The sequence below is a fragment of the Pristis pectinata genome, chromosome 2 (assembly GCF_009764475.1).
Source record: "Pristis pectinata isolate sPriPec2 chromosome 2, sPriPec2.1.pri, whole genome shotgun sequence".
NCBI lineage: Eukaryota > Metazoa > Chordata > Chondrichthyes > Rhinopristiformes > Pristidae > Pristis > Pristis pectinata.
In genome coordinates this window covers 44,827,449-44,948,503 of record NC_067406.1, presented here as the reverse complement: position 1 = coordinate 44,948,503, position 121,055 = coordinate 44,827,449, and the positions used below count along the sequence as shown (strand labels likewise).

General features: G+C 40.8%; 2 protein-coding genes across 4 annotated transcripts; both read left to right on the top strand.

Annotated features, from left to right (window-relative positions):
• Positions 1-13,897: 13,897 nt before the first annotated feature.
• pigo (phosphatidylinositol glycan anchor biosynthesis, class O) lies at positions 13,898-49,185 on the top strand. Of its 3 annotated transcripts, none has more exons than XM_052035339.1 (10): positions 13,898-14,641; positions 20,120-20,263; positions 23,855-23,978; positions 29,246-29,405; positions 30,326-30,502; positions 33,986-35,585; positions 38,515-38,718; positions 42,301-42,480; positions 45,084-45,154; positions 47,437-49,185. In XM_052035339.1, exons 1-10 carry the CDS (start codon positions 14,152-14,154, stop codon positions 47,446-47,448), a joined length of 3,162 nt encoding a protein of 1,053 aa, XP_051891299.1. In that variant the 5' UTR covers positions 13,898-14,151; the 3' UTR covers positions 47,449-49,185. The 3 variants fall into 3 exon arrangements, with proteins under 3 accessions (XP_051891299.1, XP_051891289.1, XP_051891310.1); XM_052035329.1 differs by having other exon boundaries at positions 42,301-42,488; XM_052035350.1 differs by lacking the exons at positions 45,084-45,154; positions 47,437-49,185 and having other exon boundaries at positions 42,284-42,443.
• A 2,835-nt stretch (positions 49,186-52,020) lies between these two features.
• On the top strand, positions 52,021-96,574 carry fancg (FA complementation group G). The gene is made up of 14 exons (XM_052010603.1): positions 52,021-52,137; positions 56,946-57,030; positions 58,346-58,474; positions 59,561-59,751; positions 67,251-67,410; positions 74,513-74,643; positions 75,438-75,584; positions 77,420-77,586; positions 78,696-78,762; positions 80,331-80,716; positions 83,523-83,572; positions 86,890-87,057; positions 90,213-90,351; positions 96,344-96,574. Exons 1-14 carry the CDS (start codon positions 52,063-52,065, stop codon positions 96,489-96,491), a joined length of 2,043 nt encoding a protein of 680 aa, XP_051866563.1. The 5' UTR covers positions 52,021-52,062; the 3' UTR covers positions 96,492-96,574.
• The last annotated feature ends 24,481 nt before the right edge of the window (positions 96,575-121,055 follow it).

The window sequence follows — 121,055 nt, the reverse complement described above, 5'->3', positions numbered from 1 at the left end:
GAGCATGGTGGGACTAATGTTCTGAGATGCATCTATTTCAATGCAAGGAGCATTGTAGGTAAGCCAGATGAACTTGGACCATGGATCGGCATGTGGAATTATGATGTAGCCATTAGTGAGACTTGGTTGCAGGAGAGGCTGGACTGGCAGCTCAACGTTCTGGGTTTACGATGTTTTAGACGTGTGAGAGAGGGAGATATTAAAGGGGGAGGGGTGTCATCACATCAGGGAAAATGTCACAGCAGTGCTCAGAGAGGACATACTGGAGGGCTTGTCTACTGAGGCAATATGGGTGGAACTGAGGAATAAGAAAGGGATGACTATGTCAATGGGACTATATTATAGATCTCCCAATAATCAGCAGGATTTACAGGAACAAATTTGGAGAGAGCAGACAGCTGCAAGAAAAATAAGGTGGTGATAGAAGGTGATTTTAACTTTCCATATATTGACTGGGATTCATGTACTGTAAAGGGATTGGATGGGATAGAGTTTGTTAAATGTGGTCAGGAAAGTTTCCTTAATCAATACATAGAGGTCCCAACTAGAGAGAGTGTGATACTAGATCTCTTACAGGACGAGACAGGGCAGGTGACAGAAGTGTGTGTAGGGGAACACTTTGGATCTAGTAACCATAATTGCATTAGTTTCAAGATAATTATGGAGAAGGATAGGACTGGTCCTTGGGTTGAGATTCTAAGTTGGAGTAGGGCCAATTTTGATGGTATCAGAAGGGATCTGGCAGGTGTGGATTGGGATATGTTGTTTTCCAGCTAAGAGATGCTTGGTAAGTGGGAGGCTTTCAAAAGTGAAATATTGAGAGCACATAATCTGTATGTTCCTGTTAGAATAAAAGGCAAGGCTGGCAGGTTAGGGAACCTTGGTTACTGAGGCCCTAGTAAAGAAAAAGGAGGCGCATATCAGGTATAGGCAGTTGGGATCAAATGAGCTGCTTGAGGAGTATAAGAAATGCAAGAGAACACTTAAGAGAGAAATCAGGAGGGCAAAAAGAGGACATGAGGTTGCTCTGGCAGACAGGGTGAAAGAGAATCCCAAGGTTTCTGTGGCAATATTAAGAGCAAAAGGGTAGCAAAGGACAAACTTGGTCCTCTTGAAGATCAGCATGGTCATCTATGCATGGAGCCAAGAGAGAGAGAGAAGATCTTAAATGAATTTTTTGCATCTGTATTTACTCTGGAGGCAGACACAGAGACTATAGTACTGAGGCAAAAGAGTGGTGAGGTCATGGACCGAATACAGATTACAGAATTGGAGGTGCTGGCTGTCTTGAGGTGAATGAAGCTGGATAAATTCCAAGGACCAGACAAGGTGTCCCCTTGGACCTTGTGGGAGGCTAGTGCAGAAATTGCAGGGGCCCTGGCAGAGATATCTAAAATGTCCTTAGCCACGAGTGAGGAGCCGGAGGACTGGAAGATAGCTAATGTTGTTCAAGAAAGGCTCTTAGAATTATAGGCCACTGATCCTGATGTCAGTCGTGGGTAAATTATTGGAAGGTATTCTGAGGGATAGGATGTATAAGTATTTGGATGGACAGGGCCTGATTGGGGATAGTCAATATGGCTTTGTGCGTGGTAGGTCATGTCTAACCAAGCTTATACAGTTTTTCGAGGAGGTTACCAAGAAGATCGATGAGGGAAAGGTGGTGAATGTTGTCTATATGGACTTTAGCAAGGCCTTTGACAAAAATCCGCATGGGTGGCTGGTCCAGAAGGTTAAGTTGCTTGGCATTCAGGATGAAGTAACCAATTGGATTCAACGTTGGCTTAGCAGGAGAAGCCAGAGAGTGGTGGTAGATGGTTCTCTCTCTGTGCCACAGGGATCGGTGCTGGGTCCATTGCTGTTTATTATCCATATTAATGATTTAGATGACAATGTGGTAAACTGGATCAGCAAATTTGCAGATGACACCAAGATTGGGGGTGTAGTGGACAGCGAGGAAGGCGATCAAAGCTTGCACTGTGATCTTGACCAGCTAGGGAAATGGGCTCTGAGGTGTGTGGGAGAACGAAGGGACCTGGGAATATAGATCCATAGTTCCTTGAAAGTGGTGTCACAGGTAGATAGGGTAGTAAAGAGAGCTTTTGGCATTTTGGCCTTCATAAATCAGGGCATCAAGTAGAGGAGTTGGGATGTTAAGCTGAAGTTGCACAAGACATTGGTGAGGCTGAATTTAGAGTATTGTGTCAGTTCTGGTCACCTACCTCCAGGAAAGAAATCAATGAGCTTGAAAGAGTGCAGAGAAAATTTACAAGGATGCTGCCGGGACTTGACCTGAGTTATAGGGAAAGGTTGAAAAGGTTAGGACTTTATTCCCTGGAGTGCAGGACAATGAGGGGAGATCTTATAGAAATATACAAACTGATGAGGGGTATAGATAGGGTGAATGCATGCAGGCTTTTTCCCTTAAGGTTGGGTGAGACTAGAACTTAGGGGACATAGGTTTAGGGTGGAAGGTGAAATATCTGAGGGGAAACTTATTCACTCAGAGGGTGGTGCGAGTGTGGAACGAGCTGCCAGCAGAAGTGGTAGATGTGGGTTCAATTGTAACATTCAAGAGAAGTTTGGATAGGCACATGGATGGGGGGGGAGGTGGAGGTTTGGAGGGCTATGGTCTGGGTGCAGGTAGATGGGACTAGGCAGAAGATCAGGTCAGCATGGACTAGATAGGTTGAAGGGCCTGTTACTGTGCTGTAGTGCTCTATGACTCTATATGCCTCCAGACCCATCAATGTGCTTGACTCTTAACTGCTTCCTGTGTTTATTACCAATTATGGATAGAGAATAAATTCTGATGTTGCTAGTGATTGAAAGAAATATAGAAAATTCTCTAATCAAAATTTAAAGATGTCCTGGTGTTCACATTTGATGATCCCAGGCAACACATCTGTCAACAGCTCTGCACCTCTAACATTAGCTTGCTTTCCCTGTGCGCATGGCACGTTTCGTTAAACTTGTTTCATTACTCTGTGCCGACAGCAATTTCTGTGGAAGTCCTGAATCTTTATATTACTTTTGAGGAAAAGATAATGAGTAAACCTGGTAAAAATACTTTGACTTCAAAGTACTTGTCATGGATTATGTAGGATATATAATGCAGAAATATGTGATTTGGCCTAACCTGTTCATGCCAGTAATATGCTGATGTATGTTAATATCTTGCATTTGGGTAGGCAGGAGACAGTTTCAAAAATTGGAGATGACACAAAACTTGGGAATGAACAATGAGGAAGATAATGATGGAAGTAAAATTCATGGGGATGGGGAGATGTGACAATAAATTTAACTGAAAAGTTCTGCATTGTAGTAGAAAGATTGAGGAGAAGAATTAGAATGCGCATATACCTAGGTGCATAGATAAACCTTTTAAGGTGACACAGTAAGTTGACAAAATGGGTGAAAAAGCATTTGGGCTCCTAAAATTCATAAAAAGGGGCACTTTTCAAAACTAAGGAAGTTGGAACAAATCAATGATTCAGCCACAACAAATGTATCCAGTACTGATCACATGGTAGGATGGATGTAAAGGGAGGGGAGGACGCAGAAAAGATTAACCAGAATGGTTGCAAAGATGAAAGACTTGTGTTACAAAGAAAGGCTGAAGAAGCTGGGTGCAGAAGAGGAGATACGAGAGAGATGTTCAAAATAATGTGAGGTCTAGGCAGAGTACACAGAAACTGTCCCCATTGGTGGAAGGGCTGAAAATCAGATTTAAAGTATTAATCAAAGGAACCAAAGGCAAAAAAGGGAAAACGTATGGAGTGAACAGTTAGCATCTGGAATACATTGCCGGGGACGTTGGCAGTTTCAGTAATGGCCTTCAGAGAAAATTGGATCATGTTTGCAGGGCCAAGGAGAAAGTAGGGGGGGGGGGGGGCAAGAGACATGGCATTGCAAAAGGGTCAAATGATCTTGTGTGTCTGTATGTGTGTTTTATTTCAAAGATATTACTTTATTCATAAATATGTGCACTATTTTCAATATAAGCCACATCATTCGATTTACATTAAATCATAATGACATCACTTTTCCTTTACATACTTTCATTGAGTTGCAGTATCTTTGCAATGATGGAAAGGCCTGAAACAATGGTCTTTCTGCATGAAACCTTTATAATGACCACCAAGCTTCAGTGTGTCTCTTAGCAGATAGTCCTGCTCCTTGAAATGCGCAGTCTGCAACATTCAGTTGTGGACAGCTCCTCCACTCCTTGAACTTTAAGACCGGTAAGTTTTGGGAAGTCCAACGTCCAACTTTCACCCTGATGATAATGTCTCAGCTACAGTTGATGATTGTCTCAGTCCACGTCCTTGGAAACAGCCTACAAAGCACAGAATCTGCTGTTGCACAACTGTTGAGAAAAACCTCAACGAGCTGGTTGAGCTGCTGCCTCAACTCCAGTGACCCAGATTTGATCCTGACCTCTGATGCTGTCTGTATGGAGCTTGCATGTGACTGTGGGTTTCCCTTTGGTGCTCTGGTATCCACCCACCAAAGATGGATCATCATCAAAGATGTATTGGTATTAGTTTATTATTGTGACTTGTACTGAGGTACAGTGAAAAGCTTGTCTTACACACCGATCGTACGGGTCAATTCATTACACAGTGCAGTTACATTAAGTTAGTACAGAGTGCATTGATGTAGTGCAGGTAAAAACAATAACAGTACAGAGAAAAGTGTCACAGCTACAGAGAAAGTGCAGTGCAATAATGCAAGGTCACAACAAGGTAGATCGTGAGGTCATAGTCCATCTCATTGTATAAGGGAACTGTTCAATAGTCTTGAACAGTGGGGTAGAAGCTGTCCTTAAGCCTGGTGGTGTGTGTCTGCAGGCTCCTGTATATTCTACCCGATGTTGCAGATTGGTAGGTTAATTGACTACTGTAAATTGCCCTAATGTGGAGGTAAGTGGTAGAATCTGAGGTGAATTAATGAGAATGTGAGAGAATAAAATGGGGTAAGTATACGATCAGTGTCAGTGGGTGCTTGATGGTTAACACATACTCAGTGAACCAAACAGCCTGTTTCTATGCTGCATGAAAAAATACTGCATCTCTTTCCACACCTTCTGAACAAATGCAAATTTCAGAAGGAGATGGATGATGGTCTCTTCCATGAGGCAGTGGGCAATCATGTTCAGACTCTGGCTGTGTATGGTGGATCTGGCAGATGGGGAGCAGGCAGGGATGGTTCTCACCAACAAACTAACAACCAACAAAGACTTTGTGCCTGTTTGAAAGTTCTGCTGTGCTTGGGGAACCATCTGACAGAATTCACTTTTTTTCCCCCAGGGGCTTGAGGACATTTCATGTTGATCACTGCCTGATTCAACTAAGGTGTTGTTCTGCACAATCCTCTATGAAGGATTGGTGGTATGGCATAGAACACCGGAAAAGAACATTCTGCAGCAGTGTGGCCAGGCCCATTCTTCACAATGCTGGAGACAGAACCTAAGCACATAATCACATTTGGTGTTTGTATTCCTAGGGTCAATGCACGAGATACACAGGTAGCCATCACAATGAGGGCCATGCTATGGACATACACCCCCAAAATCTCTAGAGATGCCACCAATTTTTGTTTTCCAGGCAGACTGCAAAAGACTGGTGACTGGTGCAGTGCACACTTGCACTACATACAACATTCCTGAGACCAACTCACATGGGATGACCAGGTTACTTCCTGCAATCGAGGCAGCACTGCTACCATTATCCCAGTTTCTGCTTCACTTTGGCTACAAGTTCCAAACAGTTCTTGGTGCATGCTCTGTCTCCTCCAAACAATATTTCCAGCACATTCTGGAAAAGGGAACAAAGGTTGGTCCAATTGCCAAAGAAAATGGCCTTTTTTTTGCTACAATCTACTCTGCCCCAGAGGTTACTTCAAGCTGGTTGCAGAAGGTCACCGATCTGCAATCTGCTCCCTGGGATTTTCATCGCTCTTATGCCTGTATCCTTCATGATGGACCCGTCAAAGGCCTTGATGCATATACAAACAAGACAAAAGGGTGAGAGCAGCCTTACTTAACTCCAGATTTGACTGGGGAGTTTCCATTTCCCACCTGTTGATTAGGGCTGCACTACTGTTGTCTGTGTTGTCTTCACATCCAATTGTGGAATTGTTCCCTGAACCCCAGTTTGGAGAGGATGCTTGTCATCTAATGCAATACTCGGTCAAAGGCATTCTCCTGGTCCACTTCCCGGTCTGCATGTACGGAATCACATCTCCAAGTAGTGCGAGGCTGTCAAAGATTTTCCTGCCAGGTACAGTGCAGGTCAGATCTGGATGAATCATCAGCCCCAGAGCAAATTTGTCTCAATCCATGATGACTTTTGACAGAATCCTGTAATCCACATTAAGCAATGAAATTAAGTTTTGACCTCTTCCTTCTCCTATTTTTGCTTGTAGATGATGGTGATGATGTCCTTGGATTCTGACAGGTTGTCTGTGAGTTGTACAGCAATGTCCATCTCCAGCAGGTGTGGGCCTATGCTTCCAGGAGTTTTACTTGCCTTGAAGGATCAGATAGACCTGTCAGCTCCTCTAGAGATATTGTGTGCTCCAGACTCTCCTGGTTTCTGTCCTCTAGAACCTCTGAGATTGAGGCAGGAGGTCCTGGGAGGCTGTGCTCTCTGCAAATCATACAACCTGGCATATAAGGATTTGCAGATCCTTCCTATATTGGGCTGTGAGCACATTACTGAACCATCCTTTTCCTTAAGGTTGCAGATTACAGAGCTTCCTCTGTGGCTTTTAGGAAGGTCTTATTCAATACAGTTACCATACTGCAAGGGATATGATGCTCCATAAAGTTTCTAGCTAGAGAGAAAAAAATCAAAAAATTGCAAATGCTGGAATTCTGAAATAGAAACAGAAAATTCTGGGAACCCTTGGGTCATGCAGTGTTAATGGAGAGAAATGAGCCAATATCATGGCTGATCTGGCCCCTTCTGATAGAGCCAGAAAAAGTAAGTTACCTGAAGTTGTGGAATTCAATATTGATTCTGGAAGGCTGCAATGAGCACAAGTGGAAGAATAAGTGCTGTTTCTTGCATTGGTCCTCGTAATGACAGTGCAGGAGGCCGCAGACAGATAGGTTGGAGTGGGATGGAGAATTAAAGTGACAGACAACTTGAAGCTCAGGATCGCTAGCAGGTCAAGCTGTCAACAGCCCTGCATTTCATACAGTCTGCAGATGTGACTCTGAGCTTCCTATTATCTGTCACTTTAATTCTCCTTCTCATTTCCACTCTTACCTATCTGTCTGTGACTACCTGACTGTTATACTGAGGTCAGGCACCTCATCTGCGTGGGCATGTTACAACCTTCTGGATTCAATATTCACTTCTACAACTTCAGGTAACTCACCTTCTCTGTCTCTGTCAGGAGGGGCCATTTGTTAATGTGCCTTCTTGGTCTATATGAGAGCAGCTCAGTCTTTCTCTCCATTAACACAGCCTGGCCTCATGGGCATGTCCTGTCGTCATGCATTTCACATCTCTTACATTCCTTTGTCTGTGCACTCATACTCCATCTGCTGTCATTTCATTGCTTTTATGAACAAGGGACAATGTTCTCTCTCACTACCCTGCCCTCATTAACCCATGGGCCCAGCTGACCTCATTTGCAACTTATCCCCAGAGCAACCCTGACATCACCTTATCAGAGATATTCCCTTTGTTCTGTTCATTCCTTCCCTGCAGCTTGATACTAACTAGTTTTCTTACTTTGCCAGTTCTGATGAAGGCTGTTTAACCCAAAATGTTAAATCTGTTTCTCTTTCCACAGATACTGCCTGACCTGCTGAGCATTTGCAGCATATTTGAAACATCCCAAGTAAACAGACGCAGGTGTTGAATGTTATAGTTACTCATTGAAGTGAATTATTTATGAAAAACAATATTCTAAAATGTTGGGAACGAATGTTAATTCAGAAATTGGACAAAATCCTACTGAAAATATATTAATTTTAATTAGAAAGAGGAAGGGACTGGAACAGTTGCAATGAACAAAAAGAATTTTTTTAAAAACCCAAAAATGAAAGTAAAATGAAAAGAGAACAAATTGGTGTCACTCAGAAAGCAGATGAATTGCTGTTCTCCTGAGCCACAAAATCTGCAAATTAGCTGACATTTCCCAGCACTGAACTGGCTAACAAATGTTTTACTGACTACATGCAGATGGATTTTAATTCCTTTGAAAAGAATCTGAAACAAAGCCACATCCAAGAATGATTTATGTAACCTTAATTAAAGACTTAGCAGCCCAATATATTTCCTTTAGTTTTTCATACCCTGCTAATAACTTTTAGGGTAATGCAAAACTGATCTGATTAACATTCCTGATGCAACCATTACTGAAATTTAATACCTTTGTAGCTGGAGGCATCATACCAAAATGGTATGTTAAAACTGTTTAAGTGATATGCTGTGACTTTATATCTACAGGCTCCCATATGGGGAGATGCCTGGAAGAGCCCAAGCGCTTCATTACAGAGTCACACTCAGGTCATTCGTTTCATCTTGAAGCAGAGGCAGTAAGCAGTAAAAAACAACTAATTTGCCCTGAGCAAAAAGTGAGAAAATAATGCTTGTGGAAATATAATGAGGCAAAGTCAACAAAGTGGTGCTGGGTCCAACAGCCTTGGACTGACCTTTACTTCAAATTACAACATCAACTATTTCTTCATTTCTATTTATAGTAGAATAGACTTGACGATACAGCCTTGGGAATTCCATGGATTCACTAATTCCACAGGGAACTAAACCCAGTATATACCTATCCTGGCCTACATGCAACTCTAATCACATACCAACACCATGGACTCTTAAGTGTGCTCTAAACTTTTTTAACGAGCCAGACAGTTGTATCATACTGGGCTACTAGGGTTGGGAAATGGATGTTGGTCTTGTCCTCCCCAACGGCAACATGGGGGTACCTGCACCAGAAGGGCTGCAGTGGTTCAAGAAGGCTGTTCACAACCATTTCTCAAGGCTCATTGGGAATCCACAATGAATGAAAAAAAACACACAGGAAGGATGTGACGAGGAACTTTTCTACCAAGCATGTGGCCATGACCTAGAATTTACTGCTTTCTCTCCCTCTTCTCTTTCTACCCTCATCCTCCCTTCCCTCCTACTTTCTCCCCTTCCATCCTTCACTCCCGCCCCATCTCTCCCTCTTCCTCCTCCCCTCCCATTAATAATTAGGGAATTGTTGTCTTTATTAAGTTATTTTTTTCCAACTGCATCTAGATTCCACAAGTTTGCAGGTAGCAGACAAATAACTGCATCAAAGGTACTTGTGAATCATTAAAGATTGCGATCAGTGTTACTAAAGTGATTATGGATATAGAAATTGTTCCATTTCTTTTTTTGGGGGTGTTAAAATAACATTGTGAGTCATCCTGCATCCCAATGTTTCAACCTCTTTGTGAGAGCTGCAAGAAGAACAAAGAATTCAATTGCAAGGTTCATAAAGCAGCATTGTTGGGTTCCCTGTGTGACAACAATGAAACAGACAATGTCAGTTTCAGTTCTATTGATGAGTTGCAAATTCTCACAGTTCTCAGCGTATTACAGAGCAGTTGCAATCCTTCCAGCCAGCTCTTAAAGGGACAAACTATTGTACATGGCAGGGAGGGGGAGGGAAGGAGAAGGAAAGGTTAGGATGAGAGGAGGAAGAGGGGAGAGATGGAGAGGGAGTGAGGGATGGAGGAGGAGAATGTTGAAAAGGGAGGATGAGATTAGAAAGAGGAGAGAGGAGGCAACAAATTCTAGGCCACTAGCACATGCTACATATAAATGTTGTTCTTCACATCCCTCCTGTATGCTTTCTTTAGTTTTTTGCTGATCCTCAGTTACCCTTGAGAAGGTGGTGGTGAGCCACCCTCTTGAACGGCTGCTGTCGTTCTGCTGAAGATAATCCCACACTGCTGCTGTGAATGGCATTCCAGGATTTAGACCCAGTGGTAACGAAGGAACACCAATATATTTCCAAGTGAGGATGGTGTGCAACTTGGAGGGGAACTGCTGGCGGGGGTATTTGCAGACATATTTAACCTCTCCCTGCTTCAATCTCAGGTTCCCACCTGTTTTAAGAAGACCACTATCATCCCGGTACCCAAGAAAAACAAGGTAACATGCCTTAATGACTACTGACTGGTGGCTCTAATATCCACCATCATGAAGTGCTTCAAGAGGCTGGTCATGGCACACATCAACTCCAGCCTCCCAGAAAACCTCAACCCACTGTAATTTGCCTACCACCAAAACAGGTCTTTAGCAGACACCATCTCCCTGCCCTACACTTAGCTCTGGAGCATCTGGACAGTAAAGACACCTACGTTAAACTATTGTTTATTGATTACAGCTCCGCCTTCAATACTGTAATTCCAAGCAAACTCATCACCAAACTCCAAGACCTGGGACTCAACACTTCCCTCTGCAACTGGATCCTTGATTTTCTGACCAACAGACTGCAATCAGTGAGGATAGGCAGCAACACCTCCAGCATGATTATTCTCAACACTGGTGCCCCACAAGGCTGCATCCTCAGCCCCCTACTCCCTCTATATACATAACTGCATGGCCAGATTCTGCTCTAACTCCATCTACAAGTTTGCAGATTGATGCCACCACAGTGGGCTGTATCTCAAATAACGGTGACTCAGAGTACTGGAAGGAGACAGAGAGCTTAGTGACATGGTGTCATGACAACAACCTTTCCTTCAATGTCAGCAAAACAGAAGAGCTGGTCATTGACGTCAGGAAGGGGGGCAGTGTACATGCACCTGTCTACATCAATGGTGTTGAGGATGAGAGGTTTGATAGCTTGAAGTTCCTAGGAGTGAACATCACCAATAGCCTGTCCTGGTCCAACCACGTAGACGCCACAGCTAAGAAAGCTCACCAGTGCCTCTATTTCCTCAGGAGGCTAAAGCAATTTGGCATGTCCCCTTTGACACTCACTAACTTTTATCGACGCACCATAGAAAGCATCATATCCGGATGCATCACGACTTGGTATGGCAATTGCTCTGCCCAGGACTGCAAGAAATGGCAGTGAGTTGTGGACAAAGCCCAGCAAATCATGGAAACCAACCTCCCCTCTGTGGACTCTTGTCTATACTTCTCGCTGCCTTCGTAAAGCAGCCAACATAATCAAAGACTCCACCTACCCAGGTCATTCTCTCTTCTCCCCCCTCCCATCAGGCAGAAGATACAGGACCCTGAGGGCACATACCACCAGGCTCAAGGACAGCTTCTATCCTGCTGTTATAATACTATTGAATGGTTCCCTTATACGATAAGATGGACTCTTGACCTTACAATCTACCTTGTTATGACCTTGCAGCTTATTGTCTACCTGCACTGCACTTCCTCTGTAGATGTGACATTTTACTCTGTATTCTGTTATTGTTTTTACCCCATACTACCTCAATGCACTGTGTAATTAACTGATCTGTACAAATGGTATGCAAGATTTTATACTGTACCTCGGTACAAGTGACAATAATAAACCAATACCAATACCCTGCAGGAAGAGGTGTTCTCATGCACCTGCTGCCCTAATCCTTGTTGGTGGTAGAAGTTGTTGGTTTGGAAGGGGCTGTTGGAGTAGCCTAGGTGAGTAACCAGTACATTTTTGGAGGATACACACTGGAGGGAATGACCATTTAGGATTATTGAAGCAGTGCCATCAGATGGGCTGCTCTCTTCATGGCAAGTGGAGAATAATCCATTGTTCTCCTGATATGCCTGCTAAAAGGTGGAAATCACTCACCACAATATACCCAGCCTCTGACCTGCTCTTGTAGATACCATATACATGTAAATGGTCCAGTTCTGGTCAGTGGTGATGCTCATGATATTGATGGTGGGGTACTTGGTGAAGACGATTCATTGAATGTCAAGAGGTCAAGGGTAGGTGGTTAGATTCTCTCATGTTGGAGATGGCTGGTGCCTTGCACCTTGTGGTGCAATTGTTGCCTGCCAGTTATCAACCCATGCCTAAATGTTGTCTAAGTCTTGGTGCATGAAGATATGAATTCTTTCCTTTGGTGAGGAGTTGTGAATGGAATTGAAAATTTTGCAATCATCAGTGAACATCCCCACCTCTGCCCTAATGATGGAAGGAAGGTTATCAATGAAGCAGCTGAAAATGGTAGGGCCTAGTACACTGCTCTGAGAAATTCTTGTGATTACCCTGGGTTAACTAATCCCGAGCAACCACAACCATTTTCCAATGTGCAAGGCATGACCATCCACTGGATTGTTTTCCCTTTGATGCCAACTGACTTTAATTTTACTTGGGCTCCTTGGTGTCACACTCGGTCAAATACTGCCTTGATGCCACGGGCAGTCATTCTCACCTCACCTCTGGAATTCAGCTCTTTGGTTCATGTTTGGATCAAGGCAGTCTGAAGTTGAGTGATCCAGGCAAAAAAAACAAACTAGTCATCAGTAAACAGGATACTGGTGATTAAGTGCTGCTGGATAGTACCATCAAGGACAGCTCCATCACTTTGCAGATGATAGATGGTAAACAGATTGGGCAATAATTAGTTAGAATGCATTTATCCTGCTTAGCTGAACAATTTTGCACATTGTTGGGCAGATGCCAGTACTGTAACTGTACTGGAGCAGCTTGACTGGAGGCACAGCTACCTCTGGAGTGCAGGTCTTTAGTATAACAGCAGGGAATTTGTCTGGTTTGTAGGCTTTGCTGTATCCAGTGTTCGAGCCATTTTTTAAATATATCTTTTGCCCAGAACCTATAACTGTGTCACTTTGTCCTTAAACCAAGAGCCAATGGGAACAGCTTTCCGTTGTCCACCTTATCTAAACTCATCACAGCCTAGTTTTAACCAGGATTCCCATATCTTTCAGATGTCCTGGTTTCCACGACTCCTTTCTTTGTCCCCCACCATTTCTGCTGATTTTGTTAAATCATCAGCATTAATTATAGAAAATGCTGGAAATACTCAGCAGGTCAGGCGGCATCTTTGGAGAGAGAAACAGTTAATGTTTCATGTCTGAGCCACTTCATCAAAACCGAGAAAAGTTAGAGAAGGTGGGGAAGGGATGAGTAGAACAATATCCCACTCTGGTGAAACCAACTGGGTTAATGAAGATGGTTGCATTATGCTTCTTTGTCTGTGTAACATGTTGTTAATTGTAAGGCAATGGGACTTGCCCAGCAGGGCAGACTCTATGCATAGAAATAATAAAAAAACGAGCTAAAATGAAGACGGGCAGAAATGGCCAGTCCTGATATAAACAGGAAGAAAAGCTGAGGTACCTAAAGTTGGAGAATTCAATTCTGATTCTGCAAGGCTGCCATGTGCCCAAACAGAAGATGATATGTTGTTCCTTAAACATCCATTGGACCTCACTGTGACAGTGCAGGAGACCACAAACGAAGGTCAGAGTGGGAGTTGAGTTGTGAATTAAAGAAGGTCAGTGTCACTCTTGCAGACTGCAGAATTGCCTTCATAACCAGCACAACTCTTCCTCTTTCTATTGCTCCTCACAGCTTTTAAGGTATTTGACTTGGATCCATAGTGGATTGGGGGGGTGAGGGTCTCTGTGGGCGGAAATTGCCAGCTGCCCGTGCCGTAGGCGGCGCTGTCCGCACACCTTGGGTGCGCTGGGCAAATCTCTGCAGTTGGGACCACCGCCGGCCAGTGCCCCAGATGGCGCTGTGACGGAAAGAGTGGTTGCGGCTGGAAGCCGCCGCCGCTGCCGCCTACCGGAGGAGTGGCGCTGTTGGAGGAGAGTCTCCGGCGGCTACTGACCGGTGCCGGGAGTGGGGGGAGTGGGGGGAGCGGGGGAGGCAAGCGGCTGAGGGGGGTGGGAAGCGAGCCGGAGCGTTGTGGGGGTGGGTGGGTGAGTGACCTTGGCGTCTGCAGAGTCCGAGGCCCAGGATTGTTTACAACGCGCCTTTTAATTAATCGGCCCGCGTCTCCGAAGTCGGGGAGGTCCTGTTGCTTTGCTCTCTGAGGAACAACCCGTTGGGCGGATCGGGAAACAGCGTCCACACTGACGTTGGCGCCGTGCACATCCTCGCTGTTCGGCTCCGCCGGAGCCCGGGGCCTCGAACGGTTCGCTGCACCTTGCAGGCGCAGTCATGCCGAGGGTGGTGACCGTGCTGTCGCTCTGCTGGACCTTCCTGCTCTTCAGCGCCGGCCTCGGGCTGTTCCTCAGGGGCTTCCTGCTGGTGCGGCTGGAGCTCCGCAGCCGCAGTCAGTGTCAGGACGCGTCGTTCCCCGACGCTTCATCCTCTGGTCGGGGCTTCAACTCGTGTTGGATGCCGAGGCGTTTTTCCAAAGCCGTCGTGCTGGTCATCGACGCTCTGAGGTTTGACTTTGCCAAGTACAACCCGGGAAACAAGGATCCCAAACCGTACGAGAATAAGCTAGAGGTGATCCATCAAACTGTTGTTTCTAAACCTCAGCACGCTAAACTTTTCAAGTTCAGAGCTGATCCGCCCACAACAACAATGCAGAGGATTAAAGGGATGACCACTGGTACCTTGCCCACCTTCATAGATGTCGGCAGCAACTTTGCATCTCCAGCTATCGAGGAAGATAATTTGATTCAACAGTTTGTGCAAAACGGTAAGTTAAAAATGAACGTGGTTTAATATATCGTGGAAAGTTTACAACACTGGCCATTCAACCTATTGTCTCTCTGCCGATCGCAAAGCACTAGTCAACAATTCCCCTTTGCTGTCTGTCACTGAGGAAGTTTTGGATCTATTTTCTACTCGCCCTTGGATCCCACAGGCATGTACTTTTTTGATCAGTCTGCCACGTGGGTCCTTGTCGAAAACCTAAATCCATATAGACTACATCAAATTCATTGGCTTTATCAACCCTTGTTATCTCCAAAACTCAATCAAATTAGTCTAATCTGACATTCCCTTAAGAAATTCAAACTGACTGTTTCTGCTTATAAGGTGCCTTTCTAAATGAAGATTTATCCTGTCCCTAAGAATTGATTCCAATAATTTGATCATTGTGAAGTTCAAATAACTGGCCTGTAATTACTTGGATTATTCCTCCCCCTTCAAACAGTGTTACAACCTTAACATTCCCTAATCCTCTGGCACCATTTCTGTAGCTGGAGAGGATTTGTAAATGACTGTTGGCCTCTGCATTTTCCACCCTTGCTGCTTTTAACAACCTGGGATGAATGCAAGTGGGGCCTTGCTATTTATCAACTTGCAAAAGTGCAAAACCACCTTAATGTTTTCTTTTTTACTTGGTGGTTTATCCATCCCATAATTCACACTTTCTCCTTAACTGCGATGTTCGCACTGTGCTCTCTCTTCCATAAGGGCAGCTGCAAAGTATTTATTAAGAACCTCCACACATTCAGTATCTTTTTGGTCTCTAAAAGCTCCCCCCCCTTAGTTATCCACTCACTCTCAGCAGCTAAAATATACTTTTGAAACGTATTTTCTTTTATGTTACTTGTCAATATTTTTCCATGCCCCCTTTTTCTTTCCTAATTTCCCTTTTACTTTCACTCCTACATTTTGCACACTCTTTAAGGCCCTTTTGTAGAATAAGCTCTGGATGCCTGACATAAATTTAACTTTTTTTGCTTTTTTTTCTTTTTCAATCTTTTTATTAATTTCAAATTAGTATACATAACAATAGTAATTATACAGAGAGATTGGGATTACAATAATAACAGTTAACATATACAAACATAAAAAGTAAAATATGTAATCTGAACCTCCCAATCTCTTAATAATTGAACATGAAAAAGATTTAAGAGATTTGGTTGTATGAGGAAAAAAAACAAACTAAAAAAAGTAACAAAACAAAATGAATAGTAATAATAAACAAAAACTAACCAAGAACTAAACAAAAGCTGGGCTTTCGTATTTCATCGATTAAAAAAAATTATTATGTCATTAACTCCGTCCCTCTCTATTCGAATAGAAGATTATTGGGAAGGATTCAGAAAAGGTCAGCTTACGTCATATGAAAATGCTGGATAAATGGGCTCCAAGTTTCTTCAAAATTAACCGAAGGATCAATAGTACCACTCCTTATTTTTTCTAAGTTTAAACATGTTATAGTTTGGGAAAACCATTGTAATGTAGTAGGAGGCTTAGGATCTTTCCATTTAAATAGAATGGATATTCTGGTTATTACTATAACAAATGCAATCATACGACAAACTGAGGCAGATAAATGGCCAGAATCCATCATTGATAACCCAAAAATTGCAGTAATAGGATGTGGTTGTAAATCAATATTCAATACCACTGAAATGATATCAAAAATGTCTTTCCAATACTTTTCTAAAAGAGGGCAGGACCAAAATATATGTGTCAGGGAAGCCACCTCCGAATTACATCTATCACAGATAGGATTTATATGGTTGTAAAAGTGAGCTAACTTATCCTTAGACATATGGGTCCTATGAACCACCTTAAACTGTATTAGAGAGTGTCTAGCACACATTGAAGAGGTATTAACTAATTGAAGAATTTTCTTCCATGTCTCTATAGGTAGAGGTATCTGAAGTTCTCTTTCCCATTCATTCTTAATTTCATCTGATATCCTTAAACGTATTTTCATTATCAAATCATAAGTTATTGCTATCAAGTCTTCTGATAAGGGTTAAAACCTAAAATTTTTTCTGTAATTTCAGTTGGATGTTATATTGGGAAAGTAGGTAGAGTAACATTTAAAAAGTTTCTAATCTGTAAATATCTAAAAAAAAATGTGATCTAGGTAAATTGTATTTATTAGACAACTGTTCAAAAGACAAAAAACAGTTATCAACGAATAGATCACGAAAACACGTTATTCCCTTCGTTTTCCATAAAAGAAAAGCTAGATCAATTCTAGATGGTTGAAAGAAAAAAATTAGATAGAATAGGACTTGATAAGATAAATTTATTCAGTCCAAAAAATTTATGAAATTGAAACCATATTCGTATTGTATGTTTAGTTATTGGATTAATCATTTGTTTATACAATTTAGTAAGTGCAAAGGGGAGTGAGGCCCCTAAGATAGAAGCCAATAAAAACCCTTGCACTGACTCACGCTCGAGATACACCCATCATGGACATTGAGTTACATCTAAATCTTGTGTCCAAAAAATTAAATTTCGAATATTAATTGCCCAATAGTAAAATCTAAAATTTGGCAAAGCCATTCTGCCATCCTCTTTTAATTTCTGTAAATATTTCTTACTTAACCTTGGGTTTTTATTCTACCATATATATGAACGAATTTTAGAATCAATAATATCAAAAGAGGATTTAGAGATAAAGGTTGGAACTGCCTGAAATTGATACAGAAATTTAGGTAAAATAGTAATCTTAATAGCATTGATTCAACCAATCAGTGATAAGGACAATGGGGACCATTTAGTAAACAATTGTTTAACATGATCTGGGGCGGCACGGTAGCGTAGTGGTTAGCGCGACGCTATTACAGCGCCAGCGGGTTCGATTCCTGTCGCTGTCTGCCAGGAGTTTGTACATTCTCCCGTGTCTGCGTGGGTTTCCTCCCACATTGCAAAGACGTACGGGTAGGTTAATTTGGGTTTAAAATGGGCGGCGTGGACTCGTTGGGCTGGAAGAGCCTGTTTCCACGCTGTAAATAAAATTTGAAAAAAAATTTGAATGATCAATTAAGGGTAGAAAATTAACTTTAAGTAAGTCCTTATACTTCTTGGTAATTTTAACATCTAAATAAGTAAAATAATCAGTCACTAATCTAAATGGTAATTGCCAATAGATTGGAACTTGCATATTTCCCTTTTACTTTCACTCCTACATTTTGCACACTCTTTAAGGCCCTTTTGTAGAATAAGCTCTGGATGTCTGACATAAAGTTAACTCTTCTTGCTTTGTTTTTAATTCACTTTTGTCATATGGGACTCTAGATTTGGCAGCCCCGCCTTTTTCTTAGTCAGAATACATATACCCTGAACACCCATGAATATCTTCCTTGGAAGATTTCTTTATTGTAATAGTGACTTGCCTTTGGGTAGCTGCTTTCAATCTACTTCTGCTAAATCAATTGACAGTCAAGTAAAATTAGCTTTTCCCCAGTTTAGAACCTTTATTCTTACCTTCTCGATTACCATGCTTGAGTTGGATCATGATCACTACCACAAAAGTAGTTTCCCACTTGTACTCCTTCCATCTACCCAGCTCATTCTCTCAAACTAATTCTATTATTGCACACCACATGGCCCTCACCCCCGTTAAGACTTGCTGCATACTGGCCAAAAAGTTCTCCTGGATGCAGTTTAAGTATACCTTTCACACTGTTCTATACCTTTAATACGGCAGAAATTTACCTACACATTGCTCTTTTTCCCTTGGACTGTTCAGAGTTTGTTTAAAATAATAAAACCAGTGGGATTTGCCTTCTTTGCTTTCCAGTTTAATCCAAACAGCTTCTTTGATCCTTCACACAGCTTTGTTTCTTAAAGTAATATTGCCACCCATTTTAATCCTCTTCTCCATCTGGTTTGAAAATTCTGCAACCAGGAACACCAAGTTGCCTTTCCTCTCCCAATTTAAGCTATGTGAGTAATGGCCAAAATACCATGTTATTATATGTCTATCTGTGCCTTCGGCTTGTCTGCCTTATCCCCTACATGCATTGGGATTTATACCATTATGCTCAGCAAAACTCCTTTATCATCTATTTTCTAATCTTTGTTTATTCTGCCTTTCAAACTTTCTAATTTTGTGCCTTCCTTCTCCATCTCTGTTTTTCTTCCTTCAGAATTTATGATCAGGCATCCTAGCTAGTTTAAAGCTTACCAACAATACGAATGTAATTGGACGAATATTGGTCCTGGCCAGATTAAGTTGTAACCTCTCTGGTCTGGACACGTCCCACCTTCTGTATTACCAGTCCCAAGAATTGAAAGCAATCCCTCCTGTGCTATATATAAACTATGTGCTGTTAAATATTATATGAAATGTTGAATATTATTTCCCTTAAAAAAAAGAAATTATTTAAAAATACATTGCAAATGATATACCCCCCCTTGCTTTTCCAAGTTAGTGTTATAAATGCATAGGAGGTAATGAAGGCAATGAACAATATTGATTTTCTTTGTGATACATGTTCCAGGATACCATGCTTTGTGTGTATGTTTGTTTCACAGTTAGACACTTCAAGGAAAAGAAAGTTGAGTTGTCTGCTTCTGGGTTAGTCATTGTACTTAAAGTGCTTTAACATTGCAAAATAAAAACAGAAAATGCTGGAAATACTGAGCAGATCAGGTAACATCTATGGAGAGAAAATCAGTTAATATTTCATGTCAATGATCTTTCAAATTTTTGGATATTGAGGGACATGGTGTTATTGCAATAAGGTGGTGCTGAGGTAAAAGATCAGCCATGATTGTACTGAACAGCAATGCAGGCATGAGGGGCAGAATGACCTACACCTATTTCATGTGTTCTTTGAAATAAAATGTTTTAAGTTGCAGAGAAAGGGGAGGAGTACAGGGAACACCTCTCCTGAAGACCCTTAATCAGAAGTAGCCAATCTGACTGGAAAGGTTAGTTTTCTGAATTTGTTGATAACTTGATTTTCTAGTTTATGTCAGAACTGGCCTGTTCTGATGAAAGGTCATCAACCTGAAACATTAACAACATTTACCCCTCTGTATATGCTGCCTGATCTGCTGAGTGTTCCCTTTTATTTCAGATTTTCTGCAATCTCACAGTTCCAGATTTTTCACTTATCTCTGTTCTCATTCGTTATCTACACCTTCTGCAGGTAGACAAGTTGTGATTAATGAGCCTACCACCACAAAATTTGTGACATTTAATCTCTATCTATCATGATCTTTGTTTTCATCCCATTCCCTAAATTTAAAATATTTCTGACTTCTGATCCTGATGAGAGGTCATTGACTGGAAACGTTCACTTTATTTCTGTCATTGGATCCTGTTGAGCATTGCCATCATTTTCTGTTTTTGTTTTGTATTTTCAGCATCTGCAGTTTTTTGTTTTTCAAATGCAGCAAGAAAATATGCATTTTAGTATTTAATATTTGAATTAGACAACTTCTTTCTGTGCTTTGCTCCCTTTAGAGAAGAAAGTGGTATTCATGGGAGACGACACTTGGGAAGCGCTGTTTCCAAATAAGTTTTTCAAGTCATTCCCCTTTACTTCCTTTAACGTGAGAGACCTTCATACAGTGGATGATGGTATTCTTCAACATATCTTCACAACAGGTAACTGTAAGAAATTGCTCAGTATCCCAATAGCCAATAATTTATACCTCAATGCAGAAAAAGCCTAAAATCTGCTTTGAATTATCTTTACTGGAACTTGTTTTACATTCAAAGGTTAATCTGTTAAATCGTGATTCCTTGACAGAGAAAGTTATTGTACGTTTATACTGTTAGTTTAATTTTGTGCAGGTTATAGGAAGATTTGGCTCATTGGCCTGACAATTGAATTTTTGTTTAATATTCAATCATTTCAGAAACAAATTTTCAAGGCCACTCTTTCTTGCCCTTCCGGAAAGGAGATATTGGGTCAAGGTGCCAACAAATAGATTATTGCTATCTTAGAATACTGCTTTCACCCAAATGGCATAACTTGCTGCTGGAAGATGAGTTAGCTCCATCAAGCCTAAATTCATAGAAGTAATAATTCTGCATCGATCAAGTATTTTACCTGTCTGTTTTTCATTAATTATAAGGAACAAAATTGTGCCTCCCATGATACTCCAAAGTTATTTATAGTCAGTGAAGTATTTTTGTAGTCACTTTGTCCTTTGCAAGCTCCCACAAACGGCAGTTTGTTTAATAATTACAGGATAATCTCTCTTTGTGATATTCAGTAAATTAAAAATATTGTCAGGATCACTAGGGATAAATTCCGTGCTCTTTGAAATTATCATTCAATCTTTTATGTCTACCTGACAGTTTAAAATCTCATCTGAAAGATATCACTTTAAGTGTGCAGCATTCTTCATTACTGGATTAGGATGCTAGTGATGTGCTTTAGTCTCTAGAGAGACTTGAACCCACAACCTTAAAACTTGAGGTGAGCATTGCCACTAAATGTGTCTTGGCTGACGAATAGAATGAAGAGTATCTATTTTTTTGTGTGGTGTTAGAAATATTTTGTGGAATAATCATATATAGAACATAGGACAGTACAGCATAGGAACAGGCCCTTCAGCCCATGATGCCTGTGCTGACCATGATGCCAATTTAAACTGCACATTTGCCCCCATATGGTCCATATCCCTTTATTCCTTGTATGTTCATGTGTTTATCTAAATGCCTCCTGTACATTGCTCTCATATTTGCTTCCACCACTTCCCCTGCCAGTACGTTCCAGGCACCTTCCACTCTCTGTGTTTTCAAAAAGAAATTTGCCACAAATCTCCTTTAAACTTTCACCTGAAACCACTGCACTCTGTATTTGACATTTCTACCCCGAGAAAACTACTTTACCTACCTTGTCTATGTCTCATAATTTTATGTACTTCTATCGGAGTCCGATGCTCCAGAGAAAACAATCTATGTTTGTCCAGTCTCTCCTCATCGCTAGTACTCTCTAACCCAGGCAACATCCTAGTGAACCTCTTCTGTGGCCTCTCTCAAGCCTCCATATCCTTCCTGTAATGCAGTGACCAGAACTACACGCAATACTCCAAATGTGCCCTAACCAAAGTTTTATACATCTGCAACATGACTTCCTGACTTTTATAGTTAACGCCTTGATCAATGAAGGCAAGCATGCCATACGCCTTCTCTACACCCTATTCTACTTGTATTGCCACTTTCTAGGAGCTATGGAGTTGCACTCTCAAGATCCCTCTGTATGTCAATGCTCCGAAGGGTCCTGTTATTTACTGTATGCTTTTCTCTTACATTTGGCCTCACAAAGTGCAGCTACTCGCAATTGTCCAGATTAAACTCCAGCTGCTGTTTCCCTGGTCACATTTACAACTGGTCTATATCCTACTGAATCCTTTGACAACCTTTGTTACTATCTGCCAATTTTTGTGTTATCTGCAAACTTACTGAATTCTGACCAGCTGGCCTTTAAATGACCAGATGTCAGATGTGGACTTGCCCAATAACAGCTGCTCCCAATCTACTCTCTCCAGCATCTGCCTATGACTGTTGTAATTAGCCTTTCCCCAATTTATCACTTTTCCCCCGAGGTGCAGTCTTATCTGTAACTATCTGAAAATTTGCAGTACTGGTCTCAAAATGCTCTCCCACTGAAGCTCCAATCACCTAGCCGGACTCATTCCCAATAAAAGGTTTGTGGCCCCTTCCATGGTTGGATTATCTACATACTTGTCCAGAAATTCTCTTTGATGAATCTAACAAATTCTGCCCCATCTAAGCCTCTGGCACTAAGTGAGTACCAGTCAATAATGGGGAAATTAAAGTCACCCACTTCAACCTTTATGTGTTTCTCTAATCTGCTGGCATATCTGTTCCTGTGTCTACCACTGGCTTTTGGGAGGCCTCTAGTATAACCCCAGCACAGTGATTGCACCTTTTTTATTCTTGAGCTCTACCCATGTTGCCTCATTGGGTGAACCCTCCAGGATGATCTTTCTAAGTGCCACTGTGACATTGTGCCTGATCAGTAGTGCAAATCCCCCACTATTGCATTCGTCTCTGTCATGTCTGAAACATCTGAATCCTGGAACATTGAGCTGCCAGTCCTGCCCTTCTCTCAACTGAGTCTCTGTAATGGCTACGATATGATTGTTCCATGTGCTCATCCAGGCTCCTTGCATTGAAATAAATACACCAGGGTATCAGATGCTGTTAACCTGGCCCTCTGTGTTCTGCCTTTAAGCCTTACTTGACTTAATCATGCTAGTGAGCCAAAGTCTGTCTTGCAAAGTAGCTTTGATAAACATATAAGAGAAATATAATGAGTGGAACCTTGATTTTGATTCTTGAATCGTAGGCCAGTTCCAGACTAATCTTGGTATTTTGTATTGGGAATTCAAGCATCAAGTATGGATAGGAAATTTATTACAAATGCCTCGCATGATATGGGTGGTGCGAGCAAGATTCCTAGATGAATCATATCAAGTGATGCACTTCTCTGAAGGAGATGAATAACCAGTTGGGCTTTTATGACATTCAGCATTTATAGTTTGCTCATCGTGCCAGCTCACAAATCCCTGGAATGAAATACTTCTGTTTTTCCACTTTCCATGGCGGTATTTAAGTTTTCCCTATGTAGATTCCTGATCAATTATTGCGTTAGGTTACCACAGGCAAGCTCGAAGGGTTGTATATACTTTAGTGCCTAAAATGAACTCTGAGTGAAGATACATGTTGATACACGTACACATGTAAATTTACTGCCTGTAACTTCTAATTTGGGGATAGATTTTGTGTGTGTGTTTTGGTGGTGGGGAAGATGCATTATCCAGAGTCTTAATATTCCTTTGGAGTGGTTTTCCTCAATTTTGGATTTCCATTTCTATTCATTTTGGCATTATGGTAACTTAATTATTCAATGGGTAGTCTCTTTAACAAAAACAGAAAACGTTGTAAACATTCAGCATGCCAGGTAGCATCTGTTTCTTTCCACAGCCACTCCTGACATGCGGAGTGTTTACAACATTTTCTGCTTTTTATTGCAAATTTCCAGTTTCTGCATTTCCTTGATTTTCATAAGCCTCTTTTAACAAGTTTTTAAACACTTATAGATGTAGTTAATTATTTTTATCCTGTTTTGTCTTTGGAAGTACAGATTGTAATTGTTCTGTTTTGACATTTAGTAATGTTATGACTTCTACTAAGTGCAGGTTTGTTCTCTGCTTATAGTGGAAGCTGGTGAATGGGATGTGCTCATTGCACACTTTTTAGGAGTTGACCACTGTGGGCATCGATATGGGCCTCACCACCCAAAGATGGCAGAAAAACTCAATCAGATGAACCAGATGCTGAGGTATGCTTGATGTGAGGACTTCAATTAGATGTGCTTGAAGGCTAATATGTGTTTTCTTGAGACATACAGAGTAGCTGTATATAAACATCAATGTCAGATTAGTGCTGTCTTGATTAGTGGCAGGTAGCATTTATAAGACTGGTACTATTTGCCTTGTTTTTGGATTACTCAGGTACACAGGCAGAGAAGCATCCCAGAAATGGACTAATGGGTTACCAGGTCAAAATAGGCTCAGAGCCTGGCAAGAATTTTCCCTTTGCTTTCCTTTCTCTTCCTGACCAGCCTGTGTAAGAGCTTGATCTCAATCCCCACTGACCCAGAAGAAAACAATTGGTTTGGAGTTACAACCTGTCTCTGTTGAACAGTCTATTGTCTTTAACCTGGCTACCTCACTTAGTGCACTGTGGCTGGGTTACTTCATTTAACTGATCCTTTTGACCTATCTTGTTGCTGAAACATATATGTTACTGTCTAGTAGTTATGGTGACATCCCTGTTTTGTGTCAACAGCTACCATTTCTCATTAAATCTAACTTTCAAATGATTGGGATGGTCATTGTGCACAAAAGTCTGCTTCTAGGCTGAAGTTCTAAAATGAGGTTGCTGTGATTAGATATCTTCTAAGGAACATAATTTATGATGATCCACAGTAATTCAGTTATGTCCAGCTCCAAAATTCTGCTGGGAATTGAATTTAACCTGAAGCCTGAATTCTTTGATTTTCTTCTTTATAGCTAATTTCAAATTATTTCCAAAAAAAAGACCTTTAGGTCTCCATGACCAAACATGAAAATCACTCAATTCAGTCCTTTGCATAAAAAAAATGTGAAACTTGTTCCATTGTAAACTAAAATTAGTGAGACATTACAAAACCATGTATGAGTAAATATTTCCTTATAATTGTATTGATCAATTTACCACCCAAGTGCTTAGCAGATTAAAATTTACTATAAATGTATTGATTAACTTGAAACTAAATTCTTAGCAGAGAATATAATAGCCTAAGATTCTGTATCTTGATTGCTGTGTAGAATACACTGCTGAAAGTATGTATGAGACAAAACTAGGATTAGGATTGTCTGTGATGATTCTGTGGTTGAATAGATTTCCTGGATTATAGAGTCATACAGCATGGAAAAAGGCCATTCGGTCAATTTTGTCCACACTGACTAATAGGCTCCCATTGTATTAATCCCATGGATCCTTAGCAGGCTGTATATGGATTAGATCAATAAACCACAATTGTGCAGAGCCTTGAGGAATGAAAACAAAAGACAATGAAAGGAGAAAACAAAGTTTAAAAACTTGGAATTTGCAAAGTGGATCATAATGCATATTTTTATTCTCATATTTTGTTTTATCAAATTTGCCCAAAGCAAGCAAACTATCTTGATTGGGGTGAGGCGATATTGACCCAAAGGAAGGGATAAAGCAGAAATAGAGTATCACTCACTCAGCCTCTTGATTGGGCAATTAATCACCTAAAACAATGGACCTATGCAGGTTGATTCTTCCCATGAAGAACAAAAATTTATTTCATTGTTGAATATACACAGAATTGATGAATATACAAGAAGATGTAAGTGATTCCAAGACACTATTGGTATTGATCCCTGATGTCCTCACCAATATTGTTTTTTAAATAAAAATAGATTGATAATTATTCTCATTGTTACCTGTAGAGTTGTGTGCATGCAAATTGGTTGCTATGTTTCTTGTATATTGACAGTGACAAAAGAATTGCTAAGTTCAGCAAAATGATTTTTCTATCCTCAGTGGAACAACAATTTAATAAAACAATTCAAATTTTTATCCCTTGTTTGAAATTCTTGTTGGCAGGCAAAAGAAATGAAAGTTATCTTTTGGGCATATATGAAGTATCTATAGCAGCATGAATAAGAAAATGAACCCTCAAAGCTTCATGATAATATTTTTTCACAATTTAAGTCCCCATGTTGCAAATTTTTTTTTAACCAAGAAGCACAACACTTCTTAAGTGTGTGATCCAAATGTACTTTATTTTGTTGATTCTAAGAAGTAAAGATTTGGCTGTCCAAATGGCATTTTGGAATCCATTTTATCTGTTTTTAATTGCCTAGTTAAGAGATTAAGTAGTTAGTTTGCTCACAGGCTTTTGCAATATGCTTGCATATTGATAGCGTATGGATAAATATATTCTGTTAGGAGATGTCAAGCACTTAACTACACGACATAAAATGTATATATTACATCAATTATATAAGAAGTTTCCATGCAAACAACAATCTGGTGAATGAATGGAGACGAATGTTGGCCAGTATTTAAGGAAAGCATGTAATTAGAATGACATTGGGTACGTTAATGACAAACTATTATTAGTTTGTCCTTCTGTTATCATAATATTAGCTTGTAGCATTGTTAAGGGCATAATTTGTAAATAATATCTTAAAATTATCTTACATTAGTTGGAAATCCACAAAATGGTGATCACTTTTGATGTGAGACTGACCTTTGGAGATTAGGCAGATTCAAGTTTTTCTTTTAATTCAGCTTTGGAATGTGGCCTGATCTAGCAAGGTCAGTAATTAATATGAATAAATTCATAATGAGCAAAGTTAAATAATGTGCATTCTAAAAGATGGATGATGACCTTTATCACAAGAGGGCTTGGATATAGAAATAGTGAAGTATTATTACAGTTGTGCGGGTTATTGGTGAGGCAACACTTTGAGTACTGTGAACAGTTTTGATCCCTTACTTAAGAAATGAAATACTAGGATTGGAGGCTGATAAGTAAAGATTCATCAGTCTAATTCCTGGGATAGGAGTGTTGTCCTATCATGAATGACTAAAGAATTTGGATCTGTATCTTTATAGTTTAGAAGATTGAGGGGTGATCATATTGAAACAAAAAAAACTTCCAAGGGGCATGGCAGGTCAAATAGTGAGATGTTTCCACTAGTGGAAGAGTCCTGAACAAAGCTACGTAGTTACAAGTTTGGGGGACGGTCATTTAAAACATACATATAGGAACTTCTTTTCATCAAGTGTAGTGAATCTATTGAATTCTCCTTTTCAGAGGGTTTTGGAGGATAGGTCATTGGAAGTATTTGAAGAGAGGATGGATACATTTTTGAAAGATTGGGAAATTGAAGGCTATAGTCAACTAGTATAGAAAAAAAGTTGAGGTCTGAGGCAAGTCAGCATCATATTGAATTGCAGGGTAGGTTTGAGGGGCCAGATGACCAACTCCTTCTCCGATTTTCTTGTGTCGTGATATATTGAACCTGACCTTCCTCCATCTTTTAAAACAGGTGCGTAGGAATTTCACCGATTGTCTTCTCCCAGGCCAAAATGTTGGTTCAGTGTGGTTCGGGCATCTGTCTTCCACTGGGAGCTCAGCACATCCAAGAGGCCCAGTGTTGTGCAGTGTAGGGCAAGGACTCTCACTATGTGTAATTGGCCAGGTGCACTGACAGACAGCTGGTGAGGTCCCATCCCTCAGTTTATGACCTGTTGCTGTTATTGAATGTTTGTGAATGTCTGTCATTCAAAAACATTCAAAATCACTCTTGACCCATTTAAAAAAATTATTAAAAGTAAAATTATGTAAAGGTTAAAAGATGCACATACGCAACATTTAAACTGACTTAAATCACATAAACGTCTCCCAGGAGCTGATTTCTACTCTCAGTTTTAATGAGGATGCTACACTTATATTGGATTTAAGTTTGTGTAGAATTGGCAGGCAGGTGGACTTCCCAGCCAATAAATACAATCCTTGGACTCCTTACAGAAAATTACTGACAGGCAATAATTTTGTTAAGATGTGGAGAGGTGACCAGTCATTGCATGTTTCTCTCTTAAAATGAGATGAGACACCATTCTTTTTCAACATTCTAAATGTGTACACAGGCAGCCTGGTATTTGGTGTTGTGCAATAAATTGAACAGGCACACTTTTGCATTCCACATCAAAGTAACAGCACTCGCTTCTGACCTTGAAGGCAGTAGACTTAAATATCTAATAAGTCCTGTGCCATGGTGTAGCCTTTTCTGACATGAGTAGCTGTGAAAGGTCAATTCTGTTATATCTGTGGTGGCCAGAATACTGAAACATCAAAGAGACTGGGCAGTTATTCACAATGGAGAATTTTCAAACTCTCAAAGTGGGAAGGAGAAAGCACACTTTTTAACCAACGTTTAAATCATTTTAGAGTACAAAACAAAGATTAGAACATGTCCACGAGTTTACAATTGAAGCTGAAATGCCATAATTTTTAAAATAAATATCAGTTTGAAGTTTGAAATATTTGATAGAATGATGGTCAATACAGCTAAAATTAATCTATTTAAGCGGCAAATATGGTTTTGTATGCTATTTAAAAACTCGCTTAAACCGTAACAAGTTGTGTTGCCTTTGGTGCATTATTGAGAAGACCACTACTCAACAATTCAGGACCAGCTTCTTCCCCTCCGCTATCAGATTTCTGAACGATCCATGAACACTACCTCATTACTCCTTTTTTCACTATTTAATTTTGTAATTTATAGATTTTATGTCTTTGCACTGTACTGCTGCTGCAAAATAGCAAATTTCATGTTATATGTCAGTGATAATCTGATTCCGATTATCACAATGAGAAAAGTTTGTAGTACTCAACTTTCTCATTGGATCACTTGTATCTGAAGATCATGCTGAAGAAGACTACAAAAAGGCATTCCTTGCAGGAGAGGAAATAATGGCTTACAGCAACTTCTCCAAATTTAACTGCACATGTAGAGATTGCTGTTCATTTCATACAGGAATTGCAAGGTCTGAATCTAGGTCATTATGCTGGAACATTGAGAGGTATCGTTGGCCTTTATGGTCCTGGGTCTCCACATTGTTTTCCATTCACATTTGGACTGTAAGTGTGCAGTGCAAGGAGATACTGAGTCACTTTCCTGCATTGTAGGGAGAAGATAAGAAATGGCATGTCAAACCTTGTCTACTTTATTATAGCTACAATGTTATAATTTTGACAGCCTTGGAGCAGGTGACCTGTTGACTGCAATGAAGACAGGATGTTGATAAATAAGCCATGGTGAATTAGTTTGTCTGAAAGGATGCAAAACAAAATAGCTATTAAATATTTGAAAATGTCAAGGTAGCATGGTAGGCTTAATGTCAAAGCTACATCATTAGTATTAGGTAAGTGCATCAGGGCCCTTAATTGGTTAAACCGTTGAAAATTGTCAAGTGCAAAATAACTTTTGCGGGTAAACAATTTTTTTCTGTATTTGATAGGTCATTAATTGCAAAACTTCAAAATGATACCTTGCTGGTTGTCATGGGAGATCATGGAATGACAGAAGCAGGAGATCATGGAGGTGACAGTGAAGGCGAAGTTGATGCAGCTTTGTTTATTTATAGTCCAATTCCCATGTTTGAGATAAAAACTATTGAAGTAAGTACTGTTTTGCAGCAAGTTTCATTTGTCTTGCTGTTGTATTCCAAGGGATGTGGTTGCAATTCATTCTTAGCAATAAGAGAGTTGGTAAAATGAATTTCAGTTTTTTAGATATGACATGCACGCTTCAAATGAACATCGCCCTCATCAAGTAAGAGGAAATTCTTTTAGAATATAAATTTTGTAGAAAAAAGACCAATGTAATTAATGTTTCCTTTGTCTCTGCTTTGAATGCATAAGAAATAATTCTTCAACGAATGTTACAAATCCTGTTCCCTACCCATCAACCTCCATTGTATCTGTCTGAAACTGAACTAGGTTATTCACAATTTTGTGGTCATATTTGACCATAGGATGCACCATAATGTCAGCCATCACTAAGATCATCTATTTTGGTCTCTTACTTTCTTCCTGCACCATCCAATTGCTATTCATGTGGGCAAGCTGATGCATCCCCTGCCAGGTCTCACTAACCTAATTCAGGGCATGAGAGCAGGTCACCATCTTGTGTGCTGGGGAATTAGTTCAAATGTATAATAACTCAGCAGTAAATAGGTTTAATACATAAGAAAATTGACAGTTGACAAGTTTCAGGTTTGGCAGAGTCTGTGGAGTGAAAAGCAGAGTTCATGTTTCAGATTGACAACTTTTCTTCAGAAATGTGGAAAGTTAGAAAACGTGTTTGAAATGGCAGAGAAGGTGGGAGGAATGCGGGGAACAGAGGCAATTATTGCTTGCTCTAGAAGTTAAATGATTGAAGCTGAAAAAGCAACATGTTTACCCAATACAAGTGTGATTCCTTTCATTGAAATAGTTCCACAATCAAAGACAGACTTTTTATTTCTTTGAGAAATGTGTAGTCATTCTGTTAATTATTTCTTTTACTTTCATTTACCCAAAAATTTCTCTGCATTTAGGACTCCGAGGTTGTTTCTCAGATAGATCTTGTACCAACCTTGGCTCTTCTACTTGGGATTCCTATTCCATACAGCAATATTGGCATGGTGATAGTGGACATGTTTACGTCTTTGCCAAAGCTGGATGATAATCATTATCTCGAACATGCAAAAGTACTTCTCATCAATGCCATACAGGTACGAAACTAAAAGATTTGTTGTGTTTTGTTTTCTGTCACCTTGCTTCCTCTACACCAAGTTCCACACACCATAATTTTAGATTCTATTGAATCTGTAACAGAAGAAGCAAGTGTGTTTTGGCTTGGTCCAGGTTAGTGTTTTCTGTAGGAAAAAGGCAATTATTTCACTTTGTTGATTTGGAAATTTGACTAAATGAGGAAACTATTTCCAATTATGAAAAAAAAATTAATTGATAATATGTGGCATGCTATAATTTTCATTTGACCATGAGTAACATTGCCGTGTAAATGCACAGAGTAGAGTGCTTCGTTACTCTAAAAAGAGAAGAAAATAAGCTGGAGGCCGTTAATATAACTGCATTTGTGCATCCTCCATATACTGTATGGATTAGACTACATTGTAATTGGCAAACAGGACAAAGCACACAAACACTTAAAAAATATTTTAAAAGTAGGCTGGCCTTCTGATGGTTTATGCGCTACATGTGAGGGCACGATAATGTGTGTTGATGATGGATATTCTGTAGCTGATAGCGATTTTTCAAAAATAATTGGTGAATTCTCTAGTTCTTAGTCAAAATTACAGTACTGGAAACAGTTGTTATTTTTTAAAAAATTGAAAAGCTTCTTAGTAAGTTAATAACATGTTGCTGCAAGTAAAGTTGCCTATAATTGTGCACAAATTATTTTCTCCCAAGTATATACACAAAAATGAATCTGATTTATTTTATTCTTTCCAGAATGTGGGTGTGGCTAGTGAGGTTGGTTTTTGTTGGCAAAGCCTAAATGCCTTGGCAGTGATCCACCTCTTTGAGCTACTACAGTCCCTATGGGGAAGGTACTTCTACCTAGTGCTGGTATGATAGTTCCAGTATGAAAGTGTATTCCCTCGTGCTTGCTTTTCCTTCTAGATTTGGATGTTGTGAGTTTGGGAGCTGCAGTGGAAGGGCTTTGGTGAGTTGCTGCAGTGCTTTTTGAATTTGGTACTTCACCCATGCAAGTTGGGAGGATTCCATCACATTACTGACCAGTAGATAGTGGAAAGACTTGTGAAGTCAGACAAGTTGTTTATTACTGGATATCTGTTCTTGTAACAGCAGTAATTATGTGGCTGGTCCATTGTTGTTTCTGGTCACATGTAACCCCCAATATATTGATGGTGAGCACTTGGCAGTGGTGATGTTGTTGAATATTAAGAGGTGGTGACTGAAATCTAATTGCTGGAAATGGTCTTGCCTGTGTGTAACAAACATTACTTGCCACTTTTCAGCCCATGCCTGAATGCATTTGAGGTCTTCCTTCATGGAGACATGGGCAGCTTCATTTTCTGAGGAGTTGCAAATTGAACATTGTATTATCATCAGCTTACATCGCTAATTTTGTCTTGATGATGGTGGCAATTCTGTTGATGAAGCAGTTGAAGATGGATAGTCTAGGATGTCCTGGGATAATGATCACAACCTCCAGCTACCATAACCATTTCTTTTTGTACAAGCTATGAACCTAGACAATAGAGAGCTTTTCCTTGATTCCCACTGACCAGTTTGCCAGGGTTCCTTGATGCCTGGATAAGAAATGGTACCTTGATATTAGGGACAGTCACTCTTACTTTGCTTCTGAAATTTGGCTCTTTTGGATCATATTTGGACAGGCTGTGATGGGATGTGGAGCATTGTGGAACAGATGAAACCTATGTTGAGAATTGATGAGTGGTTTATTGATGAATCCATTTGATAACCCTGCTATCCATTATTGTGTTGATGATGGAGCATGAACATGAAGTTTAATAAGTTGGGTTGGATTTGTCCCGCTTTTTATGAACAAGCCATATGAGGGCATTTTTCCCATATTATCAGGTGGATGCCAGTATTTTACTGGAAAAGCTTAATGAGCAATGCACACTATGTTAAATCTGCTTCTCTTTCCGTAGATGTTGCAAGATGTGCTCAGTTTTCCAGCATTTTGTGCTTTTATTCCACTCTTCAAACAATTTGATTCACTCCACTCTTTGTGACAAAGAAACAATCGAGAGTATTGAACACAGGAAAAGCTAAAGAATCATATACCATCCGTGCTGTAGCACTCCAGAACTAGTGTGTGTTTGGATCCTAGTGAATATGGCAGGTCGATAGATGTATTGAGAGTTAACATTTCAGGTCGAAGATCCTTTGTCCCAGCTTGATGACTAGCTTACGTGACGGAGGGGATCTTACGCAATGATTTTTCTCCACTTCTGGCTGAAGATAACATCAATGCTTTAGCTTGCTGCTTACACTCATATACTGTACTCTATCATTGTTGATGATGGAAACATTTTTGCTTCCTGCTGTTAGCTACCTAATTGGGCATCACCATTCATTACTGGACTGCAGAACTTTGATCTGATCCTTTGGATGTGGCTGGCTTTGATCTGTCAGTTGCCTGCATGCGGTCATGTGTGTAGTTTTGTTAAGTTGGTACCTTATCTTTAGGTATGTTTGCTATAGCTCCTGCTGTGCCCTCTAAACCTCTTCATGGAATCAGGGTTGGCCCTTTGGCTTGATGAGTGATGGATAGGTCAGGCCATGAGGTTAAAGATCGTGGTAGATTCTGTTTGGCTGATTGTCCACAATGTTTCATGGATGCCTAGTTTTGAGCTGCCAGATCTCTTCTGAATGTTTCCCATTCAGCACATTAGTGGCGCTACACAGCTGGAAAGAGGGTGATCTCAGTGGAAACATGGGATTTTGTCACCCCTTGGAATGCTGTCAGTGACTGTTAAATCTGCAACAGATAGATTGATCTGAACAAGGTCAAGATGTTGGTACTCTCACCACTTGCTTCATTCAGGAATATCTAATTGTCCTTGATCAGGGAGAGGTCATTTTCTCTCTTCCCCAGAATGAAGCAATCCTGCAGAGTGAATTGTTTAACAATACAGCAGAGACCTGAAATTTCTGGAAGCTATGGGTTTGTATGTGTAACTTTTATCCCCTACCACTAATTTGCCTTCATCATCATTCATGGTTGCCATTTTCAAGTGCAGTGTTACCAATTTTTTGATGCTTGACTTAAGCAGAGATTGTGTCGGCTTGAATTTCTTTCTAGTCTGATATCCAAAAACATACTTTGTTGCACTCTAAACTAAGAACAGGATAAAAATCAGGATTGGATATTTTTCTTTTCAAGTTCCAGAGTTGATGAGACCAGCAGCATTATCTAATTGCCATATCGAACCAAATTGGAAAGCTAATTGTTCCTTTGTTATCTTTTAAAATCTGATAATGTCAGAAATAATCTAGGAATTCAATTTCAGTTTTAAATTACTCACTGACTTTTTAAAGTACTTTTCTTTAGTGTGGACTTTATTAATTTTATCAGTTTATAAATATTTCATCAAATTACTCATGGCAAATGATGGTTGCTAAAGTACTAAAATAAGATCTAATACTAATAATGCTGCATCATTACTTTTGGTAATGCGGGGTATGTTTATTTATAGGTGAATCGATTTTTGGAAGCTTATTCTCAAGTTGCCAAGGATCTCCCCTTGAAAAAGCTGAGTTACTTGAAGGAATTGTTTTCCACTGCAATGGCCGAATACAATGCCCTGATCACAGACCAACAGGTTTCTGAAAGATTTATTCCAAACCAAGATCACCACTCAAGAATGCAAAATCTGTTATTCATGTTGCAGCGTTACCTGAAGGAAACCAAGGAAATGTGTCAAGAAACATGGGCCCGATTCAACCCTGTGCACATGCTGTGTGGTATTGTACTTCTTGCAGCAACCTGTGTGCATTGTTTTCTGGTATCTGAAAGTGTATCAACTTTTGAATCCTTGTACAAAGTACTTCTTTTCTATCCAATTATCTGGGGCCTGGCTGTAGGGTTAATGGTCAATATCTGGATGTTGATATCTGGCATTAGGGTGGAGCCTCTGATAGCATCTTGTTGGGTAGCTGTTGGGTCACATTTAGGCTTTCATTGGAATTTTTGGAGATCAAAATACAATAACAATCATGATACAAACAAATTATCCCAAAGCTCCAATGCTGGTATTCAAAAGAAGTGGAAGAATTTATGGAAGATCTTTGTACCTTTGGGAATTCTCCTGTTACGATGTGGAGCCATGTTTTCCAATAGCTTTGTAGTAAATGAAGGGCAAGTAGTATCTTTCCTTTTGAAATCTATTGTGACTTTCACTGTCCTAAAACTAAAATGGGATGGAAAACTTAATACGTATAGTTTAAATGTGCCAGATATGCATAGGAATCCTAGTTTCATTACATATAAAAGAGAATCTCTTTACATAATTGGGTTACTGGTGACCTTTCTGTTGTGTGTTCTCTTCTCTAATAACTTCTATAACTGCCGTGAAGAATTTGTGAACTGTGTGCCCTCTTCCTTTCTCAAACCTTTGTCAAGTTTAAATAATAGGCAAGAAAGGAACTTCCATTATACCTTGTCAGTGTCATCACTTGCACTCTTGATCTACCTCATACGAAAATGGTTCCTTCATTATGGAAACCTCAACAGCTCGCATTTGATTGTGCTTTTTGTACGTTTGGGTTTCCCGTTTATCGTATTTTGCTCATCTTGCTTTTGGGCTGTAAATGCTGCTCCAGAAGAAACTTCCAATAATCTTCAAGATCTAAAAAAGAAGATAGTGGTAGTCCTCCCAAGAATTGTCTTTGGCCTAATAACAACAGGCTTCTTTATTGTGCTATGGAATCCGATCACTGTATTTGTGAAAGACAACAAGCAGTCCGATGAAACGCTTGTCCCTTCCTCCAAAAATTCTGCTGAAATGAAAGCTGATTCTCTACATGTAATCCCACTAATATACCGTAAGATGCACCAATCAATGAAAATACATTTTAATGGTGATCAGAATGAATCTCAGACGGTGGCTGCTTATGGCCTGGGAACTGTGTACTCTGCTGCACTCCTCATTGTTATTGTTCTTTTAACATTTTTGCTTGTTCTGCTACATAATGAGAGAATGTCACTGGCTTTCCTGCTGCTGTTCTTGGAGGGATTTTCTTTCCTGGAGATACATGGTACAGCAAGGAATCTGTCATTACAGTCTGATAATACTGGTATGTAATCAGTATTTTATTTGTTGTGTAATAGCAGTTTGGAGATTTTAGAAATAATGTTGGTGCTTTCTAGCTTTGCTTTCAAACATTTTTTGTTTGTATATTTGAACAGAAACCCCTTAAAAGTGTGCAAAATGTGTGTATTTAACATTTTTGTTGCATCGTTTAAATATCACAAACATTAAAAATTCCACCTGGCTCAAGAAAGTCCCACAATCCTTAAATGCAATATAAAGGTGATCTATATGCTTTATTTTGAGAAGGGTATCTAATCCATGAAGAAGTGCAGAAGAGATTAATTAAGAGAAAATCAGGGACAGGAGACTTAAGATGTATACAGAGACTAGAGAAGGTTGGGAAAATGTTTTCAGCAGTCTAATTTGTCCAAAAACTTATCACCAACAATCAAATCCGAATGGCTGAGCATTTCCTGCATTTTATATTCTTACTTCAGATTTCCAGTATCCACAGAATTTTGCTGATGTGTCCAGCTTTTCTTTAAGATCTAGTCAATAATGGTTGCTTTCATCATTGATTAGACCTTAATTTTCCTGCTTCAGGCCTCTGAAGCATTGGGGTAATTATTTTTAAAGACCACAAGAAATAGAAACGGGTCTGGACCATTTAGCCCTCAAGCCTGCTTTGCCATTCAATTAGATCATGGCTGATCTGACTTTATTCAAGTCCACTTCCGTGCTCTCTCCCCATAACTCTTGAATCCTTTACTGATTAAAATGTATTTATCTCAGTTTTGAATATATTCAAAAATTCAACCTCCACAGCTTTCTGAAGCAAGGAATGTCAAAGACTGTCAACCATTCTTCCTCATTTCAGTCTTAAATAGGCACCTGCTTATCTGAGACTATGCCTTCTGGTTCTGGTCCTACGTTCTGTTGTGAGGTGAAACATCTTCTCAGTATTTACCTCGTCAAGCCCCCTTAGTATTTTATATTTCAATAAGATCACCTCACCTCATTCTTCTAAGCAGTGAGTATAGACCCTCCCTTTCCTCAAAAGATAGTCCCTCCATACCTGCAATCATCCAAGTGAACCTTTTCTGGAACTGCCTCCATTTCATTGAAAAGATTATATATAAATGCAAATTTTGTTACTGTCTCTTGGTAGGATACAACTCTGTGTGCATTATTTCCTCTCTTGTGTCTCATAAGTGGCTGTCTTTCAATTATAGAGTGGACTTCTAAATCTTTTAACGCATGATTGGAAATGCTGGAAGTGGATTTCACAGTTATGTCATTGAGTCCTACAGCAGTCTATGTGTCCGTGATATCCCACTGTCCAGGCGTCAAGCACCCATTTACCCTAATCCTACATGAATCCCATTTTATTCTCCCCATATTCCTATTAATTCCCCAAGATGATACCACTCAACCAAACAGCAGGGGCAATTTACAGTGGCTAGTTAACCAACCAACCAACCAACCAACCAGCACATCTTTGGGATATTGGGAGAAACCAGAGCACCCAGAGGAAACTCGCCAGTCACAGGGAGAATGTGCTTACTCAACATTGGTCAGGATTGAACCTGGGTTGGTGGCACTATGAGGCAGAGCTCCACTAGCTGTGCCAGTGTGATACACCAATTGATGTTTGAATAAGTGACATATTACAAGACCTGGTCTCTAACCTTGCTTTTAACTCTCTCTTGAATATTCTCAGCTAAATGATCTTGCCAATCTCTTAACATAGCATCTGGAGTAGGAGATTGTTAAATGCCTTGTACACAAGTACTGTGGTACCTGTAGCTGGTATTTACAATTGTTAAGGTGGTTATCTGGAGCAAATGTAATTGAATACAATGTGTATATTTTGCTTAATGAACCAAACAGAAGACTTAAACTCTGTTATGTTCTGTTAAGCTAACTTTATTGGAATTGTTACCTTGAGGTTATGATATTTATTTGGTAATATTGAGTTGATAGCCATGTTCCCATTGTGTTAAATAGTCAAATTGAATCATCAATCTGGTCATTTGTGGGCAAACATCTGGAAAGAAAGTGCTGGGTTCTTATAAGATTGCCACTGATTTACTAATTACCTTCGGACAAATCAGTTGCTTTTATCAATTCTAGGTTAGACTTAACTTCCATGCCTTGGAGTCCAAATGCCTGAAAACGTCTTGAAGTAATAATTATTGTTCAGTCAGTGGAAACTTCCATGAAAAGGTTGGGGATTTCCTGATACTATGAAAGTCACTAAATAAACGAGTCCACACGCACAAAATGCTGGAGGAACTCGGGTCAGGCAGCATCTATGGAGAGAAATACAGTTGACATTTCGGGTCGAGACCCTTCATCAGGACTGGAAAGGAAGAGAAGATCAGGGGCCTTTCTGATCCCACCCTCCTACCTTCCCCTCTCACCTGGACTCGCCTATCACTTGCCTGCATGTACTCTTCCCCCTTACCCTGACCTTCTTGTTCCGGCTTCTGCCCTCTTTTCAGTCCTGATGAAAGGTCTCGACTTGAAATTTGACTGTTTATTTCTCTCCATAGATGCTGCCTGACCTGCTAAGTTCCTCCAGCATTTTTTGTGTGTGTTGCTCCAGATTCCAACATCTGCAGAATCTCTCATGTCTCCAAATAAATGAGTCTAAGTGTTGAGAGTAAAGGCTATTAATTTTTGAAGGTTCTTCCTTTATAATTGCCTTGAATTATTTCTTCAGTCAATCCTCCAAATTAAAAGGTGGCATAATATATATAACATTGTGAGACTGGGTAAACCATGCACTATGTTATTAAATATAGTGAAAATTCACCATTATATTTCATTTGTATATTTAAGACTTATGTAGAAGTTTTAAAGTCGATATTTGAAGTTGTTTTGGCAGATGATTAATCATTGACTACTATTTGATTTCCATTGACAATCTCATGGATGTTTCAGGCTGATTTATATTTTTTCTTTTGAAGCCTATTTTACAGTACCATGGTATGCAGTTACAGCCTGGGTCTTTGCAGCTACACAGTTCTTTTATGCCACTGGGCATCAGCCAACATTCCCAACTATCCAGTGGAATGCAGCCTTTGTTGGTTTCACTGAAGGGCATAGCACCAATGTACTGCCAGCGATATTAGTCGGGATGAACACCTTTGCCTCTCATATTCTTTTTGCAGGTAATTATTTTGCAGCTTCAGAAAGTTCCATATTATACAGTAGTAGGTTTTCTAAATGAATATCTGCAAAGAATATTGTGATGTAGAATATAAGTGTTTTTCATATAGGCAAATATTTTGTTTCAGCAGAGCACTGAATAATATCAACTTTGCTGAGACTTGACCTTGCATGTTCAGGTCTTTAAGTTTTTTATGTAGTAATTTGCTTAGAGTGTGAGCTGATAACATCACATTGAGGGAAACAAGACTTCTGGGACCTGAGTAAATATTGAAGAACAGCGAAGTTAACTGAGAAGTGGGTTAATTCAGTGTCACTGTCTGCGGACAGAAGGAGAAAAAGACATTTGCCAGGAAATAGGATTTCATCCGTTTTTGGTGTACTAAGCACCATGGTGTGCATGTGGTGCTAACATCCATTAGTTTTCTCCTCTCAAAAAATTGTGAAATTGGACAAAAACACCCTCTAAAAATTGCTAGGGTGTTTTGCACCCAGAATCATGCATTAAAAACAGGATTTGCACAGTCCTCAAAGGCAGGTTAACCAGTTTTGGACACCTGTAGACACTTGCAGTCCACCACTACCACAAGAATTTCAGTCTTTGAAGGCATATTGTCTTCCACACACAGATGGCAGCTATGTATATGGTGCAGGGGAGAAGGGGAGAGTTCATAAATTCATCAATAGGTTTGCTTCCATCTCAGAAAAGGCCCATTTTTGCAATGGATTGACATTGCATTCAACTTGAATCTTGTGAGGGTTTTCTCATTGGTGAATGATGTTGGACTTCATTGGTTTGAATTGCAAACCTCTCAATGGACCTCCAGGCCATTCTGATCAACTTGCTGTAAAGTTTATTACTTTCAGCTGCAGTGGTTCTGTTACTTGCCAACAGCAGCCTGCAACAACAGTAATCCAAAGGGCTCGGTATTTGAAACCAGAATTATACCTGTAAAGAAATGCAGGAACAAGAAACGTTTTTCCAAAGGTAAGTATTCTCTTAAAGAGCTACCACTCAATAGGTGACATGGTTACTGTAGCAAGCCTTTGCAATATTTGGGTGACGTATTGCAGGATCCATCCTTCCAGGCAATACTAACTACTGAGTAAGTCAGGGTGAATAGGTCATGGGTCCTGCCACAAAACATGGCATTAATCATAATGAACTGTCTTCTGAGCTGACACCATGTGGACATTGAGTGAGTGGAATCTTAATCCACTGAAGAAAAAATCAGGATTATTGAGTGGAGCTGTTTTAGGTTCCTGAGTGCATCCGTTGGCTGGTTGTGTCTCTGATACTGTAGTGAGCATCAAATTGTGATACATGGTAAATATGATGTTTCCAAACACTGTAGGCTTTGAGCCAGAAGGCACACACATGCCCAAGGTGTCTGACCTACCTTACATGGCAATCACCACCTTTCATGAGTTCTGAAGTTGCTCAGTCCCTATGTCAACAATGCTTAAATCACAAACAGAGCTGAAAGTACTATGATATATTCCTAGATAAAATATGAGAGAACAAAGACCTGAAAAGCCCAAATTATCCCATTGAAGTCGGAGATGGATGTTGTACACATTGATGAAATCAATAGCTGCGTGACTGACCCTGGGAGATTTGAGCATACAAGTGTAGATATAAATGGGTTAAGTAAGTGGGCAAAGATCTGGCAAATGGAATATAATGTACGAAAATGTGAAATTGTCCATTTTGACTGGGAAAATAAAAAAGATACGTATTATGTAAATGATGAAAGATTACAGCTTGAGATGCAGAGGGATCTGTATGATTTGCACGAGGCTTGTACACAGGTTCAGCAAGTAATTAGGAAAGCTAAAGAAGCTCTTGTTTATTATTAGGGGAATTGAATATAGAAGCAAAGAGGCTATGGTTCAGTATGTAGGACATTGGTGAGGCCACATCTGGGGTACTGTGTGCAGTTTGGTCTCTCTATCTCAAGAAGGATGTTAATGTGTTGGAAGCAGTTCAGAGAAGGTTCGTTAAGTATTAGCTAATGCCTGCAATGGATAGATAGTCTTAAAAGTAAAGTTGGGACAGGCTACACTTGTTTCCAGTGAAGTTGATTGAAACATAAGATCTTGACAGGGTGAATGTGGAGCTGGCATGTTGGGAGAATGTAGAACAATTGATCACTATTTAAAAAGAAGGGATGGCTCATTTAAGACACGAGTTCAGTTCTTTCTCCTCCCTCTCTCCAAGGATGCGAGTCTTTGGTAATCTCTTTCTCAAAAGGTGGTGGAAGCAGTGTGTTTGAATGTTTTTAAGGCAGAGGTAGATAGATACTTGATAAATGAGGAGGCAAAAGTGTCACAATCAGATAAACCGTGATCTTATTAAATGGCAGAGCAGACTCAAATGGATGGGTGGCCTACTTCTACTCCTGCTCCTTGTATGGCAAAAAAAGAATTTTAAGATCGTCTATAATAATTATGCAAATGAATGAGGCTGTATGCTTATAATAGTTCATTTTCAGTGTTGAGAGAGAGATTGCTTGACAGTAATTATTACATTCACATTTCAAAAATGACTTAATTTATATCTACTGTATAAGTACATTAACTTAATTTTTATGTGTCAATATATGTGAAAAATAAGTGGCCTGGTACTGAACCTTGTGTATGCCATTGTATATCTTCCTCTATTTCAAAACATAACTATTCACCACCAATCTTTTTCAGTCCTGAAGTCACTCTTTCATCCATGCTGCTACTACCCATCTTAAAATAAGGACAGCAATTTTGCTAACAAGCTTAATATGATTCAGATGCCTTTTGGAACAAATATACAAAATCAACCACACTGTCTTCATCTACCGATTCTCTGTTATTTCATAAAATTGGTGTCATGTTGACGAAACGTGATTTGTCCTTAATAGATCTGTGGTGCATTTACTTTCTTAATCCAAGCTGGTCTAAATGGCCATTGATCAGTGTCCTACCATGGATATTCAACTAACTGGCCTGTAATTGCCAGATTTATTCTTCTCCCCTTTGATTTCTTTTCACTGTTTGAACCAGGTAAAACATTTGCATTTAGGACTGCAGCATAGCACTGCAATTACCCTTGGCTCCTTTTGATCAAGGATTGCAAAATATTACAACAGTGTCCTGCTTTCTTGCTCTATGTTAATCCCTTCTGGAATGTATGCCTCTATTGGTGGAAGAGAATGGTATTTCCATAGTTAGATTGTCTGCCATTGCTTTGGTCTACAATTGTATGAATGAGAATAGCACCCTACATCATCTAGCATTATGCAAGAATATCCCACTCTGTCAACAGGAATGGAAGATTAATAGTGTGTGTATTGGGGTGGGGGGGGGGGTGGTGGGGGAGATGGGTGTCAGGAGGGTGGTTGTGGGTTGATGCCATAAAGATAAAGAGTGTCCAGAAATATACTGATTGTCAGTATGATTAATCATAATTTCTTGAATTAATCACATTACAAGGCATTCATATGAGAGAAGAAAATTGGTGCTAAAAGTATATTAATAAGATATTATCAACCTTGCAATAAAATGCATTGAAACTTTTAACTGACTTTTCAGTTATATTCTTGAGGTAGTTGGATGTCCTTTGTTGCTGCTTTGGCCATTTGTCCGTGAATTGAAAAGCACTAAAAGCAAGAGCACCAGAAAGGAGTCTGGAGATGAGGAGCTGATGATGGAGATGAGGTTGCGAGAAAGTCCTCAGATGTTTTCTGTAGCCATGCTGCAACTGGGAATGAGATGCATGTTTGCCTATGGTGTGCAGGTATTTTATACTAGCTGTTCCATCCAAAATTCAAGCTATTGTAATTCTGTAATGACACTCAGGAAAAATTGATCTAATTATAATTTCATAACATTGGATAAACTCTATAATGTGTCAGACTGCAGACATGATGCTCTCTAAATATCGAGTAATGTAACAATAGTGTAATCAAAGTAATTAATTGACCCTCTGGTGGCTTAGAGCTTGAGCTTGAAGATAATTTCACAAGGTCAGTACCTCAGCCCTTGTAACCATTGCAGCATCTTTGATGCTGCAGTAGTCCTGCTCATTCTGCCTTGTGCCTCACTCAACCCAATGAGAGGTCATTTTGAGTTATGTTTCGCAGGAGATTCTTCAGGGAGACTGTCAGTTTCCCTCCATAGATGCTGCCTGACCTGCTGAGTTCCTCCAGAGGTCGTATTTTGCTCTTTAAATGCTGTGATTGCACCTGCCTCTAACATCTCGTCTGGCAGCTAGTTCCATATATCTACCACCCTCTGTGTGGGAAAAACATGCCCCTTAGGTTCCCTTTAAATATTTCCCCTTCCACCTTAAACCTGTGCCCTCTAGTTTTAGACTCGGCTACTCTTGGAAAATGACGGTGACTATCTCTCCTTTCTATACCCCTCATACCTTTATAAACCTCAAAAGGTCACCCCTCAGTGTCCTGCGCTCCAGTGAGAACAATCCCAGCCTATCCAATGTCTCCTTGTAACTAAAGTCCTCCATTCTGCACTCTTTCTAGTGCCACCAGATCCTTTCTATAGTGTGGTGACCTGAACTGCACACAATATTCCCAATGTGATCTTGCCCAAGTCTTGTACAGCTGCAACATAATGTCCCAACTCTTAAATTCAATACCTCTGCCTATGAAGGCAACTAAGCTAATGCCTTCTCCACTACCCTATCCACTTGTGTTGGCATTTTCAGGGAGCTATGAATTTACACCCAAGATCCCTTTGTATATTAATGTTTCTAAGGTGCTGCCATCTGATAGTATTAGACAAGCCAAAATGCAGTACCTCGTACTTCTCTGGATTAAGTTCCATCTTCCACTGCTCCCCCCAAGTTTCCATCTCCAATGGTAGGAGAGTCTGTTTCCTTAGGAAGCCATCTTTGCTATCTGCAATTTCACCAATCTTTGTGTCTTCAGCAAACTTGCTTCTCAGACTACAGGCATTATATTTATAGGTCCTATCACAGATTCCTGCGGTACACCACTGGTTACAGACTTCCAGTCAGAAAAACAACCTTCCACCACTGCCCTTTCCTTCTATCATCGTCAATTTTGAAATCAGTTTGTCAAAGCACTTTGGATCCCATGTGCCTTAACTTTCTGGACTGGCCTACCACACAGGAGCTTGTCAAAAGCCTTACTAAAGTCCACATATACAATGTCTACTGCCTAGCCTTCGTCAATTTTCTTAGTAACCTCCTCAAGAAAACTTGATCAGATTTGAGAGGCAGGATTTCCCAAGCATAAAACAATGCTGATTTCCCCCTAATCAGTCCATGCCTTTCCAGGTGATCATAAATGCCCTTCCAGATGACCTAAGAATTTTTTCCAATAGTTTTTTTTAATAACTGACACAAGACTTAGTTTCCTGGCTTATCCCTACTGCCCATCTTGAATATGGGAAAGTTAGCTACTCCCAGTCTTCCAGTACCTCATCCATGGCTAAGGGTGATGTAAAAAGCTCTGTCAGAGTTCCAGCAACTCCTTCCTTGATTCCCATAACACCCTTAGATGGATTTCATCAGGCCCTGAGGATTTGTCCACCTTAATGTGCATCAATATCTCTAACTCTTGCTCTTTCTTGATAGACACGTCCCAAACTATAATGCACACCACCCCCACCTCCATCCTCCCCGTCCTTCTTACTGGTGAATACTGATGCAAGGTATTCATTCACAACAACACACATATACCCTGGCTGCACACAAAGACACCTCTTTTGGTTCCTGAGGGGATTTATTCTTTCCCTAGTTATCCTCTTTTGATATAGAAGGTTTTAGAATTATCTTTAATTTTATTGGCCAGGACCACTTTATGTCCCCCTTTTACCTTCCTAACTGCTTTAGAACATAGAACGTTACAGCACAGTACAGGCCTTTCGGCCCACGATGTTGTGCCGACATTTTATCCTGCTCTCAGATCTATCTAACCCTTCCCTCCCACATAGCCCTCCATTTTTCTATCATTCATGTGGCTATCTAAGAGTCTCTTAAATGTCCCCAATGTACTGTATCTGCCTCCACCACCTCTGCTGGCAGTGCGTTCCACGCACCCACCACTCTCTGTGTGTAAAAAAAATAACTCGCCTCTGACATCCCCCTTATACCTTCCTCCAATCATCTTAAAATTATGCCCCCTCGTGTTAGCCATTCTTAAGATTGCTCGTTTGTTTTCTTAAGATCTATCCTATATCCTCCCTATATCTATAAAATTTGATGAATTTAATGTAGATGATAATGGGAATAAAACATATATAGGGAATACTCTAAATAAAACAGATTTGGTTTTGAAGTTAAACTTAATTACAATTAAATGTTTTGTGTTCTTCAGATTTAATAAACTTTTCCTTCTCTACACAGCTCCTTGCTTCTGTGTGTGCAGCAGCCATATTAAGGAGACATTTAATGGTCTGGAAGATCTTTGCACCAAAGTAAGTTGTGCTTCATTAATGAGTAGCTAACTACTAGCAGATGGGAAGCAATTTTTTCCTAAGGAACATTGATTTTACTGCACTTGCATTTACTGCTCCTTTATTGGGCACTTAGTAGCCTACAATAATGAAATGTCCTTTTTTATAGTGCTGCATTAGCAATGAAAAAAATTAAATTGAGTAAACTACAGTAATCCAATACTTAATTATTCAGAAATCCTGATGGTTTGGCATCTGACTCACCAAGTGTTGATTCCTATGCTCCCTTTAATGCAATGGTGCCCTGTTTCCTCTGCTTCCTTTAACCTCACTGGCCCAATTTCCTACACTCCCTTTAACTTCACTGGGGCCGCATTTCCCGTGTTCCCTTTAACCTCACCAGGTTAGCTGTAAACTGTATTGTACAACTGTTTAACATCTTAGAAAAAATCAGTTAAGACTATGTTGTAGTATTAATTGGAATAACATCCAATAGTCTGCCAAATCTACTAGTCTGGCATCACCAGAGTTCCCAGCATGCTGGATTAACTTGAGTTTTACTGCATCATGATGTGGATATGATCGTATCAATGCAGATAAAAGAGGGTTTCACATTATATTGAATTAGTACCAATTTTGAGCTGTCTGTTGAATGAAAATTAAATGAACTCGTGCTTAATATTTTATATTCTTATCTTTATGCAAGCATGGACTCAAAAAAAATTTATTTCTTGATGAACTGGTTTTGTGATCAACTATCCTAGAGTAAATTGTGATATAGCATTCCAGATCATGTGAATTTTGGAAATTGGGTCATCTGAGTTTGTGACTTTGTTTGGTCTGGAGAATTTACCAAACCTGGCCTTTTTTAGCATCTAGATCTTGATGGCAAAGTAACATTTATATCTAATTGCCATTGAGAATTTGGCAAGTCACCTTCAGAATCATAGCTGACTGAGTGTTAAAGGAATTTCCTCAGAACTGTTAGGCAGATGGTTCTAGAGATTTTTAAGCTAGCAATGATGAAAATTGCGAACTTGCAGAGATGATGTTCTTGTGCTCTGGAAATGATCAGTGCATGGACAAATGTGAGCAAATGTTTCTTGGCACATATCAACAAAAAACAAAATGTGTTCAGGTCTTGGTATGTGCATGGACAATCAAGCATGGACTGCTTGATTGTCTGAGGGGTTGTAAATGAAATTCTGCTATTATCAGGAATGTGCCAATGAATAAACATAATTAGTTGAAACAGCTGAAGATGGTTAAGCCCATGAACACTACCCTAAGGAAGTAATGTAACAATATTCTGGGACTGAGATGACGACCTACCAAAAATCATAAACATCTTCCTTTATACTTGGTGTGATCACACTCAGTTGACTATTCTCCCCTACTCTCACTGATGTCAACTTGACAAGGGATTTTCTTCATAGCACATATACTCAAATGCTGCCTTGAAGTCAAGGTCATTTCAACCAACCTTTCAGAAGTCATCTTTTTTGCCTGTTTGGACCAAGTTTTTAAGGACTAGTTGTCCTTAAATCCAATTTAACCACCAGGGATCAAGTAATTGGTGGATAAACTGAAAATAGTTTATTGTCATGTGCACAATTACATGTATGCACAGGTGCAATGAAAAACTTACCTGCAGCAGCATCACAATCACATAGAATCAGATGTACAACGTTCACAAGAAAAGGCATAAAGTAAACATAAATTATACAGTGCTGTTGGATGGCATCAATTGATGACGGATTCAGTCACAAATTCAGATTAAACTGTGGAACCAGTTTAGTTTGCTCCTTTGTTATAACTTGAAAAGTTTGAAACTTCATTTTCATGTCACCTCACTTTTAGATACGCCTCCGGCTGTTCATTTACATCTCTTCATTCAGGTGGGGTTGGCCTCCTTCTCAATGGTAATGATGTAGCAAGGACTCTTAATTGTCAACTGAGATAGCCTAGTAAGCCAGTTCAAGGGTATTTGGGATTGGACAATACATGCTGGCCTTGCTACTCTCTCACTACCAGAGATTAAATTTTTAAAAAATGCCTCAAATAAAAACAGGAAATGCCGGTAATACTTGCGGTAAGTAGCCTCAATGGAGAAAGAAATAATGCTAACATCTCAGTTTGATGTCTTTTTAAGTATTTCCAGCATTTTGTTTTAATCTCAGATTTCTAGCATTTCCAGTTTTTCATTTGCTTTTCAACAAAAATTCTCACTTGTGCCTTATGTTTAATAGGATTGCTAATTGTTTCCTAAATTTGATGTCTCTGGTTTTTTCTTTGCTTTCTAGGTTTCTATTTGAGGCTTTGGGCTTTATAGTGACAAATATCTACCTTGTTATCACTTTTTGTTTCGTGATGCGTGTGGATGTCGGTGTCAATACATGGTTTAAAGAACTCCTGAAGCGGTCGAGGTAGTTATTAACACTATTACAAATGAAGTCCAGTGAAAATTGCTATAGATAGTTACAATGGGACAGATTGTTAACCACGTTGAATACCAAAAGAAAACCAACCTTAACTTATTGTAATTATCTCCAGACATCAGGAGTTGCCATTGTAAAAGAAGCACAATTTACCTTCTTGCCTTCTATAGCCAACAAACAAATGCTGAAGTTTCATTGTACGCACAAGTGAAGAGGAGATTTGAGCCACTGAATGAAAAGTAGAACTGTTTGCTGTTCCTTGGGGTTGACCATTACTTGAAAGAATTTATTTGTAAATAAAACTGTACTTTTAACACTTGTATGGGTTGGTGGTGAGTAGGTATGATGGCCTAATTTAACACTCAATTTTTTTAGTGAAAGACTTCAAGCATAAAAGACAAAGGCTATGTATTATTTTAACTGCCAAAGTTTAATGTTTTCTAATGTGACAAATTCCTATTGCCTAGCAAATTTAATTACAAAACAAAAAAAGAGATTTGTAAAATTTTTCATATGTCAAGCACTAAACTTTAATTGTTAATGATGGTTCTGAATGTGGACATATTGCAAGGATTGCTCAAATATAAAATGAGGTGCGCACAAATGTTGTGCAAATCCTTGAAAGGTATGTCGCAAAGCAATTTCATTAGTTCAGCTAAATTGTTTGAAATGCCCAATACCACATCTTTAATCACAATTTGGAGGTACTTTGAAGTTTCTTGTACCATAAATATTTGCTATTATACGAGCAGAATATTCCCCTTAGAATGCAGAACTTATTTACATTAAGCACGTTTGATTTTTGCATCACGCCAATTTTAAAAGTTTAATTATCCACTTCAACTTTTTCATGCTTCAGCAGCATGAACATTCCCTATTCTGAGGAAGGTTTGCTGACCTGAAACATTGTCTAGTTTCTCTTTCCACAGATGCTGCTTGACTGGCTGAGTTCTTCCAGCATCTGTTTTGTTTCAGATTCCAGCATCTGCAGTTTTTTTTTAATTAAACATTTCATTAGAGTTTGGCTTGTGTTGTTGCTTTGTATATGCGATTGTAAATTAATAACTTTTTAATTATAAAGGCTTATATGAGAAGAGCTGTTTATATTATTGATATATTGCAGCAGTGCTGATTAAATTATTTCTTCCCAAAAATCAATAAAATTGTCTGAATGATATAGGTAAAGGTGATTAGCTGTTCATTTAGTGTTGTTGCAATGTTTGTTTGTCTTGTAAGTTAAATGTTGATTACCTGTTTATGAAATTTCATAGTGTTGGTTAATCGAATTGAAAAATAATGAAAGTTGAATAAAGACTCTCTGTGTATTTATTTCTGGTTAAGCGTATGATTCAAGCCATAATTCTTGCATATTGTACGTCACTTTCTACATCAAACTTGGTTTCTTTTGCTGTTAAATTGAGCTCGACAGAAACTTATCCTATATTTTTCTTCCTCTTCTGTGTGGGGATGCGTTACCTCCATTCTTCTCCTCTGATTTGTTCCCAAAGGAATACTGTACAACATTAAACTAACTAGCTTCCTGCTGTTCACTACGCTACATTTATTTTTGCATGTAATCCTAAAAGTGAATTCATTTGTCACATTTATATTAAAAGTTTGCTAAATACTCCTAATTTGATTTGGGAATAATGATGCTTATTTTATGCATTAATTTCAGTTGCATTAAAACATTTTACCACATCAATACATCCCACCACAATACTGAAACAGTGATACCTGCAATACAAAAAAAGCAAATGCTGATAAATCTGAAACAAAAACAGAAAAAGCTGGAGTTACATTGCAATTTATCAGCAGCTGGGAAAATAATGATTTGGTTGTTTTGGTCTGGATCTTTTGGAATGAAAAATTGCAAGGGATATTTTGATAGAATCCAGAAAAAGGTAAAGCTTCTATGCGACTGCTTTGAGTCAGTGGACTTTCCATGTTCAAAGACTTCATCAGGACTGAAGGGTCTCGGCCCGAAATGGTGACTGTTTATTTCCTTCCGTGGATGCTGCCTGACCTGCTGAGTTCCTCCAGCACTTTCCTCCAGATTCCAGCATCTGCAGAATTTCTTGTGTCTCCGGGAGGATTACAGAGTTGTTTTTCACCCAGATGGTAGGGATTGGGAACTCGCTGCCTGAAACAGTAGAAACCATCATCACATGTTAAAAAGTAAATGGATGTGTACTTTAACTGTACAGTAGTGGCCTGGTAATTAAATCATCAGATGAGTAATTCATCTGGCTGGATGAACAATTCAGAGATTTAAAAAAAACATGCTGGAAATATTCACTAGTGGAGAGAAATAATCTATCTGGTCGATTATCCTTCTTCGCAACTAGAAAATAGGTATGTTTCAAGTTTCAGAGAGGGGGAGGGTAGAGAGAATAAAAGAGAATTAAAAAAAGATGAAGGCAGAGAAAGTGATGTCAGTTAATGTTTGCTGTGAGAAGGGGGCAAGGATTGTTAACAGCAGTTAATCTGGCTGGAGGAGATGCAAGTAAAGGGAGATGAATAAGGACAGTTTTTAAAAAAAAAAGCCACAGCAGAGATGCATAACAGCAGTTACTGGAAATGTGAAATAGAATGAAGGAAAAGCCTAGTAGGTCAGGTAGTGTCTGTAGAGGGAAGGAAAACTGAGTTAATGTTACAGTTTCATCACAATTTTTAGTTCTAATGGAAGTCATCAACATGTAAATTTAACTTGTTTTCTTCCCCACTCATCAGCAGATGCCTGGTGGGTTTTTCCTTTATTTCAGATTTCCAGCAACTGCTGTTTTCTGTATTTCACATTTGCAGGCTTGTGTTTTTGATCTCCCTCTGATAACACCTCTTTCAGGTAGGTTATCTGTTATTAACAAAACTTCACACCCTCTCTCAGTTGGCACTTGGTCTTCAGCCTTTCACACGTTCCATTTCACACATTCCTCTCTTTGCAACTTAAAACATATATTCTCTAATTTTTTCTAGTTTTGGATAATAACATGAGGAATAGGAGTCTACAATTTAACAAGAGCATGATCATATATCTCACTGCACATAGCCCTTGATTCCTATATATTATACATTTGTTTCTCTTGCACAAAGAAGGAAGCCACCTCTCACAGCAACCCCTATCTTCTATTTAATCCATAACCTATTTTCTCACACTGATCAACACCCTGATTCTCCTACCACCCATCGATTGCTAGGCCAAGTAACCTACTGACCAGCATGTCTTTAAACTGTGGGAGGGAACCAAAGCATTGGTTAAGAAACCCACGTGGTCACAGGGAGCATGTATAAACTGAACACAGGTTGCAACTGCGCTCAGGCTGGAACCCAGATCACTGGATTTGTGTGGCACCACCCTAGAGAATTCCAAAGATTTGCCATTCTGCAACAATGAAATTTTCTCTCATTGCATATGAAAGGTTAACACTGCTGATGCTCTCTGACCTATCGCAATTTTCAGTTTTTATTTAAGATCTCCAATATCTGTAATTTTCTTTTGGCTAACAATCTAGACACCCAACTTCAAATCTCACCATTGTGACAGCTGTGCATTTTAAATTCAGTCAATCTGTAATTTTATAAATAGTAATGGTGACCAAAAACTTATCTGATTGTTGCAAAACCCTACCTGGTTCACTGCTGTCCTTAAGGGGAGGAAATCTGCTGTCTTCACCTTATCTGGCTTGTATGCGACTCCAAAGCCACTTGTGGTTGGCCCTTACGTGCTCTCTAAAATGGCCTAGCAAGCTACTCGAGCAATTGGGGATATGCAGTAAATGCTGGCCTTGACAGCAGCACCCAGATTTGGAAAAATTAACACGTAATAACCCCAATGCAGGGCAATATGTACTGGAAAGTGAAACTAGTCTTTTTTTGATTGGCTGAAATACGATTGTCCATGTTGCAAACTTTCTATGACTTGAACTTATGCTTGACGAATTTTGCTTGGTGACAAATAAAATTATGGGAAAACATGGACAGAAAATGGACAATAGAGATCTGGAAGCCAATTTCTAAAACCACATAGATTATAATGAGTTGAAATTAAATCATTGTAGAGTCTTTCTCTAGTACTGAGATAAAGCTGGAAAAAGTGATTTTAAAAAAGTGAGCTGCTCGTTTCAGCAAGGCCTGGAGACTCTTAAGGGCTGTGCTAAAATAGTTTAACAAGTAGTAGCAGTACAATCCTTTTAATTGATATATCCCTTTTAAAGTGGATGTATACACAACATAGACAAGCAGTTTAAATCTTAGAATTCTTGGTATATAAAACACGTCGCTATCCCTTCCTCAACTTTTACAGTTAGCCCTAGAAGGAGTGTAACTTCATCGGCCCCTGAATTTAGCTCTCAATTCATGCTGAGGCTCTGAGATTGTGGAAACGCCTTTGACAGAATTGAGAGGCGGGATTTCCTGTTTATGTCCCAGTTTCGGGCTTTCGTTACTTCCGATTCTAATGAAGTTTTGGCGGTGAGGGATACATTGGGAGTGATGGATAGTATCGGTGGTAAAAGCTGTTTGGAAATCTGGACAGAGGAAAACGACAAGTTGGTGACAGAGCTGAAGGTAGGTGGTATTTTGGAATCACCTGACAGGATCCGGGCTTTGTAAAGTTGCAAACCATAGAAAAAAGTCCTTTTTAAGTGCAGTTTTGACATGCTTTGATGCAATATTTTATGTGAAGTTAAGACTATTTAATTTGAGAGTAACATAAATGAACTTTGATGTTCATATGTACCATGGTAGAAGTATTCATGTGCAAATGAACACGGTAGTTTGCTCAGGTTTCACCATGTCTCTAGAATTGTCACTATACTTTCACCCGTTTGAACAAATTCAAAAAGCTGTGTCCTTGATTGATTCTGGATTCACGGCCTGAGATTATTCTCCTGGTCACCCTGCACAGCCTCCTCTACTTCATGAATCCCAATTTAAAATGCTGGAAATACTCGGCAGGTCGGGCAGCGCCTATGGAGAGAGCAAAACAAAGTTGATGTTGCAGGTCAGTGGCGTTTCATCAGAATGGCTTTCATTCAGTGAATTTAGGTGGATCAGAATCTTGAGTTTTGAGTGAGGAGGAGAGAAATAGGGAATATATTTTTGAAGCACAGTTAAAAGCAACGTGTGTGGGGAGAGTGAGAAATGTATGGATAGACATGGGAGTGTGTTTGGGTGCTTTAAGAGAAATGGAACAAAAAACTGCCAGGTGAAGGCATGCAAGTAAATGTGTAAGAGTTAACGTAAAAAGAGAAAAAGACAAAAGCCAGAGAGGGAGACCACCCCCCCTCCTCCCCCAGAAAAAGAGGAATTGTTTCAGATTTTCAGCTTCTACGATGTTATGCTGAAGGATTGGGGGTGGTGGGTTGACCAGAGGACTGTTAAAGAAAATATGTGTTTTAAAATTTCTTCTTAAGCAGTCCCTCAGGATGGCGAATGATTTGCTTCCATACTAGTTCTGTGGGTTCAGAAGCAGCAGTTGAGACCAATGTGGAACCTACCACAAGTGGGCAGGAGGTCCTTTGTGACATCTGTTAATGTTGTCTTTTTGGTAAATTGGTTTATTATTGTCACACGTACTGAGGTACAGTAAAAAACTTTGTTTTGCATGCCATCCATACAGATCATTTCATCACATCAGTATATAGAGGCAGTACAAGGGAAAAGCAATAACAGAATGCAGAATATAGTGTTACAGTTACAGAGAATGTGCAGTGCAGGTAGACAAGGTGCAAGGTCATAACAAGGTAGATTGTGATGTCAAGAGTCCATCTTATCATACAAGAGGTCCATTCAGTAGTCTTATAACTGTGGGATAGAAGCTATCCCTGAGCCTGGTGGTACCTGCTTTCAGGCTTTAGTATATTCTGTCCCATGAGAGGAGGAGAAGAGAAAATGTCCAGGGTGGGAGGGCTTTGATTATGCTGGCTGCTTTACCGAGGCAACAAGAAGTGTAGACAGAGTCCATGGAAGGGAGGCTGGTTTCCGTGATGTGCTGAGCTGTGTCCACAACTCTAGGCAGTATTTTGTGGTCTCAGGAAGAGCAGTTGCCGCACCAAGCTGTGATGCATCCGGATAGGATGCTTTCTATAGTGCATCTATAAAAATTGGTGAGGGTCAAAGGGGACATGCCGAATTTTTTTTTGTATTCCTGACACATGAACTCAATTTTTTTGATGCCATCCTGAATGCTCTTTTCTCTATTTTCAGTGGTCATTATCCAGGGATTCCCACGAGTTGATGGAGATGTTGCACTTTTTTTCAAGGAGGTTTTGAGGACATCCATGAATCTTTTACTCTTTTTGCCTGGTGATCTCTTAGTGTGACAGAGCTCAGAATAAGATCTCTGTTTTAAGAGTCTGGTATTGATAATGTGAGTGACATGACCTGGCCACTGAGCCAACTGGATGTAATCAAGGCCTTGATGGTGACTGTGTTGGAATGGGAGAGGCCACTGATGTTGGTTCACTGAGTCTGCCAATGATTTGGAGAATTTGTGGCATCTGCTTTGGAGAATTTGTGGCGTCTGTTTGGTAGTACCTCTCCAGTGCTTTGTCGTGCCTCCTCTAGGTAGTTCTCAGCAACATATAGGATCCCTGCTGCTTGGTGGACCATGAATTTTTTTGCCAGGTTTGAGATCTTGAAACATTCTCAGAATGCCACTGTCGTGGATGGCACAGTGGTGCAGCTAGTATAGCTGCTGCCTCACAACACCAGAGACCCAGGCTCTGTCTGACTTTGGGTGCTGTCTGGGTGGAATTTGCATGTTCTGCCAGTGACCACATAGATTTACTCTGAATGCTCCATCCCAAAGACATGCAAGTTGGTAGGTTAATGGGCCACTGTAAATTCTCCCTATTTTGTAGGTGAGTGGTAGAATCTGTGAGAGTTGATGAGAATGTGGGCAGAATAAAAAATGGGATTAATGTAGGATTAGCGTAAATAGCTGATTGATGGTCAACGTGGATTCAGTGAGCTAAAGGGCCTGTTTCTATGCTGTATGTTTCTGTGACTCTGATAGTTTATGGATCCATTGGTTAGGATCCATTAACTCTGAATTAACTGGGCTAGAATTTTTACAAGATTGAAAAATGCCATGTATAATGATTGGAGTTGTCATGTGTTCAACAATATGTGCACTGTGCCTTGTTACGTACCAGCAACAAAAGAAACACACCAACTCATGTATAAGTGTTAGAAACTATTTTATTAATAACTACTTATGATAATAAGAAAAATAAAAATGTTAGACTGTTAAAAGTAAAAATGTTAGATACTAAACATTAACCCCAAAACTAAACCTGAAGTATGTGTGTGTCAAATTCCCAAACTCCAAATCCAGGAATAGGTCTCAAAGTTCAGCAAGCCATAAGGTGAAACGTGAGCAAAGGCTTTTGCAAAACCACCGTTGACTGAAGAGAAAATGTAGAGAGAAAATAGAGAGAAATTACAAAATCCAAATGTTCCACAATGGAACCCATACGACACCTCAGTCACTGATGATCTCCACTGCTTTGTTCCGAAGTATCTGCCACCCCAAAAGGCATTCGAGACGTGGCCATCCACAGAAATACCTGTTTCCTTCTACAGGTTAATGACAAAGTGGACTCCACTGGATTATTCCAAAAATCCATACGTGGATTGTAGGGACAGACACAGTTATTGTTTTTCATCCATCAATACAGAGACCAGCAGGCAGGGTGTCTCTCTCCCTCTCTCTCTTTTCTGACTAAACAATAAACGTTAGCATGTTGTTATCTTGCTGTTGACGTAATCACGCCGCGTGGGCGCGCGCGCATGCGCGCACACACACACACACACACACACACACTACTGTACTATGTCTTGAAGGGACATTCACCAAATAGCAACCTAATCTGTAACAGCCTCAAGATAGGTGGAATCTACATTGATATTCAGCGAGCAGTTCACTTGCTACTGAGGAGGGAGTTGAGGGGGACCTTAGCAGTGACCTTCCCTGTGGCATAGAGCAGAGAGACCCCTCTGTAATTACTGCAGTTTGACTTGTTTCCTTTCTTGAATGTGGCATTCATTATAGAGTCTCTGAGGTGCCCTCTTAATATTGCTATGGCAGGAATGTAAATATTTCTTTGTTTTTTTCCATGCAGCGAGAGATAATAGTAGTTTGATGCTACCAACTTCTGTGAAAGTGATGACTTTGACTGGATTTTAAATGTTGAGAGATTGTTTAGAGGGCTTATCAGAATTTAGAACAGAAGTAGTTGAAAGTTCTTTCATGAATGGTGAGGTGAAGGGAGAGGGAATGCACAATAGCCAAGAGGTGGGAGATCAAAGTATGAAGGAAGACAGTCTAAAGCGAGTGGAGGAAGGCTACGTATAAATTATAATTTATGGAAGGTCATGAATGGAGTTAGGGGTGACTGACTGGTCAGAGGTTTTAAGGAGGGAAGAAAGTTGGCGGAGCAGTGGGAATTCCAGAGCTTAGGACTTGGGCAGCTAAAGGCAAGTATATTGTTGAGGAAGCAATTAAAACCCTTGATGTTTGGGGAACCTTATAAATGGCTGACTTCTTTCGTATGCGGCCAGCTACAAAATTCAAGTAACTGTAGGAATTTGAGGTTGCGAATTTGTACTTGTTCAGTTGGAGCATAATACATTGTAGCAGTACATCAACTTTTCCTGACAATTAGCAGACCAGTCCTATGTGGAAATTGTATATTAACTTGATCAGTGCTGAAATACTTGAGAGGCTTTCAGACTTGAGCATATTGATAACTGGATGACTTCTGTAATTTTGCACATTGGTATAAAGAAGAACAGATACAACATCAGCATAATATTTTGTCAAGGATCAATTTTAGAAAATATTCAGTTTAAATGTTTAGTTATTATGGTGAATAATCAAGCATACTTGCCAGGCAAATCCATTCCAGAACAACTTAAGAGCAGAAGAAATAGAAGCAGGAGTAGGGTGTTCGGCACTTCGTACCTGCTCCACTTTTGTCAAAGCCGCTTTCCTGCATTAATCCATACTCACTTGATTTTCCCCAGTATCTAAATATTTATCAATCTCAGTCTTGAATATTCTCAGCCATTGAACATCCACAACACGCTTGGGCAGTGAATTCCAAACATTCACCATACTCTATGTGAAGACATTTCTCCTCATCTCTGTTCTAAAGTGAAACTATGACCCCTGGTTCTCAACCCTCCAGCCACGAGAATTGACAACTTCGTAAGAATTTCATTCACTTCAATGAGAGCATTGTCCAGTTCACCTAATCTCACCTCACGCAAATAATTCACCTGAATCTCTTCATTTACAGGTTTGTTTCTTTTACATTTTAGCATGTGGTGTATTATATACATTGATTAATATATTTTATCTCTTCCAGAATATTTCTACCCACACTGCAAATTGGACAGATACGTTGCGCCAGAGCTATGTTTCTTTCAACAAACTGCTGGAGAAAATCCAAGGTACTGATGCGACTGGTTGTTACAGCTTATTTAATTGTATTAATGCGATATACGGGCCTGTATTGTCACTTCCCCTACCACAAGGGCAAACTGTACTATTTATTCACCTTGTTCAAACACCTTTCCATCATCAAACAATTCAAATTAATCTTTATTGTCATAGTTAAGTGTTATCCAGGAAACATATTTTGCAAACTTTCACAATTCTCTTTTTTAAAGTGGTTTTTCATACTCTATATTCTCTATCTCCCATTTAAATATCCATGCATCTCTGGCCTCAGTTGTTTAACTATGGAGCGCATTCCTTCTAACTACTTAGTGACATTTTTTGTAATTTTTGACACCTGCCTGTATTTGTATTGCTCTGATAGAAAAAGAACATTTTCAAGACTGGAAATGCTCATCAGATCAGGCAGAATGACAAATGGTCTTCAACTGAAAATATTAATTCTGCTTCTCTCTGCAGTTGCTGCCCGACCTGCTGAGTGTTTCCAGAATTTTTTTTTAATGCAGATTTCCAGCATCTTCAGTTTTTTTTTGTTGATTTTTGATTTCTAGTCTGTCTTTGCATTAGTATTTTCCTCAGTTAGCATTCCAGTGGATGTGTAACATTGTGGTTTTTCTGGATCTTGAGTGTCTTTCCCATAATGTGCAACCAAATACATCAAGACTTTAAGTTCAAATACCTCACTATTTTCCAATATTTAAAAATGAACTCAAAGGCATGTTAAATATATATTGTAGCATGGTATGGAGCTGCAGAGCTTAAAAATCCTTGACTGGGTAAATAGTGAGGATAACAGTGGTAGAGTGCAGGAGGCATTAGTAGGCCAGCAGAAGGGGCAAACATGGCAGACGAAATTTAATATCAAGGAGACAAAATGTAGGTCAAATGGCATTGTTCTAAAAGATACACAGGAGCAGAGGGACCTAAGTGTGTGTGCATTTCCTCCCACATTCCAAAGACGTACAGGTTAGGAAGTTGTGTGCATGCTATGTTGGCGCTGGAAGAGTGGTGACACTTGTGGGCTGCCCCCAGAACACTCTACACAAAAGATGCATTTCACTGTGTGTTTCAATGTACATGTGATTAATAAAGAAATCTTATCTTGTCTTATCTTCAAAAGTAGCAGGACATATTGGGGGAGAGGCTTTTAAAATGCATGGCATCCTGGAGTTGAGTGGTACACAATTTCAGTTAGGCAATACACTTTGCAACCTACTTTATTGTCAACATGTGCTGTCTGATGGCTCATTAACTGGGAAACCTTGCCTTCCAATAGAGTGCATACTAATCTTTGTGGTCTTTCTGCAGGATTGCCACCGACTATACCCAGCATTCCCCTGGAACTGACTATTCTGTCCAATGCCATCGTTTTAGCTATCAGTTTATCTGATACCATTCATAATGATAACTCCTTAGTGTACCAGGGATTTACCCGAGGTAAGTTATAAACCTCCAGGACGGTTTGTGAATTTGTTATAATTGCTGTGTTAGTAGTTTGCTGCCTCCCAATTTGTAAAACGAGCTGGTTGCAGGATATTTCTTCTTTCTTCCATCAGATTACTGTATTGCCAAATGAAATGGAAGTCTTCACTTGATAAAACACTTAGATTCAGTGCAATTGGTATATTCTGATGCAGAATATATAATTGCACTGCAGGTGCACACTGTTGTAATAAACACTAAAACCCGATACTTCAGTAAGTTCTTTATTTCCACACATTTTTCCAACTTGTCTTTGCATCTTAAGCCATCTCTTCTAGTAGACAATTGTGTACTGTTTTGTGGCTGAGCAGAATACATTCACAACCTCAGGATATCCCAAAAAATTTCACATGCACATAAATAGTTTTGAAGTGTATTACTGCTGCATTGCAGGGAATCATGGCAGCCATTTTACACATGGAACTTCCACAAAGATTGAAATTTATGTGCAGGACAGCTCCATACAAAGTAACTTTTGGTCTTTTTATGTCCACTTGGGAGGAGATTGGGTTTAATTGAACATTTTGTTCAAGAGACTGGAACCTTTGCTGAAGCATTAGCCTAAGCTATGTGCTCAATTCTCTGGAGTGTGGTTGAGTCTACAACTATCTGACTCAATGCTGAGTGTGCTATCACTTAGCCAAAGGCTGATACCTGTGAACGAGGTTCCTATGCAGCCTTTACAAGGTATCTAAGTGCAGCAAGCTGTTAAGACCCTTGTATTATTCTTTAATTTCACCCAAGCTGCTGCTTTTCATTGGCCTCTATTGCTGGTGTATGCCAAGGATATCTTTTAGTGAGTGTGCATTGTCTCCAGTATCTTGTGAAAAATTTAGCATTATTCTTTAGAATTGCTGCTCATGCTAAATTATTCCTCTTTATTTAATGATAACCAGTGTTAATAAAACCATTTTCTTTTGTGTTTTGCCTGGCCTAAGTGTGTGCTTTCTTTGACAAGAAAGTTTGCATATTGTTTTTTGGACTCAAGAACTATAAAATTGCTTAGTCTTCATGATTCTTTGCAATTTTTTTTTGAAACAGGATTAGAAGCGTATGGTAAACATTTTGATGAACAAGACATCATGAAATTATGTGAGATGATATTTCAGAGCATCAGTGACCCCACTTTTATTCAGGCAGTTCATCAGCTGATATACCTGCAATGTCTGCTGTGGCTGGCTAGAAATCAGCTGGAGAAAGTCGATGCTGTGCTACACATGCTAAGGGAGAGAGTAAGTACAGCTAGGCAGATAAAGATTTAACACTTTTGCATTGTATAATTCATTGCTTATTGTGATGGATCAGGCTCTACTTCCTAGTTCTATCAAGGAAGGTAATTGGATGTGTGGATAAAAACAAAACTCAGGTCAGGCAGTATCTATGGAGAGACAGTTAAAATTTCAGATCAAGGACCCTTCATCAGAAGTAGGAACGTCAGTAAACAAGTTTATTTAGCTTGCTTGTTTGCTCACTTTCCTAGTTCTGATGAAGGGTAGCTTGACCTAAAAATTTAACTGTCCACAGATGCAGCAAAGCTTCTGAGTGTTTCCAGCATTTTGTTTTTATCACACATACAATTATCTGTTTCTCTTTATATAGTTGCTGCCTCAACTGCTTTGTGTTTCTGTCATTTTCTGTTCTTATTTCAAATTTTCCAAATCTGCAGTTCTTTTTTGATTTTTCAATTGGATGTGAGATATGTAATACGATTTTTTTTCATTAAAAATACTTGTTGAAGAGGAATTACCTGCTCAAGTAAGTACCACACTGAATTGTGGGTTGATTGGACGATCAATGTTGATTGCAGTGCAAGATGTTTCTCTCAGACCCAGTGGGACTTTTCATTCACCATGTATACTCGTTCCAGGTGGTCTTGGAATCAGAAATTTTTTGATCTTTGTGAGAGCTGACAGATTTAAAAAAAAAAGACACAAAGCCAGCAAAGGAAGATTTTTTGGAGGAGAATCTGTATTCTGGTAGGGAAGTTTCATGGATGATGCTTTGTAAATGGTGCACCACAGTGCAATGGCATAATTTGCATTGGTATGTGAAGGAAAGTCATACTGATCATTCAGTCTTTCTCATTGAAGGAGGTATTCTGCATTTTGCCGCCTTTGAAATCATTTTTTATAAATCAAACTAATTATTGCCTCATCTATTGTTAAATTGATCAAGCGATTGGGGGGGCGGGTGGGAAGAATATATGTGAAGAATATGAAGATCCACTTGTGAAAATGAGAGGCTTTCATTGTTATGTTCCTGAAGTTTTATATATCACAAAACAACAGGAGCAGCAGTCAGCTACTTGCCCCCTCAAGCCTACCCCACAATTCAATATGATCATGGCTGATCTATGCTGGCCTCAACCCCTCTACCCACTGAGAGAAGAAATTTCTATGCACTTGACTTTTAAATGACCGTCCCCATATCTTGTAGCTATGACCCCTTGTTTGTGACACTACCATTAGGGGACACATTTCAACATCCACCCTGTCAACCTCACTTAAGATCTTGTACACTTGAATAAAGTCATCCCTCATTCTTCTAATCTCCAAGGAATACAAACCCTCCTCCAGGTCATTAATCAAGCTAGTATTGAGGGCCAAGAACCGATCCCTGGGGTCCTCCACTTCCGATCCCTCCAGTCTGAAAAGGACCCATTTATTCCAACTCTTCTGTTTTCTATGCAACAGCCAGTTTTCAGTCCAATCAGATGGTGTCATCCCAGCTTTTGGTGCCTTTACTGCACATTTACCTTCTAAATGTCAAATATGTGAGCTTACAAAACTAAATAAACAGGGTTGAAAAGCAAAGCTCGAGTATTTTCTATTTTTAATATTAACGCAAGGGACTCTGCTTTCAACAGTACCTGCAAATTAGCCTTTTACAAATCATGAGTAGGACACAGGGATCCCTCTTTCTGTTGATTTAAGATTGAGGCCCTCACTGGGTAAATTTTGCCATGCTCAATGGAATACCAGTTTCCTATGCAAGGATTTCCTATGAACATATCTGGCATAGCAAGTCCTTGGATGAACAGTTGAACCCTGTTATATTTGGGTTCAGGAAAAAAAAAAGAAACAAAGACATACCTTTTATGTAGCACCTCTTTCCAGCCAATGAAGTATCTTTCTTTCTATGTACTCATGATTGGCTGCCGAATTTCTTACAAGGCTATTTTCTCAGAGAGAGCTGCCAGACACCATGTGGTAGTGACCAAAAATTTCCTGCAAATTCTGTGCTTCCAGTCTTCTCAAGATCAGCAATAAAATCTCACTGGTGTAGAAATTAGTATGTGGACAGGTCGACTAGAGGAGAGGCCATACTGGACCTGGTACTAAGCAGTGAGCCTGATCAGGTTTCAGATTTCTCGGTGGGAAAGCATTTTGGAGACAGTGACCATAACTCCTTGACCTTTACCATAGCCTTGGAGAGGGATAAGAGCAGACGGTATGGGAAAGGACTCAGTTAGAGGAGGGGGAATTATGATGCTATTAGGCAGGAACTTGGGAGCGTAAATTGGGAACAGATGTTCTTAGGGAAGTGCACAATGAAAATGTGGAGGTTGTTTAGGGAGCACTTGCATGGGGTTCTGGATAGGTTTGTCCCATTGAGGCGGGGTAAGGATGGTAGTGTGAAGGAACCATGATTGACAAGAGACATAGAATATCTTGTCAAGAGGAAGAAAGAAGCTTACCTAAGTTTAGAAAGCAAGGATCTGACAGGGCTCTGGAGAGTTACAAGGTAGCCAAGAGGGAGCTTAAGAATAGGAGACCTAGAAGGGGACATAAGAAGGCCTTAGTGAGTAGGATAAAGGAAAACCCCAAGGCATTCTACACATATGTGAAGAATAGGAGGACACTGGTATTCACCAGTGAGAGAGGCCTTGACATTTGTGAGGATGGCGTACAACAGGCTGATATGCTAAAGCATGTCGACATGAAGAAAGAGGATGTGCTGGAACTTTTAAAAAAACATTAGGATAGATAAGTGACTAGGGCCTGATGGCATATATCCAAGGTTATTACGGGAAGCAAGGGAAGAGATTGCTGCACCTTTGGCGATGATCTTTGCATCCTCAGTAGCCACAAGAGTAGTGCCAAATGATTGGAGAGTGGCAAATGTTGTTCCTTTGTTCAAGAAAGGGAGTAGGGATAACCCTGGGAATTACAGACCAGTGTGTCTTACTTCAGTGGTGGGAAAATTACTGGAGAAAATCCTTAGAGACAGGATTTATGGGCATTTAGAGAAGCTTAGACTGATTAGGGACAGTCAGCATGGCTTTGTGAGGGGCAGGTCGTGCCTCATGAGCCTGATTGAATTCTTTGAGGATGTGACAAAGCACATTGATGAAGGTAGGGCAGTGGATGTGGTGTACATGGATACTAGTAAGGTGTTTGATAAGGTTCCTTGTGGAAGGCTCATTCAGAAAATCAGGAGGCATGGGATCCAGGGTAACTTGGCTGTGTGGATTCAGAATTGGCTCGCCCATAGAAGACAGAGGATGGTTGTAGATGGAGCGTATTCTGCCTGGAGGTCGGTGACCAGTAGTGTTCTGCTGGGATCTGTTCTGGGACCCCTGCTCTTTGCGATTTTTATAAATGACTTGGATGAGGATGTGGAAGGGTGGGTCAGTATGTTTGCAGATGACACAAGGTTGGTGGTGTTGTGGATAGTGTAGAAGGTTGCTGTAGGTTACAACAGGACATTGATAGGATGCAGAGCTGGGCTGAAAAGTGGCAGATGGAGTTCCACCCGGAACAGTGAGGAGTGATACACTTTGGAAGATGGAATTTGAAGGCAGAATACAAGGTTAATGGCAGGACTCTTAGCAGTGTAGAGGAACAGAGGGATCTTGGGGTCATGGCCATAGCTCCCTCAAGGTTGCCACGCAGGTCGATAGGGTTGCTAAGAAGGCATATGGTATGTTGGCCTTCATTAGTTGGGGTATTGAGTTCAAGAGCCACAAGGTAATGTTGCAGCTCTATAAAACTCTGGTTAGACCACACTTGGAGTATTGTGTTCAGTTCTGGTTGCCTCATTATAGAAAGGATGTGGAAGCTTTAGAGAGGGTGCAGAGGATGCTGCCTGGATTGGAGAGCATGTCTTATGAGGATAGGTTGAACAAGCTAGGGCTTTTCTCTTTGGAGTAAAGGAGGATGAGAGGTGATGATGGAGGTGTACAAGATGATAAGAGGCATAGATTGAGTGGACAGTCAGAGACTTTTACCCAGGGCGACAATGACTAACATGAGGGGGTATAATTTTAAGGTGATTGGAGGAAGGTATGGGGGGATGTCAGAGCTAAGTTTTTTTTACACAGAGTGGTGGGTGCGTGGAATGCACTGCCTGCAGAGGTTGTGGGGGCAGATACATTAGGGACTTTTAAGAGACTCTTAGATAGACACATGAATGAAAGAACAATGGAGTGTTATGTGGGAGCGAATGGTTAGATAGATCTTAAAATGTCGGCACGACATCGTGGGCCTGTACTGTGCTGTAATGTTCTATGTTCAAGCAATAGGAAATAACCTGAAGGAAAAATAAGGACTTTATGAATTGAATCATAAATTCTAAGTGGTTGTTCTGATCGTTAATATTTCAAATTGATGTTTTTGCTCATGAGTGGGTGGGGTGATTCAACCTCATTCTATCCTTCATAGGGTCACCCAGCATGGATACAGGCCTTTCAGCCCAACTGGTCCATGCCGACCAAGATTCCCATATAATCTAGTCCCATTTGCCCATGTTTGGCCTATATCCCTTGAAACCTTTCCTATCCACGTACCTGTCCAAGTGCCTTTTAAATGTTGTTAATGTGCCTGCCTCAACCATCTCCTCCGGCAGCTCATTCCATATACTGACCACCCTCTGGGATCTTTCAGCTTGTTATCCATCAACATGTTCAATATGTTATCCTTCAACAGAATGTATTTATTTTCATTTATTTATTCATATACTTATTTATTCCATTTAACATTTATTTACATTTATTTTCTCTTGATCCAGCCACAGGCACAGCATTTAATAGAGCTGTTCAGTAATCAGTTGGTATTGGTTTATTATTGTCACATGTACCGAGGTACAGTGAAAAACTTGTCTTGCATACTGTTTGTACAGATCAATTCATTACACAGTGCATTGAGGTAGTACAGGGTAAAAACAATAACAGAATACAGAGTAGTGTCACAGCTACAGAGGAAGTGCAGTGCAGGTGGACAATAAGGTGCAAGATCATAACAAGGTAGATTGTGAGGTCAAGAGTCCATCTGATCGTAAAAGGGAACCGTTCAATAGTCTTATAACAGTGGGATAAAAGCTGTCCTTGAGCCTGGTGGTATGTGCCCTCAGGATCCTGTATCTTCTGCCTGATGGGAGAGGGGAGAAGAGAGAATGTCCTGGGTGGGTGAGGTCTTTGATGCTGGCTGCTTCACCAAGACAGTGAAAGGTATAGACAGATTCCATGGTGGGGAGGCTGGTTTCCCCGATGTGATGTGCTGGGCTGTGTCCACAGCTCTCTGCAGTTTCTTGTGGTCCCGGGCAGAGCTGTTGCCATACCAAGCTATGATGCATCCAGATACTATGCTTCCTATGGTGTATCGATAAAAGTTGGTGAGTGTCAAAGGTGACATGCCAAATTTCTTTAGCCTGAGGAAGTAGAGGTGCTGGTGAGCTTTCTTGGCCATGGCATCTATGAAATTGGACCAGGACGGGCTATTGGTGATGTTCACACCTTTTAGGAACTTGAAGCTCTCAACTCTCTTGACCTCAACACCATTGATGCTGACAGGTGCATGTGCACCACCCACTTTCCTGACATCAATGACCAGCTCTTTCGTTTTGCTGACATTGAGGGATAGGTTGTTGTCATGACACCATGCCACTAAGCTCTCTTTCTCCTTCCTTTACTCCAACTCATCATTATTTGAGATACAGCCCACTATGGTGGTATCATCCGCAAACTTGTAGATGGAGTTAGAGCAGAATCTGGCCACGCAGGCATGAATATATAGGGAGTAGAGTAGGGGGCTGAGGATGCAGCCCTGTGGGGCACCAGTGTTGAGAATAATTGTGCTGGAGGTGTTGCTGCCTATCCTCACTGATTGCAGTCTGTTGGTCAGAAAGTCAAGGATCCAGTTGCAGAGGGAGGTGTTGAGTCTCAGGTTTCAGAGTTTGATGATGAGTTTGCTTGGAATTATAGTATTGAAGGCGGAGCTGTAGTCAATAAACAATAGTCTAACATAGGTGTCTTTACTGTCCAGATGCTCCAGAGATGAGTGTAGGGCCAAGGAGATGGCTTCTAATGTAGACCTGTTTTGGCGGTAGGCGAATTGCAGTGGTTTGATATTTTCTGGGAGGCTGGAGTTAATGCGTGCCATGACCAGCCTCTCGAAGCACTCCATGATGGTGGATGTCAGAGCCACTGTTGGTAGTCATTAAGGCACATTACCTTGTTTTCCTTAGGTACTGGGATGATAGTGGTCTTCTTAAAACAGGTGGGAACCTCAGATTGAAGCAGGGAGAGGTTAAATATGTCTTCAAATACCCCCGCCAGCTGATCAACACAAAATCTGAGGACACGGCCCTGGACACCATCTGGGCCAGATGCTTTCCATGGGTTCACTCTCCGGAAGATTGACCTTGTGTCCTCAGTGGTGACCATGGGTTCAGGTGCATTGGAGGTTGTGTGTGGTGACAAACCAATCTCCTTCTGTTCAAAATGTGCATAGAATGCACTAAGCTCATCAGGAAGGGATGCACTGTTGTTGACTTTGTAGCCCATTATAGCATGTATGCCCTGCCACAACTGATGGCTGGTCTGGGACTCGATTTTGGACTGGTATTGTCTCTTGGCATCTCTGATAGCTTTACAGAGGTCATATCTCAATTTCTTGTAAAGGTCAGGGTCACCTGATTTGAATGCTGCAGTCCTCCACTTCAGTAGGGAGTGGATCTCCGGGTTCATCCATGGTTTCCAGTTTGGGACACTGATAAAGTCCGTGATGGTGGTGATGTACTTATCTAGGCTGGCGGCTGAGTCTTTGAACATGGACCAGTCCACTGACTCAAAGCAGTCGCATAGAAGCTCATTTGTTTCCTCAGACCAGCACTGCACGACTTTCTGTACAGGATTCTCCTGTTTCAGTTTCTGTTTGTATGCAGGGAGAAGGAGCACAGCCTGGTGGTCTGATTTCCCAAAGTGAGGGCGGAGGGTGGTTCGGAAGGCATCTTTGATGGTTGTATAGCAGTGGTCAAGGGTGTTAGGGCCCCTGATGGGACAGGAGATGTGCTGGTAGTACTTTGGTAACACACTCTTCAGGTTGGCCTGATTGAAGTCACCCGCAATAATGAAGAGGGTCTCAGGTTATCCTGGTTTAAGGTTGATGACCACAGAGTACAGTTCATTGATTGCAGGCTTCATGTCCGTCTGGGGTGGGATGTAGACTATCATCAGGATAGCTGAAGTGAACTCCCGTGGCAGGTAGTATGGGCGACACTTCACCGTTAGATATTCCAGGCTGGGTGAGCAGGATCTCGCCAGGACCGTCACGTCTGAGCACCATGAGCTATTGATTAAGAAGCCTCTAACTTTGCCCTCACTTGTTCAAATATTGTTCCAAACAATACTTGTCCACGGACTGTAAATTTAATATTGTGTTTAATTTCTGAAATAGTTCTGTAATAATGTAAAGTTTTTTTTAAAAGCCATTGTTTACTTTGTGTTTTTCAGAGTTCCTCCGCCTCTGGTTTGAATGTACAGTGTGATGATGTGTGGCAGTGCATTAAAACTGGAAACCTGCTAGAAGATAGAAGTGGGAGTCACCTTGTGTTGGCACAGAGTCTCAACAGTCTGGGGCAGTTGATATACACCTGTGCTACATTTTTGCGAGGTACAGGATGATCTAATGGGCACGATTTGAAAATCTGGTTGCTGAGAGATCAGCTTTGTGCATTGAAAATCTGTTGCTTTTGAAGGAATCATTTGAAGAGTGGTGCTGTTTATGACATGACACTTTATATGCCATCCAGGTGCTGATCTATTGCAGGATACAATTTAGAAACTTAGCAATCATTGGAGAGACAGATATCAGCACAGAAAAATCTCTCCACTTTCCAAAATTTGATCTGTCAATGGAGATGACATTTGTCTTTTGTTCCTTCCTTGGGAACCATTTTGGCCTTTGTCAATAACTCCTGTAATGCCTTTTGTGATGTTTTTCTCTTTTTTTTCTCATTTCTGCAGTGAGACTGCACAGATGAAAATTTGGAATAATTATAGGTAGTATTTGTTTCTCCACTGTGTGGTGCTGTGCCATTAACTTTCCCTGTGAAAGGACTTTTATTTGTTACCTTTGTGAAATGCTTGGAGACACTTTGCACTTCAAATATACTGATTCAGTTGTGAAAAGGTATTGTAACCAATTTATGCAATATTTCATAAGTGGCAAATGTTTTCATCTCATTGACTGAAAAATGGATATTGGGCAGGATACCCAGCAAGCTCCCTTTCCATTGCACTGTGGTTCATCTCGTGTCCAACAGTACAACAGACAGAAGAGAGCCTCCACCTAACGTTCTTGCAGAATGCCCTTCAAATGTCCGACGGTTGGTTCAAATCTTGGGATTGAGGATCTTGAGTTTGAGGATGCATCTGATAACCTTGAGGTGATAGTACACTTAAGGTACTGTGACTGAACAATCTGTGATGGACTGCATTTCGAAAGTTTTCATCTTGAGGTGCAAGTACTGTGCTTTAACAGAATTTTATTCAAACAGTTTTCTATAAAAGGTAAATTCCATATCAATAAAATTTTGATCTGGATTTTACTTTGAGTGGGCTGGAAATATTAATTCAGTCAGCACACATGTTCTTTGAAGTCTGACTAGTGTCATTATTCTTCCAAATTAATTGAATAGTTAATAAATGTACTTACAAATATGTTAATCAAGCTACTTAAATCATTCTATATTCATTCCATCATTTGCTTCTGAGAATCTTTCCCACAAAGCAACTTACTATCTCCCTTAGACAACTGAAATGGATCCAATTACAGTGAACTCTTATGAAATAAAACATATAGACAAATGCAGTAGACTGTGCGCTACAAGAATATGTAATCAGCAATTTGCGCACAAAGTGGCAATGATCACAAAAGATTTGACCCATTGAACTATTTGCTTGCCTTGTATCATATCAGGGAAAGTAGAAAAAAGCTTTAAATCCCCTTCTAGAATCGTACTTATGAAGATCAATCAACTTTTTTTGTTTTGATTCACTCATGGGATATGGGAATAACTGACAAGGCCAGCATTTATTAGCCATCCATAATTTATTCTTAGAGCTGACAGTTAATTGTCTTCTAGGATCACTGATGTGAAAGTACACTCACAGTGCTTTTAGTTTGTGAGACCACAATTTTGACCCAGTGATAACGGAGGAATGGCAATATATTTCAAAGTTAATATAGTGTATGTATTGGAGAGTACTTGCATGGGATGGTTTTAAAAAGAAAAGAGAATACTCAAAATAATAAGGCAAGGCAGCATCAGTGAAGAGAGAAATAGACCATTATTCTGAAACATTAATTCCTTCATCAGAACTGGTCTCTTTTCCCCCTGAGGGTGTAAAGGGTCTGGAACTCACAGCCTGAGAGGGTGGTTGAGGCACAAATGCTGATTATATTTAAAAAGTATTTGGATGTGCTGTTGGAGAGCTATAGACTGCAGGGCTGTGGACCAAGTGCTGGGAGGTGGGATTCAGCTGGGTAACTCCTTTAAAAAGCCAGAGGTGTGATGGGCCAAATGGCCACCGGTGTTACAAGGTTTCTGTAATGAGGATGCCAGATTTTTCAAGAAGGAGAACAGCCATGTGTTGTTTCCTCTGCCCTCCTGGGAATCTCTTGCTGCGACTGAGCTTGGAGTAGAGTGCCTGTTTTTGGAGTCTGATGTCAGCCAGCCCTTCAGATCGGACTGAGCATGGTCAGGGTCTCAAGGCTGGAGATGTTGGCTTGCAAGCTGGATTGAAGCTGGATTTGCAATATAATGTTTGAGAGTTGGCCCACAAGATATGGAATGTGGTCCATGTTTTCCAGGATCTCATTGTGGACTTTCATTACTGTGAGTAGGGGGCAGAATTGTGCATCAGGGGTAGTTTGGTTTGTCTTATGGGTGTTTGGTGCAAAGCTCATTCTATTCCTCTCGCAATTGCTTCAGTGGATGAATTTTGTATACTTGTAGTGTCACAGAAGGGTACTATTCAGCCCATCAGATCCTTGCTGGCTCCCATGGATCAATCATGTTGGTCCCATTATTCCCTCTCAACCCTTTTCTCGTGCCTAGGGATTCCTCTTTGATTTTCTTTTACCACTAACTGAACCTAAGGGGTAATTTGTAGCAGCCACTTAACCTACTGGTATGTCCTAGGGATGTGAGAGCAAACTGGAATACTCAGAGGAAACTCATGCGGTTGTGCAGAGAATGTTAAACACCATGAACAGCACCCAAGTTCAAGTTTGAATCTGGGTCTCTACAGCTGTGTGCCAGCAGCACTAGGTGCTGCCCCAGATGTTGTGCGGCAGGGAAATGCACCAGATAGAGCTCCAGTGACCTGGCTTCCATCCTGACCTTGGTGCTGTCACTGTGGAGTTTGTATGTTCTTCCTGTAACCATGTTTCCTCCCACATCCCAAACACATGCAGATTGGTGGGTTAATTGGCCATTGTAAATTGCTCCTAGTGTGTAGTTGAGTGTAGAATCTGGGCAGATTTGGTGGGAATGTGGGGAGAATAAAAAGGGAGATGTGTAAATGGATGCTTGATGTTTGGTACGGACTTAGAGCCTGCTTCTGTGCTGTATGACTCTATCAACTTCACTCCTGTGGGGAGCTTGCAAAAGATGAGAATCAATGTTGCTGAAAAGAAGATTTAGAGGCGGGTTGGAGAAATGCCAGCCTAACTTAACCCCAGTCTGCACTGGAATCTGGTCTGCGATGGACCCATTGGTTAGAATCCCTTGTTGCATGTCATTGTGTAGCAGATTAGGATCAGGTTTATAATCACTGACATATGTCGTGAAATTTGTTGTTTTGCAGCAGCAGTACAGTGCAGGACATAAAAATTGCTATAAATTACAAAATTAAATAAACAGTGCAAAAGTGGAATAATGATGTAGTATTCATGGGCTGTTCAAAAATGTGATGGTGGAGGGGAAGATGCTGAGTGTGGGTCTTCAGGCTCCTGTACCTCCTCCCCGATGGCAGTAATGTGAAGAGGGCATGTCCCGGGTGGTGAGGGTCCTTAATGATGAGTGCTGCCTCCTTGAGGCACCACCTCTTGAAGATGTCCTTAAAGGCAGGGAGGGTTGTGCCCGTGATGAAGCTGGCTGAGTCTACAACCCTCTGCAGCCTCTTTGGATCTTGCACATTGAAGCCTCCATACCAGGCAGTGATGTAACCAGTCAGAATGCTCTCCACCATACATCTGTAGAAATTTTCAAGAGCCTTTGGTGACATATCAAATCTTCTCAAACTCCTAATGAAGTAGAGCTGCTGGTGTACCTTCTTCATGATTGTATCAATGTGTTGGGCACAAGACAGGTCCTCTGAGATGTTGACGCCCAGGAACTTGAAGTTGTTCACCTTTTCCACTGCTGACCCCTCAATGAAGACTGGTGTGTATTCTCCCAACTTCCCCTTCCTGAAGTCCACAATCAATTCCTTGGTCTTGCTGATGTTGAGTGCGAGGTTGTTGTTGCAACACCACTCAACCAGCCGATCTGTCTCACTCCTGTATGCCTCCTCATCGCCATCTGAGACTCTGCCAACAACAGTGGTGTCATCGGCGAATTTATAGATGGCGCTTGAGCTATGCCTAGCTACACAGACATGAGTGTAGAGAGAGTAGAGCAATGGGCTAAGCACACATTCTTGAGGTGCGCCTGTGTTGATTGTCAGCGAGGAGGAGATATTACTACTGATCCGCACTGAATGTGGTCTCCCGATAAGGAAGTCGAGGATCCAGTTGCAGAGGGAGGTACAGAGGCCCAGGTTTCGAAGCTTGTTGATTAGTACTGATGTTGAATAGGGATGAATTTCTGAGGAGAGCCAAATTTGAGGAGGATTCTCTACAATCCCTCTTAGTTGCTCTTGTGAGGCTGGAAAAGGCCATACCTAGTGGATGATGCAGCTCTCTCAATTTTCCATGGAATTGTCATGAGTATCCCGTTAATAATGAGTAATGCTGGAGTGCAATTAAATACCATCACCATAGAATTGGACAAATTAATGGGGCTAAAGATGGATGGCTTATATTCTAGGTTCCTAAAAAAAGTGTTGACCAAGATAGTAGATGCCTTAGTTATTAACTTCCAGAAATCATAAGTTTGTGGAGAAGTGCCAGAGGATTGGAAAACTGCCAATGTGACACCTCTACTCAAACAGAAGGCGAGGCAAAAAACTTTTAAGAATAGACTGATTACCTTATAGTTTATTGTTGGAAAAATGCTAGCATCAATTGCTAAGAAAGTAACAATAGCACAGTTAGAAAATTATATTCAGTCAGTTAGAGTCAGTGTAGCTTCATGAAGTGGAAATCATAAATGAAGCATTTATTAGAGTTATTTTGAGGAAGTCTCAACTTGTGTGGATAGAGGTGAACCAGTAGATATATTTGGACTTCAAAAGACAGTTGATAAGGTATCTTGCAAAAGGTTAAGTCGTAAGAGCCCATGGTGTTGGAGGTAACATATTGACATGGTTAAAGGATTGTCCAAGAGACAGGAAGCAGCAAGTATGAATGAAAAGATCATTTTGGTACCATAGGTATCATTGTTGGGACCGCAGCTATTTATACTCTCAATGACTTGGAGGAAGGAAGCAAATGTTGAGTCAGATTTGCAGATGACATAAAAATTGCTAAGAAGGCAGGTTATGAGTAAGATGCAAATAGTTTACAGAGAAATTGAAAGTTTAGGTGAATGGGCAAAAAAATTGACAAATGGACGATATTTTGGGGAAAATGTAAAGTTGTTCCTTTTGAAATGGTAAACAGAAGAACAGTATTATTTAAACGGTGAAACGTTGCAGAAAACCACAGCAGGAAAGTATTTGGAGGTCCTTGTGCATGAAACACAGAAACTAGTACATGTGCAGCAAGTATTAGGGAATGCTAATGAAATGTTGGCCCTCGTTTCACAGAGATTTAGAATATAAAAGATGGGAAGTCCACTGCAACTGGACAAAGCCTGTGTTTGATTATATCTAGAGTACTGTGAACAATTTTGGTTCCTCTTTTTAAGGAAAAATATTATTTCATTGGAGGCAGTTCAGAGAAGATTCGCTGGGATGACTCCAAATATGGAGGGTTTGTCCCACGAGGAAAGACTAAACAAGTAAGGACTCTACTTATTGTAGTTTATAAGGAGGAGAGGAGATCTCATTGAAATGTGTAAGATTCTGAGGGAGCTGAGCAGGGTAAATGCTTAGAGGATATTTCCTCTCATGGGAATGTCCAGAATTGGAGGACATGGTCTCAAAGTAAGGGGGCGTCCATTTAAGACAGTGGGGGCAGAGTCCTTGTGTGTGTTTAAGGCTGAGATTAAATAGACTACTAATCAATAAAAGAATTGAGGACTGTGGAGAACAGACAGGAAAGTGGACATGAGGAAGTTTGGATTTGCCATATCCTATTGAATGAAGGAGGGGCTAAACAGCCTACTCCTGCTCCTACCACTTATGTTCTCAAAGACTCATAGTGAAGATCATGTCCTTTGTACCTCGATGGACAGAATCTACATTGCTACCCAAAATATCTCTTCAGCCACTGGTAAGAGGTGGTGAAGAGGATCCTTGCACTTATTTTTTTTGCCCTCCCTGTATCAGAGAGTAGGGACACCCCTCTGCAATTAACACAATTGGATTCAACTGCTCTGTCCAAGAACGCAAGAAGCTGCAGAGAGTTGTGGATACAGCCCAGCCCATCACAGACACCAGTCTCCCCTCCTTGGACTCTGTCTTTACCTCTCGTTGTCTTGGTGTAGCAGCCAGCATAATCAAAGACCCCACCCACCCGGGACATTCTCCTCTCCTCCTCCATCGGGTAGAAGATACAGGAGCCTGAGGGCACGTACCACCAGACTTAAGGACAGCTTCTACCCCACTGTGATAAGACTATTGAACAGTTCCCTTATACAATGAGATGGACTATGACCTCACGATCTACCTTGTTGTGACCTTGCACCTTATTGCACTGCACTTTCTCTGTAGCTGTGACACTTTACTCTGTACTGTTATTTTTTTACCTGTACTACATCAATGCACTCTGTACTAACTCAATGTAACTGCACTGTGTAATGAATTGACCTGTACGATCGGTTTGTAAGACAAGCTTTTCACTGTACCTCGGTACAAGTGACAATAATAAACCAATACCAATACTGAAAGATGGTCATGATTACAACATACTCTCACATGTTATATTTCTCTAAGATGAGGGAGATGAGCCTGTGAATTTGTGCCAGAAGTTCCCATCTGCTAGAACTGGCAGAAGGGACAAGATCATTTTCAGAGGCCTTGTACATTATATCGTGGTGATGATGGAGGAAGTGAATTGGGACTAGCTGGGTAGGCACCGTGGTCGGCATGGACTGGTTGGGCCGAAGGGCCCTGTTTCTGTGCTGTTTTGCTCGATGACTTTTGCTACATTGGTTAATTCATTGATAGTCATAATAAAATGTTTAAAGTATTTGGGTGGTTGATGCTAGCTTGTATATATTCTCTTTTAAATAGTTAGTAGTATCTTTGGCCTGATAAAATGTGATACTAATATTTACAAACAGTGGTTAAGTGACTGTTCCATCAATGCAGATAAACCTTCTGAAATCAATTTGAGATATTCATATTTAATGTTGATATGAATTTTGAGTGATCTAGTTTTATGAACTCCTTATCACTTGTCAAGGCGAGTAAGTGAAGATTGATTTTTGTGTCCTATCTAGGTCTTCGTAAAGTAGAAGAAGGTAATTATCTGGAAGCCATTGATATCTTGCAGCAAGCAGCTGAGGGACTTTGCTCCAAGAAAATTCTGGCAGAGATCTATACTCTGATCGGTTACAGTTCAGTCCAAATGGTACACAAAGTCACAATTAACTTGTATTGTGTTTAACCAGAAAATTCAAATTTTTACAAATTGTGAATGAAGGAAAATATCTGATAATGTAACTGCTAAACTAGAAATGAATTTTAATACATGACAATTGTTTTAATATTGTTCACATATGGAATCATGATAGATTGAACAACAATTCCTTTAAATCAAAATACACTCACTTATTTGGATGACAGGAAGACAGTTCTATATTGGTGTATTAGCAATATAAAACAAAATCATTCAAATCTTGGATCAGCGCATGTATCCGTTTATTTATTTAATAAAAGGGTGCATGCAAATAGAGGTTCCTAGGGGTTCACAAACATTAATTCTTGAAACAAATATAGATCTGAACAATAAAAATGGCTTGTAGTAATTTTTGTTTTATAAACAGTACTCTTGGTCATCTTACACAGTCATATTTGAGTTCTATTTATGGGTGTACAGGATCTGAAATTAACTTGTAGACCAGATGGTTTGCATGATGCATATTTGAATTCCACTTTGGGCAATATCTGCATTCGTGACATCACTGAGATGAAATTAGATTGTATTTCTGTCCTCTTTTGAAGAGTTAAATTGGATGAAGGCTGTTTATTTTTCAAAGGTAACGGTAGTATTTAATCCTGTTCTAATTTACTTGGAAAAATATTTGTATCATTAAAGCTTGATTGAGATATTGTGGCATTATCTTTATATTTAAAACTAAGATTTTATTAGAATATTGCCCTTATACCAACATTGTGTTATTTTTGTTAATTAATCTGTTTTAGGGCAGACCACAAACTGGCTTGCAATATTTCAGGTGGGCACTGGAATTAGACATCCAGTGCTTTCCTGCATTGTATCATGCTGCTATGGTCTATCGGCAGCTGGAGATGGTGGAAGCTGAACTTGAGGCTCTATACCATCTCTATGTGGTGAGTTCTAATTTTGTTCATTACATTTCTGTTGATTGTGCTACCAAGTTCAGGATTCACACACAAATTTAAAACTTTGCACTTGCTGATTGCTCTTGACACTGGACTTCTCGGAGAGTTGTACCAGAGTGACAAAATGGCACATCTAGTAGAGCTGCTGCCTCTGAGCTTCAGCACCCAGGTTCAATTCTGACCTTTTGAATGTTTTTGGTGTGGAGTTTGTACGTTCTCCCCATGTCTGTGTGGGTTTCCTTTGGGTGCTCTGGTTTCTGCCCACATTTCAAAGGTGTGCAGATTGATAGGTTAGTTGGCCACTGTAAACTGTCCCTAGTTTGTAGGTAAGTGGTAGAATTTGGGGGGAGTTGATGGGGAAGTAGAGAGAATAAAATAGGGTTATTGTAGGACAACTGCAATTAGGTACTTGATGGTCAGTGTGGACTCAGTGGACCCAAGGGCAGTCTTTGTAACGATAAAGAAAGCAATTCAATTTTTATTTTACAGGCACTTTTTAAATATTCACTGCTGCCCATATTGTGGAGAAAGTTTCAATTAAATGCTTTATTTTTGCAAACAGCAGTTACTGTGCATTGATTGTAAAGCGACAGCACAACCCAAGAGAAGTATCATAACAGACAGCTGGTTGACTCAATGATTCTTCACATTATTACTTCTTGGAATTAACTGATGTATTAAGCTGAATCTAACGTAGGTCTGCTCCAGAAAGTCTTTCCCTTTGTTTGCACCCTTCAGGTTCCTTTGTGCTGTTTAATGGTGGTATTTGAAAATATTCTTGCATTGCCATGGTTTGTCAAGTCCTGTTTATTTATCACACTTGTTGCCTTTTCTGTAGCCCAGCATAATATATTTCTTTGTTAGTCACATGTACATCAAAACACACAGTGAAATGCATCTTTGCGTAGAGTGTTCTGGGGGCAGCCCTCAAGTGTCGCCATGCTTCCGGCGCCAACATAGCATGCCCACAACTTCCTAACCCATAGGTCTTTGGAATGTGGGAGGAAACCAGAGCACCCGGAGGAAACCCACGCAGACACGGGGAGAACGTACAAACTCCTTACAGACAGCGGCCGGAATTGAACCCAGGTCGCTGGCGCTGTAATAGTGTTACGCTAACTGCTACAATATTGTAATTTAGATGTATCCTGGATGAAGTGGCTGTTTTTCTACCAACAGGCTTGTTTTAGCAGCTGCTGCTAACGTTGTGTTTTGATTCTTCTCATAGAGCCGCTATGCATCCTGCAGATCTTTCCAGAAAACACTGCTTCAATAGCAATGTTTACAATCCCTTAACTTTGAGTAACTAACCCTTGAATAGCTTTCATTTTATGCTCCTCTTCCTGGATGCTGGAATTATTGGCCCTTTTTCTTTGGATTGATTTATAATTGCATCTTATTCAGAATCTCTAATTTTCGAACAGTTTGACATTTGGCCAAGCCAAGGATTGTGGTTTTGCCATCTGTCAGTTGCCTTTTATCCATTTGTTTAATCCCAGGGAAGCGGAGGAGGAGGAATTGCAAGTGATAATTTCACACACTTTTTCTGTCGCACCATTATGTGGCATGAGGGTGCATGTCACTTGGTGGTGCAAGGCAATAATGACAGAGCCACCAAAGGCAGGTACAGATTTCCTATGTGTTGTGATGACCAGAGGTTATCACCATTGGTGGCAATTTCTGGTCAGGTCTTTCTATTCAGAATCTATTTTCTGTGCCTATTTAATGTATTTTTTCACATTCTAACTTGCAAACATTGTAGGTGACTTTTAATTTAACTCTAGTGAACTGAAATGCCAAATGTGCTATGGTTTCTTTTCTAGGTTTTGGAAAATTGGGATCAATTTAAGGATTCCAATCATGCTGAACCTCAAATTTTGATCAAACCTGAACAACTGGTCCGGATTCCTGCAAAATGTCATCTATTGACCAATGTAAACCAAGTGTATGTAAAGCACTCCCTTGCCAGAAGATATCTTCAGATAGGAAGGTATGCAAAATTTCCATTTTGTAGACTGCAGTAGGAAAACCAGTGATTGTACTGGTTCTGGAAGGTAATCCACCACCTCAGGACAACTAGAGATGGGTATTTAATGCCAGCTGAGACATTGATGCCCCTGTTCCAAGAGTTGATGCAATATGAGTTCCACACATCTTTCTGTGGGGGTGGGGGGGAAGAACCGTGGATAGGTTGGGTTTATTTTCCTTGGAGCAGGGGAGACTGAGAGGGGACCCGACATAGAGTAGATGGTAAGAAACCTTTCCCTGTATTAGGGGTATCTAAAACTAGAGAGCATAGGTTTAAAGTGAGGGGTAGGAGATGAGGTGGGGATCTGAGGAAGATTTTTTTTCACCTAGAGGGCGTTTGGGAATCTGGAGTGCACTGCCTGAATGGGCAGTAGAGGCAGAGACTCTCGCAACATTTAAGAAGTATCTGGAAAAACACTTGAGTCGCCAAGGCACTGAAAGCCACTGACCGATAAGCAAGATCAATGTAGACAGGTACTCAATGGTTGGTGTGGACGTGGTGGGCTGAAAGGCCTGTTTGTGTAGCTGGAAATGTTCTCCAGAATTGAAACTCAGTATCAAAATTACACTTTCAAGATTTTTTCCTGTTATTCGTTTCTATTTTTCTTGTCATGAAAAATTGACTCATTAATGATTTATAGCTCCTTGGGCACAGGTACTTTTGATTCCTTGCCTAAGTTGGTAATGATGAATGTCTGTGTTTGGATGTATCATCTGCTTAAAAATATATCTGTCTACTCCTGCATTAGCCTATAATCATCCACCCAACACAGACGTAGTCATCACATTAAGCTATATCCATGACTGATTTTCCAAACTTGGCCCAGGGAATATTGAGGCTAATGATATTATCAATATTAGTGCCCTAGTTGAAATTAAATAATTAGAAACACCTCTGGGTTTTGATTGGTGATTTATTTCCTCTCCCTCCCCCATCTGAATGATCTCAAACATACATTGACATCAGGTGCTAAGCCTTATAGGGAATGTTTCTGCGTCTTCAGACTTGCAACAGCTTTATTTCAACAATCTTGAGATTCTTTCTTATTTTCTACAATTTACTTTGTTTAGAACTGAAGAGGCAGCAGAGCATTACCTTGATCTACTGGCTTCATTCTTTGAAGGATCACAACAGGAAGTAAGTGTTCTTTAAAGAGTTATTGGTCTTGTACTATGTTTCTGCAAGGTAATCCTTTTGGTTTTAGCAAACAGAGTTCTTGTTCAAGGACTGAGTGTTAAATTCTGAGTTCAAAATGTGCTACTGTTCATGATTACACCATCAGACTTAATTCGGAATGGAGTTTAGTAATTCCTGCCCATATCATTGAATAGCGATAGAAGTTCCTCAGCATTGTATCTCATAGGTTTTGCAGTCTTGAGATGAAGTAAAGTTATTCGGGGAGTGCAGGAGTCAAGTGGATTAAGGGTAAAAAATTTCTGAATATGAGGGAGATGGCAGAGTGGGCTGGTGTGGTTGATAGGAGGGCATGAGGTCAAGGGGTTGAGAGAAGGAAGAGGATAGGTGGTATAGGCTTGGAGGCTACAGCAAGGGTACGTGGGGAGAGATTAGTTTCTGGTTAATCAATGGCAGAAAATTGAAAAAAGTTAGAAATGGGAGAAGGAAAGATTGTTGGGGAGGGAGGAATGATGGGGCAGCACAAGGAAGATAGGCTGGGTGAGAGCGAATCTAAGTCCACCAGAAAAGTACTGAAACCCTGTGGAGGTGGTGACAGACATGCAACCAGTTAAACTGGTGAACGTAACAAAAGAGAATATGTGAAAGGGAATGGTGAAGAGGCATGGAGAATCAAAAGGGACAGTTTGTCACAGGACAGAGGATGAAGGAGATAAGGATGATGGGCAGAATGAGTTGGTAGAGGAGGGAAGAGGGAACAAAACTGAAGAAGATAAATTCAAGATTGTTCATCACCCTGACATCAATGCAATGAATTTTAAGGTATTTATGCTGATTTTTGGATTGTGATAGTCCAGTTCAGAATTGCTTGTATGTGGCTGAGACATGTATGCAGCAGAAGAGATCATCGACAAGGTCATTCTTAGGCTGAGGACCAGAAAGTCAAATGGGTGTTGCTAATGGATCAAAGGGGGTCAATGAGTTCAATTGGATTTGGGTGAGCAGAGGAATTTAAATGCAAGTCAAAAATGGGGTGTAAGCTGGCTGGGAACTTGGTGGGGAGGGAGGGTAGTGGGCAGGGTTTCCTTTGGAGGTTGAATGTAGAGTCCACGTTGGTGATTGTGGTCAAGCCAGGCTGAAACGAGGATTAATAACTTTATAGAGGAGAGGGATTCACGATGACATCCATAGTAAAATAACAACTGGGAAGGTGTGGACAGCTGAATGTGTGTAATCAGGATGTGAGAAGTACGGAGATAAGTCACTATATGGCTGCATCAGAGCCAGGATTGAACACAGCACTTTCAGAGGAACATAAAAGCCCTGAGAACGTCGAGGGGGTTAAGTAGTTATATCGTTCTTGGAATGTATTTATGTTTGTCTCTGTTTTTTTTCTCTTCCCATCTGTCCTGAACTATTTTTCTACTTTCCCCTGATCTGCGTCTGTCCTTTCTGGTGAGAAGTGGTGAGTGTTGTTGCAGGAAAATGGGTACTGTTGGACTGGGATGGATTTTATCATGCATTGTTCTGTCTGTTCTTATATATTGACCGTTGTTTTCAATCTTTCCTAGATATTTCTTGTAGCAGACTGCAAAGTTCCTCGAATTCCTGAAATCTATTTGGAAGCAGCTGTGGCTCTTCTGCAATGTCAGAGATATAATGATGTCATCACTATTTGTGAGGAAATTTCCCTCAAGATGTCAGGTTTACTTTCAGAAGAATTAACATTTGAGATTATAGTTAATGAATGGTTGCCTAAAGATTGTTCAGAAAGGACTGAAATTAAAGCAGTTTGCCAGAGTTCCCTTTCAGACTACTTCAGTGAGTCACCAACACAATGTGCAACAAAGAAAGAAACCCTCAATTATATTTTATGGATGGCAAGTGCATTATTATATCAAGGACAAGCTTTTGCTCTCTTGAGAAATAATAAGGAATCAATTACTAATTTTAGTCGGTAAGTTACTGCTATTCTCTTGGTCTTCTGAAATTATCGTGTCTTCTTGTGCAGGATTTCAGATTCTGGGATGACTTGCTTCCACTGCAGTTCCAAGCACTGGAAGACGCCTATGTACATATTCTTTTAATGTCCCCACACACTTGCACTCTGTTCTGTGGTTTTTAAGGTGACTGATGGGCCATTGTGGACTCTGCCAAGGGTTGGCTTGGAGGTGCTTGGCAAGTGGGTAGTTTGGGGGTGGTGTGTTTGGTGTACTCCCGGTGAGTGGACTAGGTTCTCAGCGCCATCCCAAATGCCTCTTCTCTGTTTTTAGTGGTTATTGGCCAGGGATTCCCACAAGGTTGTTGGCATGTTACTCTTTTTTTAAAGAGTCTTTGAAAACGTACTTAAGTTTTTGCTATGTCCATCTGGTAATTTCTTGCCATGACAGAGCTCTGAATGGAGTCCATTTTAGGAGTTTGATGCCAGACATGAAAATGATTGAGTGTAACTGTGGCCTCAATGGAGATGTTTGCCTCGGAAAGGATGCTGTCATTAGTTTGCAAGGGGCTGTCCTTTCAGATAGCTGGTATCAGGCTTTAAGATGCCTACCATAGGTGATCAAATCTCAGAAAGCATACAGAAGGTTAAGTCTCAAAATTAAGACAAATTACTGCCAAATCAGTCTACTCTTAATCATCAGCAAAGTGACGGAAGGTGCAGTTGACAGTGCTAATAAGTGGTATTTACTCCTTGATAACAAGCTCACTGATACCTAGTGGAGGTTTCGCCAGGACAACTCAACTCTTATTTGTATCATAGTTCTAGTAGGAAAAAACTGAATTCTAGAGTTGGGAGTGACCGCCCTTGACATCAAGGTGGCATTTGACTGAGTGTGACATTAAGGAGATTTGGTAAAACTGAAGTCAAGGGCACGAAGAGAAAATGCCACTGTGGTTAGAACAACACAAAGGAAAACAGTTGTGCTTGTTTGCGGTCAATCAGCCTTGCCTCAGGACATTGCTATTGCAGTTCCTCAGGGCAATGTCCTACACCCCATGATCCTCAGCTACTTAGTCAGTGTTTTTCTTAGAGTCAGAGTTGTACAGCACAGAACAGGGCCCTCCCACCCATCACAATCATGCTGACTGTTTTGCCCATCTACGCTCATCCCACTTGCACATGTTAGATCTATTATCATTCTGCGCCTTCCCTATTTAAGTGCCTATCTAAATGCCTCTTAAATGTACCGATTGTATCTGATTCCACCACCTCCTATGGCAGTGAGTTCCAGATCTCAACCATTCTCTGTAAAACAAAAAAAAGCTCCCCTTTAAAACTCATTCCTCTCACCTTCAAGAGGCCAATGCCCTCTTGTTTTAGACACCCCACCATGGAAAAAGGATTCTGACCATCTACACCATCAGTGCTTCTCATAATTCTATATACCTCTATCGGTTCCCCCCTCAGCCTCCATCACTCCAGGGAAAACAATCCCAGCCTATTCACTCTCTCCCCATAAGTCCTCCAATCTCTGCATTCTCTCCAGTGCAATCACATCCTTCCTATAGTGTAACAACCAAACTGCATGCAATATTCCAAGTGTGGCCAATGTTTTATAAAGTTGCTGCATAATATCCCAACTTTTATATTATATGGCCTGACCTATGAAGGCATGCAAACCATATTCCTTCTTCACCAGCCTATATATGTGTGTTACCACTTCCAGGGAACTATGAACTTGAACCCCAAGGTCTTTTGTGTTCATCAACATTCCCTAGTGCCATACTATTTACTATATATGTCCTCAGACTTGTTGGGATTAAATTCCATCTGCCCAATACTCTGCCCAACTCTCCATATGATCCTGCTGTGCCCTTAGACAACCTTCCTGGTTATTCACAACACCACCAATTTTCTTGTCACCCACAAACTTATGAATCATACTTCCTACATTCACATCCATGTGGTTAATGTTTCTCACAAGCAAGAAGGGTCCTGGCACCACTTTCTGCGATACACTACTTCCATCATAAGGTCAGATATGGGTATGTCAGCTGATTATTGCACAATATTCAATTACAAACTTCAACAAATGAAGCAATATGCATCCATATGTAACAAGGCCTGGGCAACATTCAGCATGGGCTGATAAGTGGCAAGTAATATTCATACCACAAAAGTGCCAGGCATTGTCCATCTCCAACAAGAGAGAGCCAAATCATCTACCTTTGACATTCAGGTGCACTACCATTGCCCAAGTGCCCCATTGTCAAGATTCTGAAGGTCGCTATTGATCAGAAACTAAATTGGAATCAAACAGTCCTATAAATACTACAACTACGAGAGCATATTAGAGGCTCGATATCCTTGGGTTTCTCCTGACACCACAAAGATTTTTCTTCATCCACAAGGCATCATAAATCAGAAATGTTATGGAATATTCTCCACTTCCTTGGATGAGTGCAGCTCTGACATTTAAAAACAACTAATTGCCATGCAGAACAAAGCAGCCTGCTTGATTGGAAACCTTCCACTGGAGTCATTTTCAAGAGGTTATCAGATTAAAAACTTGAGATAGCAAGGTTATTGTGATAGAGTTCAAGAAGTGAACCTATCTGGATAACTTTTTCAAAGAAATGGCACAGAAACAATGAGCTGAAGGCTACCTCCTTCATACATCACGCTGAAACTCTTAAACTGCTGAGGATATTGATTGATGCATATTGGACGTTATCTATCCATTTGTACTGCATGTTACCTTTGCATTAATAAGTAATCATTTTTGACCACTTCAGTGATTTGTTTACTTTTTTTTTTGCAGATGTGTTAATTTGCTCCTTAAAGTTCAAGTTGTGGGTTCTCCTGATTCAAGTAAGCTTTATTCTGTATTAAAGATGAACATTTTTAAAATTTACTCTATTAACTTATTTAAAGTTTCTATAAAGTTATTAAAGACTAACAAAAAACAATCTGAATTTGGGTTTCAATTTTGATGTTTGATTATATGGACTTATTTTTGAAATCTAAATATTTATGTTTTGTGACCAAGTGTAGGGCGGCTTTTGTTCAGCCAAGTTTAAAGGAACCTTTCTACCGAGACATAATTTATTGACAGTAGAAACGGGAATGTCTTTTGCTTGGCCGGCAGCCATGGTAACAAAATAGAATGTGTATACTCAAAGTCCAACGCTTTCAAAGTGGAAGAATAAGGCTTGACTGAAGTGGTAGCTTGACCTTCAGATTTTGGTGCAAATAATTGTTGAGTTGAAAATGGATGAATAAAAACTGGTGAAGTATATCTGTGATGAGGAAATAATCAGCAGAAACCAAGTAATCGAACCCTTTAATGTTGATGAGCTTTAAGATGCCAGTTTTGAAACAATCTCATTTGGTAGTTTTCTTTCATTCACAGTGTGAATAAAAAGTTAGTGTGAAATAACCAAATCCAGCTAAAAAATAATGATTTTTAAAATAGATGTTAACATTAATCTAGGGTTACCGTGTCAACCAAACAGAGAATGAGGAGCTAACAATGTGGTGAGGCAGTAAAGGAGGGATGCTGAGGCAAGGGGATGTAAGGAGAGCCTATTACATGGTACCAATTAGTTGTTTTGGTTGAGGGAGCACTGGTGCAAAAGCCATTGTAATTCTCAAAGGCCTGAAGTTTCCTCCAGCACTAAAGAGACTGTTTGATGTGTTTTGACACTGGTCTTGTCAAAGGCAATGCAGTTAGTCATCCATACGTGACCCATGTGAACAACCATCTGTTCATTAGAGATTTCTGTGAAGAATCTCCCAGTACTACCCCAATAATTTCCAACCTCACCATCAAATTTAGTATAAATAAGGGAGAAATGGGGTGAACGTTGTGTAATTATCAAAGCAGAAAGTACACTGAAAATTGTTATAATATCAAAACCACCCAATAAATGGAAATACGTTTCCCAGTCTTGATAGTGCTTACTCATATTCCCATTATTCTGGTTACTAATCTTCACAATCTTGTAGTTGTGGACTTCCTTCCCAGAGCTTCCAGACAAGAATACTGCCATTTTCCAAGGATCTCATCTTCCAGATATGATATTTTTAGCTTCTACTTCACCCCCAGTTACTCCCCCTTCCTTAGCCCCATTGTTAACAGTATAGGATATCTGACTCTCAATCCTCTCTGTAAACACCATACTTTGTGCTGCTCCTAGACATCAGATATTCACCAGTAATCCAACCCTCCTTGCACTTCCTTGCTCTGTCTGACCTCAGATTTGACTTTATGTTACAGCAAAATCCTGGAAGCATTTCATTGCTACCAAAACCCAATATTTAACTTGCATTGTTGTTTTGTCGCCATTGTAGTTAGTGAAGCTTAACCCCATTGAGATCAGTTTATCACTAAGTGATATACTTTGTGTCCAAACAAGTGAAATGCCATGAACATTTTGGCTGACTATGTCTAATAAATTTGTTTCTGAAATGGTCCATCACCTTTGGTGTTGCAGATTGCTGATCAAGGCCCACTCTTCTCAACAACCCCTTCTGTTGCCTTCTCTTTCTCTCTCTTTTTCCACTTCATTCTTGCATCATCTTCTGCCCCTCTGTATCTTTTTGGATGGAAGATGTTGAATGTTATGGTGGAGAATGAAGCCAACCATGACGAAGGACTGTTTTTCAGTAGGGGTTTTAGAGAAAATGTTATCTCGGCAATCTCTATCTTCATTTTCAACTTATTGTACAGCTCCCTATTGCTCCCATTCCATTCTCAAAACCTTCTTGCAATCAGTTTACCAGACAGCCATTCTCTTATTCACATCACTACCCATGCCTTTACCTATACCTTTTGAGTCACCCCCTCCGTTTCCATATTCTTCCCTTTTATTCTGTTCTCACTTGCATCATCATTGATCCTCTGTCCATTTACTTCGCCCATAATGCTGCATCCACTTTTTCCCACCCCAACACTGTCTAAAAGAGAAGGTGGAGAGAAGTCAGTGTGTCTCATTCTCAGCTTGCTGTTTTCAGTGCTCCCCCTCCTTTACTCCCTTAGTTTCCTTGAAAAAGTTTCATTTGCTTTTGGCTTAAAGAAAAGAAGAAATACAATTACAGAAGAAACCATCTGTGGACCTTTATCTTTTGAATTGATTCAAAATTAGACTATTCCGTTCCAAAATAAGAGCTAACCTACAATAAAATTATTTTTTTTGTGTTGTATTTTCTGATGTTGGTAGAGAACAAAACACAAGCCTCAACTTAAGTGTAAATCTTAAGGAGAGGAAAGAAAACAAGTTTACCTGAATAAGGATTTTGAAATTTAACCAACTTTTTTTTTCAATCAACTCCAGAAAACCTCTGGTCAGAAATTACTAAAATATTCTGTCACTACATTGGCTTAAACAATGCCTGTGCACCTTGGGAAAATTACCTGGTCAGAATGCATTCTAGGATTGGTTCTGAAATCTGATGCTGAATAGAAGTGTCATCCAAGTTTTGAGGAGAAGCTATGGCATTCATTTCAAAGCTTTAAAAAGTCATTTAAAACACAAAGTCAAATTACTGGGTATTTTTAAATCCTAATTCACAACAACATGTTTTTATTTCTTCAGATCTTTTAGTGGAAGTACTTTATTGAGGAAAGAATAACAATTGAATTAAAAAAAAGACAACATTTTGGTCCATTTGATCAGAATCCCTGACCATAATCTGTAGAGTAATGAATTTATGTAGATTCAGCAATTTATTAGAGTTATTAAAAATTGTGACACAAACACAACATCCCAAAATTGTGTAGGTTTTCTACCTAATCTAGGGTTGCAGCCCTCTCCTGCTGAATTTGGGACCTTCAGCCTATGCTATCAAACCTCACAACTGCTCTGACGAAATGTTAAATTCTATTCCACTCGCCAGTATTAGTGAATGTCGGACTTCTATCTGTAACTTTGTGTGGAAAATGTTAATGCTTAAAAGTTAAATGCAGAATTTACAGAATAATGGATTTTAAAACTTCAGTGGAATCTGATTATTTAATAAAAATATTCTGCCAGAGTAAACCAGTGGCTAGATGTTCAGAGCTATGTATCTGCAATCTTGTCACCATGAACAAAGATGAGGAGATATGCCAGCAATGTAAAAACTTGCAACTCTAACAAAATACATCAAAGCAAGACACAGAGTAATTCTGAGGTATTATCTTGCAGGAGAGCCGAATAATCAGATTGATACTTTGAAAGCGAACATAATGGAAATTAAATATTTGCAAAAGCTGAAATCGTTGGCTTTTATTGGAAAAGGAATGCAGCTGGCAGAAAGAGGTCAAGAAAGAGAAGCTCTGCAAAATTTTCAGCTGGGTCTACAAGCTTGTCCTGGTATGTTATTTTTGGAACTAAGGATCCTGCTTCCAGTAACTAACCATTAAATAATAGCCTCACCCCATGCCAAATAGTCATGCTAGCAGTATTTTTATAGATTCAGATCCTTGTATGCATGATTTTCTGACAAAGATCAAGTTTCAAGCTTATTGTCATGGGCATACATACCCAGGGTATAAATGCCATGGAAAATTAGTTTTTTGCAGCAGCAGCACAGTACATTACAAACATGACAACATAAATTACATAATCTTAAATTCACATCAATTAGACATAACTTGCATGACAGAATAAACAAAAATAAACATAACAACATTAGTATTAGGATTATCAGTGTTAACCCAGACTGTTCCATATTTGGCCCTGCACATGCCTGAGCGGCATTGCACAAATATTCTACTTGGGTCACTGCCCACAATATTAGATTGGATGTGGGTGGAGTACAGTGCAGTATCGATCTCCTGAAAGGTAGGTAGAAGACCAGTGTAGATGAGGCTGGAAGAAAGAAATTCTACCAGTTTGAATTAAAGCAGAGAAAGTGGGGTGCCAATGTGAATTGGTGGTGTTGAAGAGAAGCAAGATGTGAAAGTGTAAACACCAAATCAGTTTGTGTACTGCTCTAATCTTGATTCACTTGTCCCTAGGAATAAAGATAGCTCCTAGACAGATTTTTCAAAGATCTAATTTAAATAGGCCTGGAAGAAAGAGAGTTAGATGTTAGTAGTCGGGTAGAGTGGTGGTAGGGTTACTGGGCTAGTAACTCAGAAGCCTGGACTAGCAATCCAGAGATGCAAGTTCAGGTCACACTATAACATCTGTGGAACTGAAATTTAATGAAAAATAATCTGCAGTTTCTGAACATGGAGCACTGATTCATCACCTGAATGAGGTAGTAATCAGGAGGTAGCCTTAGCAAGCCATTTCACCAGGATGTTTTGATAGAAACAGAATTAAACTGGATGGATCAATCAAGGCATCAAATTCAAACGTTGTCACATCCAATCTTGTGGAGTGCACTGAGTTGCCTCTTCCATGAAATTAACTTCATTAGCTGAACGTTCAGCGTGTTTCTCCTAGTCTGAGTAGGAAAGCAGGGTTAGATGAGGTTCCTTATGTCTTGCTCTTGTTCAGCAAGCAACATGGCTCAGGATGGGAATATCCATCGAGCCTAGGAATTGCCTAGTTGTCAATAACCAATTGTAACTGTAGATACTTGGGTTTCATAGATTGTCCTGCTCTGGTTAGGCCAAGCATTGGCTCTAATTGTAATTTACTTTAAGTGTTTAGTATGTAGTAAATGACAAGTTCACATGCCTAATGTTACTCATGACACATCCTTCCACATCATGCACTAATCCAGGGTTAGTCTCCTGACTTGAAGTTGAACAAGGAGTGCAAGACCATCCTATTAAATTGTGGTGGTGTGTATTTATGCTTCATGGATGAACTGTTTGAATTAATAGATTCCACATAGCAGTACTACAATGAAGACAGGACATTGACAAGGAATGTTAAAAGTCATCATGAGGGACATTCATAAATCAGTAATGTTTTGTCTCAATCTGGCAGTTAGTATGGCAATTTTACCAGCATTAGCCCACAAATTTGCAGATTTATTGACTCTGTTCTTGCACCTTGTGATGAGCTCTGTGGCTGGTTCAGTACCGTGACCTCTGCATTGCTAAAGGATGTAAAGTCCATCCAGTTTAAAGGGCAAGACAACATTGTTGCAGAGTTTCAAGCAATCCGTAAACTTATTAATGTACTGGAATGAAACCACAGAGACATTACTGACACCAAGTTTTGTTTTATTTTTGTACTTTATGCCATTGACTTTTACATTTTTTTCTTCTCATTGCATTCAATTCTCCGTAGATTAAAAGCTTAAAATTGATTCTAAAAGTGCACATTTCATGGGGGGGGGGGGGGGGGGGGGGGGGGGGGGGCGTCGCCTGTGGTAGGAGGCAGGGGGCATATATGTTTCATTTGAAATAAAATTACAGTAGCATTCTCCCTGTAACCTGTAAGTTTCCTCCAGGTGCTCCAGTTTCCTCCCACGTTCCACAGACGTGCTGGTAGGTTAATTGATTACTTCATTAGCTGAGTGTAGGTGGGTAGTAGGAGAATCGGGGGTAGGAAGGGGCTTGGCGGACGTGGGGAAAGGGACTGATGGAAGTGCTCTGGGAGCCAGCATAGACTCGAGGGGGCCCAATGGCCTCCTTTTACGTTGTTTAAAAGAAAATAGAATGACCTTGCAACATAAGCATTCAGAAAATAACTATGACTTTTACAGTGACACAAGAGACTGCACTTGCTCTAGTCTGGAGCAAAAAACAATCTGCTGGATGATCTCAGCGGGTCCAGCAGCATCTGTGGAGGCGAAGGGAAGTCGACGTTTTGGATCAAGAGCCTGCATCAGGACTGAAAATGTAGCAGGATGATGGCCCATATATAGAAGTGAGAGGGAGGGGTGAGACATGGACTAGTTAGCGATAGATAGAACCAGATGAGTAGGGAGAATGGTGGGCAGATAGATCAAGATGGGGGAGGTGAAGGGGTGGAATTGGGAGACAACAGCCTGATGGGCGATAAGTAGCGACAGATAAGGAGCAGGGAGGGAAGGGGCAGATGGAGCCAGGTGGGGGAGGGTAGGGTGAAGGTAGGGACAGGCTGGAAGGTGACAAGTGGAGACACAAGAGACTGCAGATGATGGAATCTAATAAGTAAGGAAGATGATAAGTGGAATCAGATAAGGGAGGGATGATGGGCAGATGCAGCCGGTTGGGGGAGGAGATGGGGACACGGTTGGTATAGTCTGTGGGTGATAGGCAGATGCGACCAGGTGGGGAAGGGGGGAACCTGGGTGGATCAGAAGGAGAAAGAAAGGAGCACAGGGAGTGCAGATTTTTATAGCGACTGACAATAAGGTGGAGGTGAGCTCCAAGTTGTTTGCAACATTTGTCACACCCCACTGACTGTACTAGTAAACCAGCTGCCAGCAGCAACAAAATAATAAAAACAGCCTGAAACATGAGAATTTCATAATCCTTGTTCCTGCTGAGCTCTGTGTGTCTGTTTCTGTTTTTAATCTAACGATTACTTTGTACAAGGTACAAAGAATACCTTGTAAAATCTTTGGTTTTTTCTTATAGATAGTATAGAAGCAATGTATAATCTAGTACAACTTCTGTGGAAACTTAAAAGGAAGGATGAAGCTGTCTCTTACTGGCAAAGATACCATAGTTCAACAAAAGCAACTGCAGAAAAAGTGCAACAAGAGTGTACTTCCAAGTGAGTGAAATTGATTTCCTGCTTTGCATTTACAAAGGCATCTAATGCACGTTGGAGAGTTCAGATTTATTAAATTACCAGAAACCTTGCAGATGGAGCTGTTAATAGCTATCGATTAATAAAATAAGCATGATCTTGAGCAACTTGGAATGGTGAAAAAAATCACTTGCCATGAGAAGGTATTTGTAGTAAGATACATTGTTAGAGTAGAATAAGCAGAACATGTTTGACAATACTTGAGCTGGAGGTCTTGATTCTCAGGTATATATATATATATATATATATATATAAAAAATATCTGGGCGGTTGAAAATGCTCCACCTGTCATCTTTTTTTATATTGAAAATTCAGGTCTTTAGGGCAGCACAGTTGTGCATCATCTACTGGAGTTGCTTCCTCGCAGTCCAGCAACCCAGGTCCAATCCTGACCTCCAGTACTGTCTGTGGAGTTTGCAGTTTCTCCCTATTATTGTGGATTCCTTCTGAGTAGTCCAGTTTTCTCCTCTGTTCCAAAGATGAGTGGGTTGGGAGGTTAATTGGCCCCAGTAAACTGCCCAAAATACGCAGGTGTGTATTAGAATCTGGAGGGAGTTGGTGAGGATGTGGGGAGAATAAAATGAGATTGGTGTAAATGGGAGCGCAGACTGTATGGGTCAAAAAGTCTTATTTCCGTGGTGTATGATCCTATGACTCCCTTAACTGCACCACCACTGCCATCTCCACACACCACCAAGTTATCTGTTGGTGACCAAAACAAAGCATTTAGAATAGAATTTCTCAGGAGCAATTTCCAATTCAGTTGCAAATTGCACCCACAATTGCATTAATTTTAAGAAATCTTAAATCTTTCTCATTTCTCTAAATATTTATTTACATATAACCAAAGATTCAAAATTTGCACAATACCATGATGTTGAACATATTTTTTTCTTCAAAATATTACCTTTTAGAAGTTGTTTGACCACCTAACATGGGTAATAGTCATGTTAGCAGAATTAAAGCCCAAAGGGTTAAGAGCTATCAAGTACAAAAACATTGAACTTATAAAGGTTTGGTATAAGATATTGATCAGGCTTGGTTTCAGTATTGTGCTTAGTTTGGAGGCACTGCACTTCTGGAAGCTCGGTGAAATGAAACTGGAAAAGGAAAGTTGGATTGTTTTCCCTTGAGGCAGATTTATTTGTAACTTTCAAAAAAGAATTGAATTAGTAAAAAAAAATTATGTAGGACTATGGGGAAAGAGCAGTGGCTGGAAATAACTAAATAGCCTTGTGTGGCCATACACAACACGCTACTGAAGAAACACATGGAGGCAGAGGGTGCTGAACCAAGACTCTTTACTCCAAGAACAGAAAAGCACGCAAACTCTCTACCCATGGGCAACTGTGACCCGCGGGGCGGACGGACGTCTGACTGTTCCCAGAAGGGTCCACCCCGAATGGGGTAGTTTAAGACGCGTTACTGCGCGTCCGCCCACAGCTCCCAATGGCAGTTTGAGTCCCGTGTGTGCGGGCCGCCACACCAAACCCCCCCCCCCCCAGAAACCTCCATCGGGGGAGTGGAGCCCCAGTCCGTGTGGTTTGCTTGGGTGGCCGGCCATGTTGGCGCAGTGTACGTACCCTCACTGGTTGCTCAATGTCCACGTGCACCGGTTTGAGGCGGTTCACTGTAAAAGTCTCTTCCCAGCCACCCACTCCACGACGCATGCAGATCTGTTTGTACCGGATCATCTTGAAGGGTCCTTCGTACGGTCTGTGCATGCCCCTGCGAATAAAAACGTACTCTCAGTCTCGGAGGTCTTTAGGGGTGAAGGATGGCGTGGGACCATGCCTGGAGGTCGGGACCGGTGCCAGGGTCCCTACCTTGTCCCGCAGCCTCGTCAGCATCTCTGCTGGAGTTCCTGCTGAACCTCAGGCCTCTGGTACGAACTCGCCCGGGACCGTCAGGGGAGTGCCATAGACCAGTTCCGCAGAGGAGGTCCCCAGGTCCTCCTTGGGGGCTGTGCGGATGCCCAGTAAGACCCAGGGAAGCTCATCTGTCCAGTAGGGGTCCCTGAGGCGTGCCATCAAGGCCAACTTGAGATGCCAGTGGAATTGCTTGACCAAACCGTTGGACTGGGGATGGTACGCTGTGATGTGATGCAGCTGGGTGCCCAGCAGCTGCGCCAGTGCTGTCCACAAACCAGACGTGAACTGCGCTCCTCTGTCGGAGGTGATGTCCGTTGGGAGGCCGAACCTGGCGATTCAGTTTGCAATGAGCGTCCTGGCGCAGGACTCAGTGGATGTGTCTGCGAGCGGTATGGCTTCTGGCCAACTGGTGAACCTGTCTACCATGGTAAAGATATACTTGGCGCCCCGGGAGACTGGCAGGGGGCCGACGATGTTCACGTGGATGTGTTGGGACCTCCTGTGCGTCGGCTGGAACTGCTGGAGGGGAGCCTTCACGTGCCGCTGGACTTTGGCGGTCTGGCAGTGTACGCAGGTCCTGGCCCAGTGTCCGACCTGTTTGCGCAAACCATGCCAGACGAAGTCTGCTACTAGCTTGATGGACGCCCAGATGGACGGGTGGACCAGGTCGTGCAGCGTGTCGAACACCTGGCACCTCCATGCTGCTGGTACCACGGGTCGGGGTCTGCCGGTAGACACGTCGCACAGGAGTCGAATCGCTGCTGGGCCAATGGGGACGTCCTCCAACTGGAGTCCCGAAACGGCGGTGCGGTAAGCCGGGATCTTGGTGTCTGACTTGCGCTTCCGCCAGTGCTGCGTAGTCTATTCCTGAGGACAATATGCCCGCTGAGTGAAGGCAGGGGCGAGACAGTGTGTTGGCGACGACGTTTTTCCCTGCGATGTGGTGGATGTCCGTGGGGAACTCTGAAATAAAGGACAGTTTCCTCTACTGCTGAGCCTACTATGGGTCCGATACCTTGGCCAGTGTGAAGGTGAGGGGCTTGTGGTCCGTATACACGGTGAACTCCCTTCCCTCGAGGAAATGCCGGACAGCCAGGTAGAGCGCTAGCAACTCTCTGTCAAAAGCGCTGTACTTCACCTGTGATGGCCGTAGGTGCTAGCTGAAGAAAGCGAGTGGTCGCCACTGGCCCTTGACGAGCTGCTCCAGGACCCTGCCGACCGTTGTGTCGGAAGCGTCGAATGTGAGTGCCGTGGGTACATCGACTCTCGGGTGTACTAGGAGGGTCGCCTTTGCCAGCGCCTGCTTGAAGGCCTCCGTGGACTCTGCGTCCCATGCCACCTCTTTGGCCTTGCCAGCCATCAGGCTGAATGAGGGTCTCATGATGCGTGCCGCCGCCGGCACGAACCAATGATAAAAGTTGACCATCCCTATGAACTCCTGCAGGCCCTTGACTGTGCTGGGCTTGGGGAACTGGCGAATGGCCTGGACCCTGTCCGGTAGGGGAACTGCACCGTGTCGGTTGACTCTGTGGCCCAAGAAGTCGATCTCCGTCAGCCCGAACTGGCACTTCACTGGGTTGATTGCCAGTCCGTGGTCGCTCAGACGTTGGTAGAGCTGACACAAGTGTGCCATGTGTTCTTGGTGTGAACTGCTGGCCACCAGGATATCGTCCAAGTAAATGAAAACGAAATCCAGGCCGCGTCCCACCGAGTCCATGAGCCTTTGGAAAGTTTGAGCAGCATTCTTGAGACCGAAAGGCATCCTTAGGAATTTGAACAAGCCGAACGGGTGATGAGGGCTGTCTTGGGCATGTCGTCGGGGTGCACTGGGATCTGATGGTATCCCCTGACCAGGTCGATTTTCGAGAAGATGGTCACTCTGTTCAGGTTTGCCGTGAAGTCCTGGATGTGGGGCACCGGGTATCGGTCAGCGGTTGTGGCATCGTTGAGCCTTCCGTCGTCTCCGCAGGGCCTCCAACCTCCTGCGGACTTGGGCACCATGTGCAGCGGGGATGCCCACGGGCTGTCTGAGCGGTGTACGATTCCCATCTCTTCCATCTTACGGAACTCCTCCTTGGCGAAATGGAGCTTGTCGGGTGGGAGCCTGCGAGCTCGGGCGTGCAGCGGTGGTCCTTGCGTGGGGATGTAGTGCTGCACGCCGTGCTTGGGGTCGGCTGTGAAGAACTGCGGAGTGACTGTGAGGGGAATTCCGCCAACACCCTGGTGAATTTGTTACCCGAGAGGGTCACGGAATCCAGGTGGAGGGCTGGTAGCTGGGCTTCTCCGAGCTGGAAAGTCTGGAACGTCTTGGCGTGGACCAAACGCCGGCCTTTTAGGTTGACCAGGAGGCAGTTGGCTCTTAGGAAATCTGCCCCTAGTAGTGGCTGTGACACTGCTGCCAACGTGAAAGTCCAAGTGAAACGGCTGGACCTGAAATGCAATGGGATGGTTCGCGAGCCATACGTCTGAATACAGGTGCCATTTGCAGCGGTGAGCTTGGGGCCTGGGACTGCATTACGAGTGTTGATGTTCAAGGGGGGAAGTATGCTGACTTCGGCTCCGGTGTCTACCAGGAAGTGCCGCCCGGAGTGTCGGTCCCAGAGGTACAGGAGGCTGTCTTGGTGGCCAGCCATCATAGCCATTAGTGACGGCTGGCCCCGGCGTTTCCCAGAAAAGCATATGGTGGATGGCAGCGGCACGCACTTGAACCCCATCTTTGGTGATAGAAACACCATTGTTTGGAACTTTCGTCCTTTTCCCCCATGGGTCTCGACGGCTTCGGTTGCGGGGCCCGGGCTTTGGGCCGCGCAGTCGTGGCTAGGCCGATGGAAGCTACTCCACGTTGTTTACTCTACCAAAGGACATATGCTTTAGCCGCGACCCTGCATGGGTTTCTGAAATCCTCACTCGCGAGGAGGAGGCGAATGTCCTCTGGCATTTGCTCGAGGAACAACTGCTCAAATAAAAGGCACGGCTTATGGCTGTCCATGAACACCAGCATATCGTTCAAGAGCTCGGATGGCGTGCGGTTGTCCAGACCGTCCATGTGTAGGAGCCGCGCGGCTCGTTCGCGGCAGGAGAGTCCGAAGGTACGGATCAGGAGCGCCTTAATCTTAGTGTGCCTGTCCTCCGTTGGTGGCTGGTGTAGGAAGTCGATGATCCGGCCTGCCGTGTCCTGGTCGAGCATGCTGACCACGTAGTAGTACCGCGTGGTGTCAGCTGTAATGTCTCTAATATTGAACTGGGCCTCAGCCTGCTCGAACCAAGCGTGGGGCTGAGTGGCCCAGAAAGTCGGAAGCTTCAAGGAGACCGCGCTGTGCGAGTTGCTCGAACTCATGTCTGGTCACTGAGTCGCCGGTTCCAGATGCCATCTGGAACGTCGGTGTCACCAATGTGCCCGTACACAATGCGTTACTGAAGAAACACATGGAGGCAGAGGGTGCTGAACCCAAGACTCTTTACTCCAAGAACAGAAAAGCGCACGAAACTCTCTACCCATGCTCAACTGCGACCCACAGGGCGGATGTGACGTCAGACTGTTTCTGGAAGGTCCACCCCAAACAGGTAGTTTAAGATGCACTACTGCGTGTCTGCCCGCGGCTCCCGATGGCAGTTCAAGTCCTGTGTGTGCGGGCTGCCACACCTGCCTATTATTATCGTCACCAATTATCATATTAGTTCATCGCTTTCCATGGGGGCAATGCATACAAATAAGGCTTTTATAGACTTATCATTGTAAAGGTCCAAATGCGAAAATGTAAATAGTTCATTTTGGCTCTAGGGTATTAGAAAAGTACTTTGTACCTTCCATTTAAATCCTGATGATGAGTGTTTTTCATCAAAATGAGTTTGGGCTGTTTCAGTCCACTTCTTAGGGGTATAGACTAAATTGGCTTTTGATGAAAAGAGAAAATATATTCTGATCACTAAAAGGTTAAGACATTGTAAACACTGCATTCAGTGTTGATTAATTTACATCTGTCCTGATGCTCATCGCCGAAAATGCATATCAGACTAAAGTATTGCATTCCCTACCACTGCCATTTTGGAATTATAAAGTAATTCGTAATTTTTTTCTTTTTCAGAAAATTCCCCTTATTCTTGATTCCTCATCTCAAGGAAGTAAGTACTTCAGAGGAAGAAGCGGTTTCTAAAATGTTGCAGGCACATTACATCTGTCATTCTAAAGAGAAATCAGCTGTGCACTTTCTGAGACCCACATCTTATTCATGACCTTCATGAGTTATCCAGGTCCATCTGAAAGAAAACAGTAAAGAACATACTGAATAAACATCATATTAAATAATTCTGAAACATAGACATGTACTGTCTGTTGCATAATTTGGCCATGGCAAACACCTTTGTGACAAAGGAAGACTGTACTTTATATATCAATGTTTAAACAATACTACAATAGTTCTAGTTTGGGTATTACTCAAATCTGTAGTAGAGCTATGCAGCAGCCCTCCCAGAAGATCATGATTCTCTTAATTCTCTGACCCAGAAAGCTGTGAAGTCAGAAATATTGACTAGATTCAAGGCTGAGGCAGATGGATCTATATAGAAGCTGAGAGTTATGGGGAACAAGCATGAAACCAAGGTCAAGATCAAGTAATCAATTACCTTATTTGAATGGTGGAGCAGACTTAAGGGGCCATATTTTCCTAACCTTTTCATACAGTTCCATAAATTACTTTATTATCCAATCTTTTGGAATGAACTGAAAATTTATTACATCAGAATTTTATTTTGATATTTATGAAGATCACATCACATTTTATACAAAAGTAATGTCTAAATATTCACAAGTATGGAACTTTTAATATAATAAATGAAGTTGTAGGAAAAAGAATTGTTTCTGGGGATTCAAGTTTCTTTTTTTTCAAACAAAAGATTTTGCGCTTTGAAGGAATGCACAATAGGATAGCACAATAGGATAAAGGATTGTGTGAGGGAAGAGGGAAGATTCCTGTTTCAGGGAGACAGATGAGCATTATTTATAATTTTCAACATGAATTTCGTCTTGTCTCCCTGATTGTAGAATGAATACCATGATGAGAATGAAGGACATCCTGAGGAAGGAAGGGGAGAAACTAGAACCAATGATGTAGGAAGTAAAAAAAAATAGCTTGGGTCTTTCATTCTTAGCTTGGGAGAAAGGTTCTAATCTCTGGATTATGCCCAGTGTTATGTGTTATTGAAAATAGAAATAGTAAATTCAGGATTGTGTGGGGAAAATGCATCGTGCAAAGGGGAGAGGCTTGAAGGGCATTGGGACCAGTTCTGGGACGGAAGAGATCTGTCGCACCTTCATGGGACTGGGACCAGTGTCCGAGCAGGGAGGTTCACTGGTGTAAATGAGGAAGAAGGGGATGGGGACCAATATATGGTAATAGCAAGGAGAAAAAAATGTACAGAAGATTAAGATTATTTGATAGGAACAGCGAAGGATTTAGTTCAGTATTAGATGCGAGGGGAGTAAGAGATGATGAGGAGTACAAAAATAAGTCTTCAATGTATAATGTGTGTATAAGATAAGTGAGATGCAGATATAAATAACTGTAGGATTAAGATGAAGGAAAAAACAATTATGTGGCCCAAAAAAGGACAGGACTTGGTGATGGATATTTGAGGGCAGAAAGTGCTCAGGAAAAAATAGGGAAGGAAAGAAAGAGTGGCAATTACTAATTAAGGAAGATATTATAAGGCTGGAAGACATGACAGGTGGCAGGTGGGAGCTATTTGGTTTGTGTTAAAAGCAACAAGGAAATTATCAAGTTCTTGAAGTTATTCTTTAGAAACTGAAAAGCAAAATATGAGGTCTACAGAATTAAATGGTCAGTAGACGCATAGGCAGGCAATTGGCTTGCAGGCAAAGAAATTAATAGTAAACAGTTTTAAATACCTGAGGATGGAGGGGAAATATTGTTCCTGAGACAGTGCTGGGACCACTTTTTTGATTAATATGTTAATGACTTAGACATGGGTGTGCAGGGTAAAATTTTCAGATTTACAGATGACTTAAGAATTGGAAATATGGCAAAGTGAGGAGGATAGAAATAGATTGCAGAAAGGTGCAGTAAAGATTTATTCCATTGGTTCCAGGGATATGAGAGAGAAGTGTAGACTGGAGAGGCTGGGATTGTTCTCCTTAGAGTAAAGAAGGTTGAGAGAAGATTTGAAAGAAGTGTGGCTGGTTTAGATGGGAAGTTCATGGACTGGAGGTACAGATTTAACATCTTGACCGAGAGATACAAGGGGTCTCTGACAAAAGGCCTTTCAATACAGCAAATAGTTATGATCTGGAACTAACCACATGTGAGTGTAGTGGAAACTGAATCAATCAGGATTTTTGAGGGAATAAGATGCTCCTGCAAATTATTTTCCTGCATGTGCCATTGGGGATAAGCAGAGAATGAGACTAGACAGATTTTTCTGGGAGGTTGCATAGACTCAATATGGTGAATAACCATCTCCTGAGTTGCAACAACTATAATTTTAATTAGTAGTTCTTATGTCAAAATAAATGAAATTGCAACTCACGGAAATAACTGGAGAGCTTTTTCTAAGCACAGCCAAGAGCATACAAGGAAAGCAAGTAAAACACTTATTGTTCCACAAAACAATCCTATTGTGGCATGGTAAGTCATCTGTATATTACCTCCAGTTCGGCTCTTCATAACTGTTACCCATTGCACCTTGCCACTGCCTCACCTCCCCTTAACAAAAGTAAAAAGCAATTTAGGAACCAAAATAGGAAATCCTCTCCTTACCTGCCTTAAGGCACACAGAAAAGATCCAGAATGACATGGCCCAGTGATCCACAGCTGCAGATATAGGAACTTCCCAGATCACTTCGGAATGATTGAAACATGTCACTCTTAGTGCAGGCATTAGTAGTTTATTCCAGAGATTGACCCTTCTACAAAAACCTAGAATCTAGTTTTAAGCTGAGTTAATATGTATCCTCTTACAGAAAAAAATATTGTGGATTGTGGATATCTGAATTAAGAACAAAATTCTGGAAATGCTAAGCATTTTAGGGCAGTATATGTGAAGGGAGAAACGAAGTTAACATTAATGGTCAATGAAATGGTGCAGCTAATGGAGCAGCTGCCTCCTGGTACAATCCTGACTTCCAGTGTTGTCTGCGTCAGATTGCACATTCTTCCTGTGACAGCGTGGATTTCCTCCTTGTGCTCCGGTTTCCTCCCACATCCCAAAGACGTAGGTTGGTAGGTTAATTGGCCACTCTGAATTGCCCCTGGTGTGTAGATAAGGAGTAGAATCTGGGAGCTTGATGGCAGTCTTGCTTCAGCCCTATACATTATACAGCTATAGGGGCTTAACCTGATCCCACTTGCCACATGTCAATGAGAAAAATTCCCTTTGCTCCATCCACATTTTGGTGTTATCTAGATACACATATTTCTCTCTTTCTCAGGTCTGATGAAGGGTCTCTCATCAAAAATGTTAACTTTTCTCCCTCCACAGGTGCTGCCTGATTTGATTGGTTTTTCCAGCACTTTCCATTTCCTGTTTTTAATATCATTTTGGCTCAGTTTTTCTTACATTACTCATCTAAGTCTTGCCTGCCTGACAGGGCTCACGACTTTTCCAACAACAACTCATTTTACAGACCAAGAAGCATAATGTGCTGGTAACTACCATCATTTCAAATTGTCCTATCACAGACATATCCTTTTTTTCTACACATCTTTTCTGCAGCTTCTGTCCTTCTGAAAACTAAACCATAGAACCATACAGCACAAAACAGGCTCTTCGGCCCACCATGTTGTGCCGTCCATCAAACCACCCTCACACTACCTAACCCCTTCCTCCTGCATATCCCCCCATCCCACACTCCTCCATATGCCTATCCAACAAGCTTTCCCAGTTCAGATGAAGGGTTGTAGACCCAAAACATTGAAACATATTGCCTGACCTGCTGAATTTTTGCACCGTTTTCCATTTTTGTAGCATTTTCCATGTTTGTTTCAGATTTCCAGCATCTGCAATTTTTTTTCATTTTCGAAGGTTCTGAATGGTTTGGCTGAAGTATGTGTGCTATAAATAAAAGGTATAGAAACTAGGCAGGATTATACCAGCGAAGAGGTGGCTCACGAGTGTTACGGACTCAGTGAAAGTCCCTTTAAGATAGAGAGTGTGTGTGTATGTGTGTGTGGGGCGTGCTTACGTCAATAGAAGATAAAGGACGTAATGACGTTGTTGAAGAAGAAGAAAGAGAGAGAGAGAAGGGAGAGAGACACCAGCCTGCTTGTTTTCTCTATCGATGGATGAGAAACAATAACTGTGTTTGCCACTGAAATCCATGTATGGAAGTTGGAAGTAATCCGGTGGAGTTCACTTTGTTGCTGACCTGTAGAAGGAAACAGGTATTTGTGTGTGGACGACCACGGTTCGGATGCTTTTCGGGGTGAGGAAGTCACTACCGAGTAAACACTGAAGTGTCGTTTGGGTTCCATCGTGGAACATTTGGATTTCGTATGTACTCTCTCTATGTTTTTCTACATCTACATCTTATCTTCAGACAACGGTGGTTGTTGAAGAAGCCCTTGCTCATGTTTCACCTTATGGCTTGCGGAACTGAACTTTAAGAACCATTCCGGAACTGGGAGTTTTGGACTTTGTCACACACACACACGAAGAGTTTAGTTTTGGGGTTAACGTTCGAGGTTAACATTTTTTGAATTCTAACATACTAACATTTTTACTTTTATTTTACGTATTATCATAAGTAGTGATTAATAAAATAGTTTTTAACACTGAATCATGCTCAGTGTGTTTCTTTTGTTGCTGGTTTGTGACAAAATTGGGGGCTCGTCCGGGATCGTTCCCAAGGTTAACAAGATTCGTCCGGGATAGTTCCCAAGGTTAACGAGTGTCGTCTGGGATCGTTCCCCAGATTGACAAGATTTGTTCGGGATTCAATCCAAATTCTTTTTAATTGGCTTGTGTGTGTGGAAACCAGCAGCAATGGATATTAAGGCATTTTTGGAGTCACCAACCCAAAAGGGATTGGAGGTGGCGAAAAAGGATGATCTGATAAAGATTGCTACAAGGCTAAACCTTACAGAAGTAAAGCAGTCTATGAGAAAGGCAGATATTCAGAGACTGATAGCTGGCCATTATGTGGAAAAGAAGGTGTTTGAGAAGGAAGTGTTAAAACAGTTTCCTGGCAGTGAAATAGCAATTTCTGAGGCACAGGTGCAGCTGGCAAAGATAGAGGCTGAACGAGAACAAACCCAGTTAAAGATAGAAGCTGAACGAGAGGAAAAGAGATTAGAGGCCGAACAAAAGCTAACTCAGATGAAGATAGAGGCTGATCTAGCAATGAAGGCAGATGGAATTGAAGAAGATGGAGCTGGATAACGAGGAGAAAAAGAGGCAGCATGAGTTACAAATGAAGCGTAGGAGTTCGGAATCTGATTCTGATGATGGTTTTTCAGCCAGCAGGGAGGTTCGATTAGTCCCTCCTTTTGAAGAAGATCAGGTTGATCAGTATTTCCAACATTTTGAAAAGGTTGCTGTGAGTTCAAACTGGCCAAGGAAAGGATGGGCTCTTATGGTACAGAGTGTGATTAAAGGTAAAGCTCAAAAAGCTTATTCTGCTTTGTCTGTTGAGGATGCAGCTGATTATACCAAGGTAAACAAGCTATTTTGAAGGCCTATGAATTGGTCCCTGAGGCTTATAGACAAAAATTCAGAGACTTGAGGAAATCTACAGATCAGACTTATATGGAATTTGCCAATGGAAAGAGAATATGTTTTGAACGATGGTGCCTGGCTAAAAATGTAGATGGGGATTATGATAAATTGACAGAATTGATACTGGTGGAAGACTTTAAAAGATGTGTTCCAGCTGAATTAACAACATATTTAAATGAAAAGGCAGTGGAAACTTTACAAGAAACTGCTAGGTTGGCAGATGATTATGCTTTAACCCATAAATCCAAATGGGGACAACCTAAAACCTTTCAAAAGAGTTACAAAGACAATCCAGGTAAACCGGAGATTAAATTGGGAGGTAATCAAAAAGGAAAGGATGAAAAGAAGCCAGGGCTGGAGAAACCTGTTGAGCGTACTTGTTATTACTGTAGGAAACCTGGCCACGTGATATCTAATTGTGCCCTTTTGAAGAAAAAGAAGGAAGCTGGGCCCAATGCTTGTTTTCAGGCAATTAAAAATCAAAAAGGTTTAGGAGATGCTGTTAAAGATCAGTCCTTGCAAGAGGGAAAAGCGGAAAAGTTGGAGGAGGTGAGAAAAGAATTCCGTTCGTATGTATCAGAGGGTTTTGTTTCACTGAATGATGAGTCACCCCAGGTGCCAGTGAAAATTCTTAGAGATACTGGGGCTAGTCAATCTCTCTTGCTGGACAGTGTTTTAAATTTTGGTGAAGAAAGTGACACTGGTGAGGTAAATCTAGTACGAGGCGTTACAGGTGAGACCATGTCTGTCCCTTTTCACAGGGTGATTTTAAAGTCAAAGTTCGTAGAAGGACCAGTCGAGATAGGGATAAGACCTAGTTTGCCAGTGGAAGGAGTTTCTTTGTTATTGGGAAATGACCTTGCAAATGGAGGAAAGTGATCCTGTGGTACGGTTAACAACCAACCAAGGATTGATGAGTCTGAGGATGATTCAGATGTTTACCCATCATGTGCGGTGACTCGAGCTAGAGCTAAAGAATAGCCAAGACAGACAGTCCGGTGCAGTCTGATGTAGTTCCTTGTGACAGTCCTAAACAGGAAGAAAATTTTGATGCCTTATCTGAGACTTTTCTGTCTTCACTGGAGGATCAACATCCTTATAGTGAGCCTGAATTTAAAGATTTGTCTTTGTCGAGGAAGGATTTCATGGTGGAACAGACAAAGGACCCTGAATTGACAGAATTGAAAGAAAAAGCACTCTCATGTGAGGAGATTGAAAAGGTGCCAACTGGATACTATGTCAAAAATGGAGTGTTAATGAGGAAATGGAGACCTCCTCATGTTCCTGTTACTGAGGAATGGGAAGTTATTCATCAGGTTGTTGTTCCAAAAGTTTATAGGGATGAGATTTTAAACCTGCCCATAGTATGCCTTTGGGTGGTCATTTTGGTGTGAATAAAACTGTAGGGAAGATCTTGAAACAATTCTATTGGCCTGGTTTGAGAAAAGATGTGGTGATGTTTTGTCGAACCTGCCACACATGTCAGATGGTAGGTAAACCAAATCAAAATCCCCCTGTGGCTCCTTTGAAACCAATTCCTGCTTTTGGTGAACCCTTTTCGAAGGTGATTGTGGACTGTGTTGGCCCCTTACCAAAGTCTAAGACTGGAAATCAGTATTTGTTAACCATCATGTGTGCCACTTCTAGATTTCCAGAGGCAATACCCCTTAGAAATATTAAGGCCAAGACGGTGTCAAAGGCTCTTGTAAAATTTTTTACCTTGTTTGGTTTGCCAAAAGAAATCCAATCTGATCAAGGTAGTAATTTTATGTCAAAAATTTTTCAACAAATAGTCTATGAGCTGGGAGCAAAGCAGATTGTATCATCTGCATATCACCCAGAATCTCAAGGAGCTCTGGAGAGATTTCATTCTACTCTCAAAAATATGCTGAAGACTTATTGCTTTGAAAACACCAAGGATTGGGACGAAGGTATCCATTTACTTTTGTTTGCCGTTAGAGAATCGATCCAGGAGTCAATCGGATTTAGTCCGTTTGAGCTTGTATTTGGACATAGGGTGAGAGGACCTTTGGAGTTGTTAAGAGAGCAATGGGTTAATGAGGAAGTTCACTTGAGTCTGTTGGACTATGTCCAAAAATTTAAAACTCGGTTGGAGAGAGTCTGCCAGCTAGCGAGAGAGAATCTGAAAACAAGCCAGATAAGAATGAAGACATATTTTGATAGACGTGCTCGGCCTAGGACATTCGCAGTGGGGCAAAAGGTGTTGGTATTTTTCCCTAGCCAAAATAATCCCTTGCAAGCTCGTTTTTCTGGACCCTATGTTATTGAATCTCGAGTGACTGATCTAACATATATAATCAAAACACCAGATAGACGCAAGAAAACCCAACTCTGTCATGTAAACATGCTAAAACCTTATTATGAGAGGGATTCAGTTGTGGCCTTGGTGGATGGTGAAAAAGGTTGTTTCTAGAATGCATGATGTTGATGTTGAGGAAGGCCAATTTAGACCAAATATTGTTCCATCAAAACTAAAAAAACCAAAATATCATGGAGAACCTTGAAACGAAGTTGGACCATTTACAAGTTTCACAAAAACAACCAGATGAGAGAATTAATTTTAAAATTTAAAAATCTGTTCCTAGATGTTCCAAACAGAACATCGATAATTACCCATGATGTTGATGTTGGGGATGCAAAACCAATCAAACAACACCCATATCGAATGAATGTGGAAAAAAAGTAAACTTGTTGATCAGGAAATAAAATACATGTTGGAAAATGATATTATTAGACATTCTAGTTCAAATTGGAGTTCGCCCTGTGGTTATTGTACCTAAACCTGATGGAACTGTTAGATTTTGCACAGATTACAGGAAAGTGAATGCTGTAACAAAGTCAGATGCTTACCCTATTCCTAGAGTGGATGATTGCATAGACAGAGTGGGAAAGGCAAAATTTCTTACAAAGATTGACCTATTAAAAGGGTACTGGTGTGTTCCATTAACAGATAGAGGAAGGGAGATTTCAGCCTTTGTAACCCCTTCTGGATTGTATGAATACAATGTTTTGCCATTTGGAATGAAAAATGCTCCGGCAACATTTCAAAGAATGATTAATTCAGTGATTCATGGGTTAAAACATACAGATGCCTACATTGACGACTTAGTGACTGGGAATGATACATGGGAGGATCACATCTCTGCGTTAGAAAGGTTGTTTGAAAGACTTTCCAAGGCTAACCCTTACAGTTAACTTGGCTAAAAGTGAATTTGGCCATGCCACTGTGACGTATCTTGGTTATGTTGTAGGTCAAGGCAAGCAAGCTCCTGTTCAGGCAAAAGTTCAAGCAATATCTGAGTTCCCTATTCCCACAGGTATGAGGACTGTTAGAAGATTTTTGGGAATGGTTGGATATTATCGAAAATTTTGTAAAAATTTTGCTGATATTGCTCTTCCCCTAACTAATCTTCTGAAGAAGGGAGTAAAGTTTGTTTGGACAGATTCTTGTCAAGAAGCATTTGAGAAACTGAAAGCCATTTTATGCTACCATCCTGTGCTCAAAACACCTGACTTTGAAAAGCCATTTTCATTAGCAGTAGATGCCAGTGATGAAGCTGCAGGAGCTGTGTTGTTGCAGAAGGGTGACCTTGATGATATTGACCATCCTGTAGCTTACTTTTCAAAGAAATTTAATGAGCATCAAAAGAATTATTCCACCATAGAGAAAGAATTACTGTCGCTTGTTTTAGCCTTGCAACATTTCAGTGTATATGTTTGCACCGCTCAGAAACCATTGACTGTGTATACAGATCATAACCCATTGGTGTTTCTGAGCCGAGTCAAAAACAAGAACAGAAGGCTGTTAAACTGGAGTTTAATTTTGCAAGAGTTTGATCTCATGATAACTCACATTAAAGGCAAAGATAATGTGATTGCTGATTGTCTTTCCCGATGTTAAATGGGAAACATGTATCTGTACTAATCTGATAGTCTGTAGTTGTGTAGCATGATAATTATTAAAATTACTAACTATGCGCGGTTAAAATTTTCTTGGGAAAATTTTTTTTTAGGTGGGAGGTGTTACGGACTCAGTGAAAGTCCTTTAAGATAGAGAGTGTGTGTGTATGTGTGTGTGGGGCGTGCTTACGTCAATAGAAGATAAAGGACGTAATGACGTTGTTGAAGAAGAAGAAAGAGAGAGAGAGAAGGGAGAGAGACACCAGCCTGCTTGTTTTCTCTATCGATGGATGAGAAACAATAACTGTGTTTGCCACTGAAATCCATGTATGGAAGTTGGAAGTAATCCGGTGGAGTTCACTTTGTTGCTGACCTGTAGAAGGAAACAGGTATTTGTGTGTGGACGACCACGGTTCGGATGCTTTTTCGGGGTGAGGAAGTCACTACCGAGTAAACACTGAAGTGTCGTTTGGGTTCCATCGTGGAACATTTGGATTTCGTATGTACTCTCTCTATGTTTTTCTACATCTACATCTTATCTTCAGACAACGGTGGTTGTTGAAGAAGCCCTTGCTCATGTTTCACCTTATGGCTTGCGGAACTGAACTTTAAGAACCATTCCGGAACTGGGAGTTTTGGACTTTGTCACACACACACACGAAGAGTTTAGTTTTGGGGTTAACGTTCGAGGTTTAACATTTTTGAATTCTAACATACTAACATTTTTACTTTTATTTTACGTATTATCATAAGTAGTGATTAATAAAATAGTTTTTAACACTGAATCATGCTCAGTGTGTTTCTTTTGTTGCTGGTTTGTGACACGAGTAACCTTATAGAAGAATGGAGTAATATAGCATAGTTAGGGCTATAATTAGTCACACTCCTCTTACCCCATGGCCTTGTATTTTGTTTCAACTTTTGATAAATACAAAAAAGTTTTTTTTGGTTCCCTTTTGAAAAGTTATTGTTAATCTCCTCCATTGCCAAAGCTTTGGCATCCTTCCTACAGGTTGGTTTCCAAAAATGAGTGCCAGTGCTATATTCTAGTTCTGCCTTAACTAATGTTTCATTAAAGTTTGGCATAACCTCCTTGCTTTTGTTCTCTATATTTTACTTATAATGCCAGGGATCCCAGTATGTATTTTTCTTGCCTTTTCAAGTTGGCTTACTATCTTCAAAGGTATACGTATATACACTTCCAGGACACGTTGTTTCTGCAAGCTCTTTTAAAATGTGCCATTCACCTTATAGGCACCTCAGTCTTTCTACCAAAATGTATCATTCATCCCCTGCATTAGATTTCATATGCTGTGCACTGATCTGTTTCACTACTCATTAAGTATATTTAAGACACAGCTAGATAGATTTTTGCATAGTAGGGGAATTAAGGGTTATGGGGAAAAGGCAGGTAGGTGGAGCTGAGTCCACAGATCAGCCATATTGAATGGAGAGCAGACTCGATGGGCCAGATGGCCTACTCCTGCTCCTATTTCTTATGTTCTTTCTCTTCCTGAAGGCTGTTATAATTCTTATTGTTAACACATTCTTGAGTTTTGTTTCATGAGAAAACATTTTGTACATAATTCCTAGTCAATGACATATACAAAAAAGCAGCAGTTCTGACTCCTGGAGATTTTACACTCTGTGTAACTGGAATAATCTGAGAGAAAACCACTCGTCACTGCTCTCAGCTATTAATTCTTAAGTCAATTTTGTAAGATTTATTGATATGCTTCTTTTAAAAGTTTACGGGAATATGAGGTGCTCTACCCTCAATAACTCTCTGCTATTTCACACATGTCAAATCAGTCAAATAAATGTACCTTTAATAAATTGGTAATGACTTTCAGTTCTTAACCTATATTTACCCATGCTTCAACAACATTTCTAATTTATTCATATAATTTATATCGAAGTCATTGATTTAACCTGGGATATCTTTATTTGCACAGGGTACGTTGCTCATATCTTCCTTCGTGCATACATAGAAGTAGTAATCACAATACATTTGTAATTACCCCTTTAACTGCTTGTATAATTGATTTTACTATCATCACAAGAAAGATAAGATATCTTTATTAGTCAAATGTACATCGAAACACATAGTGAAATGCATCTTTTGCATAGAACATTATGGGGGCAGCCCACAAGTGTCGTCGCACTTCTGGCGCCAACATAGCATGCCCACAACTTCCTAACCTGTACGTCTTTGGAATATGGAGGAAACCGGAGCACCCGGAGGAAACCCACGCAGACATGGGGAGAACATACAAACTCCTTACAGACAGCGGCCAGAATTGAACCTGGGTCGCTGGCGCTGCAATAGCGTTATGCAAACCACTAACACTACCGTGTGTAGGAAGAAGCACTTGGCTACCGACCCCATGTCAGCTCTGCAGGTGTAATCCGATACCACTCCCCTTCCCCTACGGCTCTGCAAATATTTTCCTTTCAAATATATATGCAGTTCCCTTTTGAATCTCACAATTGAATTTGCCTTCACAACTCCCCAAGTTGTGCATTCCAGACCTTAATCATTTGCTGTGTGAAAAGGCTTTTCCTCATGGCATTCTTGGTTCTTTTGCCCTTCACCTTCATTTTTGTCCTCTGGTTCTTGACCCTTCACTATTGGGAACAATTTCTCTCCATGTACTCTGCCTAGACTATTTATTATTTAATTACTTGTATCATATATCCTTTGAAATTCTTTCAAACTGTTCCAAGGTGAACAACCTTGGCTTTTTCAGTCTGTCCTCATAACTAAAGTCTCTTATCCCCGGAGTCATTTTAAAATTTTCACAACTTTCTGAAAGAATGGTGCACTGAACTGCACATGATGCTTTTGCGGCTGAACTAGTGTCAAGTTCATCATTACTTCCTTGCTCTTTAAACCACTGTTTATAAAGTCCAGGATCTACCATTTTTTAAATTGCTTTCTCAGTTTGACCTACCACTTTTAATGATTTACATACATGTACCTTATCTATATCCTTTGAAGTATTTTACACTTCAGGTGCAAATAAAAACAGGGTTGTTGTCATGGGTGACTTCAACTTTCCTAATATTGATTGGCACCTCCTTAGTACAAAAGATTTAGATGGGACAGAATTTGTTGGGTGTGTACAGGAAGGATTCCTGACACAGTATGTAGACCAACTAGAGGAGAGGCATGCTGGATCTGGTACTAGACAATGACCTAGTCAAGTGACAGACTTCTTGGTGGATGAGCATTTGGGGATAGTGACCACAATTCCCTGACCTTTAACATAGCCATGGACAAGGATAGGAGCAGACATTATGGGAAAATAATTGGGGAAGAGCAAGTTACGATGGGAGTGTAAATTGGGAACAGATGTTTTCTGGTAAATGTACTGCAGAAATGTGAAAATTGTTTAGGGACCACTTGCATGGGGTTCTAGATAGGTTTGTCCCACTGGGACAAGGAAAGGCTGGTAGGGTGAAGGAATCATGATTATCAAGAGAGGTGGAAGGTTTAGTCAAGAGGAAGAAAGCTTACTTAAGGTTAAGGAAGCAAAAATCAGGGCTCTTGAGAGTTAAAAGGTAGCCAGGAAGGAGCTTAAGAAGGGACTTAGGAGAGCTAGAAGTGGGCATGAGAAGGCCATGGCAAGTAGGGTTAAGGGAAACTCTAAGGCGCTCTAGGCATATGTGAGGAACAAGAGGATGACTAGGGTGAGGGTAGGACCACTCAGGGATAAGGGGGAAAAGTGTGTCTGGATGTAGGGAGGTCCTAAATGAATACTTTGCTTCAGTGTTCACCAAGGAGAGGGACTTAGATGAAGGAGAGGTTAGTGTAGAACAGGCGAATGTGTTGGAGCATGTTGAGCTTAAGAAAGAAGCAGTGTTGGAGCTACTAAAAAGCATTAGGATAGATATGTCCCCGGGGTCAGATAGGATATACCCCAGGGTACTATGGGAAGTGAGGGAAGAGATTGCTGAAGCATTAACAATAATCTTTGAGTCCTCTCTGGCCACAGGAGTGGTATTGGAGGATGGCCAATGTTGTTCCATTGTTCAGGAAAGACAAAAGGGATAATTCTGGGAATTATAGACCAGTTGGGCAAGCTATTGGAGAGGATACTTAGGGACAAGATTTATGAGCATTTGGAGACACATATTCTTATAAGGGATATTCAACATGGCTTTGTGAAGGGCAGGTCATGCCTCAGAAGCTCAATAGAGTTTTTCGAGGAAGTGACAAGACAGATTGATGAAGGTAGAGCAGTGGAAATTGGATATATGGATTTTAGCGAGGCATTTGACAAGGTTCCCCATGGTAGACTCATTCAGAAGGTCATGAGGTATGGGATCCATGGAAAATTGGCTGAGTGGATTTGGAATTGGTGTGCCCACAGAAGGCAGAGGGTGGTTGTTGAAGGGGTGTATTCGACCTGGAGGTCAGTGACTAGTGGTGTTCCACAGGGATCTGTCTGGGACCCCTGTTCTTTGTGACTTTTATAAGTGACTTGGATGAAGATGTGGAAGGGTGGATTAGTAAGTTTGCAGATGACACGAAGTTTGGTGGTGTAGTAGATAGTGCAGAAGGTTGTCGTAAAGTTGCAATGGGATATTTACAGGATGCAGAGAAGTGGCAGATGGAGTTCAATCTGGATAAGTGTGAAGTGATACACTTTGGAAAATCTAACTTGAAGGCAGAGTACATGGTTAATGACAGGATTCTTAGCAGTGTGGAGGAACAGAGAGATGTTGGGGTTCTATTACATAGGTCCCTCAAAGTTGCCACGCAAGTTGATAGGGTTGTTCAAAAAAAGTGTATGGTGTGCTGGCCTTCATTAGCCGAGGGATTGAGTTCAAGAGCAGAGAGGTAATGTTGCAGCTCTATAAGACCCTGGTTAGACCACATCTGGAAAATTGTTTTCAATTCTGGTTGCTACACTATAGGAAGGATGTGGAAGCTTTGGAGAGGATGCAGAGGAGCTTTATAAGAATGCTGCCTGGATTTGAGAACAGGTCTTACGAGGAGAGGCTGAGCAACTTAAGGCTTTTCTCCTTGGAGAGACGGAGGATAAGAAGAGACTTGATAGAGGTATATAAGATTACGTATGCGAGGCATAGACAGAGTGGACAGCATCTTTTCCCCAGGGTGGTAATACTAGAGATCACCTGTTTAAGGTGCATGGAGGAAAGTTCAGGCAGGATGTCAGAGGTAGGGTTTTTTACACAGAGAGTGGTAGGTGCCTGAAATGCACCGCTGGGTGGGGTCGGGGGGGGGGGGGTGTGGTAGGGGTTGATGTGAAATGGTCATTTAAGAGACTCTTATTAGACACATGGATGAAAGAAAAATAGCGGGTTATGGGAAGTGAAGTAGAGGGGGGGATAGATAGAATGTGGATAAGGTTTATATAGGTCGGCACAAGATCGTGGCTGAAGGGCCCGTATTGTGCTGTACTTGCATTCCATAATCAATCATATTGGTCTATATATCTGCTATTTAAAATGATGTGCTCAAAAACAGAACATATGAAATAGGAGCAGGAGTAAGCTATTCAGCACCTTGAGCCTGCTCTGCCATTCAAGAAAATCATGGGTTATCTTCCAACCCAATATTCCTGCCCTGGCCCCATATCCCTTGATTCCTTTAACATCCAGAAATCTATTGATCTATGTTTTGAATTCAATCAATAACTGAGCCTCCACAGATTTCTAAGGCAGAGAATTGTAAAGATTCACCCCATTCTGAGTGAAGAGATTTCTCTTCAGTCCTAAATGGCCTACCCCTTATTTTAAGACTATGACCCCAATTTTAGATTCCTCAGTCAACCCTCTATCTGCCTTATCAAACTCTCTAAGAATGTTACGTCTCAATGAGGTCTTCTCTTATTCTTCTAAACTCTATATATTAGGGAGCTAGTCTCTTCAATTTCTCCTCATATGACAGACCTGCCACCCCAGATGCCAGTCTGGTGAATCTTCACTGCATTCCCTCTATTGCAAGTGTATCCTTTTTTTTACAGATAAGTGGACCAAAATTGAACACAGTGCTGTAAGGTCCTAATTAATTGGATACATCATCTTGTATACAAATCAACTGGCAGTAAAGGTCAAAATATTATTTGCCTTCCTAACTGCCTGCTGCAACTGCATGTTAGCTTTCATGATTTATGACCTATATATAGGGGCACCAGATCTCCATGAATATAACTATTTCTCAATGTTTCAACATTTAAAAAACATTCAACAGTTTTGTTTTCTCTACTGAAATGGATATTTTCACCCTTTTTCCACATTGTACTCTATCTGCCTTGTTGTTTCTTCATATAAGAACGTAGAGTCTGCCCCACCATTCATCAAAATCTTGCCATTTTCCTGCACTATCAGCCTATCTCATGATTCCTTTATTATCCAGAAATCTATTGATCTCTATTTGAAATACACCCAATGACTGATTCTCCACAGCCCCCTGGGGTAGGGAATTCGAAAGATTTTTCTCCTTAACTTAGTCCTAAATAGCCTTTCCTGTATTGTAAAACTGTGACTGCTGGTTCTGGTGCTAGACTCCTCAGTCAGGAGAAACATCCACTTTGCATCCAGCCTGTAGAGCCCTGAAAGAATTTTATGTTTCAATATGATATCCTTTCATTCTTCTAATATTTAGAGTACAGTCCTAGTCTATTCTTCCTCGTGCAGAAAGCCTGTCATCCCTAGAACTAGTCTAATGAATTTTTGCTGCATTCCTCTGTCAAGTACATCCTTTCTTACCTAAGTAGAACAAAAATGTACACAATGGTCTCACCATTGCAGCTGTGCTCAGCTGTGAACTCACCAAGGTCCAGTACAATCGTAGTATTACATTTCTGCTGTTTTTAAATTCTCCTAAAATAGGCTAACATATTTAGCTTGCTAAAGCCTTTTCATCCTCATTATGACTTAAATTCCCACGTAGCCTTGTGTCATTAGTGAACTTGGAAATGTTACATTTCATCGCCTCAACTAAACTGTTGATACAGACTGTGAATAGTTGGGGCTCAAGCACCAAACCTAGTGGCACTCCACTGGTCACAGACTGCCAACTTGAGAACTTGTTTATTTCTACACTTTGTTTTCTATCAGTTCACCAACTCTCTATCATGCTAGTACGTTATCCCTAGTTCCATGTTCACAATCTCCTGCGTAGAATCTTATCAAGGCTTCTGAAAATCCAAATTTTGCTCCCATCATCTACTCTACCGTGTACAATCCTCAGAAAACTGCAAAAGATTAGTCAAACATGATTTTCCTTTGGTAAAACCATGTTGACTCCATTCAATCACGTTATATCCTGATATCACTGGTTTCGATCTGCTTGTTGATCCTTTCAAACCCAAAGACATTATGAAAATATTGGGAATTAGGTTGAAACCCGCTTAATGCATTTGTTTTCCAAGACTTAATCAAGTAAAAAAAAATTTTGTTGAGATACAGTGACTGGGACTTGCTAGGTTTGAACGACTGCGATGAACACGTGTGCCGTTATCGCAGGCTCTGTTGCATGATTGATAGAGGTGTACAAGTTGATAAGAGGCATAGATCGAGTAGACGGTTGAAACTTTTTCCCAGGGTGACAATGGCTAACATGAGGGGACATAATTTTAAGGTGATTGGAGGAAGATATAAGGGGGATGTCAGAGGTAAGTTTTTTACACAGAGAGTGGTGGGTGCGTGGAACGTACTGCCTGCAGAGGTTTGTGGGGCAGATACATTAAGGGACATTTAAGAGACTCTTAGGTAGCCACATGAATGATAGAGAAATAGAGGGCTATGTGGGAGGGAAGGGTTAGATAGATCTTGGAGCAGGATAAAATGTCGGCACAACATTGTGGGCCGAAGGGCCTGGCACTGTGCTGTAATGTTCTATGACTCCGCAGAAAAGACATCACTCGGTTCGTTCCGGGTAGGATGATTGACAGCTCGGGAAGGCCGTATCGGAACGTGACAGGGCGCAGCCGCGCGGCTCCCCCCCCCCCCCCCCCCGAGGAAGGTTCTGGATTGGGCAGCCTCGTTGTGAGCTTGGAATGACGCGTCGTTGCTGCGGAGGGGCGTGAGGGTTTTTTTTCCATTCACCAACGCGGGAGGTTGAGGGAGCCGGGAATCGGTGAGTGACGGGGGCAGAGGAGAGGCAGCGAGCTACCGGCTAAACCCGCCCCAGGCTCAGACAAGACTCAAGAGTGCACCCGCAGCGTGAGGAGGGAAGCTGATCGACCATGGCATCGGGAGGAGAGTAAGTCAATGTCGGGGCCGGGGGGCGGGCGGTGCGCCGGGGAGCCGATGGTCTATTCCCTCCCTCTCCCCCCCCCCCCCCATCTCTGAAGGCCGGTAGGCCTCAGGCTTCTGCTCCTTCCCTGCAGCAGGGAACGGGGGGGGGGGGGTGGTAAGGGAAGAGGAGGAGGGAGGGGGTTGGGGGAGGGGGGGGAGGAGGAGGGAGGGGGGTTGGGGAATGGAGCAGGAAGGGTGGGGGATGGGGGAGGGGTGGGGAAGGGAGTAGGGAGGCGGGGGGAAGGGAGAGGTTGGGGCCGTCCAATTTCACTGTGTCATTGGGGCCTAGCTGCCAGCGCTGCGCCGGGCTGGCGGGTCGGAGGTGCCTGATTCCCCGAGCCGTGTGATTTTTTATTTATTATTTTCTCCCCGGGTCTGCGGGGAAGATGTGGTCCCGTCGTGACCAGAATGACGAGGGTTTTTTTTACGGGCCTACTTCGTGGGGCCTCGCAGTATTTTCACGGTCGCTGCTTGACATCTTGCAAAGACTCGAGATCGGGGGAATACGATTTAATTGACTTTTGCCCATCTTTTTCTAAATCCCATTAAAAAGCACTGAGAACCCGCACTTGTAAATAAGTAACGCACGGCCAGATTTTGTTGTTCCTGTCGTTTGACGTTTGAAATGTGACATGCACTGATCGACGGAAATAATCAGAACGGGCAGAGAAAGAAAATTACTTCATTTTCCGTTTTATTAGGAATCTGCTTTTGTAATTCCTCTAGAATAGGTCTGACACCTTGATTTTGGGCGTTCATATTTTAATTGTACAATGGAAATGGGTACTATAAATTGTATACTTAAATGTCATCTTTATAAGCTATTTTTGGTAAAAAAAGTCTCATTTTAAAAGGCCTTTCGTGTCGTGAACTTCAATATGTTCTGTTGTGTTTTCCTACGATTGTTTGTATACACACAGAAGGAAATGGAACACTAGATGAATTGTAGCACAAATACATTACATCTGCAACAGGGAAATCACCACAAGGTACAAGGGCCACCTATTTTTTCCCAGAGTCGGATATTTGAGCTCATGTTGAAACTGTCTTCTGTGTAGCCGTATTTTATACTTAGCTCTCTTCCCAGTTAGTGGATATCATCATTATTCCTCATCATGGTAATCTTAGTTCTTCAGCAAAGTTTATCCATAGCTATTTGAATGTGTAATTCCACTCAAATGTGCTGATCCTACATTACAAAACTCTCCCATGTGCCTGGAATTGCCATGTTAATTGTACAATGGCTTGCAAACAGTTTGCAAAGCCATCCAAGGTAGAATTTCCCACTGAGTCTCTTATGCAAAGATATCCCACCACTTTTTCTGGATAATGTGTCTGCCATGTTATTTCTTCTTTGTACTGAAACATGATCTTGACATTCATACTTAAAGTTGACTATTTTCTTGAAAAGCTTTCCAGAGTAAATTGAGCTCTGTAATTCCAAGATTCTCATTTGAATCAGATAAATCTTTTTTAAAATATTTGAGTTGGCCAATGACTTATCCAAAGAAACATAAAATGCTCTTTTCCCCAAGGTAGGGGAGTCCAAAACCAGAGGGCCTAGACTTAGGGTGAGGGGAAAGATTTAAAAAGGACTTGGTAACTTTTTCACACAGAGGGTGATGTGTATATGGAGTGAGCTGCCAGAGGAAGTGGTTGAGGCAGGTACAATAGTGTAATTTAAGAAGCACTTGGGATAGGTACATGGAGGGGTGGGGTTTAGAGGGATATGGGCCGACCATAGGAAATTGGGACTAGCTGGGTGGGCACCGTGGTTGGCGTGGACTTGGGCCGAAGGTCCTGTACCCATGCTGTATTGCTCTGTGCTGGAAATGTTGAGCAGGTTGTGCTGAGGATTTTTAGCATTTCTGTTTTATTTCAGATTTCCAGTGAGTGCAATTTTTTTTAATGTCTTGAGGTCTGACAGTAACATAAATTAAACAGCTTTATACTTCTTTGTCTAATTGTGTGCTATTGATTTATGTTTAAACCAGTAATAGTGAAAGGTTTACAACTCTAATACAACCATTATCTTTCAATTGTTATAAGTCAAGGGTGAATGATTACCAGATTGAAGCAGCATTTCAGTTATGAGAGTCAAGCATTAGTAGTATTTTTATCTTCAATGGAGAACTGGAATAATTTTTACAATTCTCCTCTATTTGCCTCTTGATTTAAAGCCTTTGGTAGTCTACACTGTTTCCATACATGGTTGGTGCCAAAATGAATGTAAGTGCCTTGAGATATTTTGCTATGTTAAAGATGCCTTGTAACTCAGCTCTGTCCCATCGGATCACTGAAGATTCCTGTATTTGATATGCAATGACCTGGTGAACAGTGGGATGCATGCTCTCTTTATTTTGATTAGATGTTTATTTATTAATCATTGTTAGAGTCCTGCACCAAAATCTGCATGAATGTCAGGGGAAGGTTGGAATTTGTTTGACTGTGATGTCTCTTGCTTCGTTAAACTGTTTCTCCTCCTATGGTTTAGGTACATGGGTGAATAGTGGAAGCTTGGGTAAGGTCTTGAATTGCTGGCACTTGTGAAACGATAACGTTGTCTTCTGCTGTTAGTTTTTCACACGGGAATATTGCAGCCAGGAAATGATATGCTTTTAAGAATGAATCTATATAAACCATGAAATAAGTACACAGTAGCAAATCTAAATTCCAAATTTAAATTTGCAAACATGGGTGGAGAGGGTACTGTCTGTAATTTAAAGCCAGCAATACACTGAAATGGTATTTAGTTCAATTTACAATAATTTATAAATTTCTCCAATATAGACTTGCTCATTGATTTTGAATGTTTAAAATACGTGATCCAAGTTCAACATGGTTGGTTGGTATCTCATCTTTCAACCTTCTCCAATAGTCAAGTATTTCCTCCTCCTGTTCCCATTCCTCAACCATCCTTGTTAGTGGCTTCTGACTGAGTAATGCCTTGATTTTTAAGTTCTAATCAGTTTATCAGTGGCAGAAAAGAAAACATACTACCTAAATAGTGACAAATTGCAGCGAGGTCTGGGTTTCCTAGTGCATGTATTGTAAAAAGCTAGTATGCAGGTATTTAGGAAAGGTAACAGAATATTGGTTTTTTTTAATGAGGGGGATTGAATACAAAAGTAGGAAGGTTATACTTCAGCTATGTAGGGTGTCAGAGAAGATTTACTAGAATGATAACTGAATACAGATGGTTTTATGACGGAAGATAGGTTAATGTGGACTTGAATTTGGAAGAGTGAAAGGGGACTTGATTGAAACGTACAATCCTAAGAGGTAGATTGTGGTGGATATGAAGAGGATGTTCCCTCTTGTGGGAAATTTGAGAACTAGAATTAAAAATAAGTGGTTGGCTGTCTCAGACAGAAATGATGTTTTTTTTTGTTTTTGAAAAGTTGTGATTCTTTGGAAGTCACTTCATCAAAAGGCAGTGGAAGATGTCTAATTTTTTTTAAGGCAAGGAGGTGAAAGGTTACCAAGGATGAACGGGAATGCTGAGTGAGGTTATTATCTGATCAGCATGAGCTTGAATGACAGAGTAGGCTTCAGGGCCCTACTTCTGCTTCTGATTTCTTTGTTTGTACCCAGCACAACTCCAACAAGTGCTCTTTCTGTTGCCCAAACCCAATTTAATCAGTTCACTATTGATTGCTTTGCTTTCAGTAACTAGGTCCAAGGCTATGGAATTCACTTTCTTGATCTCTTTCCTCCCCTTTAAAGTCTACCTCTGAACAACCAAACTGTGGCTAATCTGTTCTAATATCTCATTATGTAATGCAGAGCCAAATTATATTAAAGGTATTAAGTTAGAAAAGTTATTGTTTAAAATCTATATTATGGAAAGCTTTTGGATTTATAATTTAACTAAGAACATTTCAATTACAGCAAGGAATTGGTGAAAACAACACAAATGAATTAAGATTTAGAGCAAAAAAAATGTTGACATTTCAGATTGAGACCCTGCATCGGTACCAGTCTTGATGCAGGTTCTCCATCTGACAATGTCAACACTTCCCTTCTCTTTACTCTCTCCCGCCAAAACCACCCCCCCCCCCCCCCAACCTTCCAGCAGCTTGTTTTTTTTTGCTTCAGATTCCAGCATCCAGTCTCTTGTGTCTGAACTAAGATTTAACTTTGTGTCTGTTGCTCCTAAGTAGTGGAGAATGGATTAGGGGATTTTTTCCTTGCACTGATGTGATGAAATTACCTGTATGGATGGCATGCAAAACAATTTTTCACTGTACCTTGGTACAAGTGATGATAATAAACTTACCAATGTTCTAGGAGTGGCCATGAATGTGGAAAACAGTTTTTTTTGAGTTATCTCCCTTTGCTGCTTTGTCTTTTTGAATTTTTTAGGTCTGGGGTTTCAACGACAATGGTGGGGGGGGTGGGGGTGGAGACGGAGAATGGGGTGAAATGGATGCTTATTGGGAATTGGGATGGGTCAAATACTTCCTGCATTGTTATAAGTATAATATGACAAAGGATATGGTAGCATTGTAATCACAATGGATGAAGATAGACTTGATGTATACAATTTGAAACAACGATGTATTTAAATTCTAAGTATATGGCCTTGGTGTCACAATTAGTCCTACATAAGAAATAGGAGCAGGTATAGGCCCTCTGGCCCTTTGAGTCTGTTCTGCCATTCAAAAGATCATGGCTGATCTGGCCGTGGAGTCAGGTCCACCTACCTACCGTTTTCCCCACAACCCTTAATTGCCTACTATGCAAAAAATCTATCAAACTGTGTCTTACATGGTTCAATAAGATTAAAGCATGGACACCTCAGTGATGAGAAAGACAGTTCAGTTAATGTATTGATGAACTTCTGACACTGTGATGTATTGGCAGTATTGCACAGGTTTATTACTTAAAGTGGAGATTTGATAGGGGTTCATTATTACAAAGATTGATCTTTTAGGCTAGGCTCCATCAACATTTCCCAGCTTTTTCTCAGAGCAGTTTTTCATCCTTTGCTTGAAAGGAGTGAGTTAAAATGGAAATTGAAACATGGAAAGGTAGAAGATGTTGTAATATGAGGACCTGCTGTGTTTTTGGAGAGAGATTTCAAGTCTGAGCTTCCACCAGAAAGAACAAAAAAGGTTTGTAATCATGTGGAGACTTGGAGCGAGTGAATGACGCAAGTCCTGATGCTGCTACTGTGTGTCCGGGTGAGGTATAAGTGGAGCATAACAAACGAAATCTGAAGAGTGAAAATAAACTAAATACTGAAAATGTGAGACACCAGAATGTCTGATTACTTGAAATTGTTGAACCTGTAAGCTAGAATGTGACCAATTGAAAGATGAGGTTTTATTTCTCATACTTGGACTGAGCTTCATTTTAACAGTGTGATGGTGACATGGAGAATTAAACTGACAGGCATCTGAAGCTCTGTGGACTGAATGGAGGTAATCCACAAAGGAGTCGGCCCTCTCTGTGTTTGTTTTGGATGATTGTGGATAAAAGAAGTGTATTGATAACACTTGTGTGGAAGGTGTTGATGAAACAATGAGAGTAGGAGGCCACACCAAAACACCAATCAATGTATTGGAAAAATCGGTGAGGGAAAAGCATGATTAGGACGGGAACATGAAATGTTTTGTGAATCCCAGAAAAAGCTGGGCACTGCTTGTACACTTAAGATTGGAAAAATGGCTTTTTTATGTGAAGCTGTGAGTGTTTAAACAAGAGAATGCAAAGTTATTATTGCTAAAATAGAAATGTGAGTTTACAAAATACATAATGGAAAATATGTAAATAGCGTGCAATTTCAGGAGTCTTTTCAGCTGAATGAGCCCACATTTATGCAAATGTAGTTGTTGGTTTCATATTTCTCTTTACTAAGGTATTGGCCCAGAGGTTCTGTGTGACACTGCTGGCATTTACCTTTCCTAACTGTAAGGATGCTGAGGATTTCCATACAAATGTGTGTGAATGTGCAAGTCCCAAATTTCCACAGGGGTGATGCGCATTTCATTCTGACTACTCCAAAATTGGATACTGCATGGAATCCCCACAGTTTTGCAGCAGTTACCCTGGGAGATTTGTCAGCTGGACTTGCAGGTAAATCAAGCTCCATCCATTTGAATGGAGAGGAACAACTGTGAAGAAAAGTAAATTTCAGGAATTTGGAGTTCATATTTTTCAAATTGAAAGTTCAATAGCTTTTGAATATTTGCATGATACAGATACTTGCTAACATTCGTGGTGTTTGACGGCATCAGCAGCTTGTTCAGCATAGGAGCACAATTAGCTTGCTGTCAAAAATATTTCTGTGGAATTTCTATTGGAATGCCTTTTGTGGCATGAACTGTTGATGTTTTAAGGTTGGAATTGACTTTAGGGACTAATCTGCCTCTGGAAAATGATGTGTTTCAGGTTTTTTCTTTCCCAGTCCTTGTATTCCAATGCTGCATCCATTACATAACTAAATAGGTTTCAGATTCTTTATTAATGTTCTGCAATTTGGTGCAGAAAGATATTAGACAATGATTGGTGAGATGGATGTAAAAAAAATTATTTTTCTTTCTATTATGTAATATGTTACCTATCACTTGATGGGTTAAATATTTCCTTCTGTCTAAATATGTATTTTGGTAATCTATCTTGGATGTGCTGGGAAGAGATTCCTGAGATCTAAAGTTAACAGATTATGTATTTATCACAGATTGAATTTTGCTGACCCTCTCAGTCAGTTCTTTCAGGTGAAACTTGGTCCTGTGTACTCTTGCATGCTGTCATTTCCCAATTAAGAATGCAACATAAGTTATTGTGACATTAATTTGTTTTTAATCGCTATTTAAAATGTGCTATAAGAGTTTTGTTTGAGAAACTGTTAATAACTGTGGACTTGCT

Excerpts from the sequence above, each read along its gene's own strand:
- pigo (XM_052035329.1), top strand. The coding sequence starts at position 14,152 with ATGCCGAGGGTGGTGACCGTGCTGTCGCTCTGCTGGACCTTCCTGCTC. Across the intron at positions 23,979-29,245 it reads CAGATGAACCAGATGCTGAG|GTCATTAATTGCAAAACTTC; the intron begins GTATGCTTGATG and ends TGTATTTGATAG. Across the intron at positions 30,503-33,985 it reads TTCTCATCAATGCCATACAG|GTGAATCGATTTTTGGAAGC; the intron begins GTACGAAACTAA and ends GTTTATTTATAG.
- fancg (XM_052010603.1), top strand. The coding sequence starts at position 52,063 with ATGGATAGTATCGGTGGTAAAAGCTGTTTGGAAATCTGGACAGAGGAA. Across the intron at positions 52,138-56,945 it reads AGTTGGTGACAGAGCTGAAG|AATATTTCTACCCACACTGC; the intron begins GTAGGTGGTATT and ends TATCTCTTCCAG. Across the intron at positions 77,587-78,695 it reads AGATATCTTCAGATAGGAAG|AACTGAAGAGGCAGCAGAGC; the intron begins GTATGCAAAATT and ends TACTTTGTTTAG.